This window comes from Mya arenaria, chromosome 8, assembly GCF_026914265.1.
Source record: "Mya arenaria isolate MELC-2E11 chromosome 8, ASM2691426v1".
Lineage (NCBI taxonomy): Eukaryota > Metazoa > Mollusca > Bivalvia > Myida > Myidae > Mya > Mya arenaria.
In genome coordinates, this window is record NC_069129.1 from 42,047,990 (window position 1) to 42,168,033 (window position 120,044).

The 120,044-nt window shown below is 35.9% G+C and overlaps 5 protein-coding genes and 1 long non-coding RNA gene across 11 annotated transcripts; 3 read left to right on the plus strand and 3 right to left on the minus strand.

The window, feature by feature from the left end:
- Positions 1-299: 299 nt before the first annotated feature.
- On the plus strand, positions 300-15,607 carry LOC128244784 (uncharacterized). The gene is made up of 4 exons (XR_008262990.1): positions 300-406; positions 1,357-1,445; positions 2,013-2,098; positions 13,697-15,607. It is a non-coding gene; the product is annotated as an uncharacterized LOC128244784 (long non-coding RNA).
- A 19,456-nt stretch (positions 15,608-35,063) lies between these two features.
- Positions 35,064-38,126, minus strand: LOC128244205 (transcriptional repressor scratch 2-like). Its single transcript, XM_052962222.1, has 2 exons — positions 37,964-38,126; positions 35,064-35,836 (listed from the first exon to the last, which is right to left on the minus strand). Exons 1-2 carry the CDS (start codon positions 38,124-38,126, stop codon positions 35,064-35,066), a joined length of 936 nt encoding a protein of 311 aa, XP_052818182.1.
- A 7,182-nt stretch (positions 38,127-45,308) lies between these two features.
- Positions 45,309-73,649, minus strand: LOC128244824 (cleavage and polyadenylation specificity factor subunit 5-like). Its single transcript, XM_052962914.1, has 7 exons — positions 73,535-73,649; positions 73,179-73,379; positions 68,656-68,719; positions 66,595-66,684; positions 65,170-65,245; positions 60,027-60,141; positions 45,309-45,589 (listed from the first exon to the last, which is right to left on the minus strand). The coding sequence occupies exons 1-7, from the start codon at positions 73,633-73,635 to the stop codon at positions 45,568-45,570; spliced, it is 669 nt and encodes a 222-aa protein (XP_052818874.1). The 5' UTR covers positions 73,636-73,649; the 3' UTR covers positions 45,309-45,567.
- Positions 73,650-76,101: 2,452 nt separating this feature from the next.
- Positions 76,102-90,503, plus strand: LOC128244921 (E3 ubiquitin-protein ligase TRIM33-like). 5 transcript variants are annotated; one of them, XM_052963065.1, is made up of 5 exons: positions 76,102-76,142; positions 76,403-77,309; positions 85,076-85,164; positions 85,610-85,767; positions 86,347-90,503. In XM_052963065.1, the coding sequence occupies exons 1-5, from the start codon at positions 76,137-76,139 to the stop codon at positions 86,378-86,380; spliced, it is 1,194 nt and encodes a 397-aa protein (XP_052819025.1). In that variant the 5' UTR covers positions 76,102-76,136; the 3' UTR covers positions 86,381-90,503. The 5 variants fall into 5 exon arrangements, with proteins under 5 accessions (XP_052819025.1, XP_052819027.1, XP_052819029.1 ...); XM_052963067.1 differs by having other exon boundaries at positions 85,610-85,749; positions 86,345-90,503; XM_052963066.1 differs by lacking the exon at positions 76,102-76,142 and adding an exon at positions 76,148-76,169.
- Positions 90,504-95,650: 5,147 nt separating this feature from the next.
- On the minus strand, positions 95,651-104,894 carry LOC128243184 (uncharacterized). Of its 2 annotated transcripts, none has more exons than XM_052960785.1 (6): positions 104,331-104,894; positions 100,090-100,119; positions 99,414-99,542; positions 98,687-98,898; positions 98,118-98,222; positions 95,651-97,509 (listed from the first exon to the last, which is right to left on the minus strand). In XM_052960785.1, the coding sequence occupies exons 1-6, from the start codon at positions 104,416-104,418 to the stop codon at positions 96,958-96,960; spliced, it is 1,116 nt and encodes a 371-aa protein (XP_052816745.1). In that variant the 5' UTR covers positions 104,419-104,894; the 3' UTR covers positions 95,651-96,957. The 2 variants fall into 2 exon arrangements, with proteins under 2 accessions (XP_052816745.1, XP_052816744.1); XM_052960784.1 differs by having other exon boundaries at positions 100,084-100,119.
- Positions 104,895-107,744: 2,850 nt separating this feature from the next.
- On the plus strand, positions 107,745-112,658 carry LOC128243185 (uncharacterized). Its single transcript, XM_052960786.1, has 3 exons — positions 107,745-107,793; positions 108,485-109,394; positions 111,439-112,658. The coding sequence occupies exons 2-3, from the start codon at positions 108,485-108,487 to the stop codon at positions 112,260-112,262; spliced, it is 1,734 nt and encodes a 577-aa protein (XP_052816746.1). The 5' UTR covers positions 107,745-107,793; the 3' UTR covers positions 112,263-112,658.
- The last annotated feature ends 7,386 nt before the right edge of the window (positions 112,659-120,044 follow it).

A 120,044-nucleotide genomic window follows, 5' to 3' on the forward strand; every position in this document is an offset into this window, starting at 1 on the left:
ATAAGCGTTTGTAGGGGGAGTTGAGGGAGGGGGGGGGGGGGGTGAAGGTGTGCGCCGGGTGCCTTAGCAACGTGAGCTTGTGAATCTCTGACATTAGCCTAGTTTCCCATTCACCTTGGCTCGAAAATGAAAAAAAGGTTATAAAATATTCGTATCTCTTCGTTGACAATGGTGCATAAACTTGTGCGTAAACCTGCTTGTTACAAACCCAACAACACAAGTTTGCTTTTATTGAATTAGGGCCGTTATTGTGTGACTCCAGCAAGAGTACCGTAGGGAGCCGCGAAATAGCGCATCCTGTGATGTGGCAAGGGGAAGTCACTCTAGCAATATCAACAAATCTACAACTGTCAAACTAATTTTAAAAGGATTTTTGCAGAATATCTTGGTTGTCAGCTAAGTTTTAGTATGTCATTCATTAACTATATATCTGATTTGTTTTGCTCCAGACAATTTACATTTTTAATTGCATGTGTTACATATTTTATCACGATTTCTATTCAGTTTCTGAAACAAAAAGTGGGTGGGGCTCTAGAAAATACTTTTAGTTATATTTAAAAACAACAGTTAGTAAGTTACAGTAAATGAGTTGTGCCGCTTGGATTTTATATTGATCCTGTAATGAAATTGTGACGATCTTTGCAATGACACAATGAGTCCCTGAGTGTTCAGAACTTTGTTAATGTTAACAACATTATATTAACTTAGTACATGTACAGTAGTGGCAGTGGTATAGGGGACTTCCAACAGCCTTGCTGTTGTGCTTACTTTTGTAGTGACATGGTTGTGGTGTCGACTCCAGGTCAAAAGGTTCTGGTTTTAAACCCCTATTTGGGCAGTCACTCTTTCTGTCACTCAAAAAAAAAATGGTGTCAGCAGTAGTTACATTGTACATGTAGTTACATGTACATGTGGTAATGAGCAGTAATTGAACTTGTACAGGTCAGTTTATCCAGGTGGTTCCAGTCCAATCTCAGCTAGCTTTTATAGCACTGTGGTTGTGGTGGTGTCTGCGGGTTAAAAGGTACGGTGTTCAAACCCCTTTTTGGGCATACACTCTTTCTTTCACAATACTTCATAGTTGTCAAGTTCAGTTGTCAAGTTCCAAATCTTTACTGCTTTGGAAGTTTAATAGACACACTTAAATATGATAGCACACCATCAAATACAAAATGTATACCATGTATAAAAGTTAAAAACAATGTTGTTAATCATGTTGTTAACTTTAACAAAAGTTCTGAACAAGCAGCCATTTTTTTCTGGGACCAATAACAATCCTAGTTCCAGATTACATGTACAACTTTCTACTCAGTCCTGAACTCCCAGATCTTAGACAGAATGTTTCTCGTTTTGCAGGTTATCTTCAATTAATCTTGCAGAGATGGGTCGAAAAGATGCCTCAGCAATGCATTCAGCCCCAGTAGATACTTACAGAAAGCAGATAGGTTTGATCTATTTATAAGGATTCTTACTGTAGATGCATGTACAGTTCTAACAAAAACTTTGCGAGAGATGTTCCATGTAATAATATATACATGTTGTTATTATAATTTCAATTGCACTAGCAGATCCTAAAGCATTCATCCAGCTCTCCAAATTTCTCCAAGTTAACTTTTCATGTCAATGTACGTAGTAGAATAAATATGAACAAAATGAATGAGAATGCATCATTTTTTAATAAAAAATTAGCCCCCGCATACACTTATTGTATTTTTTATTGGTTCCTTGGACTGGGAGAGCCTAAGTTGTGCTTCCAAGTGCGCTATTACTAAATTCCAATCCTGGATCCAGTCCTGAATCTCTGTAATATTTGGCTATTTCCATGAGCACTTAATAAATGTAAAGTCTACCTGCAGATCAATAAATGTACTCATATGCGTCTATGTAGCTATATACTGCTTTACCACAATGCTACCATTAACATTACATGGCTAGCATTATGTTTTTACACACTGTTCAAGTAATTGTTTTTTATAGTGTCAACTTCTACAAAGGTGGTATTTTGTTCGCAGGTAAACATGATTACAATAAAGAGAAGAAAAAGATGAAATCCTCAAAAGCAGCATCTGATCTAAAGAAATCCTCCTCACCTGTCAGGGTATAGTGAATAAACATGTTCAGAATACACAGAAAATCAGATATGCATGTATCTGTACATGTATGCTTCGTTGCCTTTGTTTTTGTGTTTAGATAAAAGTCCATAGTGATCATATGTCTGCATTTGTTTCTGCATGGTTAATTTCAGATATTTGCTAAATCGTGAAATAGTCAGTTAAGAGTACCTTACAACTGTCAGAATTTAAAAGTTCTATAGAGATATGAATAGTAATATACAGGGGAAATTCATCAAACAATAAAGATGTGAATCTTGTGCATTTCTGAATTATCGTTTTATAAATACTGAACTGTTTATAATTATTGGTAACAATAATATTGTTTTTAGCTCACCTGTCACGTAGTGACAAGGTGAGCTTTTGTGATCACTCTTCGTCCGTCGTCCGTCCGTCCGTCCGTCCGTTCACAATTGCTTGTGAACACAATAGAGGTCACAATTTTGATCTAATCTTTATGAAACTTAAACTTGGTCAGACTGATCATCTCTATAAAATCTAGGTCAAGTTCGATATTGGGTCATCTGGGGTCAAAAACTAGGTCACTAGGTCAATTAGTAGAAAAACCTTGTGAACACAATAGAGGTCACAATTTTAGCCTAATCTCAATGCAACTTGGTCAGAATGGTCATCTCTATAAAATCTAGGTCAAGTTCGATATTGGGTCATCCGCGGTCAATAATTAGGTCACTAGGTCAATTAGTAGAAGAACCTTGTGAACACAATAGAGGTCACAATTTTAGCCTAATCTCAATGCAAATTGGTCAGAATGATCATCTCTATAAAATGTAGGTCAAGTTCGATATTGGGTCATCAGCGGTCAACAACTAGGTCACTAGGTCAATTAGTACAAAAACCTTGTGAACACAATAGAGGTCACAATTTTAGCCTAATCTCAATGCAACTTGGTCAGAATAATCATCTCTATAAAATCTAGGTCAAGTTCGATATTGGGTCATCCGCAGTCAATAACTAGGTCACTAGGTCAATTATTAGAAAAACCTTGTGAACACAACAGAGGTCACAATTTTGACCTAATCTTTATGAAACTTGGTCAGACTGATCATCTCTATGAAATCTAGGTAAAGTTCGATATTGGGTCATCTGGGGTCAAAAACTAGGTCAGTAGGTCAATTAGTAGAAATACCTTGTGAACACATTAGAGGTCACAATTTTAGCCTAATCTCAATGCAACTTGGTCAGAATGATCATCTCTATAAAATCTAGGTCAAGTTCGATATTGGGTCATCCGCGGTCAATAACTAGGTCACTAGGTCAATTAGTAGAAAAACCTTGTGAACACAATAGAGGTCACAATTTTAGCCTAATCTCAATGCAAATTGGTCAGAATGATCATCGCTGTAAAATGTAGGTCAAGTTTGATATTGGGTCATTCACGGTCAATAACTAGGTCACTAGGTCAATTAGTACAAAAACCTTGTGAACACAATAGAGGTCACAATTTTAGCCTAATCTCAATGCAACTTGGTCAGAATGATCATCTCTATAAAATCTAGGTCAAGTTCGATATTGGGTCATCCGCGGTCAATAACTAGGTCACTAGGTCAATTAGTACAAAAACCTTGTGAACACAATAGAGGTCACAATTTTAGGCTAATCTTAATGCAACTTGGTCAGAATGATCATCTCTATAAAATCTGGGTCAAGTTCGATATTGGGTCATACGCAGTCAATAACTAGGTCACTAGGTCAATTATTAGAAAAACCTTGTGAACAAAATAGAGGTCACAATTTTAGCCTTATCTTAATGAAACTTGGTCAGAATGATCATCTTAACATAAGCTAGGTCAAGTTCCATATTGGGTCAACCCAGGTCAAAAACTAGGTCACTAGGTCAATTATTTTTATTTACCGGTGATATTTGAACATAAATGTCTATGTTTGAGAACTTTCAGCTGTTTCATATATCTGATAAATATGATTATCATTTTGCAAGTGCAACTACCGACTCTTAAATAATGTCTATTTGGATTTTCTTGTATCATTCTATTTATGGCAGATATTAATTGTTCTTATTAAGACTTACAATCACATTATATAAATATTTTTGGATTTATTATTGATTTACATAACCATACGTAATTCTACTAAATTTTATTTCCAATTTATAATAATATCTTTTTAGATTTTTTTTTATGAAATTGCCTTTTTAGCTCACCTGTCACTTTGTGACATGGTGAGCTTTTGTGATCGCCTTTTGTCCGTCGTGCGGCGTGCGTCGTCCGTCAACAATTTACTTAAAAGACATCTCCTCCTTAACCGCTAGGCCAATATTAATAAAACTTCATAGGTTCCTTGGGTTGTCTTCTATCAAAGTTGTTCAAAGAATTCAATTCCATACAGAACTCTGGTTGCCATGGCAACCAAAAGGAAAAACTTTAAAAATCTTCTTCTCCCAAACCACAAGGCTTAGGCCGTTGATATATGGTAGGTAGGATCACCAAATGGTCCTCTACCAAGATTGTTCAAATTATGGCCCTGGGGTCAAAATTGGCCACGTCCCGGGGGTCATGGGTTTTCTCTATATGTTTATAGTGAAAACTTAAAAAATCTTCTCCTCTGAACTTACTTGGCCTAGAGCTTAGATATTTGGCATGGTTCATCGTCTGGTGGACCTCTACAAAGTTTGTTCAAATTATGGCCCTGGGGTCAAAATTTGCCCCGCCCCGGGGGGTCATGGGTTTTCTCTATATGTTTATAGTGAAAACTTAAAAAATCTTCTCCTCTGAACTTACTTGGCCTAGAGCTTAGATATTTGGCATGGTTCATCGTCTAGTGGACCTCTACAAAGTTTGTTCAAATTATGGCCCTGGGGTCAAAATTGGCCCCGACCCGGGGGGTCATGGGTTTTCTCTATATGTTTATAGTGAAAACCTTAAAAATCTTCTCCTCTGAACTTACTTGGCTTAGAGCTTAGATATTTGGCATGGTTCATCGTCTAGTGGACCTTTACAAAGTTTGTTCAAATTATGGCCCTGGGGTCAAAGTTGGCCCCGTCCCGGGGGGTCATGGGTTTTCTCTATATGTTTATAGTGAAAACTTCAAAAATCTTCTCCTCTGAACTTACTTGGCCTAGAGCTTAGATATTTGGCATGATTCATCGTCTAGTGGACCTCTACAAAGTTTGTTCAAATTATGGCCCTGGGGTCAAAATTGGCCCCGCCCCGGGGGGTCATGGGTATTCTCTATATGTTTATAGTTAAAACTTCAAAAATCTTCTCCTCTGAACTTACTTGGACTAGAGCTTAGATATTTGGCATGATTCATTGTCTAGTGGACCTTTACAAAGATTGTTCAAATTATGGCCTTGGGGTCAAAATTGGCCCCGCCCCGGGGGTCATGGGTATACTTGATATGTTTATAGTTAAAACTTAAAAAATCTTCTCCTCTTAACTTACTTGGACTAGAGCTTAGATATTTGGCATGATTCATCGTCTAGTGGACCTCTACAAAGTTTGTTCAAATTTTGGCCTTTGGGTCAAAATTGGCGCTGCCCCGAGGGGTCATGGGTTTTCTCTATATGTTTATAGTGAAAACCTTAAAAAATCTTCTCCTCTGAACTTACTTGGCCTAGAGCTTAGATATTTGGCATGGTTCATCGTCTGGTGGACCTCTACAAAGTTTGTTCAAATTATGGCCCTGGGGTCAAAATTGGCCCCGCCCCGGGGGGTCATGGGTTTTCTCTATATGTTTATAGTGAAAACTTAAAAAATCTTCTCCTCTGAACTTACTTGGCCTAGAGCTTAGATATTTGGCATGGTTCATCGTCTAGTGGACCTCTACAAAGTTTGTTCAAATTATGGCCCTGGGGTCAAAATTGGCCCCGACCCGGGGGGTCATGGGTTTTCTCTATATGTTTATAGTGAAAACCTTAAAAATCTTCTCCTCTGAACTTACTTGGCCTAGAGCTTAGATATTTGGCATGGTTCATCGTCTAGTGGACCTCTACAAAGTTTGTTCAAATTATGGCCCTGGGGTCAAAGTTGGCCCCGTCCCGGGGGGTCATGGGTTTTCTCTATATGTTTATAGTGAAAACTTCAAAAATCTTCTCCTCTGAACTTACTTGGCCTAGAGCTTAGATATTTGGCATGATTCATCGTCTAGTGGACCTCTACAAAGTTTGTTCAAATTATGGCCCTGGGGTCAAAATTGGCCCCGCCCCGGGGGGTCATGGGTATTCTCTATATGTTTATAGTTAAAACTTCAAAAATCTTCTCCTCTGAACTTACTTGGACTAGAGCTTAGATATTTGGCATGATTCATTGTCTAGTGGACCTTTACAAAAATTGTTCAAATTATGGCCTTGGGGTCAAAATTGGCCCCGCCCCGGGGGTCATGGGTATACTTGATATGTTTATAGTTAAAACTTAAAAAATCTTCTCCTCTTAACTTACTTGGACTAGAGCTTAGATATTTGGCATGATTCATCGTCTAGTGGACCTCTACAAAGTTTGTTCAAATTTTGGCCTTTGGGTCAAAATTGGCGCTGCCCCGAGGGGTCATGGGTTTTCTCTATATGTTTATAGTGAAAACCTTAAAAAATCTTCTCCTCTGAACTTACTTGGCCTAGAGCTTAGATATTTGGCATGATTCATCGTCTAGTGGACCTCTACAAAGTTTGTTCAAATTATGGCCCTTGGGTCAAAATTGGCCCCGCCCGGGGGGTCATGGATTTTCTCTATATGTTTATAGTGAAAACTTAAAAAATCTTCTCCTCTGAACTTACTTGGCCTAGAGCTTAGATATTTGGCATGATTCATCGTCTAGTGGTCCTCTACAAAGTTTGTTCAAATTATGGCCCTGGGGTCAAAATTGGCCCCGACCCGGGGGGTCATGGGTATTCTCTATATGTTTATAGTTGAAACTTCAAAAATCTTCTCCTCTGAACTTACTTGGACTAGAGCTTAGATATTTGGCATGATTCATCGTCTAGTGGACCTTTACAAAGATTGTTCAAATTATGGCCTTGGATTCAAAATTGGCCCCGCCCCGGGGGTAATGGGTTTTCTCTATATGTTTATAGTGAAAACTTCAAAAATCTTCTCCTTTGAACTTACTTGGACTAGAGCTTAGATATTTGGCATGGTTCATCGTCTAGTTGACCTCTACAAAGATTGTTCAAATTATGGCCTTGGGGTCAAAATTGACCCCGCCCTGGGGGGTCATGGGTATACTTGATATGTTTATAGTTAAAACTTCAAAACTCTTCTCCTCTTAACTTACTTGGACTAGAGCTTAGATATTTGGCATGATTCATCGTCTAGTGGACCTCTACAAAGATTGTTCAAATTATGGCCTTTGGGTCAAAATTGGCCCCGCCCCGGGGGGTCATGGGTTTTCTCTATATGTTTATAGTAAATAAAATCAAAAATCTCTTCTGAACTTACGTTGCTTAGAGCTTAGATATTTGGCATGATTCATCGTCTAGTGGACCTCTACAAAGATTGTTCAAAATTGGCCCCGCCCCGGGGGGTCATGGGTTTTCTCTATATGTTTATAGTTAAAACTTCAAAAATCTTCTCCTCTGAACTTACTTGGACTAGAGCTTAGATATTTGGCATGATTCATCATCTAGTGGACCTCTATAAAGATTGTTCAAATTATGGCCTTGGGGTCAAAATTGGCCCCGCCCCCTTGGGGGTCATGGGTTTTCTCTATATGTTTATAGTGAAAACTTCAAAAATCATCTCCTCTGAACTTACGTGGCTTAGAGCTTAGATATTTGGCATGATTCATCGTCTAGTGGACCTCTACAAAGTTTGTTCAATTTATGGCCCTGGGGTCAACATTGGCCACACCCCGGGGCTGATGGTTTTTCTCTATATGGGTTATAGTGAAAACTTAAAAAATCTTCTCCGAACTCACAAAGACAAATAACGTCTTAATTTAAACTGGATAACATATTTAGTACACATACCAATTTTCAATATGGGCCACATACAACAATTAATTACAAATATACATATATAGATACACACGTAAAATCAAGTAGTGACAAGAGCTTAGATATTTGGCATGATATACCATCTAGTTGACTTGTACCAATATTGTTCAATCTTTGGCTCTGGGGTCAAAAAATGGCCCCACCCGGGCGGTCATGGGTTTCCTTATATATGTATATGATGAAAACTTAAGTAATCTTCTTCTCCGAAACCAAAAGGCGAAGGCCTTAGATATTTGGTATGAAGCATCGTTTATCGGACCACTATTAAGATTGTTCAAACTTTAGCCCTGGGGTCAAAATTGGCCACGCCCCGTGTTCATAGGCTTAGGTTTTCAATATTTGTATATAATGGAAGAATGTGCAATATATGACAGGTGAGCGATTCAGGGCCATTTGGCCCTCTTGTTATGAAAAGTGAAGAATATAGGTTGATGCAAAAAATGTTTTTTTTCCCAAGTTTTAATGCATTTTCATGATAAAAAGATTTTAACCTTTATGATTTTTTAGCTCACCTGTCACGTAGTGACAAGGTGAGCTTTTGTGATCACTCTTCGTCCGTCGTCCGTCCGTCCGTCCGTCCGTCCGTCCGTTCACAATTGCTTGTGAACACAATAGAGGTCACAATTTTGACCTAATCTTTATGAAACTTGGTCAGACTGATCATCTCTATAAAATCTAGGTCAAGTTCGATATTGGGTCATCTGGGGTCAAAAACTAGGTCACTAGGTCAATTAGTAGAAAAACCTTGTGAACACAATAGAGGTCACAATTTTAGCCTAATCTCAATGCAACTTGGTCAGAATGGTCATCTCTATAAAATCTAGGTCAAGTTCGATATTGGGTCGTCCGCGGTCAATAATTAGGTCACTAGGTCAATTAGTAGAAAAACCTTGTGAACACAATAGAGGTCACAATTTTAGCCTAATCTCAATGCAACTTGGTCAGAATGATCATCTCTATAAAATGTAGGTCAAGTTCGATATTGGGTCATCTGCGGTCAACAACTAGGTCACTAGGTCAATTAGTACAAAAACCTTGTGAACACAATAGAGGTCACAATTTTAGCCTAATCTCAATGCAACTTGGTCAGAATAATCATCTCTATAAAATCTAGGTCAAGTTCGATATTGGGTCATCCGCAGACAATAACTAGGTCACTAGGTCAATTATTAGAAAAACCTTGTGAACACAACAGAGGTCACAATTTTGACTAATCTTTATGAAACTTGGTCAGACTGATCATCTCTATGAAATCTAGGTCAAGTTCGATATTGGGTCATCTGGGGTCAAAAACTAGGTCAGTAGGTCAGTTAGTAGAAATACCTTGTGAACACATTAGAGGTCACAATTTTAGCCTAATCTCAATGCAACTTGGTCAGAATGATCATCTCTATAAAATCTAGGTCATGTTCGATATTGGGTCATCTGTGGTCAATAACTAGGTCACTAGGTCAATTAGTACAAAAACCTTGTGAACACAATAGAGGTCACAATTTTAGCCTAATCTCAATGCAACTTGGTCAGAATGATCATCTCTATAAAATCTAGGTCAAGTTCGATATTGGGTCATCCACGGTCAATAACTAGGTCACTAGGTCAATTAGTACAAAAACCTTGTGAACACAATAGAGGTCACAATTTTAGGCTAATCTTAATGCAACTTGGTCAGAATGATCATCTCTATAAAATCTGGGTCAAGTTCGATATTGGGTCATACACAGTCAATAACTAGGTCACTAGGTCAATTATTAGAAAAACCTTGTGAACAAAATAGAGGTCACAATTTTAGACTTATCTTAATGAAACTTGGTCAGAATGATCATCTTAACATAAGCTAGGTCAAGTTCCATATTGGGTCAACCCAGGTCAAAAACTAGGTCACTAGGTCAATTAGAAGAAAAACCTTGTGAACACAATAGAGGTCACAATTTTAGCCTAATCTCAATGCAACTTGGTCAGAATGATCATCTCTTTAAAATGTAGGTCAAGTTCGATATTGGGTCATCCGCGGTAAACAACTAGGTCACTAGGTCAATTAGTACAAAAACCTTGTGAACACAATAGAGGTCACAATTTTAGCCTAATCTCAATGCAAGTTGGTCAGAATAATCATCTCTATAAAATCTAGGTCAAGTTCGATATTGGGTCATCCGCAGTCAATAACTAGGTCACTAGGTCAATTATTAGAAAAACCTTGTATGTTTATAGTGAAAACTTAAAAAATCTTCTCCTCTGAACTTACTTGGCCTAGAGCTTAGATATTTGGCATGATTCATCGTCTAGTGGAACTCTACAAAGTTTGTTCAAATTATTGCCCTTGGGTCAAAATTGGCCCCGCCCCGGGGGGTCATGGGTTTTCTTTATATGTTTATAGTGAAAACTTAAAAAATCTTCTCCTCTGAACTTACTTGGCCTAGAGCTTAGATATTTGGCATGATTCATCGTCTAGTGGACCTCTACAAAATTTGTTCAAATTATGGCCCTGGGGTCAAAATTGGCCCCGCCCCGGGGGGGGGGGGGGGTCATGCGTATTCTCTATATGTTTATAGTTAAAACTTCAAAATCTTCTCCTCTGAACTTACTTTGACTAGAGCTTAGATATTTGGCATGATTCATCGTCTAGTGGACATCTACAAAGTTTGTTCAAATTATGGCCCTGGGGTCAAAATTGGCCCCGCCCCGGGGGGGTCATGGGTATTCTCTATATGTTTATAGTTAAAACTTAAAAAAATCTTCCCCTCTGAACTTACTTGGAATAGAGCTTAGATATTTGGCATGATTCATCGTCTAGTGGACCTTTACAAAGATTGTTCAAATTATGGCCTTGGGGTCAAAATTGGCCCCGCCCCGGGGAGTCATGGGTTTTCTCTATATGTTTATAGTGAAAACTTCAAAAATCTTCTCCTTTGAACTTACTTGGACTAGAGCTTAGATATTTGGCATGATTCATCGTCTAGTGGACTTCTACAAAGATTGTTCAAATTATGGCCTTGGGGTCAAAATTGGCCCCGCCCAGGGGGGTCATGAGTATACTTGATATGTTTATAGTTAAAACTTCAAAAATCTTCTCCTCTTAACTGACTTGGACTAGAGCTTATATATTTGGCATGATTCATCGTCTAGTGGACCTCTACAAAGTTTGTTCAAATTATTGCCCTTGGGGTCAAAATTGGCCCCGCCCCGGGGGGTCATGGGTTTTCTTTATATGTTTATAGTGAAAACTTAAAAAATCTTCTCCTCTGAACTTACTTGGCCTAGAGCTTAGATATTTGGCATGATTCATCGTCTAGTGGACCTCTACAAAGTTTGTTCAAATTATGGCCCTGGGGTCAAAATTGGCCCCGCCCCGGGGGGGGTCATGGGTATTCTCTATATGTTTATAGTTAAAACTTCAAAAACTTCTCCTCTGAACTTACTTGGACTAGAGCTTATATATTTGGCATGATTCATCGTCTAATGGACCTTTACAAAGATTGTTCAAATTATGGCCTTGGGGTCAAAATTGGCCCCGCCCCGGGGGGTCATGGGTTTTCTCTATATGTTTATAGTGAAAACTTCAAAAATCTTCTCCTCTGAACTTACTTTGACTAGAGCTTAGATATTTGGCATGATTCATCGTCTAGTGGACATCTAAAAAGTTTGTTCAAATTATGGCCCTGGGGTCAAAATTGGCCCCGCCCCAGGGGGGTCATGGGTATTCTCTATATGTTTATAGTTAAAACTTAAAAAAATCTTCTCCTCTGAACTTACTTGGACTAGAGCTTAGATATTTGGCATGATTCATCGTCTAGTGGACCTTTACAAAGATTGTTCAAATTATGGCCTTGGGGTCAAAATTGGCCCCGCCCCGGGGAGTCATGGGTTTTCTCTATATGTTTATAGTGAAAACTTCAAAAATCTTCTCCTTTGAACTTACTCGGACTAGAGCTTAGATATTTGGCATGATTCATCGTCTAGTGGACTTCTAAAAAGATTGTTCAAATTATGGCCTTGGGGTCAATATTGGCCCCGCCCAGGGGGGTCATGAGTATACTTGATATGTTTATAGTTAAAACTTCAAAAATCTTCTCCTCTTAACTTACTTGGACTAGAGCTTATATATTTGGCATGATTCATCGTCTAGTGGACCTTTACAAAGATTGTTCAAATTATGGCCTTGGGGTCAAAATTGGGCCCGCCCCGGGGGGTTAGGGTATTTTCTATATGTTTATAGTTAAAACTTCAAAAATCTTCTCCTTTGAACTTACTTGGACTAGAGCTTAGATATTTGGCATGATTCATCGTCTAGTGGACCTCTACAAAGATTGTTCAAATTATGGCCTTGGGGTCAAAATTGGCCCCGCCCCGGGGGGTCATGGGTTTTCTCTATATGTTTATAGTGAAAACTTCAAAAATCATCTCCTCTGAACTTACGTGGCTTAGAGCTTAGATATTTGGCATGATTCATTGTCTAGTGGACCTCTACAAAATTTGTTCAAATTATGGCCCTGGGGTCAAAATTGGCCACACCCCGGGGCTGATGGGTTTTCTCTATATGTGTTATAGTGAAAACTTACAAAAACTTCTCCGAACTCACAAAGACAAGTAACGTCTTAATTTAAACTGGATAACATATTTAGTACACATACCAATTTTCAATATGGGCCACATACAACAATTAATAACAAATATACATATATAGATACACACGTAAAATCAAGTAGTACAGGATATATCATCTAGTTGACTTGTACCAATATTGTTCAATCTTTGGCCCTGGGGTCAAAAAATGGCCCCACCCGGGCGGTCATGGGTTTCCTTATATATGTATATGATGAGAACTTAAAAAATCTTCTTCTCCGAAACCAAAAGGCGAAGGCCTTAGATATTTGGTATGAAGCATCGTTTATTGGACCACTATAAAGATTGTTCAAACTTTAGCCCTGGGGTCAAAATTGGCCACGCCCCGTGTTCATAGGCTTAGGTTTTCAATATTTGTATATAAAAGAAGCATAAAAAAAAAATTCTCTCCGAATTCACAAGGACTAGAGCTATTTGGCATAATACATCATTAAGTGGACCTCTACCTTTATTGTCCAAACTTTGGCATTGGGGTAAAAAATGACCCAGACTTTTAAAAAACCTTAACTACTTTGAACCATCCAGATTTCTTATCAAACCAATGTGCAATATATGACAGGTGAGCGATTCAGGGCCATTTGGCCCTCTTGTTTTTAATTAATAGCTTTATGGCAACACTATTGCTTATATCTTTTATTTGTAACTTAATCAAGCAAGCTTATGCCTTAAATTGAAAACATATGTTTGCCCCAGCCTATATAATGCGCACTTAAAGCCAAAAACGATGCCCATTCCTCTGCAACATTTTTTTCCCCAATTTTGTTTAAATTGAGTAGTTTTACCAAAACAGCAACCGGCTAATACTTATTTAAGCAGAATTTGCTAAATCCTTGTCTTAAGTCATTCAATTTTAAGTATCGTTACTCACGCTTTTTTGGAAATATACCCTTTTTCTGTCACAAATTGAATACACACAAAATTTTGTTTTTCAATGTCTGAGCCCATAAAACATTAGTCTCTTATAATTATATTGTATTTAATTTTAATGTTTTATTTCCAGGACACAGCACTGGTGATAGTGACTGGGCTGTTAATCGTGATGGGAATGTATTTCGGACTGTACTGGTATCTTAACAGAGACCAAGTTTGACCAACCAGAAATAAATGGGCCTGAAATAAACGGGCTCCATTTTAATGGATGTTGAAAGACAAAGGACACATTTTATTGGATATTTGTCAGAGCTATTATAGCTTGATAAGCAAGAATTTGACAGTGACAAAACTGTAGGAAAGTCTCATTCAGTTCACAAACACAAGTAAATAAATTGTGTATGAGCGATCTATTTGCTTTTCTTGTTCAAAGGGAGGCCATCCAATGACTCACTATGGCTACATTTTTATAGTAGCATGTAGCTTTCACATGTTTGTGAAATATTACACAGAGGAAGGTTGTAAGTGAATTTCTTTGTACCACGGACCTATAAAGCTTATACAGTTTATACGTCCGTTTTTGTACAGATTGTTAAATAATATTGGAATGGTGCATGGGGAATTTCCAAAACGTTATGGTGAAAGCACAGCACATTTTTAAAAGTGCTATCCAATCTTCATTTATAAACAGTCGAGACTCGCTATGTCAAACTCCTTTATCTCGATGTTCTGGTTATGTCAAACTGTTTTTGAATGTGTTGTGTTTTGTAAGTCATGTCTTGTATTTCTGTTACGACTTCGTCATAGCGATTTTTGACTGCCTAGCATTTTATCTATGAAAGGTGTTAGAACTACATGTAGAAATGTCAGCATCATGATTTTGGATGCTATTTATTGACTAGTCTACCATTGAATTACATCTTTTCACTTGCATTTATAAATTGTAAATTTATTAATTTATTATATTTTTTAAATGCTCTAAATTTGTTGATCACAGGAGACTCAAATTAATATTTGAAATATGATTTACGATTTACAGTCTTACAGACATCTGCATTAGAATAGGCCGATTGTTCAGATCTTTGTTAAAGTTAACAAAAATAATAACGTTGTTAACCGGATAGTTGGTTATATAATTTTTTTTCCATCTCTGGAAGTTTTATAGCAATTCATGGGCTACTGTTTTTTCTTTTTAGATTTGAGACTACTGTTTCAGCTGTTCTTGTTTTATTTAATTGTGTTAGTAATTGTGTTCAACTCCATGTATTTACCTTTTAAAAGTTAACAAAGATGTTGTTAATCGAGTTGTTAACTTGAACAAAGTTCTGAACAATCAGATCAATGTCACATGGACCACTTATTATATACCTCAACGTTTTCATGAACTTTAGATAATAACATTTTTTCTTGACTTGACTTGATAGAAGCAAATTACTTCGGTTAAGCAATAACTTAAGCGATTAAGATGTACTGATTTATATTCCTACTATGTTCTTGCTATCCCTCTTCTTGCATAATAACCTCATATTCCACAATGTGCATCTTGGAGAAACTAAATATTTTGAACGAATACCAAAGATTAATGTATGACTTTATTGCATATTTTTAAAATTTCGCCTCCTTTGTTATTCTTTCATCTTTGCTTCTATTGTCCTTGTGTTTGTTTGCTATTATAAGATAGGTCTGTTCTGACAAAGGACCATGCTTTATTCCAATGGTTCAATTACAGGTTCTTTGCTGGAATGTTATGGTTACACATGTTTTAGCCGAATGTTGCTTTGCTTGAATGTTATGGTTACGCATGTTTTAGCCGAATGTTGCTTTGCTTGAATGTTATGGTTACACATGTTTTATCTGAATGTTGCTTTGCTTGAATGTTATGGTAACGCATGTTTTAGCCGAATGTTGCTTTGCTTGAATGTTATGGTTACGCATGTTTTAGCCGAATGTTGCTTTGCTTGAATGTTATGGTTACGCATGTTTTAGCCGAATGTTGCTTTGCTTGAATGTTATGGTTACGCATGTTTTAGCCGAATGTTGCTTTGCTTGAACGTTATGGTTACGCATGTTTTAGCCGAATGTTGCTTTGCTTGAACGTTATGGTTACGCATGTTTTAGCCGAATGTTGCTTTGCTTGAATGTTATGGTTACGCATGTTTTAGCCGAATGTTGCTTTGCTTGAATGTTATGGTTACGCATGTTTTAGCCGAATGTTGCTTTGCTTGAATGTTATGGTTACGCATGTTTTAGCCGAATGTTGCTTTGCTTGAATGTTATGGTAACACATGTTTTAGCCGAATGTTGCTTTGCTTGAATGTTATGGTTACGCATGTTTTAGCCGAATGTTGCTTTGCTTGAATGTTATGGTTACGCATGTTTTAGCCGAATGTTGCTTTGCTTGAATGTTATGGTTACGCATGTTTAAGCCGAATGTTGCTTTGCTGGAATGTTATGGTTACGCATGTTTTAGCCGAATGTTGCTTTGCTTGAATGTTATGGTTACGCATGTTTTAGCCGAATGTTGCTTTGCTTGAATGTTATGGTTACGCATGTTTTAGCCGAATGTTGCTTTGCTTGAATGTTATGGTTACGCATGTTTAAGCCGAATGTTGCTTTGCTTGAATGTTATGGTTACGCATGTTTTAGCCGAATGTTGCTTTGCTTGAATGTTATGGTTACGCATGTTTTAGCCGAATGTTGCTTTGCTTGAATGTTATGGTTACGCATGTTTTAGCCGAATGTTGCTTTGCTTGAATGTTATGGTTACGCATGTTTTAGCCGAATGTTGCTTTGCTTGAATGTTATGGTTACGCATGTTTTAGCCGAATGTTGCTTTGCTTGAATGTTATGGTTACGCATGTTTAAGCCGAATGTTGCTTTGCTTGAATGTTATGGTTACGCATGTTTTAGCCGAATGTTGCTTTGCTTGAATGTTATGGTTACGCATGTTTTAGCCGAATGTTGCTTTGCTTGAATGTTATGGTTACGCATGTTTTAGCCGAATGTTGCTTTGCTTGAATGTTATGGTAACGCATGTTTTAGCCGAATGTTGCTTTGCTTGAATGTTATGGTAACGCATGTTTTATCCAAATGTTGCTTTCCTTGAATGTTATGGTTACACATGCTTTGCTCGAATGTTATGGTTACACATGCTTTACACGAATGTTATGGTTACACATGCCTTGCTCGAATGTTATGGTTACACATGCCTTGCTCGATTGTTATGGTTACACGTGCTTTTCCCGAATGTTATGGTTACACATGCCTAGCTCGATTGTTATGGTTACACGTGCTTTACCCGAATGTTATGGTTAATAAATAAGTTATTTATTACACACACAATGATATACCAATACATTGTATATACTTGCATTAAGTACTTATGTTATTATTATAAAGGAAAACAATTAAATGCTAACGACTATGCAACCTAACTGGGTCATTAATCATGAAGTCATGTTAAATTATTTACTGTAACATATACTTACATGTACGTCATATCATAAACTTGTTATATGGTTATGAAATGGAAAAATAAATGAAACACATTTTGAAACGATTTCGTTTTTTGATTGATGGACTTGTGTTTGCAATGGCGGTTTACTAAAAGTTTCAACTATTTTATGTTTTAGATCATGTAACTAACGCAATTTTGAAAGGGGATTCATTCTTTCACACGTGATCATCGGTAGGAATCGGTCTGCTAATTTCTATATGGCTTTTAAAGTGTCTTATAAATGTAATGTCCCTTTTCGGAGCACTTAATAAAATATTGACCTGCACTGTACGATAATGGTTTCCGCCTCTCACCCTAAGGTCTGGGGTTCGATCCTTTGAAAGTTGTCTTCACCTCTCAAAAAATACACCATTTCTTGCTTCTACCCTTGAAAATAAACTCGAGTGATTCGTATAAACTTTATAACATAACATAACATTAAAAATCATAACGTAGTATTTATTCTAGTTAAAGGGACTCGCTCAACTTTTTTTAAGTACACTTTAGTGTATGACTAAATAAAGTGTGGCGAATCATAAGAAGTGTTAAAACTAAGATACTGACGGCTGGAACCATATAAAAATGCCTTTATATGCTCAAATATTTTTTTGAAGTCCATCATTTTGAAAAGCGTTAGTAACGCGATTCAACAAAACTCTTACGCCCCAGCCAATTGTAACCACGACCCCAGGGTCCGTGGAATAGCGGGACTTTGACTTTCGGTCCAGCCAAGCCCGGGCAAAGTCCCCGCCCTGCGGAGACGAACTGCTCGTGAAACCCCCGCCAAATGCCCACGCACCCAAGGGACTCTTGGTAAGGCCCATTCCCCGCTATATTTGGCGGAAAGACAAAACCACCGCATTCACCCGGCACTGCGGGGCCACCTCCAAGGTAAAAACACGGCCCACTTCACCGGCTATCCCCGGTATACCCCCGGACATGGGGGGGGGTCGTGGTTACAATTGACTGGTGCATTAAGTGATCCTTTTGATTGTGTACGAGTCCTTGAGGGCGTGAGTGTTGTTGTCAGTTTTTTAAATTTTTCCTTGACTGTACCGGCGTAAGGTCGCCACCCACTTAAACAAGAATATTTTTATAAGAGTTTTTTTCTGCAATTTGGGTATCAATGAGTAAATAATAAAAGTTTTTTAGATGTATTTCCGGAAAAAAATCAATGGTGCCAAACATGAGAGAGTCCCTTTAAAGGCCTCAAGCCCAAAGAACAATATGACTTGTGCTCTATTTTATGGTTAATAACGACACTATCAGTACAATGTGAAAACCCATTTTGGGTGTGTAAGCTTATTTATACTCGCACTCGGGCCTTGCCCATTCGGCGAGTGCTCCGTTAAGATTGTTAGTCATTTTAGGTTTTGGGAGCAATGTGCACAGACAGAATGTAACCCTGGTTAGAGCTACCCTGGTTCTTTAACGTGCACCAGTGTATAGCACTGTCACACGGGACCCCCAGTAATAACGTCCCTCCCGGAAGACGATTAGTTTTTTTTTAGTGATGCGACGGGGGATCGAACCTGCGACCCCTGAATTGATAGTCAAGTGTGTTACCTCAAGACCACGGATCCGGCACGAAAAAAACCCATTTCAATATGCGTATGCTTTTATCACCATATACATAATGTAAACTATTGGATGCCTTCAAAACACTAGACATACCCATGCGGAACTCCTTGGCGATTTTCTACGTTAACAACCTCGGATGTTATTAAGATTATATAATAATTGTATAATATTGTATATATACATGCCATATTTTCTAGAGACAATTCAGGGGGGTTTGTTCAGAAAAGCTGAAAATTCAGGGGGATTTTAGTAGTATTCAGAGGGATTTTTAGCAGGTCTAAGTTGGCGAAATTTCAAATTATTTTTAGTACGAAAAAATGTATTCACATATATTTTGCTGTGAAAATCTTTTTCAATATACAGATTTTTTTATTTCATGATTAATCATATTCTTATGATACACTGCCATGTCATACTGTACTGCACTTGCAGAACAAATATGTCATTGGAAAAAAATATATTTTCTAGACAATTAATTTAAATTTACCAGCTATCATGGCGTTCAGACAATAAGAGAATGAAATAAATATTATTAATTTCTTCGGCGTTTTCCAAAATAGTAGTTATGCTTGAAATACTACACCTTAATCCATTTAAACTTAGCTATACAAATACAAGCAAAAACACTTCATTTAATTAATAATATATTTTTGAAATTTTTAAGAACAATTTCTACTGGTGTACCGGCATACACCAGAGGACGTTTTCGTAGAAAATGGCCTAGGAGCTCCGAATGTAGATCTACCTTGTTCAGTGTGTGTGTATACCACTTGATAAATTTCTTCATAGATGCTTAGTCTGAAGGCAATAATTTGCTTCGAATGAAGACTTTAAACAAAGATAACTTATTTATTCTTCATGATTTTAAAAGAAACAAAGGGCAGTCTATGCCGCTTAAGGAACCCCGTCTTCGGTTTATTAGCGGGGTTTGAAAAGGTGATTAGTTTTCTCGAACCCTTCAACAAACTTGTTTCCAAAATAAAGTTTTGACCGTGCTCCGTCAGGCGGCGTTTTTTTTTGTGTGAAAATGTTTGTCGAAGTGTTTTAAGAAACAGATCTCTCAATCAAACTCTGGTGAAAGACCAAAGGCGGAACTCTGTGAGCAACGTAGTTATTTACAATGGTGAAGAAATAGTTGAGTTACCTTAAGCTTAAGTCTTCATTCGAAGCAATCGATTGCCTTCCGATGGAGCATTTACGACGTAATTTTTCACGTGGTATACACACACTGTTATAAAACACGTCAGACGTGAAAAAGACTTTATTTCTCACCCAAACCATGCCTGGGAATCACGTGCAGGTTCCTTGGTCAACCCGTAGGAGCATAACTTTCCATTACCCCATTAGTGTCGCATTGTGTTTGCTGAGATGGCGGGTGAATGGTGACGGTGGCTCAGAGACAACGTGTTGAGCGCCCTCGAGGGACTTCCGCTGGGGGCGGCACTGGCGGCAGGCTCCCAGAAATGGCCCGGCTGTTGCTCACTGCGGTCGTTTGCATTCAAGCGTGAGCGTCTGAAACGCGCTTATTTGGGGGTAATTTCTTTTAATTTCTATTACGGAATTTCAGAAATTGATTGTCTTTGTCTGGATGAGCAAAGACACACAGAATGTTAAACGGTATAAGCGATACGATTCGTTTAGGAAAACACTTAAACAAGCTGCAACTTAGTTAAACAATTGTAAACGGCCTTGTTCAACGATTTTATGTTTGGAACATTTTTACAGGTTTAATTTTTCACCAGTCAATTGCCCCCCACCCCCACCCCGCAGGTCCGGGGAATAGCGGGGACTTTGACTTTCAGTCCAGCCAAGCCCGGGTAAAATCCCCGCCTGCGTGGACGAACTGCTTGTAAAATCCTCTCAAAATGCCTCCGCAACCCAGGGACACTAGGTAAGGACCATTCCCCGTAATGGTGGCGCGAAGACAAAACCACCGCATTCACCCGGGGCCACCTGAACGGTAAAAAAACGGCCCATTTCCCCCACTATCCCCAGTTTACCCCCGGACCTGGGGGGGGGGGGGGCAACCAACTTGCCTATACTCGTTGGAACATAATTTTGTAATCTTGGCCTAGATTAATTCAATATTTAATAGTCTTACTAACACTTTTTGGCAAAAATCGAGCATTTCCTGTCACAATTTTAAATAATTATTAACAGTAGAGGTATAATATGAATTCTTCATGGTCTTTAATTATTGAAGCAAGCATTTCCTTCGCATTTTAAACGGACTTATTTTGTTCGATGCCTGGCCCTGTCAAACGTGGATTCAAGCATTACAATGAATAAGCTAGACGTATTTTTAGACTGTAAGCTACAGGCCTAGGCTACTGAAGACACGGACCTATATCTGTGCTGACGATACCTGATTTCAAATTGCGGTGTTAAATACTTTTCACTTTTTTACTTTTTCACATGACATGTTAAATAATTAATACGCGGGGGATTACAAAATGTGAAGTATTGAGTATTCGGTTTAAAATTGTGCAAATTAAAAGTCCAATTTATTAAATTATGTGAATTTGAAAGCAAGCCGTAGAGTATTGAATGAATCTTTGTGAGGAACCGAGGGAATAGATACTTATAGCTACTTATGCAGAAAATGGAAATGTGTTGATAAAAAGACCCTGCCTTATTTTACCTACTACAAATGGTCAAAACGTCCGCAGCCAATATCGGGTTTTATTAATTTAACTCGTCACTAACAATTCACCTGCTAGATGAAAGCATTGTTCATATATCCTGGTACATATAGGTTAATCAGTTAATGTTATGAAACAAGCTAATTGTATTAAACATTCATAACTTTACATAACCTATTCTAAGGTAATTACCAATTCTTTGGTAAAGACAGGCACTTATCGGTTACAGGTTAGACTGGTACCCTCTCTCTTTCTCTTTTTTCCAAAAAGAGACTGTCGATCCGGAGTTGAGCATACCTGTCGTTATATTTTTGTAGGAAACGTAACGTATGGTACCAGTCTATTTAAGGTTGGGGTCACTAAAAAAATGGAATCGATTTTGAATGCCTGTGAGCTAGTGAGAATTCAGTATAAAACAAGAAAAAAGTTGATGCATATCATCAAGTCGGCGCAATTAAATTAGAAGAAAAGCGTGCATGTAAATAACCAAAAATGTTTTTATTATTTCAATGATTATATTTTTTATGTTGGCTGTACATATGTTCGAAGGACATAATGGTTAATAATATTGTTACAATAGTTTAAGCCCAGAATTATGTATATTCTGTTTTTTTTCCATTAGCTCATCCTCCGGTAAAAACTAAATTATATCAAAGATATACACACCTTTCTTCGGAAGAAATAGAGTCAATGGCCTAATACATAAATTTCAATAGCATGAGATTCACCTTTTATTTGTACCGGCATGTTATGTGAATTCCTTGCTTTATATATTGTATAAGATTTTGTAACACGTTTCACTCATATGAGCATATAGAACGGGGATAAAAATACTATACATTAAGAGGGAGTTTTCTGAAGTCCATTCTTTTGAATGACATTTTCAAAACAAACAATTAAGCTCAATGTTAATATTTCAAATCTCGCCATTTTTGCTGTCGCCAAGGGAGATTACTGCGTAGGGGTTTACAAACATAAAGGATATTGTAATAGTACCGTGTAACCTTCATCTATTAGGGCGGAAGTTGGTATCAATCGGAACACCTCGGCCTGTATCCATCTCGAAGCTTGCTGGAGATGGCCGAGTTGTTATGATTGAGTTGGTATTTAAAATCAATATTTTCAAATGATAAGCAGTGCTATTATAATCTAATGTTTCATTATCAATTAAAGTGTAAAGTTTTATAAAACATACTAAACTTCATATTTTAATATCATGCAACGTGAAAAATATTGAAAGTATTGTTCTGCAATTTATGAACTAGTCCCTAAGTTGGAATATTTCTAAAGTAATATCAAATATAGTCAGCGCCCTTCTGGGCGCCGACTAAGAAGGGCGCCGACTTATAAGTAAAATCAAGCTTGTCGCGTCTACAGCCTTTCAACGCTTTCATTACTGTAATGGCTCTAAGATTATATATGGTCTTGGTCTTCATACAGAGACTAAAGTAGTGGTTACGGTGGATGATTACGGCCATTTCGTGTTTTCGCATTTTCATGGGCGAAAATAAGAACATGCAAAAAAAACGCCCTTCGCACAAAGTTGCTCGCGAAAGTGCGAAATAACAATGCTTCATCTATGAACATTACTGCCGCCGCCCCCCCCCCCCCCCATGTGGGCGAGTTTTTGCATTTTCATCATTTCGCAGCGGAGAGGCGAAAACACCAAGTGGCAGATATCCGCCACCATGAATAGAATTCGATTCCATCAATAGAGCACACAAACAAGCTACACTATTTAAATGCAATAGTTTTTCAATAATTGAAAACAAAATGATAATCGCCCAGTCAACCATTATCGATCATCAAATCGGAAATAATCGAACATGTATTTCAACACCGCTTAGAATACAGCCGTTGGAATTACTTGTGACGTTTAATTATGTTCAATCTCAGAGAAGTTATGCACTCAAAATGACACTCGTATTCACTTTTTCCACAATTTCTAAGATTTATTCCAAAAAGAGAGAATCATCATATTTTATACTTTATTTGATTGTGTTTTAAATGATGACAAAAGCATACACCTATATTCTAATTGATGCACCAAAGAGCACATGCATGACACATGTAACTACGCCACTGGGAAATTCGAAATTCGAGCATGGCATGTTTCAGAACCCCGCACAAGCACTCGGCATTAGTCGGGAAATTTATGTATTCATGAGCTTTACTAAATTAAAAAAGATAAAAATAGCCGACACAGCCAGCATATATACATGGTTTTCTGAACGAGATAGATATTTACAGCCACTCTCTCGAATTTGTAATGTAGGTATTGGTAATTGTTTATTTGGAGGTCTATATGGAAGTTAATCGTTGAAGTCTGGCACAGCCGGACAAACAATTAATTTTCATCTATAACTCCAAATAAACGATGACATATATAATGATTGATTTTTTTAACCAATGGAGATGGCAGTATGTAAAAACTTATTTGACGTTTAATGTTCATATTGATTAATGTTTATTTTACCATACTTATATGTTAATTCGCCAGCATATTGGTCGTTCATATTGAAGGTACAATTAACAGTGTATTTAATTGTTGAACATGTAGGTGAGTTATGAGTATAATTCAATCAGACGCTTTAATGTAATTTCCATTGGAAATATGATTGTGCTGTAGGAAAAACAAAGGTTATTTTGTCCGGGGATAACTCATTATGTAAACGACCCTGAATAATGTGTAACTAAGGCCACACCAAATTGATCTTTCGTTCCTCGGATTCGCCGCACCTGTTTTTTTGAAAATGTAAAAACAATATTTTTTATTTTTTTCATGCGATCGCTCCAATTTTTTTTACCTGTGAACCAGATATTTTGAGTTTAAATATAGGTTGAAGTGTAATTTGTCCATTTTTAATATGTTTTTCGCTTGCGCTCGCTTCATATTTTATGAAAAATGATAAAAAAATAAATGTATTTTTATTTTTATTTCGCTCGCTCGCTCCATTTTTTTTGGCAAAAAATCCGAGGAACTAAAGATCAATTTGGTGTGGCCTAAGTACTTAATGTACGAATGCCTACATTTACCGTTTGCTTAAACATAAACACACACACAAACAGTGATAGAGCAAAATATAAGGACGACCTGCAGGCCTTTGTCAGTAACAAAATAATGCCAACCATGATATACGTAACCATTAATTTTGGGGTCGATATAAAAATAAATCGTTTGTCTGACTGCGCCAGACTTAAACGATTCATCGATTATTATACACTGGTTGGGTGAGACATCTACACCCCACCCTTGTTACGTGTATAGATAGAATCATGGTAAACAGAATCATCATGGTTTTGTTTTAGCTGCTGAGCTCCTCGTCCCAGTATTTTACATTGCATGTCCTACAGTTTACTGCTCGAACACCAACTTCCGAGGCTAGGCCCTGTGTTTTCCATTGCATGTTCTATAGTTTACTCCTCGAGCTCCAAATTCCACGGCTCGTCCCTGTATTTTCCATTGCATGTTCTACAGTTCACTCCTCGAACACCAACTTCCACGGCTCGTCCCTGTATTTTCCATTGCACGTTCTACAGTTTACTCCTCGAACACCAACTTCCACGGCTCGTCCCTGTATTTTCCATTGCACGTTCTACAGTTTTCTCCTCGAGCACCAAATTCCACGGCTCGTCCCTGTAATTTCCATTGCACGTTCTACAGTTTACTCCTCGAACACCAACTTCCACGGCTCGTCCCTGTATTTTCCATTGCACGTTCTACAGTTTACTCCTCGAACACCAACTTCCACGGCTCGTCCCTGTATTTTCCATTGCACGTTCTACAGTTTACTCCTCGAACACCAACTTCCACGGCTCGTCCCTGTATTTTCCATGCATGTTCTACAGTTTACTCCTCGAACACCAACTTCCACGGCTTGTCCCTGTATTTTCCATGCACGTTCTACAGTTTACTCCTCGAACACCAACTTCCACGGCTTGTCCCTGTATTTTCCATGCACGTTCTACAGTTTACTCCTCGAGTACCAACTTCCACGGCTTGCCCCTCTATTTTCCATTGCCTCTATTTTCCATTGCATGCTCTACAGTTTACTCCGCTAGCACCAACTGCCACGGCTTGTCCTTCTATGTTCCATTGCATGCTCTACAGTTTACTCCGCGAGCACCAACTTCCACGGCTTGTCCCTCTATGTTCCATTGCATGCTCTACAGTTTACTCCGCGAGCACCAATTCCACGGCTTGTCCCTGTATTTCCATTGCATGCTCTACAGTTTAATCCGCGAGCACCAACTTCCACGGCTTGTCAACTTATTTGAGAAAATACGAGGAAATTGTTTTTAAGCGCCCGCTGCCAAGTTTCACAAAAAATATCGAACAAAAAGGTCCCCCCCCCCCACACACTCTTGTTTCTATGTCTTAGACCAGTCGCGGAGACTAAAAATGTTTTATTTTCAGCATGATCCGTTGATTATTTGATTAAATCACGCACAGAAAGGCGTATAAGGTTTTAAATTATTCAGGATCATCATTTTAAATAATAAATATAGGAAAATGGTTTCGCCTTCAACAGCTCTTGTATTGAAACGGAATGGAGAAACATGTTTCTATTTGTTTAGCGCTAGCGCCCACAAAAATAAGTGAATTCGTACGATATCTATATAAACTTCTTCCTTTATTATTTATACAGGATATGTAGTTGTTAATTAACTTATTTGTCATACATGAACTTGTTTAACGATGGTTACATATCAGTTATTAACAATATGTGTTGAAACTCTTACCTGAAAATTCTACATTTTAGAGATAATAACACGCATGTTTGATTCATTTTAAAACTGAAAATGGATGAATATATATGTAATACATGTTTTGGTTTTGGTTTTATTTTATTATATTTAATATGGCAAAACATAGTAGAATATGATTCGGGTAAGAATAATGTCAAAATGTATATAAAGTTTTTACTTAGTTAATGTTATAAATACTAAAAAAAGTTTTTATACTAATAAAAATAAAATATCTATTTTTATAAGTCATTTATCAAATCGTCACACAGACTAGAAAGTAAAAACATCAACTTATCAAGTATTTTGCTTGATTGCTTGATGTGTTTCTATTGATGTACTGACAGTTAATTTTGGTTATAATAATTGTAATACTGTGCTGTAAATGCTGAATATGATTTTTGTCCGCATGGGCCATGACCTTCTGGATGTTATGCAAATATAACTCAAGTTAATGCATACTTTGGTGAGATTGACCATTTATGTTTTTACTTTATCTGGAATCGTTGGGAAAAGAATGAGGTTGTGCACACAAACTAGTTTTAAACCCCAGTAAATTTACATTTTACTGACCGTTCCAGGGCGGCACCTAACAATCCTTACGGTGGCACAGAGCCGTAACACTTCATTTATATTGTGGCCTCAACTTAGTAACTTGTGGCCACAACTTGGTTACTTATGGCCACATCTTAGTCGCTTTAGACCAAAACTTAGTTACTTGAGGCCACAACTTATTAAATCGTAGCCACAAGTAAGTTGTGGCTACAACTTTGTAACTTGTGGCCACAACTTAGTAACTTGTGGCCACGACTTAGTTTATTCAATCAAAACACTCGTTTCATCTTTCCCACTCTATTGCAATAACACAATTAGTACCCTTGGTACTAACACGCCATTTGTACCCAGCAAAAGGGAACAATGGACGAAGACATGGATAGTCTTATATCAGATTACTTTAAGGAAGGATTTATGCTTATATTGTAACCGTTTTGAGAGAAAGTAATACAATTCACATGAGTTTACGTCATTTGCACAGAGTACTGAGATCGTTGACGATAAGACGAAGAGAGTACAGTGACGCTTGTTATATTTGTGACTTTGTTGTCAACTCGATCGGGCAATCTAGACGTACGCATGGCAACAGAGTAATGCGAAAACAAAGCTTGGCGAATATATTGAGCGTTAGGGTTGAGTTTATCATCCATGTCAAAAAACCATGACTCGCCACTATGACAGCGTTCCATTCTCTTTCTTCTTCCAATTTCTTCTATCAGGACTAAATAGAGTCGGTGTGTGCATGCGAAATATCCGGGATATCCATAGTACCGTACTATCACAAGTAAAATCATTAAAGAGTCAAATATGACACAGCTGTTTTAATTTGCTAAACTAATTTGTGGCCACAAGATACTTAGTTGAGGCCTCAAGTTACTGAGTTGTTGCCACAATTTACTAAGTTGTGACCACAATATAAATTAAGTGTTGCGGATGTCACCTATGTGCCACCAAATATCCTTCATAAACACACTAGTTTTTTTTATATAGTATATATATATATATATACCGTGTTGTTTGTGGCGTTTTTTGCTGTTTTTTCATGATTTTGGTTTGTAATTGTTTTGTTTTGTGTTTGGCGTTGACCCAGTGCCATTAAATGGGGTTTATGTTTAAACTTTCGACTCTGTGCTTGTTTCTGTAGTTTTTCAAACAATAATGTTAAGAAAACACTTTCAAATATTATACACGTTCAAAAGGCATTCAATTGTCGTCTCAATGAACAAAAGTTACCAGAGGCGTGCCGCAGCGGAATAATATCGAAACAGGATCAACCCACGAACGGTTTAATGCCAAACTTGCTTAGATGGTACACGGCGGACTTTGTTTGTTACCCATTATGGATTTAAATGCAGCGAGATTCTATCACAAACGATCATGAGTGATCATGAGTGAATCATCTTTGGAGCAGGCATATTACTTTATATAGATTAACAGCCGGCAAAACGGATATAAAAAATATTAAAATGATAAATCATTGTCTTTGCTTGATGAACTGATTATGTTTGCACCCGTTCAAGTAATCCTTAGACAGTTAAGTGTCCATATTTATTTATTTAAATTTCATTTAGCTAAAGTGGATATTGAACTGCATTTGGTGTTTTTGACATGGAAATATGATCCACTATAACGCTATGAAGCACAGCAGTTTATCGAGGCATCGAACATTTTATCCCCTACGCTTGTGATTTACATCGCATAGCATTCTTGATTACAACCAAGGGCTTCCCACAGGTCTAAAGACAGGCCAGATGGACAAAGTGAGCCAACTGGGCGTTAATGACTCGGAACGGTCTTCGTTCTTTTTATGTCTTCGCTAAAATCAACATTAAATTTTATGGCTAGCTTTATAGAAGCGTATAATTATGTTTTCTTGTGACATTGTTGATTTGTTCAGTGTAAATGGATAACGGAAAATACAGTTTTTATTGCGAAGCGAAGAATAAATGTCTAAACAGCAGAAGTGCCATTCATTGATTGTTGATAGGCCTTCGATAGTGTTGCCCACCACTTGAAGCTGATACAAAACACGTCTTGGCACATATCGAAGGGTTAAAGGGAACATTTACGGCCTGAGAGACCTTTCGGAAGCACACAAATCATCTGGGGAGGTATTCATTAAACTTCTTCAGTTATGTCCTAACTTAAGTCAATTTCTTAAAATTGTCATAGTCAAATTAAAAGAAATGTAGAAGTGTTTTTTACATTATTTTTTTTCCAGTAAGGTGAAGGAAAATAATGTATTTTGGAAGTATTGTACTTTTTATTTCATATTACTAAAGATATTCTAAAATTAGGAAAATGACATAAGTTAACAATTAGGAAAGTGACTTAAGTTAACAAATGACTTAAGAAGTTTTATGAATACCGCCAAGCTGACATAATGAGATAAATGGTAACGTGCAACACTGCCAAAGCCTTTTGCACTGTTTAAAAATGGATGAGGCAGTTTTGATACAGTTCATAATGAAAAATTATAAGAGTATCACTGCCAACGACTTTTGTACCTCTTAAAATGGCTTAGGTAGTTTTGAGATTGCCGATTGACAAATGGTAAGTGCATGACTGCCAAAGCCTTTTGTACCGTTTTAAAATGGTATAGGCAGTTTTGATATCGCTCATTGACAAATAGTAAGGCATCACTGCCAAAGCCTTTTGTACCGTTTTAAAATGGTATAGGCAGCTTTGATATCGCTCATTGACAAATAGTAAGGCATCACTGCCAAAGCCTTTGTAACGTTTTTAATTGGCTTAGACAGTTTTGAGACTGCACATTGACAAATGGTAAGGGCATCACTGCCAAAGCCTTTTGTACCGTTTTAAAATGGTATAGGCAGTTTTGATATCGCTCATTGACAAATAGTAAGGCATCACTGCCAAAGCCTTTGTAACGTTTTTTAATTGGCTTAGACAGTTTTGAGATTGCACATTGACAAATGGTAAGGGCATCACTGCCAAAGCCTTTTGTACCGTTTTAAAATGGTATAGGCAGTTTTGATATCGCTCATTGACAAATAGTAAGGCATCACTGCCAAAGCCTTTTGTAACGTTTTTTTAATTGCCTGAGACAGTTTTGAGACTGCACATTGACAAATGGTAAGGGCATCACCGCCAAAGCCTTTTGTACCGTTTTAAAACTTAGACCTTTTCGAGACTGCTTATTACAAATGTTTAGTGCATCACAAGAAACTACCATTGCCTTGTCTTAAATAATTTTATGGGTAACCAGGCATCAACATTTAATATTTTTACCATTGGTTTGTTTGGGTGACAAACTTATGTGTACGTTGGATGCCTAAAGCGACGTTCTACTTTAAAACATTGTCGTTTCCAATGTCATTTAAATTTTAACATTCTAATTTCACCTGGAATCTGTTCACTTCCTACCTCGGTACAGTCTGTTATGAAATTAAAACGAAAAGAGTCGCAAGGGTAAATAATTTATTTACAAACATATCAACTCAAAATAATCACTCCGGTGAAACAAATTATTTGGCATTTGATGGAAAAACAAAACAGGAACATTTTGTAAATGAGTCACACATATAGCATTTGATAACAAAGGTAAAGAATCTGATGATAGAATACAAGTTTTGAGTATTATATAGAACTTTTAATTTGCCCATGTTATGACCATAAAAATAGTAATTATTATAAAAACACACACAAAAAAGCATCGCTGTGTTTTCGAGTCTGCCGGTTTAACGAATCAGACGAGATCTTGAGACAATATTGAGCTAAACACTCGTTAGAAAATTTACCAACACGAAGATATTAAATGTCCCATTATTTCCAGAATAACATTTATCAAGACTTGAATACAATTTAACTTATACTAACATTTCTAAAGAAAGTACGACAGATGAAGGGTACAACAACAAAAAGGTCACTTATTTTTCCACCAGTAAAATGGAGAGAAAGGGAGGCACAAAAGTAGAATGGTTAAAGGTGCATCGGTAGGTATATAACACTATCATTGCAAGTAAACTTCCAAAGACAAATATTCCATTCAAGTATCTCCTTGTATAATTCGTTATCGAAGACTTTTTCGAGGATACCGTCTTTAGCCGGATTTTAGCTACCCGGAAATTGATATTAGCCAATCGGAGCACTTCAACGGAGCAATGGTGTTCCGATTGGATATTAGCTAGAGACTGACTTCGATGCAAAATGCGGTTAAAAGCGGTATCCTTGAAAAGGCCCCTTTCGCTCTGGCATCTGGTTAAATCCAAATAATAGTAACGCTTGTGTGTGCATTATTGCTTTATGAAAGCAAACCTTTAGAAAAAAACACACTTGTCAGTATTCAAGTGGAATAATTGTGATGGTAACATATTTATGACATATCTGTGATACATTTTGCACATTTTGAGAATAGTATGTTAAATCAACCATAGTAACAATATGAAGACATACGTTTTCATTAAAGAAGTGATTTGTGAAATATGTGGTCCAAAAGGAAACAGACTCATATCACGGATTCTTATCAGGGTTCAGTCATCTTCAAAATCCGGCTAAAAATAAATTTTAGTGTAAACTTACATTGCTCTATTATTTGCCGATATATATGGGAACTAATGAAATAATTTCCCTTAAAACCAATTCTTATTTGATTTGAAAATATTTATGACTGTTGCACATCACTGCCAGAGCTGGAAATTCACCTACAATAATTGTATATTATAGTGCATAATGAAATTAACATACAACAGAACAATTGCATGCCATCTAAAACATCTATAAGCCACCATAGAAGTCACTCAGAAAGCCACACACGTAAGTTATCAAATGCGCATTTACACAAAAAAACGTTATCAAATACACATACACACACATGTTTTCAAAACGTATCTACACACATATATACACAGGTGCAATTTTGATCGAACACTAAGATGGCATCTAAAACATCTACAAGCAATCATATAAGTCATTAAAATACGTATTCACACACATATAAACACTAGTGCAATTTTGACCCAACACTGACATGGCATCTAAAACATCTACACGCAATCATATAAGTCATTAAAATACGTATCCACACACATTCGTTGATTCAATGGGATGTTGTGGATCTATTAACACTAGTTTGCAAAGAACATCCATCACGTCCAATAAAAGTAACAAACAATACACATCAACTAGCAAGAACAACATAATCAATTAATTTTGACCTTTGGAACAAAACGCGTACTGTTAAATTTATTGAATATAAAAGATGGCTTTTAAAAAGGAGCTTCCACAATTGATGAAAATCTCAGAAGAGCTTATGCCAGCTTCCAGATATACCTTCAATCATCTCGTTTTGTCTGTCAGAAAAAAAGCAATCATTCTATGTTCAACAGTTTGGCTAAACGAATACACCGTGAATTACCTTTTTCCATACAATTCAACAAAAACGTGTCTAGGAGATTTTTACCTTATGAATTCATGTCAGGACGGAAGCTAATATTGTCTATCGATGTTGTTATTTTCAGACAGACATGGATTGCAATCATGGATAAGCATAGAATATGTGAAGGAAAACTTCTGATGGTATTATTGCATGCAATTATTATCTAAATCACCAAAATAAATTCTAGAGAAACTTCATAATTTGATAAATCATATAATTTACTTTCAAGTTTCTTTATTACCAATTATTATTTACCAATTTAATTCGCTTATGAAATTAACCATATTATGCCATTCATATGTAAACTTAATATGAAAAAGAATTGAATATCGTACATCAAGTAAAATAATATTATACATTCCTATACACATGCATATCACAAACAGGGTATTTGTTGGTTTGAAGAGTGATGAAAGGAAACAATGTTTTCACGAGTGGCTCAATATATTTCTGTGGTCACGAGTGATATAGATTTGGATCTTACACCTCAACATATTTCCTATTCCTTTTATGCTTATATTTAGATAACTGTCAAATTAATTGGCGTTAATTGGAAATTCGCTGAGAAAAACAAAGTCGTAACAATCATTTTGCTGACTTCATTTACAATTATTTCAACTAGGCATAATGAAAGCTACGTTACTTTTATAAAGTAACACGGAAACCAAAATCTAAAGGAGCAGTGAAAATATAAAATCGATATTTTCACTGCATTAAAAAACACATAATATTTAATAGAAAAGCGTAATAGATACATTCATATAAACATGCTTATCATAATCATTTATATAATACTTAAGTAGGCGTTGGAAGACAACTATTCTTGGAATGCTATACATTAGGTAATACGCACCAATAAAGGTTTCATAAATCAACGAAACCTATAACTAATACATATGATCAATGTTAAAAATGTGAACATTTATCAAACATTAGTGGTCAACATTATATTTATGACTGACAAGGCAGTATTTCTTAAGTTTCCAAATACATTTATTTCAGTAAATAAGCAGTTAGATGCTATTGATTTTATCAGGTGAAGTGGTAGATATAACAGTGAACGGCCAAGTTAGTGGGCCGTTATAACAGTTTACACAATATAATGAAGACCACTAAAATTTGAGGTAAGATTGTAGGTATGTTCTTACATAAAATAAATGGTATCGAATGCGTCGCATCAAACCAATTATTTTTGTAAGCACATACTCACAATCTTCAACAATTACTAAAACAATAAAGAAAACGAATTTTTCTTCAGAAAAGTTCAATTGTTCAAAGCACAACCACGAATATGCATCTAAAATTAGTACCAAAATATATTTACAACAGTTCGATGTAATGAAACTTGCGTAGAAGCTTTTAACTTCAATTTCCTACAAACATTTCATTAATGCATATACTAAACAAGTGAGCTAAAGCTAGCTAGCTAGCAAGTGAACTAGAACGTTACTGCAGCGTGTATATATTGAGATCCTTTTTAAAGATTTCTCATGAAGTCAGTATTTTAATGAAAATGCATATAACAATTGCAGACCCTTTAAATTGCACACAGTTTTATAAAAAGATGGACTATTGCACGAATTAATTAATTAAATACATTTAAAACAAAACAGAGTAAAATTTGTACAACCTTGTTTGGAATGTAAAATTCACAATCTTAAACGTTAGACCAACATAGTAAACTATGAAATTGCACATAATGTCTATTTCTTAAACACAACTTTGTTTGCAATGTAAAATTCACAATCTTAAACGTTAGACCAACATAGTAAACTATGAAATTGCACATAATGTCTATTTCTTAAACACAACTTTGTTTGCAATGTAAAATTCACAACCTTAAACGTTAGACCAACATAGTAAACTATGAAATTGCACATAATGTCTATTTCTTAAACACAACTTTGTTTGCAATGTAAAATTCACAATCTTAAACGTTAGACCAACATAGTAAACTATGAAATTGCACATAATGTCTATTTCTTAAACACAACTTTGTTTGCAATGTAAAATTCAGATTAAAAAAATAGACCAACATAGTAAATTATGATATTGCACATAATGTCTATTTCTTAAACACAACCTTGTTTGCAATTTAGAAATGCAGTCATGAAATTTATACCAACATAGTTAACTATGATATTGCACATTATGTTTATTTATTAAACATAACATTGTTTGCAATATAAAATTCACAATCTTAAAACTCAAACCAATAGTAAACTATCATATTGCATAAACTGTCTATTTCTTAAACACAACCTTGTTTGCAATGTAAACTATAGAATCCTCAAATTTAGACCAACATAGTAAACTATGATATTGCACATTATAATGTCTATTTCTTAAACACAACCTTGTTTGCAATGTAGAGATGCACAATCTTGAAATTTAGACCAACAAAGTTAACTATCTATGATATTGCACACAATGTCTATTTCTTAAACAGATGCCTACAATTTAGACCAACATAGTAAACTATGATATTGCACATAATGTCTAATTCTTAAACACAACGCTAATTGCACAACCTCGTTTGCAGTGTAAATATGCACAACCTCAAATATTCAGATGTAAAACAAACATGATTATTCATCTATTGCACAACTATACAAAATGTGGTGTAATACAAAAATGTGGTGTAAATCTATTGCACACACTAATATGAGCATGACATGGTAAAATGTAAAATGTTAAAGTCATTGCACATAACGGAATAAAGATAAAAATAATACAAAATTAAATATTGTAAGTAAAGTCCCTCTTTATACACTTACAAGGAGTTCCAAACCAAATGTTGAGACAAAACACACACAGTGCGTTGTAAACTCAATGATGTGTTCAATGTCCTATTGCACAAAGGTCATTCTCAAAATCAAATATGATTTTATTGCACTCGATTGTCAATTTTACAACGCATTTTGTGCAATTCCCAATTTAGACAGAAGCGTCTACGCCGACACATCCGTTATAGATAAAATATCTCCTTTAATCATGACGTCATCGCGAACACCATCAATTACAAAAGCTAACTAGCTAAATGAATCTTTTTATCATAACGCTTCTATCATTTGAGTCCTTATTCTATTTTACGTGTATGTGTAAAGCTATCGTCGGAGCAGATGGATGCAGAGCCGTCAACATCGATGCATTCGTTGTCATCTTTGATGCAGGCGGACTCGTAATGTTTATTCAGATACGACTTCAGGGCAAATGACTTGTTACATCGCTTACAATTGTAGCTCTTATACGCCGAGTGCGTCTGCATGTGGGCACGCAGGTTGGAGCGATCCGCAAATGCCTTCCCACAGTGCGCGCATCCGTAAGGCTTCTCTCCCGTGTGCGACCGGAAGTGACCCTGAAGAAGCCATGGGCGGCTGAACGCCTTACCGCAAATTTGACACTTGTGTTTTAGATCGTGGGTCAGAAGGTGCATGGACAATGCCGGCATCGAGACGTAACCCTTGCCGCAAAAATTGCATTTCTTCGCTAATTTACTGTCCATGCTCCGGTGCGTCTGTTTGTGGCGGGAAAGGTTGCTTGAAGTGGCGTAGTCTTTCCCACATTCGTTGCACGTGTATCGTTGCTTTCCGTCGGTACACTTCTCGCCGAAATGTTTGCCGCGTGACCGACCGTCGCTTACGAAAAACGCATCGTACGTGTACCCAATAGTGACGTTGTTATTTGGAAACTTTTTTTGAAACGTCTTGATAATCTCATCCGTTATGACTTGATTTTCGACATCCTTTTGATGGCCATCTTCGGAAACGTCATCTTCCGACTTGGGCTCATGGAAATGAATGTCAGCCGACTCCTGTGGCAGAGTCGGGCTTACAACATCATGGATGTAACCTGAAAATATTATAAAGATGGGATTGTTATCAAATGATCACAGAGAGCAGTTCTTAGTAGTGAAAGTAGTAGAATAAGATCAGACTTATGGGGGTGCTATTCATATTAACCAAGTTTCATTTGAATATATTTTAAGCATAAAGGCCAAAGTTAAAGGTATGCATTACATTCGGGGTCGCCGTCGGCGCTGACACAAAAGTTTAATGATGACAAAACATTCACTTTTGTTCTTCGAAAAGTACAGAGAATCTTTTAATTTTAATGTTAACAGGATACCGACATTTTCCTAGTAATAGCGAAAAGGAAACCTGAGACATACCAATATTTTAGGTGATTTTTATTTTGAAAACTGCAGGGACGGGTTCAGGATTTGACGTTAGAGGGGGTGTAATTTAGGGGCGTAACCTTTTGACTTGCGCCCCTCCTTTCGGACCAAAATTTATTTGGTTTAAAATGTTGGCAGGAGGTGGAGGTGGGGGTACTCCCCCAAGAAAATTTAAATAATATCTAGTCCGAAATGGGGTATCTTGGGCGTATTTTATTACTTTCTCATATATTAAAATATAAAGTAAATAGCGGATGCCCCACCCCCGGGTCCGCTAGTGCACTGACCATAATATGGATCAACACATTAAAACAAAATGGTAAAAACATGTTTGCTCTGAAGTTTATTTTATCAATTCAAAATACGTTGCATTTTTACTGAATAGATCGGAACAGGCAGAAATAAGTCGAGACATTTGATTAATATAATTTGAATATTAAACTTGTCATTGTTCAAACTGACAAGACGCCCTATCGATATTCGAGAAAGATAACAAATAAAACGCATTAGCAATTGTTGCTAGTCCCTTTAAACAAGTTGGCAACAAAAGGATGATTTGCACATGAATGATTTTATGCAGCTGCATTTCTACACCATCTTTACCAAATGATACATCCTATAGAAGCAATATCCATAGAGCTGTTTCATATAAAGTTTTTTTGTCATTAGTCAAATTCTACTTAATGTGATAGGAATACGTTTCAATAAGCGTATTAAAATTTTGAAACATGCGACGGTAATACGCTTCAAAAATACCGTCAAGTTAAACGTTAAATATTTTTACCGTAGAGAGTTAATGATGTAAGTCAATCAGATTGCAGGAAACATTGCAGGTGCGTTAGAACACAAGCTGGTCGACCTCTATTAAAACAAAATGATGAATGGTGACTTTTTATATCATGCTGTATTTCTATTATTAGACATAATAGCACCGGAAACATTGCAATAGAGACTGTATAATAAGTTCCTATATTTTATTCACAGGAATTGCAATCGAAGTGTCAAAGCAGTTTCATATTTGAACAAGAGCTATTAAGTGGCAATCAATCAACTGACAGGACATTTACATTAAAGGGACTCGCTCATGGTTTTGTAAAATTTACTTTTTTGTATGACAAAATAAAGTGTGGGAAATCATTAGGAGTGTTCAAACTTAGATACCAAAAGATGGAACCCTTCTTTGCTCAAATAACGTCTTTGAAGACTACAATTTTCATGAGCGTTAAAAACAGCTGAGAGCTATTCATTGTTGCGTGATTGGATGATTGACATTATCACGTGATGTTTATCAATGTATTGTCAAAATGTCAAAATATTAAACTTAGTATAAGTCCTGGTGGCCTAGTGGTTCCGGCGTCTGTTTTCTTGACTTTGCATGCGTGCGTTCGCGCTCCACTAAACCAATATTATTTTTATTTTTTCCGCAGTTTCAATATCATAGAATAAAATAATGATAAAATAAAGTGTTTCAGATGCATTACTGGGAAAAGTTATTTTTGGTCCAAAAACATGGGCGAGTCCCTTTAAAATCTTGCTGACTGTGCACACGATCAATTTATCGTTATTGGTCATGGAAAGTTTGCATGCATCTTAAAGCTTGAGGCACCATCTATAAATATATCAAAAAATAAAAGCGATAAAATAATTCTCACAATTTTGAATGCTTTATGACACGAAGCAAACACTTGAGGCACCCCCCCCCAAAAAACAACAACCACTACAAATGCACAGTAGATTTAGAAGTATAGCTATGTAAAACTACTGCAATAATTTGTGAACAATTAAAGAAAACTTGTACGTACCGTTGTTTAGTTTCACCGACAGCGGCAGGAAGGCGGGCGTGTACGGAGTTATAGCGTAGATACTGTCTGGAACGAGCACGTCGTCCGCGTCCAAACCACGTGGTTTGTAGCTATGATACGAACGAACGGCATCGTGTTTCTTCACTAAGAATGATCGTGGCATCTTGATATTTTTTTCTTTTCTTTTTTTTATAGTTTTTAAATCTTGATCAGAACATAATCTGCAACTTCAACTTTTCTACAATCGAATACTGTCGAATACCATACTGTCTTTTCCCACGAAAACAATGTTGTTCAGAACTTCAACAACCGAAATGGAACTGTTCCTCTACTTCTGGTACAAAGTTTGTCTGAAGAATATAATGGTCACTGGCGTCAATATATTGATAACCCCTTCTTTTTCTGTTTGGCAATCTTTATTTCTAAATTGGCACAACCAGTGTCAGACCAATTTATTTGCTCATACCGTCTATAATCTGTGCTGTGCCTTCACCACTAAATATACCTTTAGGACGCAGATATCTATTCATTTCCTGACTGGTTTAATCAATTCCACTTGTTGGCTATTGATATGCCCGCTCGGTGCTAAGTTATAAGTCTGTCAGCAGTCTTTGCTTATTTCCTGATTTTTTTCTTCCTTATATATATTCACCCTTTTATTGTCTCTCACGATGACTAGCTATAGCTTCTAGACGCCGGTGCCGTAACTCGTTGAAGCGAGTCCTTAGTTTCATTTGACCAAAAGTATATTTCATAAGTCCGAAAGTAAAACAAAATATACTTTATTAACACTGTCGCAATCCATATATCCGTCGTAACACCTTAATCGTTTACATGTCCATTCAAACTAACATTCCTAAAACAACATTCCAATTTCAGAACGAAAATTGACGAAAATTCATGTCCTTATTTCCCGTCTTTAACCGTCGCCCTTTTCTGGCGGTCAATCTCTTAACACCGAGCTAGGAAGCGAGCATTTGACATGTGTAGAGAGATTTAAATTTTCAAATGAGGCGCTGGATGACGTGTTGACTGTTCGGCAGGTGTTTTCAGCGATGCCCGTACACCATCCACTAAAAACGCGCTCCTTGCAAGCAGGTGGATCGCCAATTGATAAAAGCTCCAGTTATTCGATACGCTCCAATTTCCATATTATAGGGTTCAAACAGAATGTACTGAAATTCGATTTAAACACTTCAAACACTGAAAGCTACAGGCAGTTTTGTGGTTTATGGATTTTCCCTCCTATTTTAAATATGAAAGTGCGTCAAATTTACTCACTATTTGTTTGTTTAAATTTAAACTACCAAATGCTTCTGTACTTTTATTTTGAGCCCTTTTTTAAATAAAAATAAAATAAAACATTTTCTCTACAATCCCGACGCAGCAATATGAACGTACTTTCCTCCGAGAATTTCAGTCTTTGTTTGAGTGATGCCTTCTAAATTCATCACGTCCATCTATTACATAATCTTGTCAAAGCAATTTAACAAATCAATTAAATGTAATATTGCTTACGACAAGGAGGTATAAAACTGCCCGAAATAAAAATCACTAGTCTTTCTTTTGATAGCGCTTCAAATGTTTTATACGACGTTCTCAACATAATTGACAACAGTCTCGCGTAAATCTGCCACTTGGATTTTTGGTAAATTTCTTTCGCAACAAGTTTTATTGTGCCTCTTCTTATTGCATTATTTATCCTTCTGTTTCTGCCAAATCTGGTCCCCAGTGTATTCTTCAATATACGTGAGTTGCCGAATTAGTTCTGGTAAGATATCTGCTCCGTGTCTCTCTCTTTCGCATTAAGCCTAGTAATACATTTATTTTCTTTCACTTTCGCCCATAAACTCTAATGTATGGCTACTGTTTAAAGCTGAAACTGTTCTCTTTCAGTCTGTATACGATTGTTTAAATTGCACTCCTGATGTCAATCCGAGATTGTTTTCTGGTCTGTATCCGGTTACCATTTTATAGTTGCAGGGTTAGCGAGTTTGGCGCTACATGCGATCATAACGTTTTCCTTTTGGAGTAAGGCGGGGCCTGGCCTGATGTGTTGTCCTAAAACGGAATGTTGCTAATGAGAGAGGGAATAAATTATTTCGCGCTCTCAGAGAGAGACAATCAGCTGTTGGGTTCGATACGATATCAAAGGCTGAAATCCCCTCTTTGGTACGCGGTATTCATGGGCTTTTGAAGAAGTACTCGAAAATCCGGAGGGTGGTACATGGTATACAGAAACACAATCTCGCGAAATAGTTTAATATTTTTAGAAGCAGGATTCGTGTGCAAAATTAAGGGGTAGGTATAAAGAAGTTCTGAGATTAAATGCATTTTTACGCGTTTTAAAGATTACAAGAGGACCAGGTGGAGAGAAAATCTCGGAAACTGTTTTTATTTTTTAAGATACCTTCCTAATATGATGAAGATATCAGATTAACATATTCACAAAGCTACAAAATACGACTGAAGTGTAACTTTTTCTTAACAAATGACAGACCACAAAAAACTGACTGATTTTCAACAGCAAAAACATGACTGTCTGAGATCAACTCCTGTCCTAAATCTATCACCGTACTGGGAGGTCGTGTAATAAATGTGATAATTATAAATGATTAAAAAGGGCATATTTTTCTCTAATATAATAGCTTGAAATAGTTTATAAAACTTTAAATTTTGATAAAGATACACATGGAATTTCGGTTTTAAAGTTTCCCAATATGAAGTAAACAACACTATCCCTACTGTAACTATCCCAGACTGCAACTAGATAAAAACTGTTTTAACATTAACTTGACAAGTGCGAAGTGGAGCGAACGCTCGTCTGATTATTCTTTTCTCAGTCGGGCAAAGGGCACAACTCGACAATTATTAAAGGAACTAGACACCAGATGATAAAATTGCAAAAAAAAAAAACAACAACAAAAAAACAATTGGAAAAAACCCACAAAATGGTCAAAAACTTACCTGAAATTGACCTTGTTGTGTACAAAGCATTGAATCTTATAACTTTTATCCCATTGCTTAAGACACATGCATCTTTCGCATTTTTTGCGCATTTTTCCAATTCGAATTTTTTTAGAGTTGTCTATCACGCAAATCCCAGTAAGATACAAACAGCGTCGGTATGTTTATGTTTATCTGTACTTATAAAAAGATATGATTTAAACTGGGAAACCATTATGCGCTATTGTTAAATGGGGAAACTCAGACGAGACAGCAAAATGATTATTGCGTTTATTGTTTAAACATGTAAAGTGATGTATTATCGGCTCCCTACTAGCTTGCATTGACAATTCTAGGCTTGTTTTGAGGAAATACTGTTTTGCCGTTTTTTGGACCATCTGGTGTCTAGCCCCTTTAAAGCCGGAGATAAGTGTTCTTTGCTGTACACGAACGTATCGTCTCTGACAACATTGAAAATGGGTGTAAAGTTACGACCAAGGTTAAAGAAATACACAACGACGCTAACGAAAACACCAAGTCTATGACGATATCTTGCCCCAATATCACGAAAAATTTAAGTCAAATCGCAATCTCAACAAATTTTACCATATAACATCAAAAGTTATTAAAAATCAGATATGTTTTGATACCTTTTAAGCGTGCATTTTATCAAAGAATATCTCGATTAAAACCTTTGGTTAAAATTTGAAAAGAAAAATATACTACAGCCGTAATAGTGTTTGAGTACAATCAATTACTTAAAACAATTACTCAAGCATTTTCTTCTAGAATTATTTTTTTCTTTCAAAATAATGACACTTTGTTCTCTCAACATTCCGTTATTTTTTTTTCGAAAAAAATAAAGACATTGAATAATTGAATAATATTATGCTTTAATGAAGTAAAATGAGTTGAGTCTGAGATTGATATTTTTCTTAAGTATTTTTGTGATAAAAAAAAGCCTGGACTTTTAAGCTTCGACGATCAAGTCCGTAAAACAAAAAAATAAATAGAAGACAATAATCAATAAATTCATAGAATAGTTTTCTTATAACAATCGGACACTTATTAACGTACGAGTATATAAATACGCATTCTTTAAAAAACAAACTTTTTTGCTTATATATATCACAAGCAATAAATCGAAATTTTTGGTAATAACGAAAGCAATATATATTGGTTAACTGCGAGACATTCTGCGGCTTAAATCTCATTCCTGTACGACAAATATCAAACAATCAACATAAAGACAATTTGGTTGGCATTTCCGTAGAAAATGATAAGAGATATATGAGAATTTCTTTGTATTTACGGTCTATAATATTACAAGAAGTCATTTTTATCCATACATATATCAGACTAAGGAGTTAATCTTACCGTAGCACCCTGCAGAGAGCAACAATTTTCTCCCGTATCCTACCATGATTTGACGCATTCTTCATAATACCTAATGAAAAATAATCGCTAACAGTAACGATATATCGGACAAGCAATATGCGTTACACCACGTGTGGCGAATCTTTCCAAAGAATACGGACCTATTTTTTTATATTAATATACATACCGTCTTGAAACAAATCAGGGCTGGAGCAATAAATTTCAATCAGCGAAAATCAAACACTCGGTGAATTTTCCCCGAATTTACTCGTGAAATATGCTTTTGACTTAATACGGCCACCAGTTGCACTATTTATCAAATCCTAAGATGACGCAAATTTACGGTGCGCGAAAGGATAGTGATTTTAGGGGGAAAATTGAAAATTTAATGGATTAATGAAAATAAAGTATCGTTATTATAGGCGGTTAGATTTGGATCAATATATAAACCATGATGAATATGTCTTAGACACGCAGCAATCTTGGTAAAAAACAAACAACTTGAAAGATAGCGAAAATGCGACTGAAACATAATACAAACACTATTTCTTTCGTTACTTCAAAAACTAGGTGCCACAGTTAATAAAAGAAAAATATGAATTGCCCTGTCCGACTGCGGTAAAACATGAATAAATTCAAGAAATAGCGTTCATATTACTAAACATATTTCCATTTATTGTTTTAGTTTTCACTTTACATAGTCAAACAAATTTAAGTTCCGGGGGACTTCTATCGGTACGTAAGCCTTGTTCTAGAACAGCAACATTTTTTCGGTCTTTTATCTATGAAGAAACATAACACGCTTCATTAGAAATAACTTATATTGAATAAATCTATCTTATAATGCATATATAAAAACCTATACCTTTAAATATGAAACTCTTACACGAAACTTTTTTTTAAGAAACATTGCAATTAAAACCTGAACATTCAAAAAATGGATGTCTGTATAACTCTTTAAGTACATATGCTTGCTTGGAATACAAAAAAACCCAGAGAAGTAAACGGTGGCACAGGACGCTGGAAAAACTCGCGGCGTGAGAAAACGACGGCAGGACATTCGATTGGTTAGAGGCGTCGAAGGAGCCATGAAGCAGTCCATTGATCAACACTCGGGAAGTCGATTTCGTAAGGATGATTCACGTCAGAGGGAGGTTCGCAGATTATCCACTTCCCACTTGATAAATGTCCCCAGAAAAGATTTACGGGCTTTCTAATAGGCCTTCCCCAATCTTTTCTTTCCTAAACAATGGGGTGAAAAATAACATAACCGCTCAATTTGCGTAATCATTGGAAAAAAGGTCCGAGTTTCTGAGAATAAGAATGGTATATTCAAAATGACTTTCCCGCCCCGTTTCCGAGTTGATCGTCGTTGATGGATAGTAATTAAAGCCTTTTGTGGATGGATAGATATAAATATATGAGCAATTGATGCAGACGAGAATGTTTATACGCGAGCGACATCCGTAATGATTTCAACGCTCGTCAAATCATGTCGATTTCAGCACGCATGCTCATATTTCAGAATTGAAACCGTCCAATCAGCTGTTGATGGATGTTATTTGAATAAAATAAATCAGCAAGTGTAAGAATACAATAAATAAAGCAATGGGATGTTACGGGAAGATATAAGTTACGCCGTTTGCTATGTAATCGGAATATCGATCACAATAGATAAATAATTGTCTGTATATATGTGTGTACATGCACGTACCGGTATGCATATATGTATTGTATGTGCTTAATTACAGTGTATTCAACAGACCTATGTCATTCAATAGTATTGAATAAAAAAAATATTATCAAGAAATGTTGTAAGCTTTGAGAAATTAAAATAATAACGGAATAAAATCAAAGTCAGATAACAGTTGGTACTGCTTTAAAAGTCCCTCCCTCCCTATTCAGTGTTCAACTAGTAGTACGATTTGCAGGTATCCTGTATTTGATGTGCCATAATGAATGAATGTCAGATTGAAATGCAAAATAGCTGTGATTAACGTATGCGAAGCGTGACAAAATACTTTGCATCTGCCAATCATTTTATATGAATCCTGTGACATGCGCCTCGCGTTTCGTTAATTTCTTAAGTTTATGAGTTAATCTTAATACTTAAAATACGAACATTAACTCAATCTGTATTGGAGGTTGTATGCACTAGTTTAAATCAATGTAAATCGAGTTTCTATTGAAATAAACAATTAAACTACATGTATTCTTATTCAACTGGAAACCGGGTAGTGATTTTTTTGCATTATGCCTAAGTAGAAGACTAATTGATATTTCATATCCTATCTTTTTATACTATCCTCGCTATTTAAAAGAAAACAATCGCGAAACTTCTGTGCATGAATTTCTCGCTTATATTGCGCAACATTACATCCACAGGCAATCTCTGCATTAAAATCTTGAGAAAGTAATCAACAACTTCATAAAACAGGGGAGAACCACGGGCATAATTGGCAGGTACCCCGCTCTGAGGGACCGTTGAATTATAGCGACCATCTGCAAAATCTATCTCATCTTCGTCAAATGTCCCTCGAACACACGATGGCTCTATAAGAATCCTCTTTATTTCCCAATACGTCCTCATTGTTGAAAGCGTGCCTCGAAAACGACGGTTTATATGTCTATAATCACCGAACAAGCTATTAAACTTTTTGCTTAACGTCACTGTTTCTTGGTTAAAGGCTCGTTCTTGTTTGGAAATTTACTGAATTGGGAAATCAAGAAAAATTTATCGCCACTCTCGGTCGTATTTCGGTTCATTCGTGGGATTTCCGACCATTTCTTTGTCAATTTTAATACTGTGATGAAGAATATACCATATAATTACAGCGAATTGGTTCCTGACCATCTGAGCAGTTTTAAAATGGTTCCTGTGGAATGATAACTGAATGCAGTGTACATAGAGGACCCATTATTTTCTCACAGTCTGAAGTTATGCCCACAGCACGTATGTATACCGGTTTGAACATTCCAGGAAACATTTCCTTCGGATAAGGAAACAGAATAAACAATACAATTACACATTTATAACATCTTTAATGATAGAAATCGACATACATAAAACTAACACATTTACTAAAATCGATGATAATGAAAATGATAATGACGACAATTACTACGATGAAAATGGCGATGGTTTTATGTACAACTGCTGCCTCGCAGAGAGAAAGTCATTTAAACTTTTGCGATGCTGATTTTATTCACCACATGTCTTCACAATATCGTTTTTAGCTGCACAGCCTACCGCTCATGTTTCTGTCTCTAACATTCTGTTATTAGTTGTAACGGAAGTGAAATCTGAAAAGAGACAAACATAACATAAGAGATACATAAATGTAAATATGAAAATTAAAAACTTCAAATCATTTATCTTAAAATTGACCTTCAATAACTGAGATATATACAGCAAGAAGGAAACCTCAGCATAGCCATTAGTGATGTCTTCATTCTGAGATATATACAGCAAGAAGGAAACCTCAGCATAGCCATTAGTGATGTCTTCATTCTGAGATATATACAGCAAGAAGGAAACCTCAGCATAGCCATTAGTGATGTCTTCATTCTGAGATATATACAGCAAGAAGGAAACCTCAGCATAGCCATTAGTGATGTCTTCATTCTGAGATATATACAGCAAGAAGGAAACCTCAGCATAGCCATTAGTGATGTCTTCATTCTGAGATATATACAGCAAGAAGGAAACCTCAGCATAGCCATTAGTGATGTCTTCATTCTGAGATATATACAGCAAGAAGGAAACCTCAGCATAGCCATTAGTGATGTCTTCATTCGAAGTTATTTCAATGCTTACGATAATGAATTTTTGTTTATATAATTATATTCATAAGGGTTGCTGGGTTGTTGATATGTGTACTAAATATAATTTAATCCAAACTAATACAACTGGCTAAAACATGGTAGACAGTGATATCAGTTTCATTTGTCACAGAGTTTTTTTGCGCTTCGTCGACAGAAACCACACATGTCATACAGAAAACAAGCATGGTCGTGACACCAACCCCAGCTTTACCGTTTGCTAGTCTCTCAAACCCTATTGTTATACTACCCAGCCCTTGTCAAAACTGTTTCAAGTAGCTACTCATAGAAATCACAAGTCTTATTTAATTCTCACAAATTATTCCCAGAACTGTCAACGTCCCTTCAACAGTTTAATTATTGATCACACCCAACGTTTTTGTCAACAGATGGCCAATTTGTAAATGGTTCAAAGATGGAAAGAGAAAACGTTAAGTCGCACTGATGTGTGAAAAGCATAACTCTACAGGGATTTCTGTAACGTTTCCTTGGTAAAAACAACTATTAACAAAATGACAAATCGCATGTATCATTTTTTTCTGATTTGCTCTTTCTTTGTAAAATAAACACAGTAACATGACATTGTTTAAATTACTTCATATATATTTATTCTTTATTAGTACTTTTTGGAAAACGATTTATTTATGGAGAGCAGACAATTCACGGAAATATCACAAAACGATGAAGTCACCTCATTAATTATCTAATCAACCTAGCTGCTACTCTATTCTACATGACACATAATCACCAAACTCATTTAGCATGAAGTATCGCAACATGCCCTTTAAAACTGGCCTTGAAGTTTACGTAGCTGACCTTAAAGCTAAATAGGCATGGACGAGATTTCAGAAATAGTGATTTACCGTGTAAATGTCCTGAGGTTAGAGGCTTTGTTAATATTTTCATGCTTTTGTCCCAATCAAATTAATTGAGCCGGGTATTTTTGTGAGAAGAATATTAATGACCGTTTCTTTCTATTCTGACAAATGCGACAGATTGCACCAGCGCATGTATTTCACGCTTTATGGAAAAGGCTCTTTCATTTAACTAATGACTGGAATTTCAATAAAATATCTTCACAAATGTTCCTAACGAAAGACTTTAAAACAAAATAGAAATACAAGTGGAAAGACATTTGCAATCACGTATCACGTGTTTAAAAACATTAATGTCAATAAGCATGTACATTTAATGACATGTCATGTCTTTCCGTATTCGTTTTAACTTAATTTGATTCCACAGGACAACTCTTGCTTTAGCGAAATTAAGCGATCATTCTTCATTGCACATACAACTGGTGTCTAGTCTATATAAAGAAACTGAGGACTATTTTAGGTCTTGTCCACTCCTTGAGGCCGGACAACAACAGATGTCCTATACGGTCAAGCAGGACACTTTATACTTGATTAGAAGTCTTAATTAAAAGGCAATGTGAACGCAGGCAGATTTATTTCGGGAAATAATACAGGTGGTGAATTGGTACGACAAACAATTGTTACAGCATACTTTTAGAAGACAGCAGGAAAACGTTTAATTAAAATATCCTGGACATTATTTAGGGCTTTCCACAGTGCAGAAATGGGTGGGAAATGCCAACAATAGGTTCCAAACGTCATGTTTTATTTAGTTCTTAGAAACAAGGTTTTCCAACATCATCCTTCGCAACATATTTTCATTTAATAAAGAGTTGATAACTTTGACACAAAAACAGTATCATTTTCTTGAATGGTTTTTGGGCAAAATTCTGATAAATCGTCTTTCGGATAATTGGCTCAATTTCTTATTATACCTACCAAATTTACAAAGTTTGTAGCTTGCTATATGCATGCTAAATATCCAACAAAACTAATCTAATTGAATCATGAAATTTTGAAACATTTGTTTTGTTCCATTTTGTGCACGGCGAAAAGCCTTAACTGAAGTTCTGATATTATATTCTACTGTTTCATTACGCCTACTGTTTACCGTTAATCAAAGTTAGCCTCCACACAATGTCTACGTCTTTATTTGGATTTGTGGTATAGATTTAAAAATTTTGGATGCAAAACACAAAGAAGTCTTTTGGTGGAATAAAAACCGGAACGATGAATAAATACCATACAAGGCAAGCATCTTATATTGTGTTTTTTTATGTATGCGATCCTGTCTGTATGATAACATAATTGTATTACCTTTTTAGAATTATTACATGGCAATCTTTAAATACATTAGGGTTGGGTTACGGTCAGTAATGTTTTACAACTAAATACGATCGAATGTAATTAGTATAATTTTTTATTGAGGAAAAGTTTCAATCATTACAATCAATTGAATCAACACATCATACATGCGATACATAACTTTGGTTTGGAAAACAAGCTTCATAGACACTAATATAAGTTCCTTTCATGTGACAGATATACACTAAACTAGAAATTTCACGGCGTATAATGTTAAGCGATAAAATTAACATTACAAGTACTTTAGAGCACACAGAGGTATCAACGTTGAAGCAGCACTGATCGGGACCGAACATTACTGCTAAGGCACTGTATGAGCTTCAACAACAAAAGAGGACAATCATCAAGTTACAATTACCGATGGCCGTTACAACACCTCTCCGGCAACCATATCAAAGAAACAGGGACAGATGGAGGGACCTGAGGACTCTGGGATAACTTTGTTTAGAGGTCATTAAGGGTCAACAAGGCTTTCGAAATGACCCTGTCATAGTTCAGGATAACTAAATAAAATCGTGGGAAGAAGAGGGATTGTTTGTTTGTCCTTAGTTTACCCCTCGAGTTCGGAAGCACGATGAAGCACGATTTATCATACATGCGGCTTTAAGATATTGAAACAAGCATTGTAACCAATTATTAAAAATTGAAGATATATCCTCTTCAAATCGTAGGGCGTGGGTTAGGGTTATACGGAACTAGGTTTTGCAAATGAAATACGAGTTTTAAATAAAAAATAGTTGAAATTTTAAATTAAAATGAAGCATCGTTTCAAGATGAATGTTGCGCATAGAAACCCAAATTGATAATATTACTAAGACATTGAAACATTTTGTAAGCGAAATCGAAAAAAAACACAACCTCTTGAGTGCATTACATCGCTTTAAAACATACAATGACAAACACACTATCATCTACACATATTTGTGTATAGTGTTTTAAGATGTGTGCAAAAAGACAAAACTTTTTTTTGAAGAATGACAAAACTGTTTTTTATTATTACAAATTTTGGACATACGCTTGGCAACAGACAGGGCTAATTCAATTATTTCCACAATACAGGCGTCACCATGGAATCTTCCTGCAACAGAAGAAGGCGGCAAAAGGCCTTCAAATACCCATAATACCCTCTTTGAGTGAGCCATCAAAAATGAACAATTTATGGCTTCTTTAATTGTTATCATTTCTGTTTTGGAAATTTCTAATTATTCAAGAACACATGCGCGGTTCGGGAATGACTAGTCTAGGGGCCTATTGTCATGGGAATTCGTCATCTTCCAAAACAAAGAAATGGACCTGCATGACGCACCCCGCAATATCAGGGAGCTCAGCAGTTTCTACCCAAAAGTATTCAACAACAATGTCATACGAATGTTGTTGTTACTCTGTTTAAAAGATTGAAGATTGAATTATTTATGAAGATTATTTGCTAAACAAACAAGGACCACTGGTCAATTGTCGCATCATTAATATGGAATCGTGATAAATTGAATAGAATATGACCGGACGAAGGCTGAGCAAATTCTAAACATCGGCCAAAACAAACTCTGAAATTATTATTTTCAAACGCATACATCTTCTCTTAAAAACTTCAATTATTGGTCCTTGTAATTCTTTTTAAAAAAATAACAGAATGTGTATGACACTTAAAAGTTAACTTAGAAAGATTCATTAACTATGCTCCTATGTTCATACAATGAAAATCTGCTTAAGATTTTACCTCATTGGTGGTCACGAATTTTGCAACAGTTGCAACAGTTCGCTTTAGAATTCGACGTCTCAGTAATTCTAGCGGTGAACAAAGATTTTGCTGATATGAGGAGAAAATCCTGGGTATACCGGATAATTATTCATAAACATTTGATTTCCAAATTTGTACTACTGAAAAATACCGATTATACAACTGTTTATCTATGTTATGCAAATGATCAACAACTGTTTATCTATGTTATGCAAATGATCAAGCTGCGTAAAAGAAATCTTTTGGTCTCTTTGGATAGTATCTTTCCTTAAATACTAATTAGCGTAAGATTTTAAATGCATGTTACCCGAACGTTTTAAAATCCCAAACGAATATCCTCAAACGGTGACATAGGCTATATTGCGGGATGTCATTTCAATAAACGAAGAACGCGTAAAATAAAGATACGCGGCGATGTGAGACATGGTGTAAGAATACTCAATATGTCTTGACCGAAAGTCCAGCAGATCTAAAAAAATCAAAATCGCGATACTTCTACGTAGATGAAATAAAGGTCGAAGGCAGTGTTGTTGAAGAGCTACGACATGGTGTGATGGTACAAACAGATACAAACGATCGCAACATGATTTCGTTGTTTCGGTTCTGAGGCAAAAATAAAAACGACGGATTGTCTATCGCTGAGAAAGACCAGAAGCATTGGCAAGGAAATGCTCATAATTTTCCAAGGCAACAAAAGCATGATAATGTTGCACAAGCTTCGAGACAGACGAACGAAGAATCTGCGAACAAAAATTTATGAAGACGCTTATTCCGCAGCTATCTGATGTGTAAGCACCTCGAGCAGGCTTATAGAATTCACCTTCCCGCTTCCAGAAAAGAATCATCAACGTCTCGCACATCGACCTTACGCGAATACACTTATGGCCGCTGCAGAAAGAAGGTCACCGTTGCTTTGACTGAACATATAGAGGAAGGGTAGCAGATATAACGTGGTAGTATCGACGGTCGCGCACCGAAATTTTAAATTGTCATTGTTATAAATCATCCGTGAAATGAAATTTTTCATCGTTTTGATAAGAACAATTCTACCATTGTATTTGCGAACTAACCATGCAACCCATCTCGTATTAACGTAAGTTAAATTGAGTTACTGTTTTCACTACTTTTTGTCCTTCTCGATTGAAATTCACTTAATTAAATGAATAAAATTAGCTACAGCTACTAAATTATCAGGAAGACAAAGCAACATGCTGTTAAGAGAAAAAAGACACACCACTTATTGCAAAACTTCCTACCATATCTTCCAATTTTCGTCCTCATTTAATTTTCACCTTCAACCTCTTCTTTCGATAATGGGGGTATAATTACTGTGTCAGGAATTTTAAACTCAACAAATCTTTGTAGAAATGTGTGAAATTGCTGTCTAATTACACACCTGTATCTGACATGCATTCTATTAACGATGGTGGCTTCTGTGTCCTTGTCAATTTTGTGAGCATTTTTTGTTCTAAAATTCGCCCTTCCCGATGTTTTATGATCAACACCATGGTATTTAAAAAGAACACCGAAGAACATGCTTGGATACGGTGATGTCTTAATTGTTGTTTTCTTTCAACGTTAACTGTAGAACTTAAATGTTAACTTATTCTCTTTTTTTCTCAAAAGAGCATAATTGTATGCACAGTATGGACAATTTAGTCTGAAAAAAAAGAAGGTTTCACTAGCTGTTCTGAGGCGGTAATACCATCATTTATTTTTCTCTTGGTGTGCGTGTGGTCTGTGTGTTTGTTTATCTTGTTAAGTGTCGTTTGGGGTGGTGTGTATGTAAGCTTATTTATACTCGCGATCGGGCCTTGCCCATTCGGCGAGTGCTCCGTTAAGATTGTTAGTCATTTTAGGTTTTTGACACATAGTGCACAGACAGAATGTAACCCTGGTTAGAGCTACCCCGGTTCGTTAACGTGCACCAGTGTATAGCACTGTCACACGGGACCCCCAGTAATAACGTCCCTCACGGAAGACGATAAGTATTTTAGTGATGCGACGGGGAATCGAACCTGCGACCCCTGGATCGATAGTCAAGTGTGTTACCACTAGACCACGGATCCGCCTCGTTTGGGCCCTTACCGTGTGCATCTTTATGACATGGTTTATATATTTGACTACAGGGGTAATGACCTTGAAGCTCCATTGTATGATTACTGTTTTATTTATTTATTTCAATAGAAAGTAATTGTATGCATGTACATGTAGTATAAACACAATAATCAGCTATGTTCCATCTAAGACACAAGAGCTGTCGTAAGACAACTGCTCAACTTTACACTGCTTTATCTTAGAAATAAACACATAAGTGATGTTTTATGTGCCTGTAAAAAACAATCAAGAAAAAAAAAAGATTGAAAAAATGTCATAATTTGCATCTAGATTAACATGGAGTTAAATAATTGTGTGATGGCTGTGAACGTCAGTGAAGTATACAGTCCATTGAATGATCATTATTTGTGATCTGAGTAAAAACACCAGGTTGCCTTAAACTTCAACCAACTTTCTAAGTTGACCAAGGGCCATTCTTTGTATTCAGGATTATATGGAGTTATATTACCTTATTGTATAATGGCCATCAACAATAGTGTGTGGTACCCAATAAGTGTATTAATTGAAAGGTATAGGAGTAATTAGTTAAAATCCCAACTTGCCCTAAAACTTTTACCAAACGTTCTTAGTTGATGGAGGGCAATTATCTGTATTTAGGGAGATATGGAGTTATCTAACCTAGTTGAGTGATGGCCTTAAACAAATTTATGAGGTATGAAGGCCATTGAACGAACAGGATTGGACTTAAATGTGGAAATGCAAAGTTGCCTTAAAACTTTAACCAAACTTTCTAAGTTGATCAAGGGCCATGCTTTGAATTTAGGATACTATCATCCACGAATTACGTAACCTAATTGTGTGATGGCCATCAACAATTGCGTTAAGTATGAAGTGAATTAAATGAAGGGCATCTATAGGAGTAATCAGTGAAAATCCATAATTGTCCTAAAACTTTAACCAAACTTTCTAAGTTGATCAAGGGCCATGATTTGTATTGAGGATACTATCATCCATGAATTATGTAACTTGATTGTGTGATGGCCATCAACACTTGTGTGAAGTATGAAGTGAATTAAATGAACAATATTGGAGTTATAAGTGAATATGCCAAATTGCCCTTAAGCTTTGGCCAAACGCCAATGCCGGAGTTGTATTGCCCTTCTTTTTCTTTGAATAGTGGAGCTAAAAGGGTTTAAGCCCACTTGTGTTCCAGTGAACATCTGAACTAGTTTTTCACAGACCTTTCCAAGTTGGTAAACCCAAAAATCAATTTTACAGCTATTTGATGCTTCTGGTCTGTCACTACCTGTACAAGTATCCTGTTTTTCTTCTGACTTTTGAAAATTTGTATTATCATAGTCATCATCTTCGGTCTGTGAGTGTTGACTTAAAGTTGGACAAACCTATGGTGGCTGTCATGATTGCATGTAATTTAGACTTTGGTGTTTGGCGAATTTTATGACCAATGTGTATGATACTATTACATTTAAAATGAAATGTTATATATTAAATTACTTTAAGTAATAAGTTTTGACATTATTTTAACCAACTTAAATGTTTCTTTTCAGCATTATATAAATTAGCATTAACATTATTGTTGGATGCCTTTAAAGGCAATTTAAAGATAAGAAAGAAATATGAGTTAGTTGGGTTTTTCCTTACAATTGAGTTAATTCTAAAAACATTACCAGGAAGGCAGGAACTTACAATTGAGCAGATTCTAAAAGCATTACCAGAAAGGCGGAAGGCGGGAAGCATGAAATTGAAATATAATTTCAGTCCATATTAATGATTTAAAGTTGCATTTAATCTTAGGTCTCAATACATTGTCCTGATTATGACATAATTATGCAAATTAGGATACAAGACAGTGGGCTACAAGTATCCAGTTACCAAGGAAACTGTAATTTCCCATGATTTCAATTATTTGATTTCCTTTATAAATATTGCATGGTTGATATTAAATAATTCAATTATAAATCCATATTAATTTCAAACATGCTCTATTAAGGGAAGGCAAATGTAAAATTTTGTACACTGTAATACAATATGAGATGATTCTATATTGAGGCAATATTAACAAAATTGCGGAAATTTATTTTAATGTCCTCCAACTAAGAATGATAAATGGAGTTTCAAATGTGTGCAATGTCTGTCTGAGGATTATGCAAATTTTTCACAAATAATTTCTTCCAAATCATTTGTGACAATACCATCTGTGCACAACTTGTATTTTATTTCCATACCCATGTGTGTGTGACCGAATCGTAGTTAAGATTATTTGAGCACCTTCCAGAGGACAACGGAAATGAGACTGTTGGGTGTTGCATAAAGAAAACCCCCTTGGGCCATGTCTACGAACAGTCTCGGATCCATGTCTAGACACAGAGTCAGATCCCCCCCTTTAATTATAAATTCCAATTGTTTTATGAAAAATAAATGTAAACAGAAGTTCAATTTCGAATACTAGTACAATTCACCAAATTACATCATCAATACTCAACTTGAAGGAAAGCACCAGTGAAAAGATAATTTGCAGTCTTGCTACTTTAGACCACACTCGGCCTTGAGACTATTTGTAATCATGGCAACAGGCCCCCAATTCCTCAAAAAGTTCTTAAGTGTAAAGAGCTTTAAAAGCTGATTTCCTAAGACAATTGACTTACTTAATCTTGAATTTACTAAATAAATAATTGTTACTTCAGTATAAGAAAGATAACTTCATTTTAAATTCCAAGAACTCTTAAGCATGTAAAAAACACAGGAATGATACCAAACCAACAAGAGCGGTCACAGACAGCTTTATCCCCTGCCTCATGGGGGCATTTTTTGTAATGAAAGCCAATCAATGGTAAGGGTAGTTTCTCAGGAACATAAGAAATGCGTAAAATTAAGAAAGGGCAATAACTCTTTCAAAAAAGGTCAAATTGCAAAAGCCTGACAATATTCGCTGCGTCACTATATAGTCATAAACGTAAGAGGAGTTGTGAAGAAACCAATTTTGAATGTTAAATAAAGAAAGGGCAATAACTCTTTCAAAAATGGTCGAATCGCGAAAGCCAGACAATATGCGCTGCGTCACTATATAGTCATCAATCTGTGAAAGTTTGGTAGAAATTGCATGAAAAACGTAAGAGGAGTTGCGAAGAAACCAATTTTAAATGTAAAAAAAAGGGGCAATTACTCTTTCAAAAATGGCCAAATGGCGAAAGCCTGACAATATGCGCTGCGCCACTATATAGTCATCAATCTGTGAAAGTTTGGTAGAACTCTCATGAAAAACGTAAGAGGAGTTGCAAAGAAACCAATTTTAAATGTAAAATAAGCAAAGGGCAATAACTCTTTCAAATATGGTTAAATCGCAAAAGCCAGTCAATATGCGCTGCTTCACTTTATGATCATCAATCTGTAAAAGTTTGGTAGAAATCGCATGAACAACGTAAGAGGAGTTGCGAAGAAACCAATTTTAAATGTAAAATAAGCAAAGGGCAATTACTCTTTCAAAAAAAGTCAAATCGGGAAAGCCCGACAATATGCGCTGCTTCACTTTATGATAATCAATCTGTGAAAGTTTGGTAGAAATCGCATGAAAAACGTAAGAGGAGTTGCGAAGAAACCAATTTTAAATGTAAAATAAGCAAAGGGCAATAACTCTTTCAAAAATGGTCAAATCAGGAAAGCCCGACATTATGCGCTGCTTCACTTTATGATCATCAATCTGTGAAAGTTTGGTAGAAATCGCATGAGAAATGTAAAAGGAGATGCAAAGAAATGAATGTGGGAAGGACGGACGCACTAACACACGCACACATGGAAGCGCGCCTACCATTACTATATCCCCTCGCCTTTTTAAGGTGGGGGATAAAAATTCGTGAGCATAGCCTAGGGACTTCAGATGTGTCAAGAAATTGGGGCCTTAACCAGAAAGACCCTGTTTAAAAATGTATATTTTATCCACACCATAGTGCAAAATGAGTTGATATAACAATAACAAAATTAAAAGCTAACTTATATTTTTTCAATTTTGTTTATATGGCACTTTAAAGCCAGTCAGCCCCAATGGTTTATATGGTCCGAGGAGTTAGCCGAGATCCATTTACCTTTGGTAGCTGACTACATCATTTAACTGGAATTTTGAAAGTATTCATTCACTCTGACATAATTTTGTAGGCAATCAACTTAATCACTGCATTATTAAATTGCAAGAATTACTGATATCTAGAAAATGCATGCAGCTTTTATCAGGAGTACGCCAAAAAGATCTTCATAAATGCTAACCACAATTTTCAAACTATTGTAAATGATGTGATAATGACAAAAAACGTATGAATCAAAAAGCAACATTTGGAAATCGCAAAAGCATTTTAATCGACAGAGTAAAATGCCATTAATTATTCTAATGATTCAGCAAATTATCGCTCTTTAAATCCCTTAAGGAAATCTTTAAGCATGTCCCAAACACCCTATTGTTCAACAGCACAATACAAGAAACTCTTTTGTTTGGAGGCTCAAAAACGACAAATCAAGAGCTCTTTTGTCTTGGAGGAGAGAAAAGACCAAATACTCTTTTGTCTGGAGGAGAAAACAGAACATGTGACCAACTCTTTTGTGTCTTGGGTGGAAAAAAAGAAAATCATCTCCACCTTAAGGGTCTAAGACAGGAAATCAACATTTTAGTATGCCAGAAGCAGGGGGCATCATGTGATAATTCCCATAATTCCGTAAGCTTAATGCCGGCAACAGGACTTCCTGTTTTATGGACACTTGATACCTCTACCAACGTTCTTTTGTTTGTTGCTCGCGCAAAATTAAAATTAACTGAAAGAAGCTTCACTTTTGACAGCTACGCTGAATAAATTATAATAAATACATCAATTAATTCAAATTCTGACTAACAAAGTAACTGGAATGTCTTCAAGTAAATTGTTGATCTCTATTGCAGACAAGTCGCATAATACTTATGGACGGAATCACAGACATTTTCAAATATCAGCCTTTGTTAGATATCTTCCCATTATATAAATATAAAGTTAAAATCTTAAAAAAATCTCATTTTAAATTCATGTACACACTTTAGTTAAAGAAGCCCATAATGTAATAGCCGTTTCATATTTTTTTCTTGTTACTTGTTACGGTTAATGCCCTATCAGCAAGTTACTCATATTTTCATAGCTGACATGGAAATTACAATGACTAGAGTACTAGGAACACAGCTATTGTGTGCCAAAACTTATTTAAAATCTTTTAAGTCAATCAGTTGGCACAAGTTCTTAAGTGATTGATCACAGTTAAATTGTGAAGAACTTAGTTATGAAATACTTAGCTAAATATCTTAAATTGTTTCCAAGTCATGTGGCACACCTGAACAAGTATTTAAGTGATTGCTCACAATTCAATTTTGAATAACTAATTTTAGAAATAAATAGCTAAATACTTTAAATTGTTTCCAAGTCATAGCCAATACCAAAATATAAGCACTACAACAATGATGAAAATAAAAATCAATTGCATTACCTCAACATTTGTCTTGAAAAGACATGCTCAGTAATTTTAGTTATTATTTTTACCACCTCTGCCTTGCAAATTTGGAAAAAAGTTGACTTTGGAAAAATTCAAAGTCAAGCCAAAATAGCTAATATTATGGCAAGTATACATGTTTTCACTTTTGTATGCATAAATTATGCTCTAAAAGAGTTAGTCTTGTAAAGATTTTGTTTATTTTTCAAGAAATTCATCGTTTTTTCATTCATTAACGTAATCTGCATTTATCACATTGGGAAAATGGACATTTTTTCACAAAGGGGAAACAGCCTTTAGAAGGCAGTAAATTGCACAAAAAAACGTTGATGCTTAATATATTTTAAATCAGCAATATTTAAGCAATTAACACTAAATTGCTGCCAGTAATTACAATCTTGCAGCAAAAATGTAAACGTTGAAATAAAACAAGCAGAGAATACTTGCAATTTCACTGTTATGCCACAGGCATCCGGAATCAAGCTGCCACTTTCCTCTCACATGTTGTCATGATTTATTTCCCTTGGCAGTTTATCTTAATAAACCGTCTGTTAACAACACAACATGGGTAACAGACAGCCCAATTCTGCAGCCTTAATTGCCCTTTTCGAAACGTGATATTGTATAAATCTTGATACTATTATTACGAAATTCTAAAACGGCAAACAAGTTTTTGCTCTGAATGTGCGTCATTTACTCTACAATTTACAGGTTTTATATGGAGTATTTATTGCGTACAAAATGAGAAATCATTAAAAATGCATGTACACTGTAGGGTCCGTTAATAAACTTTGATTTACGACATTCACTGCTCACCCTTGGGTTGCAATTTCCAGGCTTGAGAATGGGGGTTAGAATAAAACCTAACTTAGCACAGAGATCATTAAAGTCATGTAATTATAATCTTCTATTATGCATACTTAATGCTTCAAAAATGCAACCGTAATTAAAATAAATCTGAAGACAAATAATGTTTGATTACCTTTTTAATGCAAGGTTACTCTGTATGGAAATTGCGAAAACCCACGCTGCTTTTAAATCATGGCAGTTATTGGCAAAGGTCAAACACTATGGGAGTTACATGTATTAACGCCAGTTAGCACAGTTGGTGGTGCACCTGACTTGCAGACAATGAGAACAGGGGCGGCCAGGGCTTTTTCTGCCCATTTTGGGAAAAAGACCCTAGACATTTTGGGAAATTTTGCTTTGTGAAAATGCCGAAATTGGGAAATTTTACAGTTAAAATAAAAAGCTGTCTAGTCTCCTGCGAATTAGGAAATGATTTAATATTAGTTTATTTTCCCTTTAAAAGACCAAAAAAATATCAATCCTTGGGGTGTAAATATCTATTGCAATAAATCATGACAGATAATATTTCATACTCATCTCTGAATGTGATGAAAATCAATGATTTCTGAGTCCAATTATTAAAAAAACTTTACATCACATAATTTATTAGGATGTTGAAAATGAACCAGTACAGGTAAAAAGACCAAATTTTTGATTGGGATTTTTTTCTGAAGATTGGGAAAAATATCTTATATTTTGCATTGGGAATGGGTCCAAAAGTCGGACCTGTGGGTACTATAGAAAAAGCCCTGGGGCCATGATTACGAACAGTTTAAGGCTCAAGTGGTAAAACTCCAAATCTTTACTTCATCGCAACTTTCCTTCTAGTTGAGTATTGATGGCCAAATTTGCTATTAGACATAAAACAATAACTTACATTTATTCTTGTATAACAAATAAAATAAAGATGTTGTTTTTTCTGAGTCTGACTCGAGACTTGGACAAATACCTGGACTGGCTGCATTCTTTTCTAAGCAATTGAAACTAATTTGAGACCATAGCTAATGCTCCCAATAATGGCATTCCGAGAAGCCTTGATGCTTATATGGCCTTGACACTGGCACACAATTTGAGACCATGGCTTCTGTTCCCAATAATGGCATTCCGAGAAGCCTTGATGCTTATATGGCCTTGACACTGGCACACAATTTGAGACCATGGCTTATGTTCCCAATAATGGCAATCCCAATGACCTTAATGCTTATATGGCCTTGACACTTAGCACCAAATTTGAAGCCATGGCTTATGTTCCCAATAATGGCAATCCCAAAGCCTTAAAGCTTATATATGTGCCAAGTGTTGGCAAATGAGGGTTCACCAGCTGAGGGTTTTAGAAAATGTAGCAAGTTCTGTAGTGAGCATAACTTGATAAGTGACTTGGGTGTTAAGATGAAAGTTGTTAACCTGCGAATGTAGTTGGTAGTTAAGTAAAATGTTTGAGCATGTATTGGTGATTACATGAAGAAGGTTCACGTTGAATGTAGCCAGTTGTGTGTGCAAATAGCACAAGTAAGGATTTAGGAATAAATGGGATTACCTGCTGAGGGTCTGAGGGAGTGTTGAAATGATTGGTCCATAGCCTGTGGAATTGTCGTAGAGCTCAAACAGGGGGGCAGCCACCAGCTTGTAGTTTCTCGGCACTGCAAACAGGGCTGAAAATACAGGTAGATTGGTGGTCAAAGAGTTTATCCAACTGATACGGCACAGTATTTTTCTCTCACCTCTTTGTTAGTGAGACCAGGGGATATTATAGGATTTTAGCCAGGATTTTAAAAAGAACAGGGTTCTGCAGAAAAGGGACAGGGTGCTACAGGAGTAAAGGGCACATTGAATCAGGCTACGAAGAAATTGCCAGAAAATGATAGAAATTGTGTTTAAGTGAAGTAAAATTAGGTATCAACTGCCAGATATGTGATGTGTGTATGTATTTATAGTCATTTTTAAGTTTTAAACAATACAAAATAAATATTTGAAAGTCGGGAGCATTTAATTCTATGAAGGCAGAAAGGTACCCATGTTGGTCTCCATGGGGGCAGAAGGGTGCCACAGAAAAAGGACAGGGTGCAGCACCCTTTCATAACCCTTCAGCTAAACCCCTACTGATATGATTATGAACAGTCTAAAGTCTTGAGACTCAGACAAGCATTTGATATGAACAAACACAACTAACAGCCATTTCTTTTTTCGAAAATGTATGTAAAAAATAGTAAAACATTCAAATATTTATATCTGATTCAGCAAAGTTCACCATCAATGCTTTTCTAGACGAAAGTTTCAATAAAGTGAAGATATGCACTCTTGAGTCTTGAGTCTAAACTCAGAGTTGAGACTTTTGGGGTATGAACATTTACTACACTAGATAAAGCTGTTAATTTCAGTCATTGGTTCATGCCATAATTGATTGGAATGATAATTGATTATGTTATTGATTTCTTTCACTGCCACAGGGCCCTATGAATTGTGACAACGACATGATAAAATTATTGTTTAAAGGCCAAATATTAAAACATCGTAAAGCATACTTGTAAAAAGTGCTAGAAATTGGGGTTAAGGCATTGCTTAGTGGATTTATGCTGAAGTACACCTATAGAGTGAGATTTAACAACTTAAGCAATCTCTTTTGATTTGGAAACTAAACCATGCAGGAACATGATGTCTCACATCTGTGAACTTAATGCATCAATTGTAACCACGCCCCCATAAGGTACGGGGAATAGCGGGGACTTTGACTATCGGTCCAGTAAAATCCTCGCCCTGCAGAGACAAACTGCTGATAAAATCCCCACCAAATGCCCCTGTATCCCAGGGACCCTAGGTAAGGCCCATTCCCCCATTATTTTTGGTGTGAAGACAAAACCACCTCACTGCAGGGCCACCTGGGGGGGGGGGGGGTCAAAAGTCAATATTTAAGTTTACAGTATCTTTTTTAATAGAGTCGGTAAGATACAATGGTATCTAAAATTTATTGTTACCATTGCCATGAAGCAAAAGAGGAACTATAATGACGTAAAGGGAGATAATGGTAATATTATTTCAGTTCTGATAGAAAAGAACTTCTCTCCCTTACAAAAACACAAGCACATGGGTGAAAGTTGCAAATTTTCAAAATACTGAAAAATTAAGCTGGGGGCCAGCGGGCCGCAGGGCCCCTGGTGGGTCCAGGGCAAAGCCCTGGCCAGGGGTTCAGGGGGCCGGAGGCTCCCGGAAGCTCCAGGAATTAAGCATTTTAAAACACAGCCTTTCCTGTCTTTTAATCAATCAAATATATGTTTATATTTCTGGCAGCTTTTGTCAAAATACATGTACATAAGGCCCCTGACAGAAACATCCCTTAATACTTGAATTCTTGCTCATTAATCAAGAATTCATTTAACTCTGTAACTCATTCAATAAATGTTAAACAAGAGGCACATCAGTGCCTGTGCTCCACTGGCCAAAAGGTTCAAGCAAAGACCACCTAACGAACATTTTCGTCAAGTTTCATAGAAATACAATCATCAATTTTTGAGGAGAAGTTATTTAATTTTTTTTTTTACTTTAATAGCTCTGGCTGCCATGTTGTGCAGTGGACCGAAATGATTTGGGCAATTTGAGTAAAGGAGCACCAAACAAACATTTCTGTCAAGTTTTATCGAAAAAAGGTCATCGGTTTCGACGACAAGTCGTATAAAGTTTTTTTTTATTTTTTAGCTCTGGCAGCCATGGTGTGCAGTGGACTGGAACCATTTAACAAATTTTGGTTAATGACCACCCAAGGAACATTTCTGTCAAGTTTCATCAAAATCTGATCATCGGTTAACATTTAATCTGAATAGATTATGAAGCAAATATCTAACCTGAACAAGAACTGACGAGATAGAATCGACTTGGTGTTTCACTTACACTTTTCGGCCATTTAATTTACTAAAAATAGCTGTTTCATAAACTTTCAGAATGTCACTTAAACGAAAATTAATGTTCAGTCTATATATACTTTCCTATGTATAAATGTAAGGTTTTTAAATTGATCTTTTTGTGAGAACTTTATGCTTATATGTTTACTCATAAATTATTATTGTTTAAAAATTATTTAAAGATGCTATACGTGAAAAATTAAGACATTATTTTTTTTTCTATTAAAGGGAGGTAATTCAGTAGTAAAATGTAATCAAAGCTATTAAAGCATGGCATTTCTTTTCTAACCATGTTGATATTATTACAGTCTATTCAGGCAAGATGCCTTTTGTTTTTACATAGTACCCATAGGTTCTGAAAAACAAGGAGCACTATTCCCAACAGAAGGATGTCACTCCCTATCACTGCATGAGCATCATAATAAAGAAATGTTTACTCAAACTGCAAGCTGCTCAATTGAAATAGGTATTTACCTCAAGCATACAGTTTTATAATGTGGCAAAATAGTCGGACTACTAGATTGTCATTCGGACTAGTAAAATATGCCATTATGCTAGTCCAACTGGCTAGTAGGTTAAAATGTTTTTCGTGAAGACTGCGGACGAGAAGTCCTTAAAGGTTTTTCTATTTTTAACTCTCGCAGCCATGTTGTGCAGCGGACCGGAACCATTTGGGCAATTTTGGTTAAAGGGCATCCCGATGAACATTTATGTAAAGTTTCATCAAAATCTGATAATCGGTTTCTGAGAAGATGTAGTTTAACGTTTTTTTCTATTCTTAGCTCTGGTGCCCATGTTGTGCAGCAGACCAGAACTGTTTGGGCTATTTTGGTTAAGGACTACCCAAGTAAAATTTCTGTCAAGTTTCATTGCAATACGATCATCGGTTTCTGAGGAGAAGTCGTTTAAAGGTTTTTCTATTTTTACCTCTGGGGGCCATCTTGTGCAGTGGACCGAAACCATTGAAGCAAATTTGATAAAGGACCATCCAAGGAACATTTCTGTTAAGTTTCATCAAAATCTGATCATCGGTTTCTGAGAAGATGTTCTTTAAAGGTTTTTCTATTTTTTTGCCCTGGCAGCCATGTTGTGCAGCGGACCGGAACCATTTGATCAATTTTGGTTAAGGACCACCCAAGGAACAATTCTGTCAAGTTTCATCAAAATCTGCCTATCCGTTTCAGAGGAGATGTCGTTTAAAGATTTTGCTATTTTTAGCTGTGGCGGCCATATTGTGCAACGGACCAGAACCATTTGAGCAATTTTAATAAAGGACCACCCAAGGAACATTACTGTCAAGTTTCATCAAAATCTGCCGAACCGTTTCAGAGGAGATGTCGTTTAAAGATTTTGCTATTTTTAGCTCTGGCGGCCATATTGTGCAATGGACCGGAACCATTTGAGCAATTTTGGTAAAGGACCACCAAAGGAACATTCCTGTGAAGTTTTGTCAAAATCCGCTTATCAGTTTCAGAGGAGATGTCGTTTAAAGTAAAAGTTTACACACGCACGCACTCACGACGGACAATCTGTGACGACATAAGCTCCATGGCCTTCGGCCAGTGGAGCTAAAAATGAAAAACAGAATACAATTAAAGATTTATATTGAATAGTGTTTTGTATTTTTATCAAGTTACCAATCGGACCATTTCACACCCTTCGATTCGACTTTTGACAGCCTTTGCCACCTCCATTGTTTTTCGCAGGCTGTTCAAGCTCTTTAGTATTATACCCTGGGGGTACAAACTTCACTGTTCAATTTTGACAGCAGTATTTCGATTTATTTCATTGTTTATTTTTGCCTCTAATTTGCGGTATGTCGTAAAAGTCGTAAATGATACTGATCTTAAATATTCGGCAAAAACCGGCTTTTTCCGCCATCGAAGTTTTTGTTGGCGCGGAAACTGCCGAGGTTATTCGGAGAACATTGGAATGACGATGCTTTTTACGAAAAGAAATGACTATTTACGGAAACGTTCGGCTGATATCGCCGATACCACTTATGGCAACGCTATTTATAGAACGAAATTGCGAAACCAGAAAATTTAACTTTGTTTTATCTACGATTTTGAGTAGATCGCGATGTTGATGATGGGGTTTGGGGTACCCCCCCCCCCCCCCGAAAAACTCCCCGGATTTACACGATTTAGAAAAATGACCCCTGAAAAAAACGAAAATACGGAATTCCGTATCAATACGGAAAACTTTCACCCATGCAAGCATATATTTTGGAAGCAGTAATCTGGTGGCATGAATTTGTCATCATGAAAATTTGTTGGTCTTATAGCTAGTAAAATATAATGTATACTAAGTAATTCAGCTTCCCCTTCTCAGCTTACCCAGCTCTGGCAGTCGTGCAAGGTATAACATAATATAATGAATGCTATGTTATTCAGCTTACGCTTCACTGGTTATTGTTTGAGGTATAGCTTGATATTATATGTTACAGGCCTAGTAGATGAGAGATATGGGATATACGGTGTAAAGGAAACAATATCGGGTGAGAGCAAGATTGACCTCAAATGGGTTCTTCGCGCGCCCTGTATATTCCATATCGTGTCACCTTCAAACCCCGTAACATATATATCATGTCGACAACTTGTTGACATTGGTAATGGGAAATGTTTCATTTATTCATTGGAATCCAGAAATGGATACCATATTAGTATGATATAAAGATGAGGGGCCGATATGAAAATTATGGCCTAGTGACCAGTCCTGGATCAATGACGTTGCGTCATTCACGTTGAAGGAATAATATAATGTATGCTTAGTTATTCAGCTTACCCTTCTCTGGTAATTGTGTAAGGTACAACTTTTTGTGTTCCTTTGGTCTGGTGATGTGTGCTGGTACGTAGGGATACTGTTAAAAAAGAGAGATGTAATTCTTAACTATATGGTAGTTTATAGAAACTCATCATTGAAATGAAAGTAATATAACATGGTTACAGTAGCAGTATGATATGTTTATCATTTATAAACTATTGTTACTTTTCACCGCTCTAACTTCAAAATCAAACAACAGCGCGCAAAAAGCTGGGAGCCATTTCATTCAGAAATGAAATAACCTTTGCATAAACTTAAAAGTGCTTTTCTGAAAAACTACAATTAACTGTCATTTTATGCCTTTTTTGGCATATAAATAATAAACATGAATATTTTTTTCAATCTTATAACATGCAACTCATCTAGTATAACTTTTGAAGTTCACCCCATGTGATCTTACACCTAATCAAAGAAATATCCTCTCTATATCCATGTAAATAATTCACTTTTTATCGTAGAAAAGTAAACACTTACCAAACTCACACCAGAAAATTATTTAATTTTGACCATACAGACAGCTAGCCATTAAAAGAATATTCTTTCTTATTTTATCATTAAGCTCCCAACAAAACCCCCAAGATATGGGGCAAATTGACAAACAACCGAACCAACAAAATGAAAATACTTGATGAAGAACAAGAGCATGGCAAGAGGATGCTATTGCTTGTCGATTTATTCAGCGGATAATTGTTATTATGGACATAGCTCAACTATTATTAAAGGCAAGGGTGATATGCCTTGAAGTTGGTGTCATTGCATTCATGGAAATTAGACTTTTGGATGAACAAGCCCGAATTATTATGCTATTGCTTGGCATCAAATTTTTGAAAAAGCCCTCCTATACAAAATTCAGAATTTGAGCAAGCCCGGAAGACATTTACCAGTGCAGGGCTTGCGGGCTGGTGTTAATTAAAACCACTGCATTGTGTATTGTCACTCATAACACCTATACTACATGTATGTTACCTGTAAGTGTAATTTGAACGGTTTTCGAGTTATGGTTAGTTAAGGTTGCAGTTTTTTGTATGTCTATAATGCAGGCGACACAAAGATTATCACAATACGCATACTTTTATACTTCGTAAAACAGACCAGGGCTGGTATTTATAAAACATATCAGGTCATTTCCCTAATGTAGTATCTCACTGGTCACATTATATAATTTCATGATGTCAAAATACATTATTTTCATAGACTTACTTTCAAAACTAGTATTTTCTTGTAAAAGACCTGCTTTAGAATGCCTATGAATAGAGCTAAATGGATGTTAAAATAATGAAAGGTTCTGAATATGAAGCATTTACTAATAACTGTTTTTATTCAAAAGTCTTTAAAATTAAGACTGATACTAGGTTTACAGAATATATTGGTTGAAGGCCAGTGTACCTGTGGTGGGTCAAAGTTTGGTCTCCACCAGTTACCGATAACTTCCTCCACCGTCCACTCCATTGGAGCTCCGTCCTGCCGGCCAAGCGTCTGTAACAAGCATATTTGATTTTTGTAACATACAGTATATTATGCTTCATCATTATCTTAGGTTATACAAATATATTTTATCTTGTCTTGTTTGTAAAGACAGGTATCAGCTTAATTGAATAATGCCCATATTTGTTTGCTGGGTAGAGTGTTGTTTTTGAGTGTTTTGGAAATGCTCTCCTGCAACTGTTACTCGTTTCATCACGATTTTGAGTTCAAGTTCAAAGTGCTCAAACTGGGCTATTTTGATAGGGCAATTGTCCGTCGTCATCTGTCTGTAGTCAACATTTTCCTTCAAGCAAGTCCATTTGATCAGACAGCATCCAGAATGTTGTCGAATAAATAACTATAGAACCTTTTGAATAATCATTTGGTCACGAGTGTGTGTGGGAATAATACCTGAGACAAATTCAATAACCAGCCATATTGCTGTTGTCACCCTAGAGTTATTGTCCTTTAATTACAGAAAGCACCATTTCAGTTTTACTCAGGTGAGCAATTTAGGGCCATCTTGGCCCTCTTGTTTAACTGCACTGCCTCAAAAAAAACTAACCTAGACACAAAACACTCCTAGGATTGATGAAGGTCAGACCCTTTGTGAGGCTTAATTCACTGCAACCAATCTGTTTGCCATTGAACTTCAAAAGTACAGAGGAAGTTATCATGTTTCATACATGAAATATGCTTGACGTATTGATGCCTTCTCGTGACACAACCTCTTATATATTTATGTTGTATGCCGTTGGCCTCTTTTTACCAATTTAACATTTGACTTGATTAGAAAAGTTGTACTTAAAAACTTGATTTACAGAGTATGTTCATGAAATGTATTAAGAAGATTTAATTTATTTATAGCTCTTATCTTTCAACACCAGGAACTGTATTCAATCAACATCTTAGATTGAACTTAAGAACTTAAGTGAAATCCGGCTGTTTTGATTGGACTTTAAGATTAAATGGCCAATAGAAACACTTATACTCAGTATGCTTCTTTAAATTAAGATCAATCTAAGCCTTAAAGGCGTCTATTAAATAGAATTTAGTTACACTACAACAAAGATAGTTAGTATTAATATATATGACTTAATTATCTTTATTAATAAATGTTGGGCTAACTGGCACTGGGGGTAAACAGTCGTCAAAGTTGGACTTTATCATAAACAATACCAGATTCTTGCACTAGTGCTTGGCATCCAAATAGTTTGACAAACCCTGCTGTATAAAATCAAAAATTTGAGCCTGTGAGTTTAAACTAGTGATATGTTCATAGACACCATAACGCAACTTCATCAATTAAAACAAGAGCTGTCACAGAGACGGCGCGCTCGACTATTCTGCCGCCTCTTAGTATAAGGATTGAAAAGTTTTGGCGAAACATGCATGGATCACTGTAAAATTAGATTAGAATGATGCCTGCAATGATTTGTGTAAAATTCAAAAACATTCAGCCTTTTATGAAATACAGACTTCATGGAAATAGCATGCAATACATAAAAGGATTATAGGTTGTATACAATAATATTCTAAGTCCAATAATAAAGGGCCATTATTTGCAAAATACAGTTTTCTAACTTGGTTATTAAAGTAGGTTGGGTGGTTGAGTACCATTGTATAAAGACTCAATGCAATACATCAAGTAGTTGCTGATACATTAACCTATGTGTGCTTACATGCAAAACCTTAACCAGAATTTCTAAGTCAAATGATAAAGGCCCATTTTTTGCATTATATTAAAAAAAAGTGTAATCTAGCTTCATTAATTTAGTAGGTTAGGTAGTTGGGAATACATATCTAAAGTTTCAATGCAATACATGATGTATTTACTGAGATAATGACTTAAAGGTGCTTACATGCAAACCTTAACCAAGGTGTGACGCCAACGCCGACGCTAGGGTGAGTAGTATAGCTCTCCTTATTCTTCGAATAATCGAGTATTATAGGAACAGGCTTTAGAGCAGCATGTTTTCTTACCTCTGTCAGCAGTCGTTTCAACCCTTCCTTATGGTCCTCATTCTGTCTCAGCTCACCCCCTGGCCTGCAAAAAACATTTGGTATTGCATAGTTAACAACCGTTATTTGCAAATACATTTGGTATTGCATATTTTACAATGGTTATTTGCAAATATATTTGGTATGGCATGTTTACAATGGTTATTTGCAAATATATTTGGTATTGCATAGTGAACAATGGTTATTTGCAAATATATTTGGTATGGCATGTTTACAATGGTTATTTCACAGTTAGCTCACTCCCTGGTCTGCATTAACATGTACATTCTCCATTGCATAGTTTACAATGATGATTTGTAAGTAAGTTCACCTCCCAGCCTTTTGAATACATTCCGTATGTTATTATCAGACAGGTTTTTTTTGGCGCATAAGTACCTTGGACTTCTTACTAACCAACTTTAAGAGTCTGTGTCTAAAATCAAAGAGTCCAGATTCTTTGGGAGTGAATGTTTTTCAGTTTTCAGACATATGCACCTTTGAGGAATCAATAGATAACATTATCATGTTAATAGACTACCCACCTCTTCATGAATTTTAAGTATTGGAAAGGCGATGACTTTTAGAAATTTAAGCATGTCCTGGAAACTAACGTATGTTTATTGGTGGAAAAATGGGACAAATTCCTGACCTTAAATGCCTGGAGGTGGGTAAAAAAGGCACAGGAAGTTTGTCAGGGAGAAAAAGTGTGATAAAAAGTAGTTTTCAATTAATATTATGTACTGGTTAGAGACCCTTTTGTGTGGAGGTTTTTCTTGAATAACTTGAGAAATACTGAATTTTAAAGAACATAATTTCACAGAAAGAAAGTTAGGCTCCTGAACTAAAAATCAGTATGATAACTTTTTTAATGTATGGTTATTTTCACAAAGAACTCCAGTGCCAAGCAAAATCAGTAAAATCCACTGAAATGACAGTGTACTGTAGCAATAATTGACCACTAAGTGACTTGCAGTAAAAAGTAATCCTTCAAAATATCTCGAAAAAATATTCCTTATTGGCCAAAAAATATGTTGTTTCTTTCTATTTTCTATAAAATCTATAAAAACGTGCTCGGTTTAAGCGAGATTTTTTTGGTGAAATATTTTCTCTTTTGTTGAGCGGTAAAAGTCTGTTATCCCTTGCTAAAAGCAATATGATGCACTTTCAATATTGCTGATAAATAGCTTTGTTTCTGAAAAAATAATATTTCCTATTTTGAAGCTTCAACTGAACACAAATTATCATTTGTACGAAAAACAATCATACTGGAATTGTTGAACAACAATTTTACAGGGTGGGCAAATAATTTGTATGGGCGAAAAGCGGTCCCTAACCAATACACTAGTACACTCAATGAGTAAGACCCACTTTCTATTTCCCTCCGCGGATTTTTATCGTGGCCAACACAATGATTTTATCGACTTTCCGCGTTCCTCAGAGTTTGAATTTAAGGCACTCGGAGGGTGATCAGTCGACAGAAGAATAACGAATTCGGCGTTCCTTGGAGGGGTTAACTCCGCGAAACTCTGCGGACACTTGATAAAAATCCACACTAAAGTTATCTAATTTTATTAAAATTTTCAACTGATTACGACGGCTCCAGTAAATTGCTATTATTCTTTTTCCTCTGCCCGTTTTGCATGAAGTTAGCTTACCACAAGAATGCAGTCGTATTTCACTAGTTGCACATGCATCATATAAAAGTGATTTTGCTAATGACTGATAAACACATTTCATCCGAGAAATTCTAGGTTACACATTTTCGGAAAATCAGGAGGTCAAACACTTGTTCAAAGTTCACAGCGCATGGTTTTGAAGGCTTTCTTGCCTCGTTTTCTGTGGAAAATTCCATTAATCGTCATAGCTATTTTTAACCACCAATAATAAATAGTATGTTCTACATTGTATTGATCACGCACTTGACGTCAGAGGTCATGGTTCAGAATCGTGTAAATAGTCGGCTGCTTTATGATGCAATAAAATTAGTGGCAATACTTTAATGATTCAATGTTTATTATTCAAGACAATATTCAAATTTCAATTGGCGTTTACAGCATACATGTGATAACGTCCCGGACGTCCGGGATTATCCCGGAAATCGTATCTCTGTCACAGAGTCACAGAGGGTGCATGTTTGTCCCGGAAAGTCATCAAAAAAACACGCAAAAAAATAATCTCGGAATCGATTATCTTAATTTTACCAATGTAAGTCAGCTATTTTGCCTGTCCGGGACAGTGGTCATAAAACACAGGACATGTTGACACTAATCTGTTAGTTGGTACGTGTGTCGTCGAGGTCATCGTCAATCACCTGATAATTGATCTATTGGCCTACTGTTGTGCTTAACGAGTCAGGGAGGGTTCTTGAATACAAATTCATTGTTTTCATATGGATTTGTTTGGTCTTATGAATGATAGCTTTTAATTCATGAATTGATATTTTTCACACATTTTACCGACAAAAGAGCATGAAGGTAAGTTCAAAGAAAGTGACAAAATGAGTAAAAAAACAAAATTAAAACACGAAAAACATCCCATTTTCCATTCAAATTTCGAAGTCGATACGTCGTTATACTTTAAACAACTTACACGTCCATAAGGAATTTTAGTGTTTTGAACTTTTTTCCAAACTATCGTTGTGTATATTGAATTACATATTACACATAGAAAATCTATTGTATTATTTATTCATTTTTATTAATTCATGCTGGTATGATTATAAAACGCAAAACAATTGAAATCCTTCAGTCGATGTTTTGTTCAAACCCACATATATCACGCCCTGCAGAAACCGCGGGTCTTTCTTCTGACAGAAACATCGCATGTTCTCAAATGAGTGGAAAAACAGGTGCCCGTATAGTTGTTTATTTCCTGTTTTGATAAAACTGAAAGTAGACTGCATATCTTCCTGGTTAGCACTTCATTTAAAGCCTGGGAAAATATCTGGTGGTTTTATTTTTTTTTAAAAATGCAGAAAAAAACAAACCATGTCAGGTAAAAAATATGTCTTGGCAGTCAAAATAGGTACATCTTTCCGACGTTAAAAACGACTAAAATAGCCCCAGATATGCTCTAGAATGCACCACAGACGTTCCCCATTTAAAAAAAATCCGGGGTGGCATGCCCCCTGACCCCCCTACATTACGACAAGTGTCCCGGAATCGACCCAAGAAATTATCACATGTATGGTTTACGCACATAAATACAAATTAAATGTTGGTATATATAAGAATCTTTTACGCTTAACAATGTGCATAAGCATAAAAATAAATAACTTCTAAACAAGAATGATTTCTTGCTTATCTGATTAGACTCTAAGTTCCACCGCGGGATCATAAAATCGGACGATTCTCAAAGCTATTGTTCATATAAAACTTGGCGGTAAGCCAGCCACTCCGAGGAACTCGGGGGGATTATAGCAAGGGCAACAGTTTGACCCTCAGAGGAAACCCGCGATCATCGACTTGATCCCTCGGAGTGAGCGAGGAAAGTGGGTCTAACTCGTTGAGTGTAGTGTATGTGTTATATCTCATATATGCACTCTTACTCCCAAATAACAAATACCACAATTAATACAATAGTTTTAAATTACCGACAAGGATGAATAAATATTGAAAACAGTAGTTCTTATGAAGGATATCGTGTTTAATTTGAAAGAAAGGTGTAGAAAACACAGTATTTCCAATTTGTGAGTTGACAGTTTATCACCGTAAATTTTCTAGCATTCATCAGTCAGTTAATAAATGTGCGTTTTCAGCTACAATTACAATCGGTTACAATCTTGTAATCAGTCATTAATATTTTCTATAAATGCATTATTTCTTAATAAGTTAAAGATTTATCACTCAAAATTTATGTTTCCTATACATATGTATGTGTTGATTTTAAATGTGAGCATCACTTTGATGACCTGGCCTTTCTGACCCATAATCAAATCACTCAGGGCTTTTTCTGCCCAATTTGGGAAAAAGACCCTAGACATTTTGGGAAATTTTGCGTCGTTAAAATGCCGAAATTGGGATATTTTACAGTTAAAAGAAAAAGCTGTCTAGTCTCGAGCAAATTAAGAAATGGTTTTATATTAGTTTATTTCCCTTTAAAATGACCCAAAATGGCTGAAATATCAATCCTTGGGTGTAAATACCTATTGCAATAAATTGATCATGACAGATAATATTTCATACAGATATCTGAATGTGATGAAAATCAATGATTTCCGAATTCAATTATCAAAAAAAATTACATTACATAATTGATATGATGTTGAAAATGATCCAGTACATGTAAAAAGACTTTCTAAAAAAAAAATTTTTTTTTTTTTTTTTTTTAATGTTGATTGGGATTTTTTTCTGAAGATTGGGAAAAATATCTTATATTTTGCTTTGGGAATGGGTCCGATTTTAGTCGGACCCGTGGGTACTATAGAAAAAGCCCTGTCACTAAGTAAGAAAGCTGTGTGAAACCCATATTTGAGCTTGGAAAAATAAGGTAAGTATAAGACTCACAATTTGAAGAAGGTTGTGCCCAGCTGAAGTAGTAAAACATGGGGAAGATTGTGTTCATGGACGATTAGAACCCCCTCCACCGACCGGCGCATCCCGTATTTGTCAAACTCATCCCGCATTCTCTGGAAGCGTGCAGGAACTGATGCATCTTTTTCATACAGAGGATCCTTGGTTCCAAATGTGTAGTTCGTCAGAGGATACCTAAATTAAATAATACTTAGTAAACATAAATTGGTATAATTATTGCGACGAATCAATGATTGTTTACATCCGGAATGGGGATTTTTCTTTACTAATGTGCATAATACAACTGCTTTGACAATCGAATAAAATGGATTTTAAATTAAAATACTTACAAATTTATCTTATCGTCAATTGTCTTTTGCTCTGAAGAGAACGAATCAGAAGAATGCTTGCGGTTTACGGGCCAGCCGGCTTGCCTTGCGTGGGACGCCATTTTGTGTAAAAATACTTTTGCGAAAATCGCAAAACGAATTAAATAATTACCGTACGACAAGCGTACATCACTGTACTGTAACATTTTCGAAACAGTACCCTACACCGTTGGCAAATTGATAATTTCAATTTGAACTGATATTTAGCAAATTGTATCCTTACATACATGTACATGTATGCCATTTGACAATTATTTTAAAATCACTTATTTTGTTTAAACTAAAGAACCACTATTTTCTCTCTAGAATTCTCGTTTACAGCCTTCCGTGGTATTATTCACTATTTTGTCACGGCAATAAAGGCAATATTTGGATATCGCAACTGAGAATTAAACATTATATATTAAATTTTATATAAAAGCACTAACCTGTGTTAAAAAAAAATCTTTGGTCGGGGGACCCCTACCCTCCCTTATGATGTTGAGGGCCGTCACACCGTCACCCATCCTCCACAATTGATTTCGCAACTGACACTATATAAACAATATACACCATACATAAAAAGGCATTAAAGGCACACAATATAGGTGGATGAACTCTTTAATGCGTTATCGCATTTAACTCAATTGACTTTAATGATCAAAACAAAAAAATCATCGCGGCATATCATCGGATTTTGGTACAGAAAAAAGGTAATGGCGATGTTTTGGCGCATTTTTAACTAGGGGACTTAAGGCGACGTAGCTATTAATGATTTTTTTTTACAAAGGCTATTTTTTTTTATCTGTACTTTAATCATCTGTATATTGTTTTGTGTTTTAATATTACTGTAGTCAAATAATATATTATAATAATTATTTTTTGCATCAAACTATATTGTGCGCATCTAATTTGGGTTTAAAAATTAAAATAAAAAAAATCCTTGCGAGGGGAGGGACCCAACCCTCCTTCGATTTACACATTCATACTCCCTCCCCAGATCTCAAATTCATAATGCAACTGACATTTTTAAACCCAAATTTAGTGTTAATATAAACACTATAAATATGTGATATAAGTGCATACATTTGGGTTTAAAAACTAGAGAGAGGGAGGAGGGCAACCCTCCCTTGTAGAAGGGTTTTCCTCCCTCACACGTCCTCCCACAATCGCCAATTGATGTATATATATATACATATATATATATATATGGAATATGGGACTAATAACAATCCTACTACCAGATGAAATGCATGGACAATTGAGATAAAAGTTGTAAATTTAAACGAACAGTTGATTGATCGTTTATTTTATGACTTTACATATTTAGACCATCGTCTGCAATTGTGCACAATGTGTAGCAACTGGTAACTACCTTTTACCGACTTACTGGGTTTTCACATAATGAAGCCGGGTATAAAGTGTCTTCTTTCAAGTTCTCTGAGAACCCGTAAGGAATTTACATTTATGTCATGTCCACACTATTTAAAGGCGCATACTCTGTTTTGACTTACTTGTTTATATTTATGAAATAAGTAATGAATTACTGATTGCATTAGGATCCGTTGACACTTCTTATTTAACATAGATCTGTCTTAAAGCGTACTCTGTATGCTTTTAAGCATTGTGTGATTACTGTACACTTATTAACAATGTATACTGTATAAATGCGCTTTTTTATGTATTTTTTTCACAAAAAATGTAACTCAAGGTATGCTAGAAAAAATATATAGAATGTGTGTCTGTTCCGTATAGAAAAATCCGACCATCGGGCACGCTGCGTATAGCCGGTAACTCGGCAAGCCTCGTTACCTGGCAACTCAGGTGCCCTCGGGTCGGATTTTTCTATCCGGGACGGAATCACATGACAGATATTATTATTAATATACATATTGCGTCAAGTTCATAAAGTGTTTTCATGTTTATTGTAAACATTAATCCACCGAACATCTGAGGTTGCTGACGCACTCATTGACGCATGGCAAAGGTGAATGGCTGGTAAATAGAGATTGACCAAATCATTGCAAAATCCACATCGATGTACATTACTGTCTCGATAACAACACTGTAAGTTGTCTATAAGTGTCAGCGACTATTAACCGCCAACATATATTGTGTTCATTTTAAATACCTTATGTTTCGTTTTGTTAAGGTATTCATAACACTGGACAATTTGTATATCAGTGTCATATCAATAATCAATTAACAATAGTGTGTATACATCCTCTTTTTATGTGTATGTTTATTTATTAATCCATGTGTTTTCTGCATTTTTTATTTTTTCTATTTATATGTATTCATTGTTGGCGGCAATAAAGTATTTAATTGAGTTGAATTGACGTACACATAAACATTTGAATGTAAACATCATTCGCTTGAATGTTTAAGTTCTAAATTGTGTTCACATTGCTTTGTGAATACTAATATGAAATTTATTTACGTTACCACTAATCACATTTATGTGTTTTACAAAAAACAAAACAGTTTTATTTCATCAAAATTACAGCTTATGGGTCTTTAAGAACGAGCATGCGCAAAGGAGGACATTGATTTACTTCCTTATTGGTTTCTATGATCAACACACATGAATGTAAATACAATTTGTGTTACTTTTATTGTATGTATTTATTCAGTTAATGTCACACTAAACTGGCTTCTATTAAAAAATACTTTTATAAGAAAAATATGTTTAAAATGTTATTTAAGGAAATCTTAATAAGGACTCAGTCATTACATGTACCTTCGTTTTTAAAAATAACATACTGAGATCTGTCATTTGGCCGATCTTAACTTGGTGTCCACTGATTTATAAGTATCTTGATAAGTGTTGGATCTTATTCGTAATTATAGATGGAGGTATCTGGTAAAAGACGTGACCCATACCTTAACAAGGGTTCCGCTGACGCCACGGTCTACTGTCAGCCATGTAAAAAAGGCGGCAAACGCGTGGTAGCCCACGGCTTCTGTCAAACCTGCGAGGAGTACATGTGTGATCCCTGTATCGAGGCCCATAAGAGGTTCAAGGTGTCCGGGAATCATATCATGTTGTCCAAATATAAGATGCCGTCCTCCTACCCGTCCATCAAGCAATCAGACATCGGTGAAACTGAATACTGTAAAAAACATCCGAAGGAGGTGATCAAGTTTTTCTGCCCGACCCACAGCGACCTTGGCTGCGGTGACTGTGTAGTCATCGCTCATCGCACGTGTGAAGTTGACTACATCACTGATGTGTCTAAAGATTTCGTCATCGGAAAGGAATTTCGAGAGCTAGAACCATCGATTAAACGAGAATACGATATTCTATCCGGGTACATAAGTGGGGTCGAGGAACTTTTCGACGAGGTTGTAAACCAGTCAAAGCATGAGATCGACAAACTGAGAAAATTCCGGGCAGAAATCAACACATACCTGGACCGCCGCGAGAAGGAACTGCTCGACAACCTCAAGGCAGTGAAGACCAAGGATGAAAACGACTTGACTGCACTAAAGACTGATTGTAAATCGGCGATGACGGCACTTGAGGCCATGAGGTCTGAACTGTCTTCAATTGACATCTCGGGTAACCAGCGGTACGTAACGGCAAGGCGAGCACAGAAGGAGCTACGGGGGATTCATGACGAGATGAAGAAGATGGCTGGTAGGATGAAGGCCCGGAGGTACCGGTTTACTAAGGACGCGGACACGGAGCAGCTGCTGGGATCGAAATTGGGCATTGGAACACTGGACATGGCGGGAGAGATGTTTCGTGGGAAAAGTATGTTAAATTATCACTTTACCCTTACCAAGTTTGCGTTGTGATTTTTTGAGTAAAACTCTAGGTAATGTGGCCTAAGTGGCCTTACTGTACATATTAGTATTGTCTCAAGGAACATATGGTAAAGATTCAGTTAAATGTATACCAAGGCTTTCATGACATCCCGACTGTTTTCATCCAAAATCATCAGAGCTAAAATTAACAGGGCTTTCATCTACTCAATATACTATAATAAAGACATTTTTCACCTTGATTACAGGGTAATGCGCTGACTCTAAGAACAGGGGTATACAAATTTAAGTGTTGCATTTATATGCCCTATTAAACACATTTCCCTATTCCTAATACAATACCCACTGTTAATCACATTGCCTGCATTTTAACACTATACCCACTGTTAATCACATTGCCCGATTCCTAACATTATATCCACTGTTAATCACAAAGTCTGATTCCTAAAACTAATCACATTGCCTGATTCCTACCACTATACCCACTGTTAACTCCTAACACTGTATCCACTGTTAATTACATTGCCTGATTCCTAACACTATACCCACTGTTAATCACATTGCCTGATTCCTAACACTATACCTACTGTTAATCACAATGCCTGATTTCCTACTGTTAATCACATTGCCTAATTCCTACTGTTAATCACATTGCCTAATTGCTACTGTTAATCACATTGCCTGATACCCACTGTTAATCACAATGCCTGATTCCTAACACTATACCTACTGTTAATCACAATGCCTTTTTCCTACTGTTAATCACATTGCCTAATTGCTACTGTTAATCACATTGCCTGATTCCTACTGTAAATCACGTTGCCTGATTCCTAACACTATAACCACTGATAATCACATTGCCTGAATCCTAACACTATAACCACAATAAATCACATTGCCTGATTCCTAACACTATACCCACTGTTAATTTCTAACACTATACCCACTGTTAATCACATTGCCTGATTCCTAACACTATACCTGCTGTTAATCACATTGCCTGATTCCTAACACTATACCTGCTGTTAATCACATTGCCTGATTCCTAACACTATACCCACTGTTAATTCCTAACGCTATACCCACTGTTAATCACATTGCCTGATTCCTAACAATATATACACTGTTAATCACATTGCCTGATTCCTAACACTATATCTGCTGTTAATCACATGGCCTGATTCCTAACACTATACCCACTGTTAATTTTTAACACTTTATCCACTGTAAATTACATTGCCTGATTCCTAACACTATAACCACTGTTAATAACATTGCCTGATTTCTAACACTATACCTACTGTTAATCACAATGCCTGATTTCCTACTGTTAATCACATTGCCTAATTCCTACTGTTAATCACATTGCCTGATTCCTAACACTATACCTACTGTTAATCACAATGCCTGATTTCCTACTGTTAATCACATTGCCTAATTCCTACTGTTAATCACATTGCCTGATTCCTATTGTAAATCACATTGCCTGATTCCTAACACTATACCCACTGTTAATCACATTGCCTGATTCCTAACACTATACCTATTGTTAATCACAATGCATTTTTTCCTACTGTTAATCACATTGCCTAATTACTACTGTTAATCACATTGCCTGATTCCTACTGTAAATCACATTGCCTGATTCCTAACACTTTACCCACTGATAATCACATTGCCAGAATCCTAACACTATAACCACTATAAATCACATTGCCTGATTCCTAACACTATACCAACTGTTAATTCCTAACACTATACCCACTGTTAATCACATTGCCTGATTCCTAACACTATACCTACTGTGAATCACAATGCCTGATTTCCTACAGTTAATCACATTGCCTGATTCCTACTATTAATCACATTGCCTTACTCCTACGGTTAATCACATTGCCTGATTCCTAACACTATACCCACTGTTAATCACATTGCCTGATTCCTAACACTATACCCACTTTTAATCACATTGCTTTATTCTCGACACTATACCAACTGTTAGTCACGTTGCCTGATTCCTACAACTATACACACTGTTAATTACAGTGCCTGATTCCTAACACTATACCCACTGTTAACCATATTGTCTGATTCCTAACACTATACCCACTGTTAATCACATTGCCTTATTCCTACCACTATACCAACTGTTAATCACATTGCTTGATTCCTACAACTATACCTATTGTTAATCAAGTTGCCTGATTCCTACCACTATACCCAGTGTAAATCCCATTGCCTGATTCCTACCACTATACACACTGTTAATCACATTGCCTTATTCCTACAACTATACCTACTGTTAATCACAATGCCTTTATTCCTGCTGTTAATCACATTGCCTAATTCATACTGTTTATCACATTGCCTGATTCCTACTGTAAATCACATTGCCTGATTCCTAACACTATACCCACTGATAATCATATTGCCTAACTCCTAACACTATAACCACTATTAATCACATTACCTGATTCCTAACACTATACCCACTGTTAATTCCTAACACTATACCCACTGTTAATCACATTGCCTGATTCCCAACACTATACCTACTGTTAATCACAATGCCTGATTTCCAACAGTTTATCACATTGCCTGATTCCTAATGTTAATCAAATTGCCTGATTTCTACTGTTAATCACATTGCCTGATTCCTAACACTATACCCACTGTTAATCACATTGCCTGATTTATAACACTATACCCACTTTTAATCACATTGCTTTATTCTCGACACTATACCAACTGTTAGTCACGTTGCCTGATTCCTACTACTATACACACTGTTAATTACAGTGCCTAATTCCTAACACTATACCCACTGTTAACCACATTGCCTGATTTATAACTCTTTACCCATTGTTAATCACATTGCCTGATTCCTAACACTATACCCACTGTTAATTCCTAACACTATACCCACTGTTAATCACATTGCCTGATTCCTAACACTATACCTGCTGGTAATCACATTGCCTAATTCCTAACACTATACCTGCTGTTAATCACATTGCCTGATTCCTCACACTATTCCCACTGTTAATAACACTGCCTGATTCCAGCCATTATACCCACTGTTAATCACATTGCCTGATTCCTAACACTATATCCACTGTTAATCACATTGCCTGATTCCTAACACTATACCACTGTTAAACACATCCCCTGATTCCTACCACTATACCCAATGTTAATCACATTGCCTGATTCCTAAAACTCTACCTACTGTTTATCACATTGACTGATTCCTACCACTATACCTACTGTTAATCACATTGCCTGATTCCTACCAATATACCCACCGTTTATCACATTGCCTGATTCCTACCACAATGCCTACTGTTCATCACATTGCCTGATTCCTACCTCTATACCTACTGTTCATCACATTGCCTGATTCCTACCACTATACCTGCTGTGAATCACATTGCCTGATTCCTACCACAATATCCACTGTTAATCACATTGCCTGATTCCTACCTCTATACCTACTGTTCATCACATTGCCTGATTCCTACCACTATACCTGCTGTGAATCACATTGCCTGATTCCTACCACAATAACCACTGTTAATCACATTGCCTGATTCCTACCACCATACCAACTGTTAATCACATTGCCTGATTCCTACCACTATACCTACTTTTAATCACATTGCCTGATTCCTACCACTATACCCACTGTTAATCACATTGCCTAATTCCTAACAATGTACCCACTGTTAATCCCATTGTCTGATACCTAACACTATATCCACTGTTAATCACACTGCCTGATTCTTACCACTATACCCACTGTTAGTCACATTGCCTGATTCCTACCACTTTACCCATTGTTAATCATATTGCCTGATTCCTAACCCTATACCCACTGTTAATCCCATTGACTGGTTTCATTATGACATTGCCTGATTCCTACCACTATACCCACTGTTTGTCACATTGCCTGATTTTTAACACTATACCTACTGTTCATCACGTTGCCTGATTCCTACCACTATAACCACTGTTTATCACATTGCCTGATTCCTACTACTATACCCACAGTTTGTCACATTGCCTGATCCTTAACACTATACCTACTGTTCATCAGGTTGCCTGATTCCTACCACTATACCCACTGTTTATCACATATCCTGATTTCTACCACCATAACCACTGTTAATCACAATGCCTGATTCCTTACACTATACCCATTGTTAATCACATTTTCTGATTCCTACCACTATACCTACTATTAATCATATGGCCTAATTCCTACCACTTTACCCACTTTCATGTTAATCACATTGCCTGATTCCTAACACTTTATTAACCGTTAATCACATTGCCTTAATCCTTAACACAATATCCACTGTTAATCTCATTGCCTGATTCCTACCACTTTAATAACTGTTAATCATATTGCCTGATTCCTACAGTTATACCTACTAATAATCACATTGCCAGAATCTTAACACTATACCCACTGTGTTAATCATATTGCCTGATTCCTAACACTTTACTCACTGTTAATCACATTGCCTAACTCTAACCCTATACCCACTGTTAATCAAATTGCCTGATTCCTACCACTATATCCACTGTTAATCACATTGCTTGATTCTTACCACTATACGTACCGTTAATCACATTGCCTGATTCCTAACACTATACCCACTGTTAATCATATTGCCTGATTCCTAACACTATACCCACTGTTAATCACATTGTCTAATTTCTAGCACTATACCTGCTGTTAATCAAATTGCCTGATTCTTAACACTATACCCACTGTTAATCACATTGTTTGATTCCTACCACTATACCCTCTGTTAATCACATTGCCTGATTCCTAACAATATACCACCTGTTAATCACATTGCCTGATTCCTAACACTATACCCTCTGTTAATCACATTGTCTAATTCCTAGCACTATACCTGCTGTTAATCAATTTGCCTGATTCTTAACACTATACCCTCTGTTAATCACATTGTCTAATTCCTAGCACTATACCTGCTGTTAATCAAATTGCCTGATTCCTAACACTATACCCTCTGTTAATCACATTGTCTAATTCCTTGCACTATACCTGCTGTTAATCAAATTGCCTGATTCTTAACACTATACCCTCTGTTAATCAAATTGCCTGATTCCTAACACTATACCACCTGTTAATCACATTGCCTGATTCCTAACATTATACCCTCTGTTAATCACATTGCCTGATTCCTAACACTATACCACCTGTTAATCACATTGCCTGATTCCTAACACTCTATCCACTGTTAATCACATTGCCTGATTCCTAACACTATACCACCTGTTAATCACATTGCCTGATTCCTAACACTATATCCACTGTCAATCACATTGCCTGATTTCTAACAATATATCCACTGTTAATCATATTGCCTAATTCCTACCACTATACCTGCTGTGAATCACATTGCCTGATTCCTACCACAATAACCACTGTTAATCACATTGCCTGATTCCTACCACCATACCAACTGTTAATCACATTGCCTGATTCCTACCACTATACCTACTGTTAATCACATTGCCTGATTCCTACCACTATACCCACTGTTAATCACATTGCCTAATTCCTAACAATGTACCCACTGTTAATCCCATTGTCTGATACCTAACACTATATCCACTGTTAATCACGCTGCCTGATTCCTACCACTATACCCACTGTTAGTCACATTGCCTGATTCCTACCACTTTACCCATTGTTAATCATATTGCCTGATTCCTAACCCTATACACACTGTTAATCCCATTGACTGGTTTCATTATGACATTGCCTGATTCCTACCACTATACCCACTGTTTGTCACATTGCCTGATTTTTAACACTATACCTACTGTTCATCACGTTGCCTGATTCCTACCACTATAACCACTGTTTATCACATTGCCTGATTCATACTACTATACCCACAGTTTGTCACATTGCCTGATCCTTAACACTATACCTACTGTTCATCACGTTGCCTGATTCCTACCACTATACCCACTGTTTATCACACATCCTGATTCCTACCACCATAACCACTGTTAATCACAATGCCTGATTCCTTACACTATACCGATTGTTAATCACATTTTCTGATTCCTACCACTATACCTGCTATTAATCATATGGCCTAATTCCTACCACTTTACCCCTTTTCATGTTAATCACATTGCCTGATTCCTAACACTTTATTAACCGTTAATCACATTGCCTTAATCCTTAACACAATATCCACTGTTAATCTCATTGCCTGATTCCTACCACTTTAATAACTGTTAATCATATTGCCTGATTCCTACAGTTATACCTACTAATAATCACATTGCCAGAATCTTAACACTATACCCACTGTGTTAATCATATTGCCTGATTCCTAACACTTTACTCACTGTTAATCACATTGCCTAACTCTAACCCTATACCCACTGTTAATCAAATTGCCTGATTCCTACCACTATATCCACTGTTAATCACATTGCTTGATTCCTACCACTATACGTACCGTTAATCACATTGCCTGATTCCTACCACTATACCAACTGTTAATCACATTGCCTGATTCCTAACACTATACCCACTGTTAATCATATTGCCTGATTCCTAACACTATACCCACTGTTAATCACATTGTCTAATTTCTAGCACTATACCTGCTGTTAATCAAATTGCCTGATTCTTAACACTATACCCACTGTTAATCACATTGCCTGATTCCTACCACTATACCCACTGTTAATCACATTGCCTGATTCCTAACAATATACCACCTGTTAATCACATTGCCTGATTCCTAACACTATACCCTCTGTTAATCACATTGTCTAATTCCTAGCACTATACCTGCTGTTAATCAAATTGCCTGATTCTTAACACTATACCCTCTGTTAATCACATTGTCTAATTCCTAGCACTATACCTGCTGTTAATCAAATTGCCTGATTCTTAACACTATACCCTCTGTTAATCACATTGTCTAATTCCTAGCACTATACCTGCTGTTAATCAAATTGCCTGATTCTTAACACTATACCCTCTGTTAATCACATTGCCTGATTCCTAACACTATACCACCTGTTAATCACATTGCCTGATTCCTAACACTATACCCTCTGTTAATCACATTGCCTGATTCCTAACACTATACCACCTGTTAATCACATTGCCTGATTCCTAACACTCTATCCACTGTTAATCACATTGCCTGATTCCTAACACTATACCACCTGTTAATCACATTGCCTGATTCCTAACACTATATCCACTGTCAATCACATTGCCTGATTTCTAACAATATATCCACTGTTAATCATATTGCCTAATTCCTACCACTATACCTGCTGCTAATCACATTGCCTGATTCTTAATACTATACCCACTGTAAATGACATTGCCTGATTCCTAACACTATACCCACTGTTAATCACATTGCCTGATTCCTACCACTTTACCCACTGTTAATCACATTGCCTGATTTCTTAATCACATTGCCTGATTCCTACCACTATACCTACTGTTAATCACATTGCCTGATTCCTACCACTATACACACTGTTAATCACATTGCCTGATTCCTAACACTTTACCCATTGTTATTCACATTGCCTGTTTGTAACACTATACCCACTGTTAATTACATTGCCTGATTCCTTACACTATACCCACTGCTAATCGCACTGCCTGATTCCTAACACTATACCGACTGTAAATCACATTCCTTAAGTTATAACCATTATAAATCACAGGTGAGGATCCAATGCATGGAGCAATGGGCATAACAAAGGGTGTCAAACGATCGGAGCATAAATTATTTGGTTCAGAAATCAACATCTGGGTAAGCCAACCATTTAAAAATGAGGAACCAGTAAGTCAGTGTCTTTAGTGTGTTTTGAAATATATATATATATATATATATATATATATATATATATATATATATATATATATATATATATATATATATATATATATATATATATAGAGAGAGAGAGAGAGAGAGAGAGAGAGCGTAATACTAACACGATACAAGTTAACTGTATCACCTTGTACAAATGACAATGCTAAATGGTTTCTTTTCTAAGAAAAAACTAAATATGGGTGCGACCTAACAATAGGGTCAGTCTGGTAAACTGAATCAAAACATTATTGTTTTACCTGAATTGTATAAATCTTTAAGTGATTATCAAGTATTTTTTCAAGTATTATCAAAACAATGTTGTCTTGTAATATTGCATGTTTGTTTATGAAAGTGCAGACATATAATTAAAACACCTCAATAGGACAACAAATGGGAATGCGAAATCTGCACGTATGTCAACCCGCCGACATCTGCAGAATGTGAGGTATGTCGGATACTAAGGCCAAAGGACTATATGGTGCCACCAGACGACATGATTATGAACGCGGAAATGAAGACACGAGGAAAGCTACTAGCTCTGTAAATTTAACATTAGTGGTTAACACATTTACTTCTCACCAAAACATCCTGGTTATAGTCCCTGAACGTATGCGGGTTGGGTTTGTGGCACCACGCCGGACGTAGTGAGTTTCCTTCGGCCTACTCAGTTTCCCCCAAAACACAAGACATCACTTTTTTGCAACATCGTGCCAACAAGATTTAATATAATTGTCTTCACAGTCATCTTATAGAAAAATGTTAACTAAAACTTAAATACAATTGTTCATTTTTTTCACATTCATTTTTGCAAATACGAATGGACTAAAGATGATTCTAGATCAATGTGCTTTTTTGAGTGTAGACTTTGACTTAAGACTGTTTGTAATCATGGCCCCAGATGTCTGGAATTTTTCTTTTATCATTTTGGCAATTACTTTATGGCCAAGGTTTAAGATGTAAGCATATGATTCCCTTCATCTAGCCTTAACACACTCCTGAACCATTTAACTCTTAAATAATTATGGTCACATTTAGTGACATCATTGCAGTCTTAAAAATACATCTTAACAGTTACAGTAAGAAACACAACGTAACATCACGTGTTCTTTCCTGTTGCAGGCTTCTAAAAAACCCGGCTAGCATAGACAGTTGAGCGGGCCTCCGAACGTGACCTTGACAACCTACTCTAGTTTCATGATGCCCTTCAGGATAAACTTCACTATGATCAAAAGAACAACCCAGAAAACAGTCGACCTGCAAAAAAACACAACAACAACAAATAAAAAGACTGAGAGCTCAGTGATGATGATGCTTGAACTAGACTGATGTCTCAGTGACATTTCTGTGAAACATTCTGAGATACTCTTAAAAGCTTTCAAGATGGAGTGACAATGACTTTGATCTCAGTGGTGATGATGTCAGAGCTAGATGAATTTCTCAATGACATTTGTAGAATATTTGTTTTAAAACAAAAGCAAAAGAACATAATGTAAGGACGCTTGTTTTTATATTTTTATTATTTTTTATGGTCAGCATGCTTTTACTGGTGTGTATACACTTTCAGATTTTACTGAACACTCCTTTAAAAAAGTGCACAATACTGTCATTAGCAAAACCTCGAGCAGACATCAACTTAAGTATTTAATATTTATGTTTAGGGGCGGTATCCATAAAATTTCTTAAGTCACTTAGCCAATTTAAGTTTCTCTTAAAACACATGAAATAAAAAATAAAGAATCTCCAAAATACTTTATTTTCATGACCTTATTTAAAAAAATACTCTTATGTGAAAAACACTTCTACATTACTTTAACTTGACTATGAAAATTTTAGACAATTGACTTAAGTAAGGAATTGCCTTAAGTAGTTTTTTGAATAACGCTCCTGGTCTCAAACTTAACAAGACAAAAACCAATGGACTTTGGATAGGCTTATTGAAAAAAAAAGGATATCGATATGATATATGATATAAAACTACATCTAAATACGTTAAATCTCTTGGTGTCCATTTTGGCAACGATAAAGATAAATGATGGACTGACAATATTGAAAATTGCAAACAGCTTATTAATGCATGGAACAAACGTAAACTTACATTCTTTGGTAAGATAACTCTTGCCAAAACCCTAATTTTCCCAAAACTTGCATACCTAGCCCAAAATAGTGTAACAACCGCTTCTATAATCAATATAATAAATTCAATGATTTTTTTCTGGAACAGAAAAAGAACAAAATAAAGCCCACCACAATTATTGAAAACAAGCTTGAAGTAGGCTAAGAAATGCCAAATTCAGTTGTTTTTTCTAAAACTATAAAAATAAAATTGGTAACTCACCTGATCAACACAGACAACGCTAGCTGGAAAATAATACCAAATGTACTGTTTGACCAGTTCGGAAAGAATTTCCTTATCTTTCACATGAAAATAGATTAACCTATCTATAAAAATACTGTCAATATGAATTCATTTCACGCAAACGGTTGTTAACCAAACCAAAATAGCTCACAACTATTATACCATTAAGAAGGAAATTATTTGGGTAATAGATTCATAAAATACAATAATAAAAGCCTTTTTTTTGAAAAAAATGGATTGACTCTGATTTAATATTCATAAACGACATTATTTCTAATACTGGCAGCATGGACACAAATACAGTTTTAAATAATCTCAAAAATTTATTCATAGCAAATTGGATTACAGAACTAAATACGATTAAAAAGGCTATTCGCCTAGTCGCCTGGAAGAATACATTGAAGTCATGAATATCCATCAGTACCGAAGTCAACACTACACTAAGACTAAAGTTTCAAAACAAAGCTCTTGTAGATATGACAAATAAAGATATTTATCAGCTTTTTATCAAGCAAACTTTCGAAAAACCTTATATTCATAATTACTGGAATCGACTTGTAGGAGACCATATTGAATGGAAATCATTGTATTACTTAGTCCATAAATCCATCGTCGTCAAACAAAATTATAAAAAGATAAAATTGTTTCACAACCTTGTGGTAACCAATTTAAATTTATTTTCTTCGGAGCTGACCGATTATCCTTTATGTTTCCGTAGTAATGAATAAAAGGACTTTGAACATTTTTTATCGAATGTTCTATATTAACCAATGTTTGGTCAACCATAAATGCTTTGCTAAGAAAATGCGGTATAAACGCATTGATTAACAACATAAAATACATTTTGTAGGAAATTAGATAAAATTCTGGAACTGTTGGTCAAGTCAAGTCAAATTTTATTTGTAAATAAGGCATCCGGCCCATATAAAAAACATATACAATACAAAACATAAAATCTATAGGGTTTTGTTTTCTAAATGACAACCATTTTTCCTTATCTTTTAATTTCATTAATACATTTACAAAGGATGCTATATGTTTTATTCGGTGATCGTTTAGACATGGCATTAGAATTATGAATTTTCGAATTTCTTGCCTACCTGTGTACCATTTATTGATATAAAATTGCCTTTCTTGCTTGAATTTGTTACATTAAAAAACCCCATGAAATTCATCTTCTACACTTCTAATATCAAAACAAATTAAGCAATATCTACACCATCGATTTTCCCTTTCGATACCCAAATGTCGACCAGTCTCAATAACCAATTTATGGCTAGAATATCGAAATTTCGCTCACGATTTCCTCACATAAATGGTAGATTAATACATTAATATTTTTCTGGGTTTAGCAAAGTTTTAAAATGCTTATATGTGTCACATCGTGTTGAGTCTCTCACATTTTCGAACCAGTTTTGTCTTTTACAATCAACTAACCTTTAAATGATAAAGGATATTAAAAAATCACAAACATTTCCAACTTCCTGACTTAGCCTAACAAAACCAAAACCATATTGTGTAATAAATTCTTTACAGATGTAACCCAACTTTTCCCTCCAATGTTATCATGTCGTTTGAGCATTTAATAACAGTTTCTTGGATAACGTTCATTGGATATAATTATATAGTAGTTTGCGCCAGTACTTAATACATTTTACATGATGATAATTTCATAGAAGAAACCTCCCATATTCCTCCAACACAATCGTTGACATAATAATTTAACCCCAAAAATTGAATTTGTACTTGTGTAAGAATATCAGATATCACCGTGCCATATAATACACCCGTATTTAAAACCCTATTAAATAATGGACGCAGTACTTAAGTTATGGCTTGTCTTGTACTGTGGTAAAATACAGCTCCAAATCCATCAGATTTCCCCTTTTTCAATTTTGAAATGCTTGCAATAACCTCCACATCAGTGATATCACAATATTTTCGTATTTATCATTAAATCTATTAGTATCAAAAACTATACTGTTCAGGTTTGGTTGATCATCATTAAACAATAATCATTGAAAATAGTTCCACCATGTTGCAGGGTCTACGCGCAAAGGTTCTTTTTTCTATAACGTTGGGACATTTTGAAAAAATTCCCGAAGGATTTTGAATTACAATTAGACAATACAAGCCTTTTAGTGAAACACGTAATTTTGAATTGTCTACGCAATGAAATATAGTTTTGAAAATCTAACAACCCGCTAGTCCATCGAAATCTTCGTAATGCAGCGTACTTTAATTGTTTAGCTAAAGCACAGTCTCTGTCCCACTAGGGTTGATTGCTTGAAATTGCAGCGCAATTTGTTGAATTGACGTTGTTTACGCGCATTTGCGGTGTAAATATAACTAATGAATTACGTGATTGACGTCATTATCAGGGATATGAATGCAGTTGGGCTGGTTAAAGCACACTAGTTGGGCTGGTTAAAGCACACTTTAACTAGCCCAACCGCGTTTATAACCCTAAAATGACATCAATTACGCGAATCATTCCTTAGTTTATGATGCAACTAGTTGACAGTATTTATGGGCATAATGTCACTGATATGTTTAATTGCTTGGTTAATCGTTATGCCCCGTTTGTATTAAAATAAAGCTGACCTTTGATGGATGATAATTAGAAGTTTTAAATTTGCTACATGGGTTTGCTCCTTTTACGTTAAAATTGGAATTACAATTGGTTTGACTATGATAAATGCTCCAACGCAAGCGACATATCCAATTCTGCGGAATTATACTATTTTTTAGGCTTTATTTAAATGTAAACACTGCTTTATACACACGTTTAAAATGTGGTGTGCATCTATTTTATGCCAGAGCTTAATATTATGTTGCTCTGAATTGTTGAATCTTTATGTGCTTTTATTTTTTGCTGTTTACTGTTAAGGCGCTTTGAATAAATAAAATAAAAACTGTATTAGTTTTATGTACAAGAGTTTTGTAAAGTTTGTATTTGTAAAACATCGTTTAACATGTTTCCTGGTAGATCCAGAATTATGGCCATGCCTCATTTCTGGTAAGAGGTGGTGGGCATGAACTCATAACGTCATCTGTGAGAGGGGGACAACTGTATAACCAGGCCCCAATATCACGAACATACTGTCTCAACTTAAACAAAATCTTGATTATAATGTTCTAGGAAATAAAATCTAGTTGTTAGTTCGACTATTTGAAGACTATGCAGGGCTTTACTACTCACCCTTGCGACGGCGTCACACCTTGGTAAGGTTTGGCAAACAAGCATCTTAAAGTCATTATCTCAGCAAATACATCATGTACTGCGTTGAAACTTTTATTAACGTCCCTACGCACAAAAGACAAACACATGTTTGAATGGGGAAATACTTCGATTTGTTTTGACACATGTTAGAGCAGTGTGGTTCACACAAGCTTATACAAACAACAAACAAATACTCAACATAATTTCTTTACCAAGTTCGAACGTACTGTCCCATTCAGTTTGAATTTTGCCGGCCCATCCGGTACATGTCCTGACCAAACCTGCAAACTACTAGGTATCAATAGTTACAAATAGTTACAAAGTTATTGTGGGTTAATCTTACAAACGGTGATACAGGTTTCATCATATAGCCTTCATAGAAATGACAGCCGCCCACAAAAAACAGCCGGTGGATAAAACGTGTCACCGTAGAGATGCACGTACGGGTTAACTAAAACAGCTAACCCCTGATTCATTCCTCAAAATATAGGAACTACGGAATCCATTCGGACATGCATGCATGTGAGGAACACATTTCAAACATGTATATACATTTTGTTTTATTTTTCGAATTTGAATAACATCAACGTTCACTGTGAGAAGTCAAGCCTAGAACTAATTTGCCCGCAAATATAGGTGGTGTGGTGTGTAAGCTTATAAATACTCGTACTCGGGCCTTGCCCATTCGGCTAGTGCTCCGATAAGATTGTTAGTCATTTTATGTTTTTTTGAGCAGAGTGCACAGACAGATTAACCCTTGTTAGAGCTACCCTGTTTTATTTTACGTGTACCAGTGTATAGAACTTTCCAACTTACTTATTAAATGAAATAAGATTACTCTATTTTGAATATAATGCAGAAACGATCCCTTTATTATTCGACATAGAAATTCTGGTTAAAGCCTGTAAGCGTGAATAATCCAATATCTATATATAGCAACTACTTAATGTATTTCTTTTAAACTTTATAAAAAAGGTCCCCAACAATCCAACTTACTTATTTCATCAAATTAAATCACTATATCTTGCATTAAATATAATTTTTGCACCTTTTTTATTGGACTTACAAATTCTTGTTCAGGTTTTGTATGTCAGCACATATAAGTCACCAACTCATTATTTACTTGATGTTTTGCATTGAAACATTCAACAATCATGTTAGATAATTATATATTGCATATTTGGCATATTTTACCCCTTTATTACATGACTTCAGGTTTTGCATGTAAGCACATATAAGTCAATATCTCAGCAACTGCTTGATGTATTGCGTTGGAAGTATATACAATCAAGAAAGATAACTTTATCTTGCTTGTAATGCAAAGTACTGTCCTTATTATTGGACTTAGAAATTCTGGTTAAGGTTTTGCATGTTAGCACACATAAGTCAATTTTTCAGCAAATACTTAATGCATTGTATTTAGACTTTACCCAAGGGTTCTCAACCATTCATCGTACTTAGTCAAGTTAGATTATAGTGGCGGAAAAGTCTGACCAGCCCTCTCTTTAACAGCTCTTGTTTTAAATGAGTACATTGTTTTCTGTATCATAATTTTTCTACAAAGGTAAATATGCTTTTAAAATGGTAAAACATTTATTATTATGAATCACACCATGGTGTTATGTGTACAAATTAAGTTAGAGTAGAGATTGAGGAATGGCTGAAATATTTTCTTGATACTTGGGCCTGACCACTCTCAGCCCATAAAAATACCATTTGAGGGCTAAAATAACTTCCAAGACAAGGGTATTTTTGTGAGTCGGTCGCGTAAGGACAAACAAACTATCTATTAACTGTGGCATGTAAAAACCACTAACCCTTTTTAGACCTTAATTTTTGAGTTTTGTGATAGGATTATTACGTTTGCATTATTATTGCTTGGTGTGGTAAGCATTGGCGCAAAGCTATTATGAAACCCATTGTATTTTCATATTTTATTTCTTTATATGTTAAAGGCGATCGTTAACAGAATCGGCGAAAATTGTTTTTAACTTGTGTTGAAATTAAATTATTTTACTCCTTTTTTTAAAAAACAACAACAACAACATCAGACAGTAAATGACAGAACAGAAATTTGTAAACCCAAGCCTAAAACCATTCAGATTTATTTTGTTGTAGTAGCACTTATAAATAGAAATTAACAGTTAAAGAAAAAGCTAATTTGTATGGTGTTTTACCATTGAAAAAAGCATTTTGTTCGCATTTCATAGATTTTTATGACCTAAAAGGGCGGCATAATGTTTGCTGAATATATGACAATAGGTATGTCCGTCCCAATGGTTTCCAATCAATAGCTTAGACAGCTTGGCCATGACTTGCAGTTTGACCCTTTTGCGTTTTGGGCCAATTGTTGGTCAGATGTCACGGACTTGAACTGAAAATACAATTTCATTAACTAAAAAACGCTTGGGTCCAGTGACCTCAAACTTTGTAGACAGGTTGGTCATGACCAGTAAATTTGTCAGTGGGCCAAATGTCCAGGTCATGTTGACTTTCAGCTGAAAATCCATTTTTGATCAATAACTGAAGAATGCTACGGCCAACGGACTTATAGAAAGGTTGTTAGTGACCACAAGATGAACTCTTCTAATCTTAAGGTCAGTGGTGACATTGAGTTGACCCCCTCTCCCAAAACCTGTTTCTGATCAATAACTGAAGAACATTGAGGCAACTGGACTTAAATCTTTGTAGGCAGGTTGGTCATGACCAGCACATGACCCATACCCGTTTGATGTTATCATAGTTGATGTACATTTTGGCCTAGGAAACTCATACTTATTGATATTGTATATCAGGACTTCGATACAGCAAAACAATAAAGCCATGTGCATACATCATCCATGTAGTAATAGTTATTTGTATGTTCATTTATGTGTTTTTTCATACTATATTTCTATAGAAAAAACCTGGCATAATATATCTGTTTCATTAAGTGTTCACATAAATAAATGTTATATATTGCCCATCAATCTAACTTAAAAGTATAACGACACAAATTGACATCCACTTCATCTTGCAGTGACTTATTATCTTCGTCTTCTTTTTTCATTTTTAAAAATGCTAGATACTAATGTTTTTTATGCTGTACAGGAAGATTGTAATGAATATATATTAGATTGAGGGCATCTGTCTTAATAGGCACAAACCAAAAACTATTGGCAGTCTGTCCAAAGAGGCTATTCATGAGCATTTGTCACATTCCTTTGACGGGGCTTGTTTTTTGTCTCTGACTTTATATAAGTTAACCTGTTATTAACACATTTAAGCAGAGATGGAGGAGCGTAACCAAAGCTTCCAGCAGCTCCAGGAAGGGGACACAGACAAGGTCATCTCCAACATGGCTGAGTTCAGGTACCCGAGGATAATCCCTCGGAGACGGAGTAGTTCTCAGAGAGTGCTTTTACTCATTCTGCAAGGAAGGGTATCTATTATTCTCGATGCTTTTCGTTGTGGATACACTTATAACTTATCATGATCTTCTTCGTGAAGTCAGTGATAGTTGAAACGCATCAACCAGAAATTGGTCTGGAAGAAGGTTTTTTCAGTATTTCATATCTTTTGTCCGCAGCAAATCTCCAAAAGTCTTTGAGGTATTTACTACAAACTTGTACATATAGATCATGTTAAGTGCAGTGCACTAGAATCACCACTCAGGCTGATATAGATTTTTAGTCATTGTCCTTGGTTCATTGCCATACCTTATTTTTGTCCAGGATACGTCCAACAGTATTTGAGGTATTGACTTCAAACATCATACTCAGATATATCGTATACAAGAACCATAACTCTTGGTGCAGTATTTCTTTAGTTATTGCCCTTTCTTCATTTTCATATTTAATTTTTGTCCGAAACAATACACCCAAAGTATTTGAAGTTTTGAGGTCACAGAAACCTTTTGTCTGGATATGTTTATAGACCGGTACTTTTGAAGCAAATTTTCCTTAATGAAAATAATTTAATTAATGATTGTTTTCACAATTCACGCACTGGCAGATAACCACAGAAGTAACCAGGGACGCTGAATTGACAGTTACTAAATAAGAACAAAACTCAGTTTCTGTTAGGAATTGTTACATTCAGCGGGCTTTTCAAGCTCGGTCTATTCAAAATCAGTGTAAGCATAACCATATTTGAAAATGTACTTTTCCCGTCCGTTGTAGTTTCTGCCCGTTTAAAACACGTTTAGTTATCGTATTGTGCATAGTTGTGTTTACATTTCTTAAGAAGATATTTATTTGTGTGTTCATTTAAGCCCTGGGAAAAACGATAATATATAGCTATGCAGCAAATATTCTGCATTGCTAATCGTTTCTGTTTTAAACAGAAAGAAAAAAAAACTCATAAGGATTGATAGATACTGACAAGAATTTCTTTTTTAAGCGCCTAAGGTTTCAATCAGTTAAAGTTTGCAAAAGTAAATTAATGTGGTGAACATTTGTCTTAACACACGCACGCACGCACGCACGCACGCACGCACGCACGCACGCACACACATCAATATATTTCTTTGACCGTCATATGGAAGGAGGCAGACATCAACGTCACTGGGCCTGCATTCATGTTGATCTTGTCCTTATCTTAGAAATACCCCAGTTATTCCATTTAGCCTATTGGTCAGCTAAATATACAAAACACTTAGTTTCTAATCACCAACTGAAGTTCAATCTTAGTTGTTTATTAAATATGGCCCCAGAACGTCACATGACAAGGGCACCTTCAGGATCAACAGCTCGGCCCTGCTCTCTCATGGACCCGTACTCTCTATCATCCTCAGTTTTAGTTTGAGACTCGGTCTAATAGGATATAAATACACGAATTCAGAATTAAAGTGTTGTGTGGTTTTATTTACCAAATGGTTAATCAGTCATATAATATTACCAAATGAGATCATGGGGTATTCTTCATCTATACATGTTTTGAAGCTAATGACTTGTGATTTCAAAAACTTGCTTAACATACTGTAAAAACTTGATTACTTTTTTTCCTTTTTTACCACGTTGTTTGTGCCAATATCGAATACATCCCGGTAAACTTCAACCAATTTTATTTTTCTTATAAGAAACCTTTTTTTCATTTGGTCTAATGTGTAGTACACATGCGGTATTTTTATCCAATATGTATGGTGTTGGGGTCGTAAAGCTTAATAAATCAGTGTAATTTCGCATGCAAATAGACCAATTCACCGACGACGACGTCAACAGGCTATCACAATTCCTTTGGAAACAACGCTTTGGAAAACAAGACCAGTCAGGCATTGGCGTTCGCCCACGACGCTTTTGTTCACCCTAGTGTCAGTGATATTAAGTAAAGTATATGTAAAATATGATACATATATATACTGGGTAAAACATATTTCATGTGGATATCAACAGAATATTACCAGTTTAATTTGTGTATATTTTCTTTTGGAATGAAAATTTGCGTCATTGATAAAATGGCAACGGGATACCCATTATTCCCCTAAACATTTTTTGTGTATAGCAATTGTAAAGGGATTTCTTAGTATGGAATCTGTGATAACAATTATACAATGTACAAATGTTAATATTAACGACAGAACATGTACCAAAAGTAGTTCGCGCTAATGGCATAACGATAGCAAGAGCGCCTCAAAGGGAACACTCACGCTGATCTTAACAAATAAATAATAAATTCCAAAATATAAGTGTTTCATTATTTATATGCAATGTAATACAACCTTAAATGATCACATGCACAGAACATAACTTATTAATAATTATTACTAGTATATATATGGGAAATGTTTTGATATTGTTACGCTAAATCGATCGAAGTTATATGATGAACTATAATGGGAAAGTAAAAATGCCTGGGCACCACATCTTATTTTATAATGATTAAACGGGTTTTATGGGAAAAGATGGAAAAAAGTTATGACTATTCTAATCAAACATTTTTTAGTTCTAAAGATTGCAAAAATAGTCATTTAACGTGGGATTTCATTCGAAAAAAGAACACAAATACAAACCGCAATAAATTCATTATTCATGTTGCATATCAACAAGCTATACCACTTCGAATGATACTTACATTATATGGCGTCACAAGGCGTCACCATTTAAAATTACTCCCAATGGTGGCCAATGGCTCGATATAGATGACAATCTATTTTGCGTCAGATGCGGATACCCTAATAACAATCTTCCCTGTACTTTTCAATCAAGGGTTCCACAGAAATGAAAGAAGGGAGGTAAAAACTGTCATCATTCCCTTTACAAAAACTATGATAGCTTCTCGTATCCACACCATGGTCGTCCACTTTCAACCCGTAAGTCCTGGACAGCAAAATCCCAAGCACCGACTGATCAAATCTGTGACAGTCAAAATAAACGTTGCCGTGTTTCCCACAGTCTATATAATCACGGGCAGAATAATCAGGTAGCATACACCCTAGTGTCAATGCGCAAGATACCCAAGGCTTCATGAAATATTGCACAGTAGTTGGATTTGAGTATAACATCACAAAGCCGCCCTGAAACTCGTTTCTGTCTCTGAAAGTGCACGGATTTTCTCCAAGAAACTGGAATGTCTTTGTGTGGGTGCGCATGGCGATAGGACCGGTGTTTTTTGTGACAACGACACCCAGTCGTTTCGCATTCTCAAAGAAAGGACGGAGGTCTTTATCAGTGAAACGTACAGACGTGTCCATCCAAATAGAAAATGGATGCTCCCTTGCAACTTCCTGAAAATGTAAACATAATGTGTTCCATTGTTTTGAGGTCAGGTCAAATAACAACAAGCTTTGTCATGAATTATCGTCGTCATTAATAATGCATAATTGTACAGTTGAGCGTTCAGTGGAATGGTTGAGATAGTAACACATCAGAATGCCTGGATAAAACTTCATATGAATTGGTATGTAAAAGGTAAACGATTTAAAGGCATGATAACGATTCACTTCGGCAACTGTGGAAAGCTATAGGAGAAGAATGTTTACAAACGGCCTCTTTCAGTGCTAACACGCAATGTTAGCCCTTATACCCTTGCACTTAACTTTTATTCTTGTTGAATTTAAACATTGTATGGCTGTTTTCAATCTAAAAAAAGGATCCTACATATTTTTATTGGACATGAAATGTTTCGCCTCTATCAGTAAAATGCACGTTAATTAAATGTCCACTTGAATTCATTTTCGAAATTAAATTACCAATTTTGTAACAACGTACATTTTACTGATGTCAGTGTCATTGTACATACGTCAATGTCAAATAAAATAAATCGTAAGCTGCTCGCAACAATTTTTACAGCTTTCATATAAGTGTTATATTAACTTGTAGCTATTTTTATTACCTGCAGAACTATTGGCTTCCACGTGTACCCGAAGATGATTTCGACGTGGTCGGGATAAAGGTCAAAGTTGAATTCCCTTATCTCGCACTTGCAAAATGTCAATAACTGAAATTGAAAATGGTTAAAATAAGGGCTAATTTAACAATGAATGGACATACACCGAACCTATCATTAACAGGAACGCCGCAATGCGACGTAATCCGATTTGCATGTCTTTAGCGGAAACTTATTTTTAATCCTTATTGAGCGAAAAACGTGTTTTTTAAGTATTGACATATTTAGCGGGTATCGAATCCAGAAAACAATTATAAACATCTCAGAGATGCAACTTGGAGTCCTTAAAACAATAACGATGCTTTACTTCAAAATTATTTTGTTAATTTTCTTTGGATACACGCGACAAACCTTTTAATTATTGAACTCAAACGGGCTTGAACTGAATTTTAAGAAAATGAACGGTTCTCGTATATATAAAACGGTGGGAACTTCTCCAATCTGAAGTTTGGCCTGTTTGCATTCAGATATATATGGAAATTAATTAGTAGTGTATAACCTTTATCACCACTGACCTTTTGTTTGACTCCCGTTGAAAGCCCTAGCCCATAAACAATCACTTTAACATCAGGGTACTGAGGGCGAACCACGTCATCGATATTTTTGAAAAGAAACTTGGATTCCAAGTAGTGATTGGACGAGAATGCAGTCACGAGCGCCGGGCTTACGATGTCATCACCAGTGACAGGACCAGAAGATAAACCCGGGGTTGTGGTTGGGAATAGCTCTGAAATAAATGATACATATAAACTCTGATTAGATATATGCATGGAATTGGCACCAACTATCTCATGAACTGTTGAAGATATAATAATGTTAATTACGAAAAAGGTTTGTAAGAAAACAGATGTAAATTAATAATATATTTTGAAACTATAATATGGACTCATGGGTAAACGAACTTATAATTACAAAATACATTTATATTTTTAAATATCAGTTGTTAAAACGAATGTATGGATTCCAAGGTTTTCCTTTTTTCTCTGGGATAAATCTTACACTTATTAAAATCATTAGCCCTGTAGCACTAACGCGTATTCCATTTATAACATTAGTTCTATTACTTTTAGTAATTTCCATGCTATTTCCTGAAACATTTGTAATCTATTTCAAATAATAACGGTTACAGTTTTTGCTCGACGACGACATACGTTGAAAACACCAATGCTTATGCAATACATACATTTTTTCTTCGAAGAACGCAATCACCAATATTATTCAACAAGTTACATCGCTATATACCTGCTGTGTAACGATCGACACCAGGAAATCGGTACGACTCAATCTTCCGGAAGTTGTCAGCGTCTGCCTGCCGGAAGGTTGCGTTACACGGTCGACCGTCATCCAGGGGAATCTTTACCAGAAGGTTATCTGAGGGAGAAAGTCAAGTCATGTACAGAACTTGTATGTGACTCGTCTTGTGCAATCATATAATTAGAGAGGATTGCAAAACGCTACTTGTACAAATCGCTATTAGTCATTAACATGTATACGTGGTATCAACATTTGAGTGCGATGTTATCCAGTAGTGTGTACAACTTTACAGCAGTAGTTGATATCCAATGCAAATGTGACCAACGCTATGCTCATGCAACGTAAACGGTAATGCTCACGAGGAAAGCCTTTTTTCGAGGGTCGGTCAGCCTACTCGCTGAAGTAAAACACAACTTTTAAAATTAAAGGAAAGTTTTGCAGGTTCAGATAGCTACACATACAAGTCATTGCTGAATTGCAAAGTAGTCTCGTCTTCTACTCGTACAATGCAATTAGACATTTGGGATACGCAAAGTAATATTAATGTTTTTGAAAGGTCAAACTAGTTACACCATGTCTTTTATTACGGTCACATATTGTCATAAGTTTATTTTTTTATATACCTAAACGACATTGGCTATTATGATTAAAAGCTTACCTTTACCATCAATACCGGATTCCGGCGATCGTTTAACTGAAATACAATAAATTTCAAACTAAATACAACGTGTATACCTTCCAATATTCTGACAATAAACAACTTAAGAAGCGAAGGTTGGATTTGACTAACAAAAATAAACCATCCTTTATTATGGCAATGAAACAACTAAAAATTGAAAGCAAGACGAGGCTTTAACGAATATACATTTCCATTTTTATGGCAACTAAACAATTATAGATTACAAGGCAAGATAAGAATTGAAAGACTATCATTTTCAATAAAGTATGTCTTTGCATACACGAGGAAATATATCGTGCATAAATACGAATAAAGTATCTTAAAGGGTCTGTACTCTGTATGACGAAATAGCGAAAAAAAGTTAATTGTCGAAAACCGACTTGAACTTGGTATCGATGTGTACAATGCATTGAAACTTACTAACTGAATTACCACATAGTTTACACTTAATTTATTTTTCGCATTTTCGTTTTTTTCCCATTAAAAAGATTAGTAGCTATGTCTACCTAGTAGAATTCGTTCCTTATGCGTGATTGGCTAGTCGATGTTATCACGTGATATTACCAAGTTATATAGCCTGTATTAAGGACACCGACCAGCCTGTATTAAATACACGGATCACATGGCAATTTCTATAAAAACATAAACAAATAGAAAGAGGTCCAGGTTACTGGAAATTTAACAATGCATATTTAGATAATGAAAATTTTGTAAATGCAATGTCTAATGCCTTAAAACTTAGTTTATCATTAAATGAAAACATAACCATACAAACAAAATGGAAACTGATGAAAATTTAAATCAAAGATAATCCATTGAACTTGCAAAAAATAAGTCGAAAGATGTCCGAGATAAAATAACAGCATTGGAAAAAAACTAAACTATCAAGTAATCAATGGTATAAATAATGAGGAAAATAATAAAATACAAATGGATTTAGAAGAATTATATTTAAACAAACTAGAGGCGCTCAAATAAGATCCCGCATTTAGTTTCTAGAAGAAGATGAGAAAAACACAAGTTACTTTATGTCCCTTGAAAAAATCAACACACATGAGGAAAAATTTGACAAAATTAAATGTGAATGGCCATTTATTTTCAGAAAAAAGTGATATTCTGAATGAAGTAGTTAAGTTTTATAGCAAATTATTTAAATCGGATAAATTAGATGAAAACGGTATTAAAAATATATTAACGATACTCCTTTAGAAAATATGCTAACGAAAAAGAGGCGCAAATATGTGAAGGTTTTTTCACTAATGAGGAATGCGAAAATGCTTAATTGTCAATGAAAATTAATAAAAGCCCCGGATCCAATGGTTTATCAGTTGAATTTTACAGAAAGTTTTGGAAATTAATAGGCCCTTTTTTGTGATATGTTCTAAATGAGGGATTTGTCAAAAAAGAGCTTAGCTACACACACAAATCACGAATATTGTCATTATTATATAAAAAGGGGGACCCTTCAAATATAGAAAATTGGAGACCAACACTTTTAAATGTAGATTACAAAATTGCAGCAAAGGTTTTATCACTAAAGCTTCAGGGAGTTATATCCAAAATTATTAGTCCAGACCAACAAGGGTATATCAAAAATCGTTTTATAGGGTACAACCTTCGTCAAATACAAGATATTATAGATTATGCGGATGAGCTGTAATCTGAAAGCGCGGTCATATTTCTTGATTTAAGAAAGGCATATGGTACGATTGAATGGCATTTTTTTATTACATACACTAATACATTTTGGATTCCACGATGACTTTATCACATGGATCCAAACATTGTACAAAAATTGTTTACATATTTTCAATAATGGATGGAAATCGAATCCAGTATTCCCTGAAAGAGGTATACGCCAGGGATGTCAACTTTCTTCATTACTTTTCATTCTAGCTGCAGAAATTATGGCCCTAAGAATTAGATCTAGTTGCATTTCAAAAGGAATTTAGGTCACAATAGACAGTATAACAGTTCCACTCAAGATATCTCAATTAGCAGATGACACGACTCTTTTTGAAAACTCTGTACATGATACTGAAAATGCGTTACAAATAATTGAAGACTACTGCAATTTTTCCGGACTAAGGTTAAATAAAACTAAAACGGAAGGTATGTGGATAGGAAAAGCAAGGAGTATTCTATTAAAACTAGTAATACCAATTGGTCAAATAAACCAATAAATGCACTTGGGATTTATTTTGGTGTCAACCCGAGAGAGTGCGCATCTTTAAATTGAGATTCTAAAGTAGAAAAATGCAAAGAGATAGTACAAAGTTGGTCAAAAAGAAAATTAACGTTTTATGGAAAAATACAAATTATAAAAACGCTACTTATTCCAAAATTCACGTATGCCTTTCATGCATTGGTCAAGTGATAAAACTATTAAACAAAATCATATTTAGCTTTTTGTGGGATAACAAAAATAAAACAAATAAAACGAAGGACCCTTATTGCTGAAAAAATGAAAGGTTGTTTAAATATGATAGATTAAGACTCTTACATTCACTCAATAAAAATAAAATGGGCGAAATCTTTAAATTCAGAAGAAAAATGAATGAATTTAGATAGTCCTAAAAACATTGCAACCAGTCACTTATCTGCCTTTTATAGAGATTTAATTACTCTTTAGATAAGGCTAAAAATGTTAAACCCGAATCTCCTAAGAGTTTTTATGACATCATGAACCAAGTTATTTGAGGCAACAAATGTATTAAATTTCATAACAAATCACTATTTTTTTTGAAAAGGATTAATTCTGACATATGTTATGTAAATGATATATTAAATGAAGACGGTGAAATTTGTGGTGCAAAAATATATCATAAATTACGCTTTAGGCAAAATTGGATATCAGAAACAATTATTTTAAAACATGTTTTCCCCAAAAATATGTTACGAATAACCTCTAGCGAAATAAAAAAAAAATGTGTCAATAAATAAAAATATTACTATCAATTATAAATCACCTATACATCTGACAAACAAGGATATATATTCATATTTGATTAAAGACAAGGTTATCAAACCTGATGTCAATCGCTTTTGGAAAGATTACTTTGATAAACAAATAGCTTGAATTTCATTTTATAAAACTATTTATGCCATACCAGACAACAGAATAATACAATTCAAATATAAAGTTTAAAACAACATTTTTCCGTGCAACGTTATAAAGCATTAGTGGGGTATGATTAACCCACCAAACAGCAATATTTGCAACACATTCGAGACATATGAACATGTTTTCATATATTGTTTAGCAGTCAACTCTGTTTGGCAGATCATTTCAAATGCCATTTTCAAAATACGGGGTAAACAAGAATATAAGAAAGATTGAATATTTTGTACTTGGATATACTATTACTAATCGTGAACATTTTTATTTAAACCTAATATTTGCCACTCTAGGTTGTAGTATATATAAATCATATTTCATCAGCGATAGTAGACGAGAACATGTCGATATTATGTATATCTTTAAAAATGATTTTTTTCATTCTATTCTCATACTATAAAAAGCATAAAGTCAAATCTTATCTTATCTAAATCTTATGATTTAGTGAATTTCATGTATTATAACATTGTTGTTTTTTAGTGTATGTGTTGAATAATATTTGAAAAAGAAAAAAAAGGTATATAGCTTAAATATTCAAACTGGTTAGGGTAAGCCTTCGTAGCACAGTGGATACAACACTGGACTGCAATTTTGGCGAAACCGGCTCAAACCCGGTCTCCGTCTCGATTTATTTTATATTTTGGTATTTTTTTGACAATTATGATATCAAAGAGTAAAACATTTTATTAAATATTTGCCCTGAGCTTTGTTACCGAAAAGAAACTTTTTTGGTGCCATTCTGGTGTACAGTCCCTTTAAATCAAAACAAAGTACAGAAATAAGACATTGTTTTCCATGGCCGCACTACACTTTTCCAGCACTCTATCAGGCATGGTGAATCATATTGGACAATTCTACCATTCAACTACATGTACTTGTTATCTGACATACTTATTAGCTATATAGTTGTGCATTTACATGTAACTGTTAAACCTTCGTGCAGATTTCATATCACAGCTGTTGTATATGAATGTTGTTGGTTCATTTTAAGTGTTTCAATGCTATGTTATGTTAATAACACATTTTTATCATCCCTGACCACGTCGATGTTGTCAGCTATGCATGTTTTTATGAATCAGTTTACAACATATATTTATAGTTTACTTACCAAGGTATACAGTAACAGATAGAACGAGAAGAATTAATCCATATTTGGCGACATTTTTAGCCACAAATCTTCGGTCCACCGTCAACATCTTAAATTGACTTCCTGGATAATGCAAAAATCCCTCAATCCACTTTTGAAGAAACCCCAAGCACGTTCAACACACCCACCATTTCTATTTTATTCAACCAGAACAGTCAACTTGATTTCATATCCGCTATGACACAGAAAATACCCAATCAATATCCAGCACTTGTGTGATCAATTATTTAAAACAATCTTCATGTTTAAAGCGTACTGGAGTGGAAATAGAATTAGTCGTGATCCAGTCATTGTGGTATTTAATTCAATCTCATACAATTAATTCACTATTTGTGGGCAGTTATTCAGCTGTTCTTCTTCCTTTGCCCTCACTCTATAATGTATGCATTCTGACTTGACCCATGTTTAGCTGTTAGGTTTATACTACAATAGCTAACGTTAAAACTACAGTGGGAATAATCCTCTTTAATCCTTTAAACTCGTTTAGGGAAAGTTGTACAACTTGGTATTAGTGGTTTAAAACGGACATATACCACTGCCCTATAATGTTGACCGATAATGAAATCTTGTATAGCATAGCGGAGATTATATTTGCTGCTAAACATTGAAACCAATATTTGTGTTTGCTTAATAAATTTGCAATGGAACGATAGAGGAATCAACACATTGGATTTTACCACTAGTTGTTTAACATTTTCAGTGTTTACAGTTTATTGGCGAATATGCAATTTTGCCTTTAGGATTTTCAAACTATTTAATTATGACCAAAGCTCATTAGTATGCTGGTCAAACAATTACGTTATGACAAAAGACATTTTATATCCAAAAATCAAGATTTATTTACAAGAATCGAGAAGGCCATGTAGACAACAATCGATAGAGGATCTATTTAAATTTTGTAACAGAACGATATTAAAAGTTACGGGGCTAATAGGTGACCCGAAATTGGAATTGCGGGATAAAGGAAAATTATTTCGGGTGAGAGCGAACCAACTGACCCTGTAACGTATATATCACGTTGAAGACCGGTAACATTTGAAACTTATTCATCGGAAAAGGAAAAATAACGATGCGATATAATTTAGTAATCTAATATGAAAACAATATTGTCAAAACTGGTTTGTTCTTTGTTAAATAAGGGACAAAACTCGACTCTTATTAAAGTAAATGTAATGGATCGTTATCTGTTTGCACATTGTCAATTATAACATAATAACAAAATTACATGCGTAAATCTTGAATGCGTTTCGGGTAATCAGGTATGGCATATCAAAGAATGCCTTGACATTATTTAAAGTTGCTGCTGTTGCTACCCATACTGCTACCACTGTTGTTGTTGTTGTTGTTGTTGCTGTTGTACAATATATTTCATGTGTACATCTTAAATGGGTATTACGTAATGACACATCACCTTACTGCTACAACTGCTGTTGCTGTTGCTGCTGCTGCTGCTACTGCTACTACTACTGCTACTACTACTACTTCTACTACTACTACTACTACTACTACTACTACTACTACTACTACTACTGCTACTGCTACTGCTACTGCTACTACTACTACTACTACTACTACTACTACTACTACTACTACTAAAACTACTACTACTACTACTACTACTACTACTACTACTACTACTACTACTACTACTACCCTTACTACCACTATAACTACTATTTCTACTACTACTACTACTACTTCTACTACTACTTCTACTACTACTACTACTACTACTACTACTACCTACTACTACTACTACTACTACTACTACTACTACTACTACTACTACTACTTCTACTACTTCTACTACTACTACTACTACTACTACTACTACTACTACTACTACTACTACTACTACTACTACTACTACTACTACTACTACTACTACTACTACTTCTACTACTGCTACTACTGCTACAACTGCTACTACTACTACTACTACTACTACTACTACTACTACTACTACTACTACTACTACTACTACTACTACTACTACTACTACTACTACTACTACTTCTACTACTACTACTACTACTAACTACTACTACTACTACTACTACTACTACTACTACTACTACTACTACTACTACTTCTACTACTACAACTAACTACTACTACTACCACTACTAATACTACTTATACTATGCTGCTGCCTTTGTTGATGCTGCTGCTGCTGCTGCTGCTGCTGATGATGATGATGATGATGATGTCATTATTGTTAAATTCACAGTCATTTAACTTAGGTTTCAAACCTCTCTGACATTCATACATGAATGTGTTCTTGGGACTTCCATTGAAACTACAATCAAACTAATTTTATATGACATTATCTTAAGAAGTGGTTATACAAACATTGAAAATACTTTAAGAAAGGTCTCTGGATGTCCTTCGCCTTAGACATATCGTAAACCATTTATTTACAGCCATAGTAACTTCTTTTGTATATAAAAAACATGTTTTTTATTGTTCAGTAGCTGTGGACAATGTAAACATACATATTCTCTTAAAGTTCTTTTGTGCACAAGTATGTTTCTGGATAATATTTTCACAGTCTGCATTCTTTGGAGTGTGCACTTTATGTTTAGGTAACCAACCATTCTAAGGATAAATGCACTCAGTTTTGAGTTTAAGTGAAATTTGAGCTGATTTATCTCTCTTCGTATAGCTTTATTATGTTTCTAGTTTTCTACTGCCAACGTCATGTTTTTATACCGCCAGTGTCGTTGGGCATGCTATGTCTCTTATGCAAGTGCCACGTGTGCATTTTCTAAGGTCTTTAGCAGCTGGCTCAAAGGATAGTTATACCATATCAGACGACGGGCTGCTTTCCACTTTTAAAGGGCTTGTGGAAAAATACTTTGTGTTGAAAAAAATGTCCCTGAACTTGTGGATCCAATGGTGCATTTTGAGCGTATATTACAACTTTTTACTCCTATATTGAAATAAAAAGTAAAAGTAACACGATGCGCAACCCCCGTCTGGATCCGCTTGTTTCCAATTAGTATGTTTAACAAAAAACAACAATTATATTTGATCATTATTACTGCTTATGCGCCTTTAAGAACGAGCATGCGCAAAAAAGGACATCGAATTACTTCCTTACTGTTCTTTTGATAATCAACAGACATCAAGGCAAGTACAATTTGTATTCCTTTATTGTGTGTATTTAATCAGTTAACGTCACACCAAACTAGCTTACATTTAAAACGTTGATAAGAAAATTATGTTAAAAACTTTACTTAAGTAAATCTGAATAAGAACTCGGCCATTACAGTCATGTACTTAATTTATTAGGCTCTTCCACAATACGATGTGGGTGGGGAACGCCAAAGATTAAACTATTTGAAAAGTTAATGTTAAACTAAGTTATGAGGATGAAACCTTTTCAGGAATAGACCTTACACCCTTTGCAACATGTTTTTGGGTAATAAGAAGTTGTGCAAATTATACGAAAGAGGATCTTTAACAGATTTTGGATAAATAATTCATATACATTTTTCGGAAAAGCCTGTCGACAATATAAATATTTTTGTTATCAAAATGATCAAGACAACCCAATCAACAATGTCATGTGAGCTTTTTGTTGATTTATTTTTTATTTTCAAACTAGAAAGATGTTCAGGAAAATAATGCAAAATGGTTAATTAAATTCATTGCCTGGTTTCAAAAATGGAAATATCTTTCTTAAAATACCTACAATTACCACAAAGCCGCAAGACATTGTTAATCGAGTAGTCTTGACTATTTTGACACAAAAACATAGTAATTTTCTGTAAAAAGAGATTTGTTTAAGTTGTTAAATCTTTTTGAATGAAAACCTAATAAAATCTTATTCCATAATAGTTGCACATTTCCTTAATACACTTACAGGATACACATGTTGCAACGAATGAATGTATTATGCTTGCTAAATTTTCAATCCCAACACTAAAAAATCTGATTTATTTAAACATACATGTTAATGTCCTTCAAACTAACTTCTGCACTGTGGAAGGCCTTTAAAAGTAACATAATGTAAGATCTTTTATTTGGCTGTTTTATTTGGCTGATCTTAGCTCAGGATTTACTGATTTATTAGTATCTCGTTAGGCGTTGAATCTTATTTGTATTTATAGATGGAAGTTTCTGGGAGAAGGCGTGGCCCTGACCTTGCCATGTGTTCCGCTGATGCCACGGTCTACTGTCAGCCGTGTGGAGAGGGCGGGAAACGCGCTGTGGCTCATGGGTTCTGTCAGACCTGCGAGGAATACATGTGTGGTCCTTGTATTGAGGCCCATAAGAGGTTCAAGCTGTCCAGGAACCACAAAATGTTATCCAAAGATAAGATGCCGACATTCTACCCGTCCACCAAGCAGTCTGACATTGGCGAAACTGAATACTGTAAATCTCATTCGAAGGAGATGATCAAGTTTTTTTGCCCGAACCACGGCGACCTTGGCTGTGGTGACTGTGTAGTCATCGCTCATCGCACGTGTAAAGTCGACTACATCGCTGATGTCTCTAAAGGTTTCGTCAATGAGAACGAATTCAAAAGGTTGGAACCATCTATTAAACGAGCTGAAGATATTCTATATCAGAACATAAGTAACGCCGAGAAACTTCTGTACGAGGTAGTAAACCAGTCTAAGTATGAGATTGACAGACTGAGAAAATTCCGGGAAGAAATCAACACTTACCTGGACCGCCGCGAGAAGGAACTGCTCGACAACCTCAAGGAAGTGAAGACCAAGGATGAAAACGACTTGACTGCACTAAAGACTGATTGTAAATCGGTGATGACGGCACTTGAGGCCATGAGGAATGAAATGTCTTCAATTGACGTCTCGGTAAACCAGCGTTACTTGGCGGCAAGGCGGGCCCAGAATGAGCTACGGGGACTTCATGTCGAGATGGGGAAGATGGCTGGTAGGATGAAGGCCCGGAAGTACCGGTTTGTTAAGGACGCGGACACGGAGCGGCTGCTGGGAACGAAAAAAGGCTTTGGAACACTGGACGTGGCGGGAGAGTTTCGGAGGGAAAGTACTAGTATGTTTATTTATCATTTTATCCTAAAATAGTTTGTTGAGTGATCATTTCAAAGTTGTTTGCTCGAGAATTGGGTAAACCGGCTTGGTTTCAAGTACACTGTTAATAAACTCAAGCGGGTCTCGGAGCGAACGGCGAAGCCCGTATGTGTCTTCCCATTCGGTAAAAGTCGGCTATCATTTAAGCCATAGTTATTGCCCAAACTATACATGGGTGTATGGTTTCTAGAAATGTACTTGGTTTCAGTAATACAAGGCTTTAAATATGTTAAACAGAGGAATTAGCTCGTTCTAAGAAGAGAGGCACAGCAAGTTAAGTGCTGCATTTATATGCCTAACATTTGTCCCGGAGGGTGGGGATGCAACTATATCTATTTTGGCAAATCGTCCTCAAAACTAATTGGAAGTTGCTAGTGAATTCGTCAGGGTCGATCTGCGCAAAATAAGGGAACAGCAAATTTGTTATATCCTCCATTGTCATTAATGAGTAATTTATTCGAACAACGTCGATTATCTTTGACCCACTATCTCCAAAATTATCTATCGACCGAATGACACACACTTAATCTTCCTTGGGACCTATTTCATAGACCGACTGACCCACACTTAATATTTTTTGGGCCCATTTCATAGACCGACTGACCCACACGTAATCTTCATTGAAGCCCATTTCATAGACCCACTGACCCACACGTAATCTTCATTGAAGCCCATTTCATAGACCAACTCACCCACACGTAATCTTCCTTCGACCCATTTCATAGACCGACTGTCCCACACGTAATCTTCCTTCGTTCTTGGATCTGAGTTATACAAACTAATTTGAAAGTCATTTTAATTACTAAAGACCAATCTACGCACATAAGTAGCAAATAAAGAAAGATTTGGCACAAATATTGCATTTATATGATAAGACTTAACCCGGCGAAAAATATATTCATAAAATTCCAAATACCCATGTGGTAAATTTTTCTTCGTGGGCAACTTTGCCCCCGTGGTTACTTTATGTAATATACACGCAATGATTTAAAACTGGGGCCATTTTGATTTTTCAGTGATTTACAGTTAGTAGTTTACAATTAAAACAAAATAATGAAGAAAATAGTTATTTATAAATATGTAGTTTATACCATCAGACTTATGGTTTGAATACCCTCGGCAGACCAAAGTGAATATTTGTTAGCCATTTAAGCCAATTAAACGGCTCAGAATTTCAAATTCAACGGGCTTTCAAGCTCCGCCTCCTCAATATTTATGTAAGCGCTACCGTTTTTAAAAAGAGTACCTTTCCTGTCAGGTTTTGTTTCTGCCCTTGGTTTATCGTACTGTACAGAATATATTTGTGTGTGTATGTTCATTTAAGCCCTCGAAATCAAAATATTAAAGGATAATTAACGTGTTTTGTTTTGTTTAAATACTACTATTATTTTGCGAATGCTTCCCCCTCATTTGTAATTTCAAACACATGATAATATATTGCCAAACATTTTTCTGCACATTTAACTGCAGTCAAGTCGAGCATTTTACATCAAACTTACTTCAAACTAACGCAAGGTAAAGTCTATAGTCTTGTCAAAACATTTCAATTAAAAATTACAATTTTTTGCCGTTGTTTTCAAGAATTTCTTTTAATCAAAATGGGTACAGTTTACTCTAACATAATTCAACAGGCCCAATATTGGTTTTGTAGGGTTCATTGACAGCTAGTCGTTTCTTATTGTATAGCTCTTCGTTACGTTTGAAGAAGACAATATTCGTGATGATTTTTAGATCCTGATCAGAATATCATCTATTAGTGCTTAAAGTATCCATACAATCAGAGTCTGCAAAAGTCAATTATTCAAGTGAACATTGGTCCAAGCAGAAACTCCTAACATAACATGGATTTATAACTTATGTTTATTACCGGATGTCCGTGTTGATTGTTATCCTGAAACATACTAAGTGCTTGAGTCATTTTAAATACAAGTTTATACCGTTGACCTATTTATTCTAAAAATATCAAAGTGAACAATGATATACAAGTTGTTCATTATTATTTTCAGTTCCAGTTTCTGGCCACTCTACCGTGACATGGAAGAAGGAAGTTGACATCCCGGTCAGAGAGGCACAGGACAAGGACACCTGCTGGATCACCGGCTCCGTCCTGCTTTCTTCTGGTCACCTTCTTCTGGCTGACTGCAAGAACAACAGTGCCAAACTGGTAGACGTCACCAACCGTATCGTCACGTCCCGCATCCAGCTGCCAAGCGGCCCCTGGGACGTATGTACGCTTCCTGATGACCAGGCCGCCATTACTCTCCCGAACACTTCCATGATTCAGCTGCTGTCAACAATGGGAGGACAGTTGTCGTGTGAAAAGGTAATTATTGTATCATACGGGTGTCGCGGCATTGCATCTTACAACGATAGATTATACGTTTCATACGTAACAAACCCGCGTATTGAAGTGATGACATTGGATGGTCATAGTATAAGTACATTTAAAACAGATGATGGAAAACAACTTTTCAAAATGCCATTTTTCCTGACTGCGTCAGCTTCAACACCACCGACCCTGTACGTGTCTGACCACACTGAACACACCGTTATCCAGCTGTCCCTGGATGGGAAGGTCCAACAGAAGTACCGAGACAAGCTCAAATATCCAAAGTCCATGGTGGAGATAGGGCCTGGCCAGGTGCTCGTGTGTGGGCAGGTCAGCGGCAACGTTATGCTGCTTACGGAGCGGGACGACAAGATGACCGAAATTCTGGGACAGAAGGACGGACTGACCCATCCATACTCCATTTCTTTTTGTCTTTACACTCGTTCCATATTTATCGGGATGTTAAAAAATGACTCACTGAAGGTATTTAATGCAAACTGACAGTGTTTCTCTCTCAGTCGTGATTTCCCTTCCCTGGCAGAAATGTCCATGTATTCAATAATGATTGAGCAACTTAATACTGAATGCAATAATATTTTATTTTCAACATTCCTCAAAAAGTATTTTTGTAAACGTTTTTTATGAAATTAAATATCCATTAATAATTATGTCAATGTAAAATTTGAATGACTAAGTATATAGTGAAAGAAAAGGTATGTGATAAGCCAGAAAAGCTATTGGAAATTAATGACAAGTACATTATATCTAATAAATGTTAACCGTATTTTGCAGTTTTGTTTTGCATTTGAAAAAGAATTGCAAATTAGAGTCACTGTTATAATACTATCCATCAAGTCATGAATAAGGTGTTTTGGGTGTTTATTATTTTTGTTTCACTTGTTCAATAAATATGCCTACGATTTGACAACATATACATTACCATTATATTATAATAAATATACTATATACAATTTTACATTTGTTCAGGTTTAAAAGTTAAAGTAAGGCATTTCATATGTCTGTACAAATAAGGAAATGGATGAAAGAGGTTTAATTCCTTATTTAGATTAAATACTATTTATATATTTATTTCTATGTGTTAAACCTGACATCGCCCGAAACATGACTAAATTTACATTAACACTTGCGGATCCAGTGGGGGCGCACCCGGCGCGTGCTCAATACAATTGTACAAAAGTTTTTATTTCAATATATGACATAATAAGTAATATAATACGTCCAATATGCACCATTTTGGGCTAAACATTGTAAAATTTCTTGGGGGAGTATCCCCAACGCCCTGCCAACAATTTAAACAAAATGAATTTCAGTTCTGAAGGAGGGGCGCAAGTCAAGAGGTTACGCCCCTTATTAATATGCCCCCTCTAATATTAAATCCCCTGGTTAATATAAACTACCATGCATGTTTTACAGAAAGCCAGGCATCATTAAAGAATAAAACTTGCTTCTGGTAAAGCTTCATTTTAATGTTACAAAACATTGAAATATTTTTCACCAACATTTTTGTGGGATGTAGACAAAGAAGTTAAAGAAACAAATTAATAAAAATGCTATGTTTTGTTTCATTACCTCCGTTTAATATATCATATCATAATAGTAACGTTTTTATATAAGATACATGCAAAAATAATATAATGGTTAATCAATATAAATTAAACAGAGAAAAGATTTCAATGGTCATGCCTAAACTGCACTAACCCATCATGACAGTGTACTGGAACATCGGCTTTTAAACTCTCAAGGCCAAGGAATCAACAAATCGCTCGAATGGCCCGAATCAAAGTTTAAACTTTACGTAACTGCGGTCTTAGCACGTATTCATTCTCTTCTCAAAACCTGCCTGTTCTTAACAGCGTTAAGCTATATAGCATTCTAGAACGTTTGATATATAAAAGGGCCAAGTTGCCACTACTCATATAGGACAGTGAAAAATTCATAGTGCCTTATTTTTACACTTTAGTCATTCAAAGCGTAATAAACCGGAACATGGATCAAGTAAACCGTAACAAAATAAAACAAAATCGCAAATTTGTCAATCAAGGACAACCATTTTATAACGTTGTACAAGTTTCTGCTAAGATTGGACCCGTTTTGAGATGATAGGACATGCATACCTTTTACCTTGCTGTAGGCAAATATTTCAAAGACTGCCCGCCCGCGTTTTCCACGGAGAGAAAAATGTACTAGTACTGGCGTCGACTCGAAATATTTTACGAGTGTCGAAAGGATATATTTTTATCAAAACAACTATTATAAGGCTATTGTAAAGCTTGTCAACGTTTCTCCCCAATAACAACCGACCTGTATTTTTAAATTGATACCAGGTGAGCCAATGAGTTTATTTTATTCCGTTTCTGTGAATGGAGCGGACCCAAAGTGCGACCCGGTTGTTAAATATTGAACCGTCCCTGCTTTGGCCTACTCCATATTCGATTACAATGGACCGATTATTCAGTTTTTTTTATTGTGAAAGTTAATTATGAAATAAATGTCATCGTTGTTAACTGTTTAAATCTAGTTTTGCTTTGGAAGTATAATGAACAGACTTGGCATCTGCTGTATATCTTACAAAATTTAAGACAGCTGTTCTTGTTTATATTCAATAATGTGATCACATCATCTTATAATTTTCGTTTAAAAGTTAACAACGATGTAGTTATAATAACGTTAACTTTAACACAAATAAACTGAACGAAAAGTTGAATTAAAATAAGAGACACAGTATTAGCTTCTCTACAAAGAGGTTAGAGTTTTAAAAAGTAATTTCTTCGTGAATAAGTTATCTAAGGGAGCGGAGCGCGCAGCGAATTGTTTTTTAACCAACTTAGAGATTGCATCAGCAGTGAATTGAAAACCTATAAAATCTTATTCCATAATAGTTGCACATTCCTTAATACACTTACAGGATACACATGTTGCAACGAATGAATGTATTATGCTTGCTAAATTTTCAATCCCAACACTAAAAATCTGATTTATTTAAACATACATGTTAATGTCCTTCAAACTAACTTCTGCACTGTGGGAAGGCCTTTAAAAGTAACATAATGTAAGATCTTTTATTGGCTGTTTTATTTGGCTGATCTTAGCTCAGGATTTACTGATTTATTAGTATCTCGTTAGGCGTTGAATCTTATTGTATTTATAGATGGAAGTTTCTGGGAGAAGGCGTGGCCCTGACCTTGCCATGTGTTCCGCTGATGCCACGGTCTACTGTCAGCCGTGTGGAGAGGGCGGGAAACGCGCTGTGGCTCATGGGTTCTGTCAGACCTGCGAGGAATACATGTGTGGCCTTGTATTGAGGCCCATAAGAGGTTCAAGCTGTCCAGGAACCACAAAATGTTATCCAAAGATAAGATGCCGACATTCTACCCGTCCACCAAGCAGTCTGACTGGCGAAAACTGAATACTGTAAATCTCATTCGAAGGAGATGATCAAGTTTTTTTGCCCGAACCACGGCGACCTTGGCTGTGGTGACTGTGTAGTCATCGCTCATCGCACGTGTAAAGTCGACTACATCGCTGATGTCTCTAAAGGTTTCGTCAATGAGAACGAATTCAAAAGGTTGGAAACCATCTATTAAACGAGCTGAAGATATTCTATATCAGAACATAAGTAACGCCGAGAAATCTGTACGAGGTAGTAAACCAGTCTAAGTATGAGATTGACAGACTGAGAAAATTCCGGGAAGAAATCAACATTACCTGACCGCCGCGAGAAGGAACTGCTCGACAACCTCAAGGAAGTGAAGACAAGGATGGAAAACGACTTGACTGCACTAAAGAATGATTGTAAATCGGTGATGACGGCACTTGAGGCCATGAGGAATGAAATGTCTTCAATTGACGTCTCGTAAACCAGCGTTACTTGGCGGCAAGGCGGGCCAGAATGAGCTACGGGGACTTCATGTCGAGATGGGGAAGATGGCTGGTAGGATGAAGGCCCGGAAGTACCGGTTTGTTAAGGACGCGGACACGGAGCGGCTGCTGGGAACGAAAAAAGGCTTTGGAACACTGGACGTGGCGGGAGATTTCGGAGGGAAAGTACTAGTATGTTTATTTATCATTTTATCCTAAAATAGTTTGTTGAGTGATCATTTCAAAGTTGTTTGCTCGAGAATTGGGTAAACCGGCTGGTTTCAAGTACACTGTTAATAAACTCAAGCGGGTCTCGGAGCGAACGGCGAAGCCCGTATGTGTCTTCCCATTCGGTAAAAGTCGGCTATCATTTAAGCCATAGTTATTGCCCAAACTATACATGGGTGTATGGTTTCTAGAAATGTACTTGGTTTCAGTAATACAAGGCTTTAAATATGTTAAACAGAGGAATTAGCTCGTTCTAAGAAGAGAGGCACAGCAAGTTAAGTGCTGCATTTATATGCCTAACATATTGTCCCGGAGGGTGGGGATGCAACTATATCATTTTGGCAAATCGTCCTCAAAACTAATTGGAAGTTGCTAGTGAATTCGTCAGGGTCGATCTGCGCCAAAATAAGGGAACAGCAAATTTGTTATATCCTCCATTGTCATTAATGAGTAATTATTCGAACAACGTCGATTATCTTTGACCCACTATCTCCAAAATTATCTATCGGACCGAATGACACACACTTAATCTTCCTTGGGACCTATTTCATAGACCGACTGACCCACACTTAATATTTTTGTGGCCCATTTCATAGACGACTGACCCACACGTAATCTTCATTGAAGCCCATTTCATAGACCCACTGACCCACACGTAATCTTCATTGAAGCCCATTTCATAGACCAACTCACCCACACGTAATTTCCTTCGACCCATTTCATAGACCGACTGTCCCACACGTAATCTTCCTTCGTTCTTGGATCTGAGTTATACAAACTAATTTGAAAGTCATTTAATTACTAAAGACCAATCTACGCACATAAGTAGCAAATAAAGAAAGATTTGGCACAAATATTGCATTTATATGATAAGACTTAACCCGGCGAAAAATATATTCATAAAATTCCAAATACCCATGTGGTAAATTTTTCTTCGTGGGCAACTTTGCCCCCGTGTTACTTTATGTAATATACACGCAATGATTTAAAACTGGGGCCATTTTGATTTTTCAGTGATTTACAGTTAGTAGTTACAATTAAAACAAAATAATGAAGAAAATAGTTATTATAAATATGTAGTTTATACCATCAGACTTATGGTTTGAATACCCTCGGCAGACCAAAGTGAATATTTGTTAGCCATTTAAGCCATATTAAACGGCTCAGAATTTCAAATTCAACGGGCTTTAAGACTCCGCCTCCTCAATATTTATGTAAGCGCTACCGTTTTTAAAAAGAGTACCTTTCCTGTCAGGTTTGTTTCTGCCCTTGGTTTATCGTACTGTACAGAATATATTTGTGTGTGTATGTTCATTTAAGCCCTCGAAATCAAAATATTAAAGGAAATTAACGTGTTTTGTTTTGTTTAATAATACTATTATTTGCGAATGCTTCCCCCTCATTTTAATTTCAAAACACATGATAATATATTGCCAAACATTTTTCTGCACATTAACGCAGTCAAGTCGAGCATTCTTTACATCAAACTTACTTCAAACATAACGCAAGGTAAAGTCATAGTCTTGTCAAAACATTTCAATTAAAAATTACAATTTTTTGCCGTTGTTTTCAAGAATTTCTTTTAATCAAAATGGGTACAGTTTACTCTAACATAATTCAACAGGCCCCAATATTGGTTTGTAGGGTTCATTGACAGCTAGTCGTTTCTTATTGTATAGCTCTTCGTTACGTTTGAAGAAGACAATATTCGTGATGATTTTTTAGATCCTGATCAGAATATCATCTATAGTGCTTAAAGTATCCATACAATCAGAGTCTGCAAAAGTCAATTATTCAAGTGAACATTGGTCCAAGCAGAAACTCTAACATAATACGGATTATATAACTTATGTTTATTACCGGATGTCCGTGTTGATTGTTATCCTGAAACATACTAAGTGCTGAGTCATTTTAAATACAAGTTTATACCGTTGACCTATTTATTCTAAAAATATCAAAGTGAACAATGATATACAAGTTGTTCATTATTATTTTCAGTTCCAGTTTCTGGCCACTCTACCGTGACATGGAAGAAGGAGTTGACATCCCGGTCAGAGAGGCACAGGACAAGGACACCTGCTGGATCACCGGCTCCGTCCTGCTTTCTTCTGGTCACCTTCTTCTGGCTGACTGCAAGAACAACAGTGCCAAACTGGTAGACGTCACCAACGTATCGTCACGTCCCGCATCCAGCTGCCAAGCGGCCCCTGGGACGTATGTACGCTTCAGATGACCAGGCCGCCATTACTCTCCCGAACACTTCCATGATTCAGCTGCTGTCAACAATGGGAGGACAGTTGTCGTGTGAAAAGGTAATTAGTATCATACGGGTGTCGCGGCATGCATCTTACAACGATAGATTATACGTTTCATACGTAACAAACCCGCGTATTGAAGTGATGACATTGGATGGTCATAGTATAAGTACATTTAAAACAGATGATGGAAAACAACTTTTCAAAATGCCATTTTTCCTGACTGCGTCAGCCCTTCAACACCACCGACCCTGTACGTGTCTGACCACACTGAACAACACCGTTATCCAGCTGTCCCTGGATGGGAAGGTCCAACAGAAGTACCGAGACAAGCTCAAATATCCAAAGTCCATGGTGGAGATAGGGCCTGGCCAGGTGCTCGTGTGTGGGCAGGTCGCGGCAACGTTATGCTGCCTACGGAGCGGGACGACAAGATGACCGCAAATTGTTGTTGCTGTTGTACAATATATTTCATGTGTACATCTTAAATGGGTATTACGTAATGACACATCACCTTACTGCTACAACTGCTGTTGCTGTTGCTGCTGCTGCTGCTACTGCTACTACTACTGCTACTACTACTACTTCTACTACTACTACTACTACTACTACTACTACTACTACTACTACTACTGCTACTGCTACTGCTACTGCTACTACTACTACTACTACTAATACTACTACTACTACTACTACTACTACTACTACTACTACTACTACTACTACTACTACTACTACTACTACTACCCTTACTACCACTATAACTACTATTTCTACTACTACTACTACTACTTCTACTACTACTTCTACTACTACTACTACTACTACTACTACTACCTACTACTACTACTACTACTACTACTACTACTACTACTACTACTACTACTTCTACTACTTCTACTACTACTACTACTACTACTACTACTACTACTACTACTACTACTACTACTACTACTACTGCTACTACTACTACTACTACTACTACTACTACTACTACTACTACTACTACTACTACTACTTCTACTACTGCTACTACTGCTACAACTGCTACTACTACTACTACTACTACTACTACTACTACTACTACTACTACTACTACTACTACTACTACTACTACTACTACTACTACTACTACTACTTCTACTACTACTACTACTACTACTACTACTACTACTACTACTACTACTACTACTACTACTACTTCTACTACTACAACTACTACTACTACTACTACCACTACTAATACTACTTATACTATGCTGCTGCCTTTGTTGATGCTGCTGCTGCTGCTGCTGCTGCTGATGATGATGATGATGATGATGTCATTATTGTTAAATTCACAGTCATTTAACTTAGGTTTCAAACCTCTCTGACATTCATACATGAATGTGTTCTTGGGACTTCCATTGAAACTACAATCAAACTAATTTTATATGACATTATCTTAAGAAGTGGTTATACAAACATTGAAAATACTTTAAGAAAGGTCTCTGGATGTCCTTCGCCTTAGACATATCGTAAACCATTTATTTACAGCCATAGTAACTTCTTTTGTATATAAAAAACATGTTTTTTATTGTTCAGTAGCTGTGGACAATGTAAACATACATATTCTCTTAAAGTTCTTTTGTGCACAAGTATGTTTCTGGATAATATTTTCACAGTCTGCATTCTTTGGAGTGTGCACTTTATGTTTAGGTAACCAACCATTCTAAGGATAAATGCACTCAGTTTTGAGTTTAAGTGAAATTTGAGCTGATTTATCTCTCTTCGTATAGCTTTATTATGTTTCTAGTTTTCTACTGCCAACGTCATGTTTTTATACCGCCAGTGTCGTTGGGCATGCTATGTCTCTTATGCAAGTGCCACGTGTGCATTTTCTAAGGTCTTTAGCAGCTGGCTCAAAGGATAGTTATACCAT

Coding starts and splice junctions, on each gene's coding strand:
- LOC128244205 (XM_052962222.1), bottom strand. CDS start 38,126: ATGCCACGATCATTCTTAGTGAAGAAACACGATGCCGTTCGTTCGTAT. Junction 35,837..37,963: donor GTCGGTGAAACTAAACAACG/GTACGTACAAGT, acceptor TAATATTTTCAG/GTTACATCCATGATGTTGTA.
- LOC128244921 (XM_052963065.1), top strand. Junction 77,310..85,075: donor AGAGATGTTTCGTGGGAAAA/GTATGTTAAATT, acceptor TATAAATCACAG/GTGAGGATCCAATGCATGGA. Junction 85,768..86,346: donor CGAGGAAAGCTACTAGCTCT/GTAAATTTAACA, acceptor TTCCTGTTGCAG/GCTTCTAAAAAACCCGGCTA.
- LOC128243185 (XM_052960786.1), top strand. CDS start 108,485: ATGGAAGTTTCTGGGAGAAGGCGTGGCCCTGACCTTGCCATGTGTTCC. Junction 109,395..111,438: donor GTTTCGGAGGGAAAGTACTA/GTATGTTTATTT, acceptor TATTATTTTCAG/TTCCAGTTTCTGGCCACTCT.
- LOC128243184 (XM_052960784.1), bottom strand. CDS start 104,418: ATGTTGACGGTGGACCGAAGATTTGTGGCTAAAAATGTCGCCAAATAT. Junction 99,543..100,083: donor ATCCGGTATTGATGGTAAAG/GTAAGCTTTTAA, acceptor TTTCTCCCTCAG/ATAACCTTCTGGTAAAGATT. Junction 98,899..99,413: donor TGTCGATCGTTACACAGCAG/GTATATAGCGAT, acceptor CATTTATTTCAG/AGCTATTCCCAACCACAACC.
- LOC128244824 (XM_052962914.1), bottom strand. CDS start 73,635: ATGGCGTCCCACGCAAGGCAAGCCGGCTGGCCCGTAAACCGCAAGCAT. Junction 68,720..73,178: donor GGCACAACCTTCTTCAAATT/GTGAGTCTTATA, acceptor TGTTTTTTGCAG/GCCAGGGGGTGAGCTGAGAC. Junction 45,590..60,026: donor CTCCCTCAGACCCTCAGCAG/GTAATCCCATTT, acceptor GTCTCTTTTCAG/ATTTCACTTCCGTTACAACT.